General features: G+C 37.7%; 1 protein-coding gene across 1 annotated transcript; it reads left to right on the top strand.

Annotated features, from left to right (window-relative positions):
* The first annotated feature begins 9,942 nt into the window (after positions 1-9,942).
* TES (testin LIM domain protein) lies at positions 9,943-68,567 on the top strand. The gene is made up of 7 exons (XM_064374188.1): positions 9,943-10,137; positions 32,530-32,615; positions 59,259-59,511; positions 60,380-60,715; positions 61,906-62,121; positions 62,465-62,623; positions 67,101-68,567. Exons 1-7 carry the CDS (start codon positions 10,111-10,113, stop codon positions 67,287-67,289), a joined length of 1,266 nt encoding a protein of 421 aa, XP_064230258.1. The 5' UTR covers positions 9,943-10,110; the 3' UTR covers positions 67,290-68,567.
* The last annotated feature ends 53,329 nt before the right edge of the window (positions 68,568-121,896 follow it).

Genomic DNA, 121,896 nt, shown 5'->3' with positions numbered 1-121,896 from the left:
AGTGATGCAGCTACCCCAGTTGAGAACCACTGCTTTGCATGACACCACAAATGGATTGTCTATTGCTGTAAAACAAACTATCTCAAAATGTAGTAGATGTAAACAACAAAAACTATTAATTTTGCTCATAGGTCTGCAGTTTAGGCAGGGAAGGCAAGAATACTTTGTCTCTGCTGAATATATCAGCTGAGATGACCCAGCTGGGCCACTTCCTTGGTAAGTTGGTATGAGCTATCAGCTGAAGCATCAGTTCCTCTCTAGCTAAGCTTCTGTGAGTTGCTTGGGTGTCTTTACAGAATGGTGACTGTGTTTCAAAAGAAAATGTTCAAGCAGGAAAGGCAAGCCAAGGAATGCCAAGGATTGCCAGCAAACACTAGAAGCTAGGAAGAGGCAAAGAGAATTCTGTCCTAGATCCCTCAGAGGGAGCATGGCTTTTCTGATACCTCAATTTCAGACTTAGAGCTTCCCGATCCATGAAATAATAAATATCTGTTATTTTTAAGCCATCTAGTTTGTAATAATTTGTTATTGTAGCCCTTGTAAACTAATATACCCACTCTACATTGTTTAATTTGGTTGTTGGTTATATTTATCATTTAGCTTGTTTGAACAAAATCATGATAAACCACATATAATCTGATTGAGATGAATTTGTATCATCCAGATATCCTGGATTTAGAGTTAGATGCAATAGTTATATCCAACCTGGGAAGAATTAAATGTACTTGTGTTTATACATAAAACAGATGTATTTTGGCAAGGCTGGGGTATGTATGTATGGAAAAAAAGACCTGTGGGTGTATCAAGAACATGAGGAATAGATGTAACTTGGAATTACTATTCTTTTCCGTTTAGAACTGAAACTCCCCATTAGCTCTCTGGGATTCTTTATTTTGTGAAGTTTGGTGAGTACTCAGGAAACCTTGTCTATATGCTCCATCTCAATCATAAGCCCCTGTTGTCCCCATTACTAACCATTTTCCTGATTTGTATGCCAATTTCTTCCTACATTTTTAAAGAATTTCATTATTCAAATGTGTATCCCTAGACACTATGGTTTAATTTTATCCTTGCTTATTTTTAAATGATTGATGTGTCTTTTTAAGTCTCCTAATCTATAGATACTCCTTTCATCCTTTTCTTTTCCTTACTATTTTCTATTGAAGAACCAAGATCATTTGATCAGTAGAGTTTCCTGCAGTCTGGATTTTGCTGATTTGGTGTTCTTGAAATAGTTCAATATGTTCTTCTGTCTGTGGCATTTCCTGCCAATTGGCAGCTGGATACAAAGACTGGACCAGATTCAGGTGTTATGCCTTTGGTAGCCCTATGGGAGGTGTTTGCCACATAATGTCAGATTGTGTTTCTTTTTATGATGGCAGCAGTCAGCAATATTGCTTTTTACTCATTGTGTTGAAATGGTGATATTCTAATTCTGTCATTTTGATGTATTATTTGGAATACTTCTATAAAGAGGCACATTCTAGTATTTGGTTATCCAGTGGTATACTTCATATTGAAAAGATACAATAAATCCTTGATTCTTTCTCTTTAATTCTTTAGATAATTACTTGCTTCCCTATTATTCTCCAAAGATGGCTTGTTTGAAAAATATTATTATGAATTTGTAGATATTTGATGGGTTTTAATTTACTGTAATTGTTATCATTATTGAAGCTCAAGTTGACCCAGTTTTGGCCAGCAAGAGGCCTTCAAGCTGGTTTCTAACTTCTTTTGACATGATCCCAGTAGTTTTTCATACCCTGCTTGCTCTCTTCTATGATAATGTGTTTTAGGCTTAATTTATACATTTTCTGCTTTTTAACTGGAATCAGTAACTTTTCCAAGAAGTTCTAGGTTCCTTTGAGTGATAAATTTTATTTCAAGATCACAATCTGAATTCATTCTTTGCTACTAAGGTAGTCGTTGTAGTTCTTCTCTGTGGATAGAGCTAGTAAATACAGAGAGAGAAAGTCAAATTCAAAACTATTATAGTTTTAGGATTTTAGATTAACCTCTTCTTTCTTCTACACCTAGAATTCTGGTTGTCAAGATCACAGGGGATGATAAAATTAGACTATCCCCTGATTACTCATTTGTCTTACTTTCTATTATATAGCAGCAGATTACTAATGCCAATATTGCCACCAATATAAATATTGAAAGTATGTTAAAATTTTTATTCACTCTCCACTCATTTTATTTTTATTATCTCTACATTGTCAGATCATATGGTTAATATACATTACACTCTCTCTTTCTTGTTCCTCATTTAGTTTTTGTTCTATAGGAGTCGTCTATATAGTTAACACCTCCTTATTTCAATATATCTCCAGTAACTTTGGTTGTCTGAAGCTCACTCTCTACAGATTCCTCATAAAAGACTCATGGGAACAATATTTCTTAAGTTTTTGCATATTGATAAAAGTTTGTCTGTGTCCTTTATACTTGAAAGTCACTTCATATAAAATTCTTGGCTCACAGTATCCTTCCTAAATATCTTAAGTATATTTCTCCATTTTTTTCTGATCTAAATGATTACTGTGTCAGATGATAATATAATTTCCTTTCTAAGTTACATGCATTTAAAAAAATCTACATACCCAAAGGATTTTTCCTCCCAGTATTCAAAGTCCAGTAATTTTACTAGATTATGCTTCGGTACGGATTTTTCTGAGTTGATAGTCTCAGGTATGTAGGGCAATCTTTCAATATCTAGTTTTAAATCATTTTCTTAATTCAAGAAAGTTTTCTTGAATTACAGTTTTTAGTATTTGTTTTGTTCCTTTGGTTTCATTTTCTTCCTCAGGGATTCCTATCATTCTTGTGTTTCATCTTTTTAGTCTATTTTCAATACTTGTTACTTTCTCTAGACTAGTTCTTTTTAAAATATTCTTCTTCTGTTTTACCTTCCATTTCTCTTAGCCATTACCAGTTTTTTGCTCTTTTATTATTTTACTTTAGCCTTCATTTTGTTAATATTGTTTTCTTCATTTCTAATTTTTTCCTAAGTTCTCTCACCTCACTTCTGAATTTTTCTAATTCTGATTTGTGTGATCCTCTCCATATATCATCTTGTTTATGCCTTGAAGCTTGTTTTAAAGTAATATCTTATAGTTTTGTTTTGTGGACACATTTTTCTGATGTTCTTTCTATTTTTAGGGATGTTATGCTGCTCTTTTTTTCTTATGAAAACTTTGTATGGGATTTGATCCTGAGAATTTATTGTTGCTCATTTTCATGTGGTATTTACAATAAGGCAAGGTTCAGAAAATCTTGCCCAATTCTAGAGAGCTCCATCTTCCCTTGTTTTTATTTTTATTTCATTTCATTTCATTTATTTATTTATTTATTTATTTATGAAGGAGTTTCACTCTTGCTGCCCAGGCTGGAGTGCGATGGTGTGATTTTGGCTTACTGCAACCTCCGCCTCCCAGGTTCAAACAATTCTCCTTTCTCAGCCTCCTGAGTAGCTGAGATTATAGGCATGCACCACCATGCCTGGCTAATTTTGTACTTTTAGTAGAGATGGGGTTTCACCATGTTGGTCAAGCTGCTCTCGAACTCCTGGCCTCAGGTGATCCACCCACCTTGGCCTCCCAAAGTGCTGTGATTACAGGCATGAGCCACTTTGCCTAGCCTCCTTGTTTTTATAAAGTGCTGAAATAATAATAATGATAATAATAATACAGTACTTTGAGACTTCCTAATACTGCTCCCCTCTCTGACTGTTGAACATGTGAAGTGTGGCCAGTGTGACTGAGAAGCCAAATTTTAAATTTTAATTAATTTTAGCCAATTAAAACTTAAAATTAATTAAAATTGCAATAACCACATGCAGTTAGTGGCTACCAAATTGGATGGTGCCCGGCTAGACTTCTTTCCATTGCCTCTACTGCCCCATCCTGCTCAACTTTGATTTCTCTGTAAGCAATTTCTTACTGGGGAAACTTGTCCTAGAAAAGAGTCGTAGATGATCAGCTCTGACATAGCACAAAGGCTAGATGGCTTCATTCCCTCCCTCAATCCTTTTTACCTTTCCTGCTGTTGTTACAAAACTGGCCTGAAATGCTTTACAGTAAATAACTGGAGAGCATCCTAGTTCTTCCATCCATCAGATGCCACCCCATTATTTTCTTCTCCTCCTAAAACACGATCGTTTATGCACGTATGTCTTGTGGCTTTTGGTGGCTTGCCCTCACCTATTGTGTTTTGAGGTTTATGAAGATACCTTATTATTGAGTTTTATTTGTAAAGTTTGTTCCTGGGCATTTGGTTTTGCTAATTAGTGGATCTGGTTTTTGTTTAATTGTTTGCTTCTTAATGCAGATTTTCATAGAGATTGAAAATTATACTGCCACTGCTCTGTCCCCCTAAAATGCTTTAAATAATGTATTTTTAAATAAGGTTTTTCCATTTAAAATAGTCATACTCATCATAGAATATTTTTAAAAGGAAGAAAGAAATCCCCATGGACCCACCAATCAAAGGCAAACTGCTGGTGACATTTTAGAGTATTTCCCTCATGTTCTTTATTTATGCAGGGTACTTTTGTATAGTTATCAGCATACTGCATACTGTATATATAACTCCATATTATATTCTGTTCCTATAACTTTATAATTGTTTTCCATTACAAATATTCCTAAGCATCCTTGATGGATAACTATGCTAAATCTATCATGTGGCTCATCCATTATTTACTTAGCTAATCCCCAATTTTTGGTCAATTAAGATATCATGGGATATTAGTTTCCTTTAAGCTACATTGGCACCTATTTCTTTAAAAAAAATCCCTATAGAGCAACCTGTAATCTTATACAAGCTGCTAATGAGAAATAATAGCTGTGTCAGGCTCACAAAGGAGTTCCTATGACAGGTGTTAATAAATTATTAACATCTCTAAAGAGGCCTCTTGGGGCCACATTAATAATTGAGGAGACAGGTGTATCATTTTCATCTTGAAATTTTTACCTCATCTAGTATAGAAAACTTTTAAATAATTCTTTTCCCTGGTGTATGTAGTGTTTACTCTGTGTGTATATTTATATGTATATATGTTTATGTATGTATACTTGTGTATATAGCATCAGCTGTATCCTCAACCTAGATGTTTCTTTTGTCCACCAGACTCAGATCCTATCAGCCTTGCCAAATGAATACATAAAAAACAAAACCCATTATCTTTCTCAATCAAATGTTCTTCTCCTCTTTCGTTTCCTACCTTAAGGTGTGTGTTATATTCACCAAATCGGTCACTCAAATAGATTCCTAAGAGATAAGGAAGTAGAATCCTAATGGATTCCTTATCCTCTCTCTTTTTAAGAATCAATCAAGTCCAATATTTTCTACCTCTTTAATATTATTGATAAGTCCTTCTAACTCTCCACACCCATTGTTACTGCTTATTTAGCAGTATTTCGTGTGGGCTATAGCATATTTCGTGTGGCCCTTAGCATATTTTGTGTGGGCTATAGCTAGAATCTCCTGATTAATCTTCAATTCCTTAGACTTGTCCCATTCATTATCTAACCCCATTCCTAGCAATAAAATAAACACCTACAACTTTTTGCCTAATGGGGTTTCTGTAATTTAAATAGCTTTTGAAATGTTCAGAAATATTGAGTGCACCGGAATACACAGAGGAGAACAGTAGACAATGGCGCCTACTTGAGGGTAGAGGGGGGGAGGAGGGTGAGGGTCAAAAAGGTACTACTTGAGTACTGTGCTCATTATGTGGGTGCTGAAATCATTTGTAAACCAAACCCCAGCAACATGCAACAAATGTAACAAACCATGTAACAAATCTGCACATGTACAAACCATTTAACAAGCCATTTTACCATGTAACAAACCTGCACATGTACTCCCAAACCTAAAATAAAAGCCAAGGGAAAAAAGTTCTCCAATATCAACAGAAAAAAAAAAATATTCTGCTTGTACTTACTAAGTCTCTTCCTTTTCTTATTTCCTTATAAATATCTTTGGAGGCATTTGGAAAGCTCTTATTACTCCCTCTCTGTGACATTAGTCCTACCTAAAAGTTTGGGATATAGACTATGTGTTGTCCTTTTTGTCTCTGAATTGGCACCAGTTCCAGCTAACTGAACTAGAAGTCTAAGCTTACCCACGATGGGCTATTGAAAGTCTTTCTGTTAGAGGGTTGAAATCCCAAACTGGGTATTGCTTGAATTAAGGTGATGCAACTAAAGAGCTGGATTGCCTTTATTGGTTGCCCATGAGTGCAGAAAAACAGAGTCTTCAAAGAGAAAAAACTAAAGCTGATGGAGGCCAAGCAGCAAGATGAGAGACCATGTCACCCCAGTGGAAGAGTAGATTCCTTGTTCCAAATGTTAGCAAGTGCCTAGGCTAGTCACAGATGCATCTGGCCCTTGAGTTTTGCAAGATACTTCTATATCCTTAAAATAAAATGGCACCTTTTAAAAAGTAAACTAGCTCAAGGGTTACTATTACTTGTGAGACAGTTTGTATATTTGTGCTCACCCAAATCTCATGTTGAATTGTAATTTCTGATGCTGGAGGTGGGGCCCAGTGAGAGGTGTTTGGATCATGAGTGGCTTGGGCCATCCCCTTGGTGACAAACATGCATTCTCTCTGAGTTCACAGGAGAGCTGGTCATTTAAAACTATGTGGCACAACTCACCCCCGCCCCCCCAACACACATTCTCTCTCTCTTGCACCTGCTTTTATTATTTGAAGTGATTACTCGTACTTTGCCTTCTGCCATGATTGTAAGCTTCCTGAGGTCTCCCCAGAAGCCAATGCAGAAGTTATGCTTCCTGTACAGACTGTAGAACTATGAGCTAATTAAATCTCTTTTCTTTATAAATTATCCAGCCTCAGGTATTTCTTTAGAGCAGTGCAAGAACGGCCTAATATAACTTGCAATCAAGAGTTTTAACTAACACACTTATTCATCTTCCAAGACTAAGCCAAGGGTTACTCTTTTAAGATTTTACAAATCCTAGTACCACCTTCTCCCTGACTCTCATGTGTGCTTCCCTCTACCTGTAACACTTCATTACTCTTATATGCCTGCTACCCACATACTAATCTGTAAACTGCTTAAGAACAAAGGTAATGTCTTGTGTATATTTACATCTCTCCAGTGATCATTATGATGAAAAGTACACAAATGTTTAACACATTTCCCTCATCAGATATTGTAATTTGATAGCATAGAAACTGAATTTGACCTGAATAAATATTGTTTTTGGCCTATACAGAGAATTTTGGGTTCTCTCTCTCTCTCTGTCTCTCTGTGTATGTGTGTGCCTGCACACATGTGTGAAATCTAGTATTTTTATTTACTTTTCTAAGGATAAAGATCTTAAGAACATTTCTTAGTATTATCCAGTATAGTATATTGATTTCTCCTCTACTTGATTGAAACAGTGGAGTTGGGCATTTATTTGGCTGATGTTTCCATAAGTTTTGTGGAAAAGCCAAGTCGTCCAACATTGACTAAAGCACTCTGGTAGAAACAAAGAGAGATAAAATGATTAAGTAATATCTTTCCTCACAACTGCACCAAAAATCCAAAGTCACCAATGATCTCCTTTTTGTTAAATCCAAAGGGCATTTGATGCTTTTCTACAATTTGACATAGTTAACTAATTTCTTCTTCAATTTCCTTTCTGGCTTGTAGGAATTTGACTCCTAATTTTTTTCTTACCCTTAATCTAACCCTTATCTCTTTCATGTGTTTCTCTTGCTCAGCCTTGCTCACTTGGTGTCTTCGATATTCTCTTTTATTTTACTATCTCCCAGGCTGATCTTGCTTCTTTGCCTTTAATTATTTATGTACAATGTAAACTCCTAAATCAGCATTCTAGTCCAGGTTTCAAGATTTATGTTTGGATACTTCATTTCAATGTCCCAGTCTCAAACTCAATACATTCAAACGGTATCCTTTATGCCCACCACCAGTCCCAAAGAAAGCACCACTGAACAAAACCCTGACCCTCACTTTATATTTTCTGTCTTCCTGACCATCCATAGAGGTGATCAAGATAGAAATGTATGCCATCTTCTATTCATTCCACTGTCATCAACTACATGTAGTAATCAAAGCATGCCAGTTCTACCTCCTAAATAACTGTAGCTTAACACCTGAATAACTGAACAAAAACTTGCAATTTAATTCTCCTAACACTTATCTACCTCAATTTTACTTTTATAATTCATAATCTATAATTACTTTTCATAATTGGCCTAGTGATGATTCCAGATACAACTCACTGAATTTCTATTTCCATCCTGGCCAATGATATACACACAATGTAATGCTGACAGGGTTGGGAAGGAAGAATGGGAGAAAGGCAGAAGTTGACGGTTTAAAAAAAAAAAAGTTTTCAGATGGTTTTCTTAGTGTAATCTCTGCAACCTCATCAAATACGGTTCAAAATTTATGTTACAACATTCATTTGTTTGATGCCTTATTTAAACTGCTTTACTGGACATTTTCCATCAGTTAAGCTCTCTGAAAGAGACAAAATTGCCTTGTCACAGCTAGACCTCATGTTCCTGTGTACTTACAGAGGGCAAACTTTGCAGGGGTCCACACCTTTCAAGATGGTTTGGGAAAATAATACAGAAAAGTTTTACATTAACTGAAAATAAAAATGCATAACTCTTCAATTTCAGTTTTAATTCATAATAGGATAAAGGAAACATGCGCATTATAAATCAATGCTCTGTGTTAACAAATAATCAAGTAAGCAGAGTTGCAAGTATTGGCTAAAATGAATTTGGGGTATTTTTAGCCACCAAATTTCCAGAAGGAAAGTAGAGATACACCTGGACCTGAATATCTGCATTATTTGGGAATTTTTGTTTGTTTTATTTTGTTTTGTTATTTTTAAAAATAGGTGCCAAATTAGGTCACTTGATGTCTGGGCAATGTAATGTTTTTGCCATAACCACAAATTGAAGAAAATCGGCCGCTTTTTTTTACTCAAAATCATGTGCTTCCAGCCCCAAACATATTAGAGAAATCGTTTAGATTCATGAGCACTGCCTCTGTTCCCCACAGGTTAAGACATTAGGCTGGTCCCTGTATCTCCGGAGTCCTCAGTTCCCTGCAAAATGAGGAAGCTAGACTCTGTAATCCTTAGGCTCCCTTCCAGACCCAGCAATCTGATGGTATTAGATCCATCTGCTCCTGAATTAGGGCATGAAATGAATTCAGCTGTGGTGCACCAATGTGATGACTCTGCTTCATCAAAGCCTGAGCACACGATAGGCCTAGCACCATTTCACATAGCAGAGACAAAGGGCAACCCTCTGCTTCCAAAGGAATTGACACAACCTGTTTCTGAAGTGATTCATATCATCTTTTGAACAATCCAATGCTCAGAAAACAATCTAACAATCTTCACTGACGTTAGGGATGTAAGATACGGTTTCTTGACACTGTTTGGAATTGTGGAGAAAAGCAGTTGAGGAAAGGGCGTCTCCACCACGCAATAGTGAATTTAGTGCCCAAAGTCCGTCAAAGGAATCCCGAACGATCCCTACAATCTCTCTCTCTCTTTTTTTCTCTTTGCCCTGAAAATAAACTGATAAGTTACTATTGGGATAACTATTCCCCTTGACCCAAATCAAAGGTCCTGGGCAAACACAGGTGCAAACTCCCCAAATGAAAAAAGCTCTGCTCCATCTTCAGCTAAGGGAGGCTGGATCCCAGCTCTTTAGCAGCCGGCCCGCGGACACCCAGAGCATCTTCAGGAGACCAGGTTAAGGTCCGCGAGCGCGCCCCGTAGGGCGCCGCCCCGGACGCGGCCCCGCCCCTCACCTTGCCAGCGCCGCGCTGGGGCCTCGAAGGTGCGTGCGGCGCTCGGTGATTGGCGACGGCCTGGCGCTGCCCGGCTGCCATTGGCTGCCCGGGCCTCTTTGTTCCCGGGTTTCTGTCACAGGCCGGCTGCGGCGGACTGGGCGGCGGAAGTTCGACGCCGCCGGGCGAGTGGCTGCGAGAGGGCGGCGCGGGTGTTCCGCAGGTCTCCAGGTCCGCAGTGGAGCCCAAGGCCAGCCGAGCCCGGCCGTGAGATTCCGGACGGGAGGAGGAGGGAACCCACTGGACGCCCAGACATGGACCTGGAAAACAAAGTGAAGAAGGTAAGGGGGGCGCTCGTGGCGGGCGGCGGCCGCTTCACCTGCGCGGGTAGCGTGGAACGCGGCGTTCGGAGGTGCAGGGGCGGGTAGGGCGAGCAGGCCGCCTGGCGTGAGCCCGGCCCTGCGTCTTCGGCGTCCCTGGCTCAGGGACCCGGCCCCCAAGTTAAAAAGGAGGTGCCGGGCGGCCCCGCCAGCTCCCCAAACTCGAGAGCGACAGAGTTGGAAGCGCGAGCGAGGGCAGGCGCGGGACGCTTCTCTCCCGTTTCCCGGAGTCGCAGCGGTTGGAGGTGTTGGAAACTTTACTGAAGATGTTTCAGCGTGCCTGGGCCTCCTCAAAAGAAAAGGACGAGCTTAGGGCGAGTGCGGGCGAGACTGTGACACTTCCTGGCTCAGGAAGTTCAAGTTCATTAAGCCTTTGTGGTTTGGGGCACTGCTGTGCTTTGACAGCTCTGACCTCCTCCCTTCCAGCTGGGCTGCCTGGGGCGCTCTAAAGTGAGTGTTGATTTAATGCACTGCCTTCGCACCCGTGCTGGTGATAACTTCTAATGTGATTTTTTTTTTTTTTTGGTCATTCATTACTTGTCTACTGAAGCACTGCCTCCGTCTTAGGGAATTATCTGTCAAAGAGTGCATTCTCCCTGTTTGGCAGCTAGCCCCAAAGGGCGGTTGTCACTAGAGTCTCAGCGCTGGGATACATTTCCAGCCTGGCTGCTGCCTCGCAGGCATCAGAACCTAAGGCCCTACCTGAGCCACTCCCTGGTTATGGGGAGCCTGGTGTCGCCTGGGAGAAAAGGGTGGGGACCAGACTGTGACTCAGAAGGAATGCTGATGTCACATTCCAGTGAAGTGTTCTGTGCGAAAGTTCTCGTTCCAGGGGATTTGCTCATATTTTACTTTGTGGTAAATTTAAGCTAGCTGTCCCTTATCAAATAGGGGAGTTTTGCAGAGAGAGGAAGGGTATAAGAATAGAGAAAACAGTTTTTTTCTCTTACTCATGGTTCCTAATATTATTTTATCTTCTAAACATTAAGTTTTTGTCTTGAGCATTAATTCTATTTTATGCCCAGAGTTGGATTTTTGAAAATGGACACAAAGTATTGTGTTAGGAATGCAAAGTTTTAGGTTAGGAAGCTATTGACCGATAACAACTTGAAACGAGAAAACCTCGTTTTTCATTCCTTACTACTAAAATTCACAGGCACTCAAAAAGGTATCCAAGAACAGAAAAACATAAATTGTTAAAGTAGTATGATTGCATTCTATTCTCTTCCCGTTACGTTTCTTTTTTTCTTTTAAATAAATCTAATATTTTTGGTTAATTTTGCTTGCCGCAAGGAAAGCATTTTACCCACTTAGCTTTCTGTTGATGAATACTACACTTATGTTGTTTTCAAGTGGGTAAGAGCTACTTAATTTAGTACTTGTCTAAAATTTGGGGTGGGGAAGGGGTCTTGTCCTTGCTTTTAAGTACTTATTTGAAGACAACTTTGTAAAAGTAAACATCTTTTGGGCTGGGGAGGATGAATAGGTGAAGCACAGGATTTTGAAGGCAATGACACTATTCTGTATGATAGTATAAAATGGGAGATACGTGTCATTATACGTTAATCAAAATCTATAGAATGTAGAACACCAAGAGGAAACCCTAATGTAAACTATGTACTTTGGGGATAATGATGTGTCAATGTGTTTCATCACTTGTAACAAATGTACTGCACTGATACGGGATGTTGATAGTCGAGGAGGCTGCTGGAGACAGGGAGACATGGGGAGGTACACAGGAACTTCAAATTTTCTGCTCAATTTTGCCGTGAAGCTAAAAACTGCTTTTAAAAAATAAAGTCTGTTTAATAGGGGGAGGAAAATCAAAGACATTTTTGAAACTTTTTGAGACAAGGAGTAATTCTGAGGGGAAAAGTTCAAAGTTAAAAATTGTATGTGCTTGCAAAGGAAAACTCCAGATGTTATTTATAAACAATCTCCTTAGAGTTTGAAAATGTGGGTTATGATAAATAATACCCTTGACATGTGGTGTAATTTTTCTCCTTCATCCCCACTTTACTTTTAAAAGTTATATTTTCAACCAAGAATCTTAACTTTCTCTAATCTTACTCTTCCCTGCCCCTACCGCCCCAAAAATCATTCCACAAAATAAAATTATGAAATCCCATGATATTAACAAATCGCTGTTTCACTACATTGTCTTCACTGATGATTCTTAGAGTCCTCAACCAGTAAATTGGAAGCCATGAAAAAACTCCAAAGATACTCACTTTGACTCCAATTTGTGGGTTTCTTGATAGACTTGATGTTCTAACAAAAAGTTTCCCAGTACAAAAGTTTGGAAATTTCAGGAATGTATTTGTGTTCCTTTTAGCAATCGTTTTCTAACAAATTCAAAGAAGGATATATTACAAGACTATCTGATTTACCAGCAGAGCCTTCTTACCCTATTTTGGTACCTAGTTTTCAAGTCTGCTTTCTTTTTGACTTGGGTATACAAGAAAAGTAAGAGAAAAGGCAGATTAGAAGTTGGAACAAAGACACAACCATTTAAGTACAACTAGTATGACTTCTGTTTTAAGATGTATGACATTTTTTTCTTCTAAAACTTTTATATTGTTGATTTCATGAGGAATTTCTTCCAGTCAGATGAAAAGCATAATTTTTTCCACATTAACATTTCATGTAAAAAGAACTTAGGTTATCTTTATTAAACAGTGACTGAGATAGATGATACTATTATAAAATTCTTGGTTTGTAAAAGGAAAGCTCATCCACATCAGTTGTACAAGTTGGGATTAATTACCAGTTAAAACCCACCATCACAAAGACAAGGGGTTTTTATAATTAGACTTCACTATGTTTTGTTTTGTTTGAAGTAAGCAAGCTGTTGCTAGGATGTGGGAGCTAGTTTGGTTATACAAAGTTTTGTTTTAATATACTTTAGAATAGAATTTGATTTTATGTCCTAGCTCTGTCTTCTGAGTTACACATCTATACCTCTTTTTTATGTCTTAAGTCTCATCTTAATTGACTTTGTGTCAGTATGGTCTGTGTCTGCTTGGGAAAAACCGTGGACTTTGAGAAGCAGAAACAGTCTCCTTTTGCAGTGAATGGCAAATCATGGCTAACAGCCAGCTGTTTTTCTCTTTCCTTTCTGTGTTACTCTCCCATGAGAATTACTTTTTTCAATTAAAAACATACCAACAGAGAAAGAGAACCTCAGTAATTTCCTTTATACTGCCTGGAATTGCCGCAGGGCTTTAATTTTACCGTGTTCATTTTTTGTCATCTCTCTAAACCTTCTATTTTGATTAATCCTAATATTTTGCATACTTTTTTTAAGACTCTTACTTATTTTACTTTTGCGATGCATTTTAAAATGTGATACATTTTAAAGATTACATGGGATGCATTTTAAAATGTGATGCATTTTAAAGATTACATGTCACTAAAAATCCCCTTTCTCTGCATCCAAACTTGTTTTCAAAACCTTTGTCATTAGTCAAAGGAGCATACTGAAACCAAGAGAATATAATTGGAAAAAGTATAGAACTATAAAGATTATTTCCATTAGAAATTAGAATAAGTTCTTGGCCTTAGGTAGCCCCTGGTTGAAGTGGAGAAAGCAATACATGGTGACCTGGATGCTCAAATCTATGATTGGATTCAAAGCTTGAAGCCATTCTTGCTGCAAGAATTAGGGCAAGGCACATCCATGGCTTTGCTTTAGAGGTGTTCTGCCTCTCAGAACAAGTGCAGAAGGAAATGACTGGTCCTTGGCTGGGCTTTTATAAAACTCTTCTAACCCGTGGTGTGATTCATTACATTGGTAGAATGTGAAAAGTCGCTTTCTCTTAATTGCTCTGAATATTGGTTGGAGAAAAACTATAGTAGGTTTTCTATTGATTCTGTTACTTTATGGTGTCCTATGAAGTAGAAATAGCAATTTATATCTCTACTGGCTATTACCTGTGTACCATCAACTCACCCCATGACTTTGCTTGTGCATGGCCATACTCCACCTACAGTACTAAGTTTTTTCCATCCTTCAAGGACCAACCCCTCACACTGCACACTCCTCTAGAATCTTTCTCCATGCTCCCACCTAGATGAAAAATATTTTCTCCTGATTTCCCAAAACATGTTATTGGTAACACTTAGGACACTAATCACTCTCCACTTCTGGATTATACTTATCTATTGTATATTTCATCTTCTTACCTTGCTTACAAATTTCTTGAGAAATGAATACATATCCTATTATACTTGCATGGTTATTTTGTTTGCTGGTTAAAGCAATCTTAGGAGGTAGGCCTTCGCTCCATTTTCAGAATGAAGAAACAAGTTTAGATAGTGTAATCTGAAACCTTACTGTAGAGAACCTTACTATGAACTTGAACCATAATCTGCAGAATTCATGCTCCTTCCATCATGCCACCTAGCCTGAGCCTTATATTCTTTATCTTGCTCACTATATATATGTAGAATGATAACTGTTATAAAAAGAGAAGGTACATTTTAACACTTTCATTCATTTTCTAAAGGAATTACATTTGAAGAAGTGGTTTATATTCCAATAAAATTAGCATCCTACTAGTTTTTATATTTTGTTTCTATTTTATCTATCTTGTATGTATTCTCTTTAGTGTAAGTTACCATTGACATTCTTTGGGCAGAGGCAAAGTATAAGTAAAGTAAAAGTATTGTGAAAAGGAATTTCTGGGAGACTTCCACAGTCAAATTAATGGCATAAACTCCAATAATATTCTGTGTCTTATCCTCTAAGATTCTTCCAACTTGCTGACTTTTGGTGGGAGCCAATTATGTAAAATGACCCTGGGTAACAGTGGCCCTGTATTTGCCTCTTCGTTTTGTAAGTTTAACCAATGGCATCTGGAACTATAAAGGGATACTCATGGGCTTTTCTCCCTGTTGAGCTCTGCAGTTGATAGAAGGCCTTACACATAGCATGAGCAGTCTAAATCTCTTTTCCCTAGCAGCAAAGTGTTCAGGAGGCCTCTGGAATGGCAAACCAGACAGTTAAGAATAGAGCAGCTAGAAACAAAAAGCAAAAACAAAAAGCTCTTAATATTGGGAGGAGAACTATTTTTTTGTTTTAATTTCCCATTCTTCATGCAAAAACATTTCTTGTGAAGCTGAGAAGCTGTGAGAAACACCAAAATGGTCAGATATTTCATGAGACTGTCATGGAGCTTCAGTATGACATCCAGCATCATGAGCTTGGGATCAACATTATAGCCCATCAGTGTGCAACAAGAGTTACCAACAGGGGCCTTCTTAGTGGAAAGAGAGTGATAAATTGGTAACATGGAAACTACTTCCTTTGTTCTGAGAACTAGAAGGAATACAAGTTAGTCCTATGCTAATGTGAATGTACCTTTTTTACATAACAAATCACCAAAGTGTGTTCAGAAATTAGGAAAAGTCAGTACGTCTCCAGCATATATAAATATCTATAGTATATGGAAAAGTCTTCCGTAGTATATCAGTTTCTCACTTCCATTTAGCAGCATAATATATTTAAAATTGCCCTGAGCTGAGTGTCAGTAGTTCCGAGTCCACTATTTTTTGTGATATTGACCACTTTGGATATCAATTTATATTTATATAAAATTAAGTAGGGGAACCAGATGATTTCTGTGGTTTCTCCAAGTCCTGTGATTCTCTGATCATGGAAAATAGTATCAGTAGTCTACCAAGTATAATGTTTCACAGTGCTTTAAAATTGCACAGACTAAGAACATGGATCTATATGTGTAAATATATACATAAAGGAGATGGCATAATTTAAATATTAGTAAATTCCATGAAGAAGCTATAGATTGAACCGAATAATTTTTTCCACAAATCTTAGCTATCTTCAACTTGTGTTTGTGCTTATTTAATTTTCATAATATTTGTGGAGGTATTTGAAGATGTTAGGTCAAGTTTAATTTAAATCTGTAGTATAAGGCTCCAAAGGCTGTAATAGTATGCATCCCATAAGCCTAGGAGTGATGTATTACTTAACCTTGGTATTTAATTATGAGAAAATGAAAAATAATGGAGCATTTATTTTCTTTAAAAGTTCTCTCTCCCAAAATAAGGCTGTTTAAAAAAGAGAGAGAGAAAAAAAAAAAAAACTATGTCAGTGCTTTTTTATGTACCATGCACTATTCTAGACTCTGGGGTTATAATAGTGAACAAGAATAACACTGAACTTAAGCATATATCATAGAATTATGCTATTGCAAGTGATGACAGAGCAATGTAAGTGATTGAAAGTAAGCACAACTGGGATTATACCCATCAGTGAACTCTTTATAGGTTAGCACTACACTACATTTCTAACATAGACAGTGAGCAATTTTGGTGGTGATCCCCAGGCTTGATTCTTGGTTTTGCAAACTTTGTAATTAGAGGTTATTTCATTTGTCTTAATTAATGGCAAATGGAAAAGAAGAAGGAAAGCAGCTCTTATGTATTAGAATGTGAAACAGATTATAAATGGATAAAGCTATAAAAATAGACTTATACCTATAATATACACAAACTGTAAATCTTCTCCCTGACTACAGATGCATTACAAAAGAGTCATTCTTGGATTTCCTGTTTGCAGACATAGCTAATTTTTGTTTGGTAACTACTGCCATGGTAACCAAAATTATGATTTTAAAAGAATTATTAAATCATTAATATGCAGGATAGACAGGAAATTATTTTATTTTTTTACAAGGTGGTGGTATCCAGGGAAATTATATTATGAAAACAACTTTTTCTAGGAGAGGAAATAAGGAAACAAAAGACCAATCAAATTAAAAACATTTCAAAACCCCAGATTTTCAGGATTTTAAAGAAAAATAATGTGGTAATTGATAACTTCACCACTGTTCTTTGAGTAAATACCGTGTTTAAAATTTGCCACAAGCACTATTAGAGGATTAAAGTTAGAGGTTATGCTTTTCAACTACCCAGCTACAATCTTTGACTGTCCTACAAAAGAACTGCAGTTTAGTGTGGTTTTGTCAATTTTCTGTTCTAAGTGCCCTGCCTACCTAACATTCTAGTTAGATAATGGGGAATTAGAGTGATAAGGATATGCATGACTATAATTTTCTAAGTATCACTTATTTTGGTCAAATTCATAAAAGTAAAAGAGCATAGTTTAGAATTGCCAATTTCTCTGCTCCTTAGTCTGTAAGAATGAGGGAGACTGCTCGGATTTGAGCGTGGCTTAATAAAGTGGGAGCAACCAGTGGGGATTGCTGAGAGCTCATCTGCTGAATGACAGCAAAGTTACTACTATGTAAATGTACTTAATCTGAAATGCTGATTCATCCTCAAGCTATGAGTGATTCAGCTTGTGTTTATCATTGTGACATTCTGGTGGCTGTGAAAAGCTATAAACAGGAGTTTCAGGGTGTTCATTGCATAGCTTATCTGACCAGTGAGCCTAGCAGAAAAGAGCGGCTGAAAGCTTAGCACAAATGCCTTGATGTGGAGTCCATTAATGCATCTCTAGCCACAGTGAACTTTTCCCTTGCTTTGTCTGATGATAAAGTGATATCATGTTTCATTGAAAAATGACCATGTAGATGTTAGGTAGATTTTTGTTTTTATATAAGCATAACCTGACAATCTTAACAGAATGAGTCACAAAGTAAGGATGAAGGATCCGATTTTTCCTTTATGAGGTACTGGCCTACGATAAAAATAACTGGGGGTTAAAAAAGTTACCCTTTGTTTTTCATAGAGATATTAAAAGTGCAGTTTAGATTTAAAACTACAGACTCTAAACTCCATATCTATCAGTATCACCTGTTAAGCAAAATACCAATGTCAGCTTTGATAGATTTTGAAAAAAAAGAAGGAAGAAAGAAAGGAAGGAAAATGAGTGAGCAAGACAGATATGTAAGTTAACTACATAAGTGCTATCTTACTCTATTTTTCTATCTGGGATAAGAACCTTTTTTAAAACAAAAATCTATCATGGTCTGATATTTTTAAAAACAATAATTAATTACTAAAACAAAAGGCAAATACAAGGCCAATTAAAAAATTATTAAATGCAAGAGACACAAAATTATTTTAAGTATATAGTAGTTCCTAATTGTCTGCTCTGAGTTTCTCTGTATATCATATAGTAGTTCCTAATTGTCTGCTCTGAGTTTCTCTGTATATCTCATCACAGACTAGTGACTAACAGTTTGCAAACTGCCACACTTTGAGTAGCACGGCAATAATAGAAATACCAACAACTCTTACGAAGTCTCAGAAGCAGAAGTAACTAACTTTAATTGGGTGGGTTGGGATTATTTTATCAAAGAAACACCTTGTATAGAATAAAGAAGGTTTCATTAGGCAAAGAAAGCATTCTATAAAGAGGAAGTAGCATGAACCAAAGGTACCTAGCTGTGAAAAGTCAGTAAAACCACTATTAACATTTTCAGTTTTGTCTCTTCTAAAATAATGCTAAAGTAGTGAGCTGCAGTAATTTGTAATTTTTTCACAGTACAGGTTTGAATTAAAGAAATATGTCATGAGCTAGTATAAGACCTTAGCTCACCGTTGAAGAGTTTCTGATCTCCCTTAACTTTGATGATTATTTAATACGTCATGTCCTCTGTTGAGAGAGAGGAGGAAATTTCACACTAGAGTCTAGCTCATGTAAGCTGGTCTTGACTTTGAGCTGTGGACTGGGACCACATTGGTGCCATGTCTTCATCCTCCTTAGATCAGTGACAAAACAGTAAAGGTCATGCCCAACTGCAGGTGCACCTTTTAAGCCTCCTCTTATCCCAAAGCAGTTGCATGTCCAGTTCCAAAGTCAAGGAGAGGAGAAGTCCAGTCTAGCAACTATGACACTATAGCAGGGATATGATGTTGAATACTATTACATGGGAATGAAGGTTTGGGACCATTGCTTCAAACTACCATGTGTACTATATAGGGACAGTTGAATGTAGGGCTTGAGGATACTTTTTTGAAGATCTTTCATGTATCAAAAGTATTCAGAGATGATATTCTGTACAGTATCACAGACTACACATATTTCAAAGCAGGGTAGTTTTTGATCATTCTGAAAAACTGTAGAGGGAAGTTAACCTTGCAATATCCCTAACTTGATTTTTAGAAGGTCCATTTTTTAAATCTAGTCACTCTTCTGTTAGCTTTGAAACACAGACTTCTCCAAATTCATTCCAGTCAGGCCATGTGACTTCCATGTTGCATGAAGAAATGTAAAACTCATTTCTTTGGGAAATGGCAAGTTGCCTAAGGTTTTGAAGGGGAATTACAAAGTATTACCTTTTATATACTGCAACAAATGGAAAATATATTCTGCAGACATTCCAACAATATGTGTTAGACTCTGTCTGTGGTAATAGAATAGGAAGTTATCCCAAGAGAAATGGTAGAATTTAAACGTAAAAGGAGGGAAGACAGATTTCAGTGGCTTAACTCCACAGCTCTTTTAAGATGTCACAGGTAAATCAGTAGAGATGTTAATCATTGTTACTTTCTTATGGACCAGATGAAATTAAGCCAGAGGATGGGATCATCCTGTGGACCACTGTTTCTCACTTTTCTGTAACGGGGAATTTAAAGGAAGCAGCACAGACTGACATTTCCAGACATAAATTTGGACCCCACCTTTGATACTTACCAGTAATTTGGCAACAGTTGCTCCTTGATTTCAAAGAGCTAATCTGCAAAATATGGATAATACTTCTTTATTGGATTATTGTGATATTGAATAAAGTAGTACATGTAAATGTTTAGAACAGTGCCTGACATATAGCAAGTACCTGATCAGTGTTGATTATTAATGTTCTCTGATCAGTTTTGTTTAGTTTGACCTTAGTACCAATAAGTAAATGTTTTGAGAATCAGAACTGCATTAAAGTTGGGTATCAGCTTTAGAACTCTGGGTTCAGTTCTTGGCCCTGGCATTTATTAGCTGTGTGAATTTGGGAAAGGTACTTAGCCCTGTAAACCTTAGTATCCTCATCTGAAAATGGGTTTCAACTATCTACCTCACAGGATTGTAAGGGTAATTGAGATGAATATCTTAAAGCACAAAGTATGGTGCCTACACATAGACAGTAAATAAATATGTCACAATCCTCTTCAAGAAATCCAATCTAGAGGGAAGAAAGTCCTGCATAGATCTTCATGCTATTTAGCAGACACCTGAATATCAAGAATTTTATGATGGCATGCTCTCAGTAAGTTATTGCCACTTGGTGCTTTGTTGGACACAAAGAAATATCCATTTAAAGTTCAATAACTGTGGGATATGTTAAATTACTGGATTTAACTATTTTCCTTTTGCTAATTTGAAAATTATTCTGATATATATTTTTATGATGAAATTAAAGTTTATAAATAATTATCTCCAGAATTTGAGTACCTACCATGTGCCAGTCACTGTGCAAAGTATTCAAAGCTATGTATATTAGGTTCTCTGAGAAAGTACTTGATTGAACACTACAATGTATTGTGGTCCAGTATAGGGAATTGGTTTGTTTTCCTAACTGGAATCTTTGTCAGAGTTTCTACGGTAAATTACAGAAATGGCTACAATTAATTCTTTGCAGCACCTCCCATTAAAAAGTGGAGTCTGTTTTTCTTCCCTTTGAATCTGGACTGCTTTCTGACTTATTTGGGCCAATAGAATGTGGTAGAAGTGGTGTGTGAGTCCTAAGACCTTGCTTGCTTCTACTGCTCTGTTGCTGGGATTTAAGTCTTGACAGCCTCCCATGATGAAAGCTGTTGAAGGAGTCTTACAGAAGGCTTTCCCCACTCTGAATTACACTCATATTTCTCTGTACATCTGAAAGAATCAAGAATCAATGTACTGTAACTTCTGTAACTTCTCTAATTTCATTGGTGACTTAAGACTGAGCCCACTTTCTACTTAGACAAATCTAATTTTGATTTTTATGACTGTGTTGTTCCATCAAAGTGAAGGAATATTAAATTAACATGCAACTGCAGAATTATCTTAGTTGTAAATAGGTGGTATATACATATTTTGAAAATTGTCTCATTTCCCTGAATCGCTAGACAAATTTTAAATAATGTCTGTATACTTTCTTCAGTGGTGTAGTCTAAATATAGAACAAAAAGTATGGTAATCCAGACCACTTCTCTGCTACATCAGAAGTTAAAACATGGGTCAAAAATTAAGGCTCTTTGATTTGTGCAGGACAACATATAAATAAACATAATTCAGTTTTGTTTTGTTTTTTTCAGAATAAGGGATGGTATGAAAAGGGCATGCAATAAATAAATAAGCAAACATGAGGACCTGGCAGTAGGGTTCCTACATCTCTCCCTTCCTTTCTTGGTTTCCAAGACCCCTATCCTTGCTGGAAGACTTTTTGTTCTAAATGCCTGTGGATGCCAATCTTGGGCAAAAGAGAAAAATGAGAGGACTGTCTTTTTGCACTCCCTTTTCTATTTTCTTTGCTGACTCTGTTGGCCATTACTCTCTAGGTTTCCTTAGATTCTCCTGCTCCTCTGGGCAGCCTCCTTCAGTGAAGCCCTCAGCCAATGCCATGAACCTTTCTCTTCATTCTCCAGTCTGTGAAAACACATCTGTACTGCCCTCTTTTTCTGCATGTGCTCCAATTAGGTAGTTAAAGAATTAGTGGCAATAAATCACTTAATTGTACAGTCATCCCCTCACCCACATATTATAATGGGTTACCCCTGAAGAAATAATACCATAGCCCTTAGGCATGGCAAGAATGATGGCAGTATTCAAGTTTGGGGGTAAAGAGCCTTAATTAAGGCCTCTCAATGCTGCACTCTGTGGGATTCACCCTTTAGAAGCAGCTGTGGAGATAGTGACACAAGACCAAATTAGGAATGGTTGCCATGATCCAGATTCTTTTAAGGAACTCCTACGATGCCTTTTGGAATCAGGTTTTTCAAGTCCCTTTTATAGCAAATAAATAGGAGGTTTTGAGGGCTGTTTATGAGCACATGCCATTGCAGTGTTCTTCAGTGGAGCCAGAACTCAGCCAATCCTAATTAAGAAGCAATTTCAGCTGCAGTCATCGCTTATTATAATAATTATGACATTTTTATAGCCCTACATTCTCTTTCTCAAAGTAATGGATTCAGGAGAAGGCCTTTTCTGAGTAGAGTCCACAGAAGAGGTATTCTATTGGTAAGCATTTCAAATCACTTTCTTCACACAGTAGTATAAAAATAATTTGATAGTAGTCAGTTTGAAAATGTTTGTAAGGAACCAGCTTAAACTGAGCAGATGGAATATATTTTTATCAGTTGCTTACTTAAAATAAGTACAGACCTTTTTTAATTTTTACTTTTAAAAAGGGGAGGCTAAATCTTGCCCCTAATAATATTACAGGTTACATAATATGTAAGGTTACATATTAGGTTTCAGATACTACTTATCTAAGTAATACTGTGAGGGAAGGAACTGCTAATTGTAAATACTACTTAATTTGAATAAAATAATTTTGCCTCCTTATATCACATAGAAGTACTGACTTTATTTTACTTCCATCCCCAGATGGATTTATATAATAGAATAAAAAATTTTCTATAAATCTTTTCCAATTTTTAATTCTGTGTTCTTTAAGGATGACTGTGGCATATTATAAAAATTGTGAAATTTTTATCCCAAATACATTTGGTATTTTAATCATCTGTTTGCAGCTGTGTTCTGTAACACAAGTGTATGTAACACACATTGAAAAAGAAAATGAAATTTAGAGCCCAAAAATCATATTCTACCTGGTCTTCTGGAAGACTGTTTCCTGGTTCTTACTGAGTGAATAACTAACAAATTGAGGGGAATAAGAGTATTTATGAGGAACGAACAAAGTTCTGCTTTAGATGCCCATTGGGTGAAGAGAATTTAAATGTTTGAAATGGGAAAAATAAAGAGAAGTGGTAGATAAGCACCCTGTATACCTCTGTTCCTTTTTCATATGTTTGTCTCATCACAAGTCACTTAGTCTTTGGATTTAAAATCAAAACAGAAAAGAAGATACAGTAGGCAGCATCTAAGATTGTTCCCAATTACTTCCACCTACTAGTATTCACACCCTTGTGTACTGCCCTCCCATTGAGTGCAGGCTAACCTGATCAGTTGCCAAAAAATGAAATACGGCAGAGTGATGGCATCACTTCCAAGATTAGGGATTACAACTTCTATCTTGTGTGCTCTTTCTCTCTCTGGGATCACTTGCTCTGGGAAAAACCAGCTACCATGTCACGAGGTACTCATGTGGGTAGACTCATGTGAGAAATCTTAGAAGTGGGTTATCTACCTAGTCAATCCTTGAGATGGCTACAGCCCAACTGACCCCAATTACAAACTTATAAGAGGCCCTAAACCTGCCCATCTACTGAAGCCACTTTTAAATTCCTGACCCACAGAAACTATGACATGATAAATGATACTTTCAACCCCTAAGTTTTGGGGTAGTTTGCAACTAATACAGAGATGTTCCATTATGAATCCAGAAATTTAGTGATTTGAAAATTATGAAAAGAATGATATTTTGCCTCATTATATTGCCCCTAACTACTTCATAATGTTTATAATCTTACATATATATAATATTGAAGATAATTTTTAGTACTAGTCATATCTATATGTTTTCAATAAACATCTTTCAACTTTGAAATATAATTTGTTCATTTGTATTTCTTGCCCATTCTTTTAAATTATTTTTCTTGTGCTGTAACATTGAAAGAGAACTGTTTTGCATCAGGACCCTGCAGATTTTTCTTGACTCACTCTCATTCTTCTGAGGATCCCCTTTTGTGTGAATTTATGACCTTGGGGACTTCCATGTTAGTGTAACTGATGTGCAGACATTCAGGTACCTCATAATAAGTCCCAGGTTTGCCTAGGATGGAGGAATTCCTGCCAAGCAAACAATGAGCAGTCTTTCAGATCAAAATTGATTGTTATAGAGAAGTTACAGATGAGGAATATTACTCTTTAAATTACCATTTACCTTTGAAGTTGCAGTTTGGAGGGGAAAAAAACAGTAGCTTTGTAGTTAAGTGCATAGGGTTTGAGTCAGAAATGCCAAGATGCAAATCTCAATTCTGCCGTGTGCTAGCTGGATAGTCTTAGGCAAATTAAATAATTTCTCCAAGTCTCAATTTTCCTTTTATGAAGTAGGGATGATAATACTTTCCCAACAGGTTATTGGGGATTAAATGTGATGGTATATGTATTTTGGCTGGCGGGTAGTAACATTTTAACAAACGGTGGTTGAGGTGTTTTTATTAACACGTCCACCATCACAACCCTTAGTGCTCATTTTTAAAAGTATAGTTAAAAACATTTGAACGTATCCTGCCAAAACTAAAATATATTACTGTTTCCTAGAAATTTAGCAGGATCTATTTCTGTTCTTCTTCAAATATGTTACCGTATTTATTGAGGTACAGATGTTTTGTGTAATCAGCTACAATCTGATTACATCTGAAACTCAAGTAGAGAAATTGTCTTGATAACAATACCTTTGTCATTAACTTAATATTGTTACTGTCTTAAGAAATGTAGGTACAGATTGGGTAGGAATCATCTACTTTAATTTGTTGAAGTTCCAGAAAACTTGACCTACTACCTCCAGAATACATTTTACTATAAAATAGGCAGAAAGAGCATTCGTTTCCTTTTCATTCCTAACGTAATAGTCTATGTGATTATTTACTGTGGGTGAATAAAAAAGATTTCTGACCATTTGGCTTACAGTGGATTTCATGATAGAGATGCATATATGACTCCTGGCTTTATACTCCCTGAGCTGAAAAGGTGAGGGGATGTGGAAATGAATCCTAGAATCTGCAGTAAATAGTTTTATTCCTGTTTCCTTGTGGATGAGCCATGGTGACAACTAAAGACCCTTAATCTAAGACTCAATAATCTTTGGTCTTCAGTTAGAAATTCCATTACATTCTATATTAAAAACTGATTTAGGAAATAGTGCCTCTTTAACTCAGGGTTTTCCATGAGATGACCTATCCTTAGGCACTGTTTATTGGGTAAGAGCAGGCACAGCTTTGCCCCAGTTTCTTCATCTGGATGAAAATGTGGATAGTAATAGTATCTCAGACTCTCATAAGATTGTTATGAGGATAATCCATGTAAAATACTTAGAACCATGCATGGCAATGTAAGTGCTCAATAAAAATCAGCTGCTGCTTCTATTATCACCACCCCTTCCAGTGTGTGTGTGTGTGTGTGTGTGTGTGTGTGGTCGGGGGGGGCAGTGGAAGTTCCTTGGGGTAAAGATATGCTATGATAAAGATCATTTGATAATTAAATCAATTAAATAAAACTTTCTAGCACTACTGTAAATCTCAGACACTATGGCAGGTACTAGGAGGTACTAGGAGTTCAAATATGATCAAGAAGCTCACAATCTAATTGGGGTAAATTGATGTGTACACAATCATAGTATAGTAAGGAAGGACTTAATAATACAATTTGTGCCAAGTGGATAGTTAAAGAATGATATCACAGAGTTCCTGACGTTAGAATTGAGTCTATGGAACAAGTAGAGAAGGATTTTGACAGATGGAGAAGAGGAGGAACAGAGATTCAAGCAAAGTAAAAAGCTTCCCTTAAAACACGGCATGGCTGGAGGGGAGTGGTGTGAGGGAAGGTAGGTGGTGCCAGGCTTTAAAGGACCTTCTTTGCATGTGAAGAAAAGTAAAATTCATTGAACTTATTAAAACCCTCTAGCAAGGGAAGTGTTATGATTATCTTTAGGTTTATCAAAATAATTTTTGGAGCAGCAATGCAACATCATACAAAATGATCAGTTAGGAGAGTGTGGTCTCAGGATGATATGATGTGAGTTCGAACATGAACACTGGAATGCAGACGAGGGAGCAGACTGTGTGGTTTTTAGAGAAGAGACACTAGAACTCGGAGCATAATAAGCATGGATAGACAAGGACAACGAGGCCTCTGGGCCCCAGGTTGGGTGACCAAGGGGTGGTGAGGACTTTGTCTTCAGGCTTCCTCTCATGTATTTCAGACTTGATTAAGTGAGACATGGAAAGTTTTTGTTTTTATTAGCAAAGAAAGAGAAATGTAGCAGCTTTATTAGGAATGATTAATTGTAGTTCTTAATCACACTAGTTCTTTGTATTGTTACCTAAGAAAGTTGGCAAACTAATACAGTGTGCAGCTATTTTTATATTTAAGTTTGGTTTTTCTGTGTAACCTACACTTTTTTGGTAATGCAAATCTTGTTAGAGATTTGGAAACAGGCAACGAACTAAAAATTTCAAATGTTAAGTCTTGTGTCAGATATCAATAAAAATATATTGATTGGGTGGGGTACTTCACAGATCACACTAGGTTTCTAAGACAGCTATATGCTAAGAGGAACTATTTAGAAATGTAGTTCCTTGGCCCAGAATATTTATCTGGATGAACAGGATCTAAAAATGCTTCTTTAAGGGTGTAATATGAATATATATATATGTGTGTGTGTGTGTGTGTGTGTGTGTGTGTATGTGTATATATACATGCATATGTGTGTGTATATATGATAGGTGGATAAACATGCATACACACATACACTGAGAAAGGGGGAATGGGAGAGAGAGTATGTATATTTCATATAATTCCCTTCATTCCAATACTATTAAAGAAGTCTTAGTAACACTTGCTCGTTTAGTAACCACAGAGGATCTTTACTCTAGAGGGAAGTTTGGTTATGAAAACAGCATGAATCAGATGATCTCACTCTGAATACTGCATAATATCTTCCAGACCCAAATTGTCTTCAAATCAACTCAGACCATGTTTGAAATACCAGATGTTCCATCCTCTTTTTTTCCTTTTTCTTTAAAGTATCTGACATGCAATACCCTTTTCTGGGTCAGAAGGGTGACCTGAAATGTTGCCAACCTATTTGGCTGCTTAAAATTGTGAATATGGATAAATTGATTCCATTCCCATTTCTTTTTCTAAAATAAGCAGAGGATAAAAGGGTTTTTGGAGGCACAGATCCTGGGAATATAAATTCAGTTTATGGAGCCTGTAGTTAAAGATACTTAAGCCCTATTTGTCTATGACTTGTGTTTCATAGTAAATATTATAAAGTAAATATTATATTTTTTCTTAGGACCTTGATAGCTGTTCCCAAAGCCTGACTGTAATTTCTCCCAATATAGTCAATCCAAAGGACCTGTTTTCTTGGATGCTGAAGAAGAAAAATTAATTTATCATAACCTTTTATTAATGCTGGCCAGAATGTGTTACTAAAGTTATATGAAGTTGCTTCAAGACTTGTGCACTTATGAAAAACATGTGTTTTTAGGCACTAAATGTTGAGTCTGCAGGGAATACCGTATCACATTTGCTGTTGAAATAATGACATGCAACAGGACTGAGTTTTATCACTCACAACTTAAATCATTTGTTTCCTATGCATACTTTATAAAACTTCTCCATCAAACTGAGTTACAAGTGATTCTGACTTATAAGAATCATTAATGTATTAGCTTTTTCAAATAATTATTTTCTATTTAGTGATTAAATGTTGAGCACATGACCATGCTGAATAATAACCACACTAAGATAAAGTTAATCTGACACATGATTAATCCAACCCTCTGGGCTTCCCTTCCTCCCCACCACTCTCTTGCACATACCCCTGTATGTACCCTGGACGCCATTAAATAACACGTTCTTCATTTATATTCCTTACCAAGAGTTCTCCAGCTCAGACATCTGGACAGAAACTAACCTACAAGATTTGTATGTCCAATAATAATAATAGCCTTGACTCTTCAGAAAAGGAAAAGGACCCTAAGGAGAAGGTGTGGTCTATGCTGAGGGTAAAAAGAAGGGATGAGAAGAATTCTGAGTCCTGGACTTCAGGAAATCCTGAACACAAAGTGTTCAGTGAATAATGGAAAATAATATGAGAGAATAATGAATAATGTGAAGTGAATAATGGAGAGAAATTAGAGGAGCTCTTAGGGTGGATAGGGTTCCAGATCCTTGAACTGAAACCAAGAGGAGTTGAGGAACTTCAGTTCTTGTGACACTCTGCCCAAAATAGGCCCTAAGAAACTGCTTGGGGCCGTTCTAGCTGTGAAACTCCTTTTACCACAGATGAGAATCCATATGCTTTCCTTCATCTGATAAACGTTTGACTTCTGAAGGGGAGAATAGCAGATGATTAGATGTCTCAGTTGGAGTGGGAACAGAGCAGAAGAAATTTGCCTCACCCCAGTAGAGGTATGTCTGCTACCATGCAATTTTATAATATAAGTTGGGATTTAACAACTGCATTCTAAATTATAATTCAGTCTGAAACTAGGCACATCCTAAACAAGAAAAACACCAGAGCATGAATCATGTGTCTTCTTTCTTGGAGAGGCATTGTGCTTTTATCCTAACAGAGGATTAATAAAGAGGATAAAAATATGGAAAAAGTTCTCATCCAATAATGTAGCATAGTTCTTAGGCATAGTCATAGATCTTCAGTGCTGGTAGCAATGAGGTTTAAGTTTTGTAGCTATATACTTGTAGCTATAAAATAATTTTTCTTATTGAAGTGTTCTCAGGAAAATAAGTTTATTGCCAGTCTGAAACTCTAATTGCTCTAGCTGCTAAAAGTGATTTTGAAAAGTTGATGTCATTTTTGTTTGTGTTGTGTGTGTGTGTGTGTGTGTGTGTGTGTGTGTGTTTAATTAGAACTGCTTCCCTTGGGTTAGGAGAAAGTGTATCATATTGCTGTGACCTCATTCCACTCTCTTTCACTTCCTTATTCTCCATTTGTGATCTTTAAAGGTTCCTTCACACTTAAGTCTGAGCATATGGGGAAGATGAAAGTTATGTGTTTGGAATGGTAGAGGGGCACTTTCTCCAGACAGTCACAAACCTATTTGGAAAGAGTCCATAAAGAGATTAAATTTACCTTCCAGGCAGGGCCCAAGGGCAAAAGAACCCTGGAATAATACTTTCTGGGTTTTTCAGGGAAGCCTACAGAGCTAGTTTCTCAAGTTACTGCTTTTCCCAAGGCCTGGTCTCCTGGTCTCTGTGAGGGCTGCCTGAGCTTCCACTAGCAGACCTTGAGAGGTGCTCTTGCTCCTCACCCATCCCTGTTGCCCTGTGGCTTTCCTCTTTACCACTCTTGCTTGTCTCTGAGGATGTCATCCTCAAGCTGGTAGCCTAAGACATGGCATTGAATGCTTCAAGAGGTTTAGTTTCTTCCTTGGGAAAATGAAAAGGAAAACAAAACAAAAAGTACTCCCCCTGCTACAAGGCCAGCCCTGTCACCATGCAAGTTGGTCTACGATTTTTTGGCTCTTCCCTTGCCCTCTTCTGTCACACGCCTTGTGTATGGCATTTCCTCTGCCCTGAATACACTTCTCCTCTGAGCTGAGTTAGATGCTGCTCAGTCTTTTCATTGCAATTCATGCACTTCTCTTTCAACAAAGCTTCCCAGCCTTCTTTATTTAAGTCTTCTCTTTTTAAAACTCTCAGAAAGTCATCTACACTTAGAGGTGGTACAAGAGTGTTTCTGGATTTGTAGTTCTTTTCCATGGGGCAGAAATTAGCCAGTGACTCTCTTCGGAAGACAAGAGCTCCCATTTGACGCTCTAGTCATCTGCCCCAAAAGAACAGTAAAGTAGGAGCCAGCTGTGAAGCAGCACCTCCTCTCCATCCCCACCCTCCAATTCCACATTTCCTATCATGGCCTGAACTAGAGTTTTTCAGGTTAACTTTGGAATGACCTTGGCCAAGAGGTGGGGTCCATTCAGATGCTCCATGGGCTTGGAATTTTATTTTTGATTTACAAAGATAAAAAATTGGTAGGAAAAAACAACTTGCCCCTTTGCAAAATAGACTTTGTTAAGTCAGCAGTGAGCTACACAGAAGCCTTAGTGCAAAAACTCTGGTAACTCGTGGAGGTTCTAGTTACATTAGCTGAACTTTCATGTTGCATTCAGAAATAGAGAATGAGATTGTATTGTTACAGGATGCTTGCAGTCTTTTATAAGACCAGTGTTGTTCAGACCAGGCAATTCTAATTTGAAGGCATGTAAGAATTTAAGTAGCCATTTAATTTAGAGGCAGAAGCATATTTCTAGATATCTGTCAGCAAATATCAGGATTTTATACATATATGTAAATTTGTATGTATACGCAAGTTCTGTGTCACAAGGTAAAATGTATTCCATATTGTGAATTACATAAAAGAGAGGTTAAAAGCATCTGATTTAAGCTAAGCTATATAATTAAGCCTTAATGATGTAATCAAAATTTTCATTTGGGATTAGAGTTTATTTAGCAGAAGATACATGAACATAGTATGAGTCGTATCCATATAACAGGCACATTCAGGACTAACTCTTCTGTAATGGAAAATTAGAAAGGGCTTGAAAAAGAATACACTTTTTTGGATTTGCTTTTCATTTTACTATGGATATTATAATAGAGAAAACATGTAATTATGCTTCTTACACAAGACCAGCAAACAGTCTCCCTCTGTCTTTTGTTTAACCTACTTTATTTCCATACTATGTGAACTGTGATTATCAGTGACAAGGAAACAATTTAATTGCTTTAAAAAAAAAGCTTAGTGTTGATGTTAAATATACAATTTAAAGACTTTCAGTTCTTTTGAAAATTGGTAATATGGACATGGCAAAGATAATAAAGCTTAGCTAATACTAGGCAGGTGTTTATACTTAAGAGAATATACTTGATATGGTCTAACTTAAAAATAATGTGGGTTCCCTTAAGCAGCTAAGTGGACCAGCTGGGTTTGAATATGGCCTTAGTTATGGAAAGAGGATGTGGTCATTTTCTTTAGAACAAAAGGAAAGGCTTCACTTCAACTTCAGGGCATGTCATACTGATCTTTCAAGGAACAAGTTACAATGTGGTTTTGATTGCACAGTGACAAACCCAATGTGGTAAAGTTACAAAAGAGGGCCATTGAAAAATACTATTACTTGTTCAGCTTGAACTGCTACTCTAGGCACTAAACAGTAACCAATTCTTCATGGTCACTGATGCAATATTTAAAACATGGAATAATCTGGTTACTGGTGGTTTGCTACTGTACTGATATAAGGCTGGCTACTTTTTTTTTATCTAATATCAGTAGTTGAGTAAAAGAGTTTAATTGTCATCTTGTGTCCTTCTGCCATCTGCACCCCACTCCCTGCACTTATTAGGCCATGTATCAGCAAGTGCTCAAAGATTATTGTTTAATATGGTAAAGAAGAAAAGATGTTTTACTATAGCAAGGGCGATAATACAGCTCTTCACTCCTTGCCTCCCCACAACTTTAGGCAGAAGAGCACAGGCCTTGGAGTCAGAAACACCTGAACTCAAATCTCTACCATTTATTAACACTTTGATCTTAAGCAAATTCCATAATCTCTGAGTTTCAACTAAGACATTTCAAAAATGGCAAGTAATATTGCCTACTTTATAAGCATTTTATATGCTTTTGTAATATTTTAATGAGATATAAGTATTTACTTCTATTCCTTGTGTCTTAGTTTATTCCTGCTGCCATAACAAAATACCTTAGACTGGGTAATTTATAAATAATAGAAATTTATTTCTCAAGTTCTGGAGGCTGGGAAGTTCAAGATCAAGGCACTGGAAGATTCATTGTCTAGTGTGGGCTTGTTTCCTGCTACCAAGATGGCACCATTTTGCTGCATCTTCACAAGGAGGAAGGTTCAGAAAAGATGGGAGAGAGGAACTCACTCCCTCAGCTAATCCCATCAATGAGGGTGGAGCCTTCATTGCCTAGCTACCTAATCATTTCATAAAGGTGCAGCTTCTTAATACTGGTACATTGGGGATTAAGTTGCATCATGAATTTTGGAGGAGCACAAACATTAAAGCCATAGCACTGGCATTCAATAAGTGTCTATTGTAGCTATTATAATATTTATCCTAATAAAAATATTATTTCAGTTGTAATTCCTAAAATATGTAATTATTTGTTTGCTGTAAAATACGGTATTTGGGATGAGCCTTGCTTTTTAAGCTATGGTTTCCTGAGTGTTGTACCTATTGTACTACAGGGCTGTGCTATGGGGCATGTAGTGGCCAAAGACATGAATTCATGACTTTTTGTTACTTGCAATATTTGTAGTTTTCTATACAGTTTTATCCTGATGCTTCTCTTTTCATGATAAAAAGCAATCAGAATATAAATTATGTATGCACTTGGAACTGCCATGTACATCCTGGGTATCATCGACTAAACATAAGATTTGCTTGAAAGTTTTATCAACACAAGCGGTAAGTGGAATTAAAAGTGCAAGTTATTGAATTTTTAGATTTGTAAAGAATGTAATAATAGATTCATGTTGTTTTCTTTTTAACAGATGGGCTTAGGTCACGAGCAAGGATTTGGAGCCCCTTGTTTAAAATGCAAAGAAAAATGTGAAGGATTCGAACTGCACTTCTGGAGGTATTGTTTTGGAAACTGCAACCACATTAGTAGTTTATACTTTTTGCAATACTTCCTCAGACAGTGGCGATATCTTGCTAGTCTTCCAGCATGATTGCTAAGTTACAGACCTGTTATTGTCTTTTCTGAGAAATGAATACAATGTAAAGTGTTCTGTCTTCCTGTAATTAAGTTTGACTTAGTGGATTGGACCATAATAACTATATTAAGAGTTGTTTGATTTATTTTCTGTCGTTAAGAGTTCCTCTGAGCCTGAAATACTGAATATATCTTTCTGGCGGTAAATAAGTTTGTGGTAATCCTCTAGGACTGTTTAATAATTTATTTTTTTTTAATTTTTTTTTTTTTGAGATAAAGTCTTACTCTGTTGCCAAGGCTGGAGTGCGTTGGTGCGATCTCAGCTTACTGCAACCTCTGCTTTCTGGTTCAAGTGATTCTCTTGCCTTAGCTTCCTGAGTAGCTGCAATACAGGCGTGCGTCATGACGCCGGGCTAACTTTTCCTTTTTGTATTTTTAGTAGAGATGGGGTTTCATCATGTTGGCCAGGCTGGTCTCAAACTCCTGACCTCAAGTGATCTGCCCGCCTCAACCTCCCAAAGTGCTGGTATTATAGGTGTGAGCCACCACTCCTGGCCCTGTTTAATAATTTATTCTCTTCTTAAAAATTGGTAACTTCACATCTCATCTCTACATTTTCAATAAACAAATACGAATACTGAATTGAGCATTTATATGTTAGTTATCAGGAAATGAAGTTGAATTTAGGTCTCTTTAAAATTTTCAGCTGTAAAGTTACCACGGAAAAACTTTGAAGCACTTGAATTTTTTTTAAGAAAAAAATGTAGTGTTTTGGTTTGAATGAAGATATATACACAAGACAAATGTTAGTGGGTCAAAAATATGAATTTTATATAGATCTTTAGGTTGCTTTGAAAGTACTACTGCATATCATATAAATCTAAAATCAGTATTTGAAACCTATGCTTATGAATGGCTGTCAAGTCCATAATGGTAGTTCACAAGTCTGCTCAAAGTTAGAATTAGCAGGAAAAAAAATAAAGGTAACTATACAATTTTAGGATAGCAGCTACCTTGTTAGGATGTCTCTCATTTGAGAACCACTTCTGTACTATAAATTTCCACAGGAAGTCCTTTAGAATAAATAATTTCATCAGCCCTTGGAGATATGTACAGTGTAAATTAAAGGAGAATATCAACACATAAAATTTTAGACATTAAGCTCTTTTAAAAACTAGTTTATTGAATCAGTTTTCAGAAACAAAGAGAATTGTTTAAAATAGCAAAGTCAGTGGAAATCTGCTAGAACTAGTACAATTCTTTACGTTTGGGGAGCTAAAATTTTCCAGGAATTTTTTTTACAAAACTTAAATAGCTCTACCTTGTGCTGTCTCTTCAAGGGACATAAAAATGAGACAATATGTCGGTCATGTTTTAAAAAGGTAAATTTACTTAACACAAAATAGTTTTCATGGATTAGAACATCCCAGCTCTTAATGCTCACACTAGTTTCTATTGTGCCTATCAGTTAACTTTACAGAAGACTGCACTGCCCTCTCCTGGGCATAGTTTTTACCTTACAATCTTATAATACGTATAATCCAAAAATCCAAAATCCAAAATGCTCTAAAACCAAAACTTCTTGAGTGTCAACATGATGCCACAAGTAGAAAACTTCACATACCTGACTATGTGACAGGTTGCAGTCAAAATGCATTCAAACCTTTGTTTCTTGTACAAAATTATTTAAAATATTGTATAAAATTACAATCAGGCTATGTATATAAGCTGTATATGAAACATAAATGCATTTTGTGTTTAAGTTTGGGCTGCGTCCCCAAGATATCTCATTGGATTTATTCAAATATTCCAAAATTTTAAAAAATTTTGAAATCTGATATACTGTTTTATTTTACTTCTTTTACTTTGGGTAAGAGATACTTAACCTGTATTCTTTTTAGTTCAGCCTTGCAATTGCCAAAAACTGCTCATGAGATTTTAAAGCTTATTCCTAAGAGATACCATCTTTTCCCTAAAGCAAGTTAGTTTATAGTAATTTTTGTTATATTGATCACTTTGGTATTTTCAGATGAAAATATATCAGACAAGAGCAGATCTCCATGGCATGAAAATAACCTTTTTTATTTCAGTTTTATCATTTAATCAACTGTGTGTAGTCTGAAAATCTAAGAGTCATAAAAGTCTAGAGCTTTGCATAAGGCCTGTCATTCAGCTGGTATTGATGAGTCCACCCAGTTGGTATTTCTTAGTAGTTCTCCCATCTTCCTGGCATAAGTCCAGTCACATTTCTCTTAGAATTCTTGATAATTCCCTGACTTTTTCACCATAACTAAAAGACCTGAAGCAGGTGCCTTTGACCTCCATATGTAGCCTCTTTCAGTATAGTCTCTGAAGTAAAATATTCTAGACTAGTTGTACTGAATGTAACAAAGATTCTAGGTCTAGTCTATGGCCACAGAACTTCTGTGGGTGAGGTAGACATGGGATCCCATGACCCTGCCCACCTAGCCTCCTCCTCCAGCTTCATGGTGATCCTTGACTTAGGACCCTGAGGGCATCATTGGGCACATTTCAACAATCAGAGTTAAATTATTCTGTACCACTTTACTAGTCTGGCCTCTCATACAACCACAAGAATGGGCTTTTGAACATGGATACTATTATATACTTCTGATGACTTAAGAACCCTCAGTAGTTTCCCACTGGACTTATTTTAGGCAGATTTCTTGGCCTTTGACATTAAACCCCAACATCTGGCTTCTGCTTGCTTTTCTAGCCACTCTCACTTCCGTTCCAAGCACCCTGTGCTCCAAGTGCTTAATACATACTATTCCCTGAAATTTTTGTGCCTTACTGCATGGTGTTCTCTGCTTGGAAAACCCTACCTTCCACCATTAGGAAACAAAAAGTCTCAGCTCAAGAAATACCCCTGAGAAGTCTTCCCTGCCCATGTATTAGTCTTTTCAGGCTGCCATAACAAAATGTCACCAACCTGGTAGTTTAAACAGAAATGTACTTTCTCCCAGTTCTAGAGGCTGGAAAGTTCCAGATCAGGAGTCAACATGGTTGAGTTCTGGTGAGGTCTCCCTTCCTGGCTTACAGATGGCTGCCTTCTCACCATATGCTCACATGGCCTTTCCTTGGTGTGTGTGCACGTGTGTGTGTGTGTGTATAGAGGACAAGATCTCTCTCCCTTTTCTTATAAGGTAACCTATTCCAATGGATTATGACCTTCACCTTATTGCCTCTTGTAACTTTACTTCCTAAAAGCCCCCACTCCAAATGCAGTCATATTAGGGGTTTGGGCTTCAGCATAGGACTTTGAGAAAACACAGTTCAGTCCACAGCACCCCTTTTCCCTGCTTCCACATACTGCGAAGTTGTTATGAATCATTTTCCTTTTTATCACCTTGCATACTTATAGGAAGCCAGGAAATAATTACCCAGATCTCATTCTTCTTCATCACTCTGATTTCCTGCTGGCACCTTCCATTTTCCCATTGCCAGTGACAAGGGAGCCCATGAGTGTAGTCCTTAAGGGTCAGCCTTCTGGGAAATAGCACAGAGTGCTGAGGCATGGAGAATGAATCTGGAGAGGTGAATGGGAGATGCCGGATCAAGGTGTATCACCATAGTTGCAGGAGGCTAAAAATGAATTATTAGACTTAAGAAATTGAGAGTGGAACTTTTAACTTAACTAGTCAAACCTTATTTTACAGATCAAAGGACTAAAACCAAAGGAAGTTAAAATGACTTGTTTGAGCCCATGAATCATTAATAAGAAATATAATTTGTGAACAATTTCTATGTGTCACACACCAGTAAGCACTCGTAATAATTTTCTACTGCTGCATACCAAATTACTACAAACTTTGCAAGTTAAAGCAACATCTATTAATTAACTCAACATCCATTATTTTATTTATTTTTTTGAGGTGGATTTTTGCTCTTGTTGCCCAGGCTGGAGTGCAATGGTGCAATCTCTGCTCACTGCAACCTCCAACTCTCAGGTTCAAGTGATTCTCCTGCCTCAGCCTCCCAAGTAGCTGGGATTACAGGCACCTGCCACCACACCTGGCTAATTTTTTGTATTTTTAGTAGAGACGGGTTTCACCATGTTGGCCAGGCTAGTCTTGAACTCCTGACCTCAGGTGATCCACCCGCTTTGGCCTCCCAAAGTGCTGAGATTATAGGCATGAGCCACCATGCCTGGCCAACATTCATTATTTTTTAGGTTAGAAGTCTGGGAAAAGGTGGCTGGCTTAGCTAGATTCTATGCTTAGCACCTCAAAAAGCTGAAATGAAGGTGTTGGTCAGGCTAAGTTCTCATCTTTAAGCTCTGGGGAAGAATCTGCTTTCAAGTTTATTCTTGTTAGTAGAATTCGTTTTCTATGGTTGGAGAACCAAGGTCCCTGTTTCCTTGTTGGCTGTCCACTGGGAGCTGGCTACTCTCAGCTTTTAGAAGCCACTCACATTCGTTGAGGTACAACCCCTTCCATCTTCAAAGCCAGCAACACTGCTTAGAATCCTTCCTGCACCTCATATGTCTCCAACTTCCTCTTCTGCCTCCAGCTTCCTCTTCTGCCAGCCAGAGAAAACTCATTGCTTTTTAAGGGATCACATGATTAGATTAGGCATGCATGGAAAATCTCCCATTTGCCATATAAAAGTAACATAATCATGAAAGTAACACCAAGGTACAGAAGTCATAGGGGCCATCTTAAAATTCTGCTTATCACAGCTCTTTATGTACCTGATTGTACCTAATCCTCTTAATATTTATTAAGTATGAGAAATCAAAGACTTAGGAAAGTTGAATTACTTACCAAAGTCATGGTTTAGATGGCAGAGCTGAATTTGAATTGAGAGTTTGCCAAAACCTTTCTCCCTGGCAGAGTAGATATTAGAATGCATATTTTTCACTCTCAGGGCCAGTGAACTTTGAACTGCACCAGGTTGTCGCCTCTGAAGTGTTATTATTGTGATACAGACATCCTTGTGGACAAAGGATGTGAGCTCTCTCCTTTTTCAGTGTGCCTATGATTAAATAGTAGAGGAAAACAAACGGCTGAGGAAGCCTGATAACTACCCAATAAGAATTATCTGCTGGGCACCCTTTCAAGTAATATTTAGAGATAATGATGTGACACAAACCCAAGGTTTCCAGGAGTTTATAGCCAGTTATTTCATATTGAAGGTATAGTTAATATAATTGCAACCATGTCATTTATCATATTAAGTAGCAGAATTACTGTTTTGCCTTACCATTTTTAAAGTCTCCCAATAAAACTGTTGCATTTTATTAAAAATGCGTTACTTGATCATAACATACATCTGTTCAGAATTTCTGATTGATTTAGAGCTGGCTGAAAACTAAAAATTCCCTACCATAAATGGATTAATACTTGTGTTGAATTGTATCACAGAGGCCCACACTTAAATCCATATATGTATATCCCTGTTAGAAAAGGGCAACTTCCAACTCTTTTAAATTATGGTTTGTAGCAATGCCATGGCCATGCTTTTAAATCACTATGAATGCTGGCAGCATGTCAAAGCACTCTAGTTTCTACTACTTGCCCTGGAAAAATAGTAAGTTTTACAAATAGTGCTACAAAAAAATTTATTTTGGCAGAATAAGGGATAGTTTCTTGATTGCTATGAGCTTGAAACTGTAAATATGTTTATTTGTCTCAGGCAATACTTTTGGTAGTTTGGTTCTAGAATTTGCTATCCCAGGCTCTCTCTTTCTCTCTCTCTCCCTACCTCCCCCTCACTCCTCCCTTTTCTCCACCCCTTAGATTTAACTCCAGAAGTCTTAAGTTGTGAAGTTTTGAGTATACAATTTTGATTTGCCATACATATTAATGTTTGCATATATATGTGCTAATGATGCTAAATTTTTGTAGAAATGACTTCTTAATACAAATAACCCTCCTCTATCCTCACACTTTAGAGCTTCACAATCTACCAGTTCATGTTTGCATCTCTTTAAAAAAATCATAAAAAAGACTTTTTTAAACTAACTTAATTCTTAATCTCCTTCCTTTTCTTCCCCCAAAGAACTTTTCTTAACACCCTGTGGAGAGTCTAGAGAGAGAACTGCTCAATAGGACAGTTTAGAAAATTCAGAGATTTGAAAACTGTGCTAAATATGGCAACTGATTTATATACTCTTAAAACTATCAAATCAGTATAGCGCAAGTAAATTTAGTAAACAAGCTATTTATATAAATCATTAAAATTTACTTATGGATCACCTGAAGAAAGAGAATCCACACACCTTACAAACAGCCTCTTGCACATGGGTATTGTGCTCACCCATACCCTGTTTTTGTTTTAGGTTTGTATAAAACCAATTTTTAACATTCTTCATTTTCTTAAGGGTAGTATCTGGGTTGTTTTAGGTTGAAATTGAATATGTGATAAACATCCCACTCATTCTCAGGCCACTCTTGGATAACAAGATCACAGTGGTATCCTTTTCTCCAATTCCTCAACAAGGTTTTTCTTTTAATAAATTTATTGGATTGCTTCCAAGTGATTTTAAAAGTTTTTATAGGTATTTCTGAAAGTAAACTTTTTTAGTTTAAATGTAAGAGATTCAAATATAAAACACTGTAGATTAGAACTCTAAGAAAAAGATTTTTTTTTTAAATTGTACTTTAGGTCCTGGAGTATATGTGCAGATCATGCCAGATTGTTGCATAGGTACATACCTGGCAAGGTGGTTTGCTGCCTTCATCCCCCCATCACCTATATCTGGTATTTCTTGCCATGTTATCCCTCCCCACCCAGAAAAAGATTTTTTAAACCTAAAACTAGGTAAGTGGTAATAGCACAGATTTCAACAATATATAGCTCTTGGCACCTGGTGCTGATTTTATCTGGTATTTCTTGCCATGTTATCCCTCCCCACCCAGAAAAAGATTTTTTAAACCTAAAACTAGGTAAGTGGTAATAGCACAGATTTCAACAATATATAGCTCTTGGCACCTGGTGCTGATTTTATGATATGCTTTCTTGCAGAATGGTTTGTAGCTGGCTCTTCTCCTTGTAGAAAAGGAGCTCCAGTGTAAGGGATCTGGAAGGGATGTGGTCATCCCAGCTGTTTCAGTGATGACAGTTCTAGTTAAAGAACCATGCCACCATTCTTGGGTCACATTTTTACCAAGGGCTCTGTTACCATAATTCACCACATTGGAGTGAGGATGCAGATGAGTCTTTGAATATAGTCATGATTTTTTAAATTAAAATGAATCAATCATAGGTTTTCTCTACTTAGAAAACTGTTAATTATATGTGATACTATGACTTCTTAGGTATTTCTTTTTTCTCACCACTGCTGCTATTGGTATGTTGTTTTAACCTGATTTTACTTACTTATTAATAAAGGTATGTTGCGTGGTTGAAGGCATCAGTAGAAAGGCAGAGGCTTCCTGAGATTGTAAATTCTTCTAATGGCCAAGATCAATAACAATTTTAAAAAAAATACAGAGCTGGTTCTTTTATAATTTGTTAATTTAACTCTTTATATTTAATAGTAAATATAATTTATTTAACCAAGCCATAGCTTACTATAGTTTATTAATGCTATAGAAACCATGAGGCTTATTTCACTTGTATCTTTTACTATTTAGCTTTCAAATTCTAAAATCTGACCCTTCTTATTTTGTGGTATTCATGTTGTACTGGTGTAGAACTTAGATTGTAAAAATTTCCAAATTCCAGTATTTATTATACAGCCTTGATCCTTTTAGACATCTCTTTGCTAATTATTAGGATGCATGCTGTAGCTCACAGCCATATAAGGATCTATTTAGCTATATTAAGAACTAAATTCCCACCCCACCTTTTTCCCCCTCAGGAAAGCATAATTTTAAACTTGATCCAAAAGCAGGGTGATAGTTTTATAAATAATTACATTGTTTTGTTAACCAAAGAGTAAAAGTGAATAACATGCGGTAGTAGGATAACTTGCAGCTTTCCACTAGATGGGAGTATGAGATAACCAGATGCTAGAAAGACTATTTTATAACTGAACTAGAATATGCAAATTCTTCAATAAATTCTTATCGAATAAAGATTTCTGACCAGTGTGCACAAGGAAAGCAATTTGCCTCTCCACCACCCATCTCTTTCTCTCTCTCTCTTTCTCTCTCTTTCTCTAAGAATATACAAGTCAAATCTAATATTTTCAGTTTGCATACTGAAAGGTATTTTAAGAAAATTCAGAATACAACAACCTAAAATCTATAATTAATAATTTATATAATTTAGCAATGAGATTCATTTGGGTTTTTAGTTGCTTTTTCTGTTTCTGATGTAGAGAAATTTCATGATTTATATTTTAAATCTTAACTTATTAAACTCTTCTTAATGCTAATTAACAAATTTCATTTCTCTGTGATCATTCATAGCATCTGTGAATAGCAACAGTTTAGTTTTTTTTCTTTCTGATGAATTCTTACAACTTTTTCACATGGCTCTGATTAGTACCTTCAGAACAATATGATTAGAATTGGTGATAGCAAGTTTGCTTTCTTGCTTCACATCTTAAAACTAATGCAGTATGATCTATGCTGAGTGTCTGGGTTTGTTCCCCCAGCTACCCAAGGGAACAAATAGAATAGAAACTCTTCCTAGAATCGTTTCTATTTCCCTTTACTAGTTTCTGCTATTATTTTTATTTTCCTTCCTTTTACTTCAGGCTTATGCTTTTTCCTAACTTCCTGAGTTGAACACTTAGTACTTTATTATTTCCTTTGTTCTAATTTGAGTATTTTAAACTATAAATTTTTTATTTAGTTATCTAGTTCTTTCAACATACATACTTAACCTAATTGTATCTAATGTTAATCCATTTTATATAGACTGAACAATGTAAGTATCTTTAGAATGTATTTGAAAACATTCAGATTGGCATTCTTAATTGTATGCTGCCGTTGCCCTGTATATTAGTCCCAGCTTAAATTTTTAACACCACAGAGTCTCCCTACTCTATTTTTCTGTCACCTTTTCCAGCTTCTTTTCCTCTGCCAGACTTTCTTGAGTCCTTACTTTTTCCCTCTACACTTTCCCCAAGAGGCAAAGGTGATCTCTTTAACTCACATTCATTATATATTGTTCTCTGACCACCAAATTTATATTTCCTATCAGGCTACAGTTTTTAACATGAGATTTATATATCCTACACTGTATAATAGCTTTGTCTTGTCTCACAGGTGTATCAAATTTATCAGTTGTTTCATTTTGGAGACTTCCATCAACCTTCCCTACTCCATACTGCAAATCTGTTCATCTTTTGCATATACTATCTTAATAAATTACATTCCTTCTACTAATTTACTCATCCCAGAAATTTTGTTTGATTTTTTGAGAGACTAAGTGTATTAGTCTGTTCTTACACTACTAATAAAGACATACCTGAGACTGGGTAATTTATAAAGGAAAGAGGTTTAATTGACTCACAGTTCAGCATGGTTTAGAAGGCCTCAGGAAACTTACAATCATGGCAAAAGGGGAAGCAAACACATCCTTCTTTACATGGTGGCACCAAGAAGTGCCTAGCAAAAGGGGAAAAGCCCCTTATAAAACCATCAGATCTCATGAGAACTCACCATCACGAGAACAGCATGAGGGTAACAGCCCCCATAATCCAGTTACCTCCCACCATGTCCCTCCCACAACACATGGGGATTATGGGAAATACAATTCAAGATGAGATTTGAGAGGGGACACATCCAAACCATATCATTCTGCCCCTGGCCCCTCCCAAATCTCATGTCCTCACATTTCAAAACACAATCATGCCCTTCCAACAGTCCCTCAAAGTCTTGACTCATTTCAGCATTAACTCAAAAGTCCAAGTCTAATGTCTCATATGAGACAAGGCAAGTCCCCTCTGCCTATGAGTCAGTAAAATCAAAAGCAAGTTGGTTACTTCCTAGATACAATGAGGGTATAAGCATTGGGTAAATACAGCCATTCCAAATGGCAGAAATTGGCCAAAAGAATGGGGCTGTAGGCCCCATGTGAGTCCAAAATCCAGTAGAGCAGTCATAAACCTTAAAGTTCCAAAATGATCTCCTTTGACTTCATGTTTCACATCCAGGGTGCACTGATGCAAAAAAGGTAGGCTCCCATGGCCTTGGGCAGCTCTGCCCCTGTGCTTTGCAGGGTACAGCCCCCATCCTGGCTGCTTTCACAAGCTGGTGTTGAGTGCCTGCAGCTGTCCTTGGATCTACCATTCTGGGGCCTAGAGGATGGTGGCCCTCTTCTCACAGCTACACTAGGCATTGCCCTCATGGGGACTCTGTGTGAGGGCTCCAACCCCACATTTCCCTTCCACAGTACCCTAGAAGAGGTTCTCTATGAGGACTGCACCTGCAGCAAACTTCTGCTTGGACATCTAGGGATTTTCATACATCCTCTAAATCTAGACAGAGGTTCCCAAACATCAGTTCTTATCTTCTGCATACCTGTGGGACCACCACCACCACATGGAAGCTGCCAAGGCTTGGGGCTTGCATCCTCTCAAGCAATGGCCCAAGCTATACCTTGGCCCCTTTTAGCCACCACTGGAGCTGAATGCAGGTCTGAAAGCTGGCATGCAGAGTAGCAGGTCTGGCTGCACACAGCAGGGACCCCTGGGCCTGGTCCATGAGAGCATTTTTCCCTCCTAGGCCTCCAGGCCTGTGATGGGAGGGGCTGCTGTGAGGCTCTCTGACATGCCCTGGAGACATTTTCTCTATTGTCTTAGTGATTAACATTCGAGCATCTTGTTACTTATGGAAATTTCTGCAGCAGGCTTGAATCCCACCCCAGAGGATGGCTTTTTCTTTTGTATTGCATTGTCAGGCTGCAAATTTTAACTTTTATCCTCCATCACCTCTTGAATGCTATGCCGCTTAGAAATTTCTTCCACCAGATACCCTAAATCATCTCTCTCAAAGTTTTGTCCCTGCCTACAGATCTCTAGGGCAGGGGCAAAATGCCACCAGTCTCTTTGAATAGCAAGAGTGACCTTTAGACCAGTTCCCAGGAAGTTCTTCGTCTCAATCTGAGACCACCTCAGCCTGGACTTCATTATCCATATTGTTAAAATGCATGCTCTGAATGAAGAGACCCCCGCAAACAGGCTTTGTATGAGCAACATGGCTGTTTATTCATCCAGGTGCGGGTGGGCTGAGTCCAAAAAGAGAGTCAGAGGAGGGTGGTGGGATAGGAGTTGGTTTTACAGGTTTGGGGGCAGTGGAAAGTTATAGAAGTCACCATTTAGGGCAGTTTTTGCAAACTGGGAGGGAGTTGTAGGGTCTGGAGTCATGAGGTTGACCAAAGTTGGTTACAGAGTCTAATTGCCTTGTCAAATGAGGCCAGAATAAGGAACAATAGAAGAATGTCTCAAGTTAGTTAGGCACTGCAGGGGTTGATCATCCTTCGATCTCTTTTCATAGTCTTCCAGTTACTTCAGATTTTCTAATTCCAGAAGCCTATCCAGAGGTGTACGTGTGGGTCACGGCGGGCACCAGTCGTCCATGGTGCTGTCAGCCTAAATGGCCTTACATTCCTTTTTATATTAGTAATATAAAGGAAAAAGAAGTGAAGAATGGAGGGCAGTGGAATATTAGGAAGACCAGCACAGACGGGTGATGGGGCAGTGTTTCTCAGGGCTTCTCTGAGAAAGAATTTAGACTGCTGGGAGATCTCAGGGCAAGGAGTGATATTGTGGGGTTGTTAGAAGGAGCATTTGTCATATTGACTGATTGGTTATCGCTTATATATGATTTTGTAGGAATTGAGATATTAATTGGAAAACACAGGGTTTAAATAAGGAGAAAGATAGGTATCAGAGGACTAAGGATTGGAAGAAGCCATGACACCCAGTTAGAGTGTCCAGCCAGTCCAGCCAGGTCCAGAATAACCCTTTGCCTGATTAGTGAGCTTTTGGGCTTTGTGATGGCATCATGTACAAGGCTCGACTGGTTTACATAAAAACAACATTCTTCATTTAAGAATAGGCAAAGACCTCCTTTTTTAGCAGCCAGTAAGTCAAGACCTCTGTGGTTTTGGAGGACAACTGCAGCTAGGGAATTTACTTGAGCTTGAAAAAGGGATAGTGATTGAATTACTTTTGCAATGCTAGCAGAGAAATCATTAGAGAGGCTACAGAAAATGACAATTGATTTGGTAAGGCCGGCTATCCTTGTGCTGAGTGCAGTAGTAATTCCTAATCCTATAAGTAAGGGGGTCAATGTAATGACCTGTTTGTGTTGTGTCAGGACCACAAGGGGAACAGGGAGGCTCTTGTCTCCATCGTTAAGCTGAATTGTGGGAGTAAGGAAAACTGTGGTACAAGTGCCTGTCCAGTTGGTAGGAAGGCAGATAGATGTAAGAAGAAGAAGATGATCTGTCCACTCTAAGAGAGAATTAAGGGTGGCAGCCTGAGGGTAAAACCATGAAATATCGAGAGAGATCCAAGATGGCTGATCACTAGCAGCTCGGGCATGTAGCTCCCAGTGAAAGCTCAGAGAACGAGAGGACGCCACACTTTCAGACGAATATTTGTTGCTCACGGACCAGGAGATTCCCAGCAGAGGAGCCCCACGGGTCGCCAGGGCGACTCTTGTGGCTGGCGCGGTGGTTTTGCTGGCGCCTTAGCGCGCCAGTTTGTGGTGCAGAGTCCGGAGATTCCCGGGCAGAAGAGCACCTTCAATCTTAACACCGCTGTTTTGGCCAGCACAGTGGATTGCTCAGATTTCGGCGCTGGGAATCAACAAGGTGGACGTCTGCTCAGAGACCTAGTTAGAAAGTCGGTATTACAAAGATGACAGACAGGTAAATATATAATGAAGGGAAGAAACCAGCGTAAAAAGGCAGAGAATACTCAAAATCTGAATGCCTCTCCCTCTACAGGGGATTGCAATTCCTCATCAGTAATGGAACAAGGCTTAATAGATTACGAGTGTGTTCCAATAACAGAAGCAGGTTTCAAAACGTGGGTGATAAGAAACTTCTGTGAATTAAAAGAACTTGTTCTAACCCAATGCAAAGAAACTAAGAACCTTGAAAAAAGGTTTGACGAACTGTTAACGAGAATAGACAATTTAGAGAAGAATATAAGTGAATTGATGGAGCTGAAAAACACAACACGAGAACTTCGCGAAGCATGCACAAGTTTAAAGAGTCGAATTGATCAAGTAGAAGAAAAGATATCAGAAGTCAAGAACCAGCTCAGTGAAATGAAATGAGAAGACAAGATTGGAGAAAAAAGGATGAAAAGGAATGAGCGAAGTCTCCAGGAAATATGCGACTATGTGAAAAGACCTAATTTATGTTTGATAGGTGTACCTGAATGTGACGAAGAGAATGAATCCAAGTTGGAAAATACTCTTCAGGATATCATTCAGGAAAACTTTCCCAACCTGGCAAGGCAGGGTAATATTCAACTCCAGGTAATACAGAGAACACCACAAAGATACTCTTCAAGAAGACCAACCCCAAGGCACATAATTGCCAGATTTATTAGGGTTGAAATGAAGGAGAAAATACTAAGGGCAGCCAGAGAGAAAGGTCAGGTTACCCATAAAGGGAAACCTATCAGACTTACAGCAGATCTCTCAGCAGAAACCCTACAAGCCAGAAAAGAGTGGGGACCAATATTTAATATCCTTAAAGAAAAGAACTTTCAACCCAGAATTTCATATCCAGCCAAACTACGCTTTGTAATTGAAGGAAAAATTAAATCTTTTGCGAACAAACAAGTACTTAGAGAGTTCACCACCACCAGGCCTGCTTTACAAGAGCTTCTGAAAGAAGCACTATACATATAAAGGAACAACCAATATCAGCCTTTCCAAAAATATATCAAAAAGAAAAGAGCATTTATAATCCTTTGGATATATACCCAGTAATGGGATTGCTGGGTCAAATGGAATTTCTATTTCTAGGTCCTTGAGGAATCGCCACACTGTCTTCCACAATGGTTGAACTAATTTACACTCCCACCAACAGTGTAAAAGTGTTCCTATTTCTCCACATCCTCCAGCATCTGTTGTCTCCAGATTTTTTAATGATTGCCGTTCTAACTGGCGAGATGGTATCTCAATGTAGTTTTGATTTGCATTTCTCTAATGACCAGTGATGATGAGCATTTTTTCATATGCTTGTTGGCCTCATGTATGTCTTCTTTTGTAAAGTATCTGTTCATATCCTTTGCCCATTTTTGAATGGGCTTGTTCATTTTTTTCTTGTAAATCTGTTTTAGTTCGTTGTAAATTCTGGATATCAGCCCTTTGTCAGATGGGTAGGCTGCAAAAATTTTTTCCCATTCTGTTGGTTGCCGATTCACTCTATTGACTGTTTCTCTCGCCGTGCAGAAGCTGTGGAGTTTGATTAGATCCCATTTGTCTATTTTGGCTTTTGTTGCCAATGCTTTTGGTGTTTTGGTCATGAGGTCCTTGCCTACGCCTATGTCCTGAATGGTTTTGCCTAGGTTTTCTTCTAGGGTTTTTATGGTGTTAGGTCTTATGTTTAAGTCTTTAATCCATCTGGAGTTAAATTTAGTGTAAGATGTCAGGAAGGGGTCCAGTTTCTGCTTTCTGCATATGGCTAGCCAGTTTTCCCAACACCACTTATTAAACAGGGAATCCTTTCCCCATTGCTTGTTTTTATCAGGTTTGTCAAAGATCAGATGGTTGTAAATATGTTGTGTTGCCTCCGAGGCCTCTGTTCTGTTCCATTGGTCTATATCTCTGTTTTGGTACCAGTACCATGCTGTTTTGATTACTGTAGCCTTGTAGTATAGTTTGATGTCCGGTAGTGTGATGCCTCCCACTTTGTTCTTTTCGCTTAGAATTGACTTGGCTATGAGGGCTCTCTTTTGGTTCCATATGAAGTTTTAAGGTGGTTTTTTCCAGTTCTGTGAAGAAGGTCATTGGTAGCTTGATGGGGATAGCATTGAATCTGTAAATTACTTTGGGCAGTATGGCCATTTTCACAATATTGATTCTTCCTAACCATGAACATGGAATATTTCTCCATCTGTTTGTGTCCTCTCTTATTTCATTGAGCAGTGGTTTGTAGTTCTCCTTGAAGAGGTCCTTTACATTCCTTGTTAGTTGTATTCCTAGGTATTTTATTCTCTTTGTAGCAATTGTGAATGCCAGTTCGTTCTTCATTTGGCTCTCTTTAAGTCTGTTATTGGTGTATAGGAATGCTTGTGATTTTTGCACATTGATTTTGTATCCTGAGACTTTGCTGAAGTTGCTTATCAGTTTCAGGAGATTTTGGGCTGAGATGATGGGGTCTTCTAGATATACAATCATGTCGTCTGCAAATAGAGACAATTTGACTTCCTCCTTTCCTAATTGAATACCCTTTATTTCTTTTTCTTGCCTGATTGCTCTGGCTAGGACTTCCAGCACTATATTGAATAGGAGTGGTGGAGAGGGCATCCTTGTCTAGTGCCAGATTTCAAAGGGAATGCTTCCAGTTTTTGCCCATTCAGTATGATATTGGCTGTTGGTTTGTCGTAAATAGCTTTTATTATTTTGAGATACGTTCCGTCGAAACCTAGTTTATTGAGGGTTTTTAGCATAAAGGGCTGTTGAATTTTGTCGAAGGCCTTCTCTGCATCAATTGAGATAATCATGTGGTTTTTGTCTTTGGTTCTGTTTATGTGGTGAATTACATTTATAGACTTGCATATATTGAACCAGCCTTGCATCCCCGGGATGAATCCTACTTGACCATGGTGGATAAGCTTTTTGATGTGCTGTTGTAATCGGCTTGCCAGTATTTTATTGAAGATTTTTGCATCTATGTTTATCATGGATATTGGCCTGTAGTTTTCTTTTCTTGTTGAGTCTCTGCCGGGTTTTGGTATCAGGATGATGTTGGTCTCATAAAATGATTTGGGAAGGATTCCCTCTTTTTGGATTATTTGGAATAGTTTCAGAAGGAATGGTACCAGTTCCTCTTTGTATGTTTGGTGGAATTCGGCTGTGAACCCATCTGGACCTGGGCTTTTTTGGGTGGTAGGCTCTTAATTGCTGCCTCGACTTCAGACCTTGTTAATGGTCTATTCACGTTTTCGATTTCTTCCTGGTTTAGGCTTGGGAGGAGGCAACTGTCCAGGAATTTATCCATTTCTTCCAGGTTTTCTAGTTTATGTGCATAGAGTTGTTTGTAATAATCTCTGATGATGGTTTGAATTTCTGTGGAATCTGTGGTGATATCCCCTTTATCATTTTTTATTGCATCTATTTGGTTATTCTCTCTGTTCTTTTTTATTAATCTGGCTAGTGGTCTGTCTATTTTGTTGATCTTTTCAAAAAACCAGCTCCTGGATTTATTGATTTTTTGAAGGTTTTTTCATGTCTCTATCTCCTTCAATTCTGCTTTGATCATAGTTATTTCTCGTCTTCTGCTAGGTTTTGAGTTTTTTTTTATCTTGCTCCTCTAGCTCTTTCAATTTTGACGATAGGGTGTCAATTTTAGATCTCTCCTTTCTTCTTATGTGGGCACTTATTGCTATATATTTTCCTCTAGAGACTGCTTTAAATGTGTCCCAGAGATTCTGGTATGTGGTGTCTTCATTCTCGTTGGTTTCGAAGAACATCTTTATTTCTGCCTTCATTTCATTGTTTATCCAGTCAACATTCAAGAGAAAGTTGTTCAGTTTCCATGAAGCTGTGTGGTTCTGGGTTGGTTTCTGAATCTGAGTTCTAACTTGATTGCACTGTGGTCTGAGAGACTGTTTGTTACGGTTTCTGTTCTTTTGCATTTGCTGAGGAGTGATTTACTTCCAATTATGTGGTCGATTTTAGAGTAGGTGTGATGTGGTGCTGAGAAGTATTTATATTCTGTGGATTTGGGGTGGAGAGTTCTGTAAATGTCTATTAGGTTTGCTTGGTCCAGGTCTGAGTTCAAGTCCTGGATATCCTTGTTAATTTTCTGTCTCGTTCATCTGTCTAATATTGACAATGGTGTGTTGAAGTCTCCCACTATTATTGTGTGGGAGTCTAAGTCTCTTTGTAAGTCATTAAGAACTTGCCTTATGTATCTGGGTGCTCCTGTATTAGGTGCATATATATTTAGGATCGTTAGCTCTTCTTGTTGCATTGATCCTTTAGCATTATGTAAAGTCCTTCTTTGTCTCGTTTGATCTTTGTTGCTTTAAAGTCTATTTTATCAGAGATGAGAACTGCAACTCCTGCTTTTTTTTGCTCTCCATTTGCTTGGTAAATCTTCCTCCATCTCTTTATTTTGAGCCTTTGTGTATCCTTGCATGTGAGATGGGTTTCCTGGATACAGCACACTGATGGGTTTTGGCTTTTTATCCAATTTGCCAGTCTGTGTCTTTTGATTGGGGCATTTAGTCCATTTACGTTTAGGGTTAATATTGTTATGTGTGAATTTGATCCTGCCATTTTGATGCTAGCCAGCTGTTTTGCCCGTTGGTTGATGCAGATTCTTCATTGTGTTGATGCTCTTTACCATTTTGTGTGTTTTTGGAGTGGCTGGTACTGGTTGTTCTTTTCTATGTGTAGTGCCTCTTTCAGGAGCTCTTGTAAAGCCGGTCTGGTGGTGATGAAATCTCTGAGTACTTGCTTGTTCACAAAGGATTTTATTTTTCCTTCACTTAGGAAGCTTAGTTTGGCTGGATATGAAATTCTGGGTTGAAAGTTATTGGCCCCCACTCTCTTCTGGCTTGTAGGGTTTCTGCTGAGAGATCTGCTGTGAGTCTGATGGGCTTCCCTTTGTGGGTAACCCGACCTTTCTCTCTGGCTGCCCTTAGCATTTTCTCCTTCATTTCAACCCTGGCGAATCTGACGATTATGTGCCTTGGGGTTGCTCTTCTTGAGGAATATCTTTGTGGTGTTCTCAGTATTTCTTGGACTTGAATATTGGCCTGCCTTGCTAGGTTGGGGAAGTTTTCCTGGATAATATCCTGAAGAGTATTTTCTAGCTTGGATTCATTCTCTTCGTCACATTCAGGTACACCTATCAAACGTAGATTAGGTCTTTTCACATAGTCCCATATTTCTTGTTGACTTTGTTCATTCCTTTTTACCCTGTTTTCTCTAATCTTGCCTTCTCGTTTTATTTCATTGAGTTGATCTTTGACCTCTGATATCCTTTCTTCTGCTTGGTCAATTCGGCTGTTGAAACTTGTGCATGCTTCGCGAAGTTCTCATGTTGTGTTTTTCAGCTCCATCAATTCACTTATATTCCTCTCTAAGTTGTCCATTCTCGTTAGCATTTTGTCAAATCTTTTTTCAAGGTTCTTAGTTTCTTTGCATTGGGTTAGAACATGTTCTTTTAGCTCACGAAGTATCTTATTACCCACTTTCTGAAGGCTGATTCTGTCATTTCATCACACTCATTCTCCATCCAGTCTTGTTCTCTTGCTGGTGAGGAGTTGTGATCCCTTGTAGGAGGAGAGGTGTTCCAGTTTTGGGTGTTTTCATCCTTTTTGCGCTGGTTTCTTCCCATCTTTGTGAATTTATCCACCTGTCGGCTTTGTAGTTGTTGACTTTCTGATTGGGTCTCTGAGTGGACATTCTGTTTGTTGTTGATGAAGTTATTTCTGTTTCTTAGTTTTCCTTTTAACTGTCTGGCCTCTCTGCTGTAGGACTGCTGAGGTCCACTCCAGGCCCTGCTTGCCTGGGGATCACTTGCAGCAGCTGCCGAACAGTAAAGGTTGCTACCAGTTTCTTCTTCTGCTTTGTCCCAGAAGGATACCTGCCAAATGTCAGTCTGCGCTCTCCTTTATGAGGTGACTCTTTGGATATACGGGGGTCGGGAGCTGCTTGAGGAAACAGTCCTTTATATTATCTCAGGTGCTGAGCTATGAGCCCCGTTGTTCATTCAGAGCTGCTGGGCTGGTAAATTTAAGTCTGCAGCAGCAGAACTCATAAACCCCCCCTTTTTTTTTTCCCAGGTGTTCTGTCCCCGGGAGTTAGGGCTTTATGTGTTTCCGCTGTACTGCTGCCTTTTTCTTCAGGGCTGCTCTGCCCAAAAGGAGGCAGCCTAGTCACTCTCAGCCTGCAGAGGCTTCACTGAGCTGCTGTGGGCTCTGCCCAGCTGCCATGTGAACTTCCCTGCAGTCCTGTTTATATGGCTGTAGTTAGAGCTGCTTCTGCAATGTTGGCCCGCCTCTGTAATCACAGACTTTCTCTGTAATGACGGGTTGCCACAGCAATGGCAGGCTGCCTCAGTAATGGCAGACTCCCCTTCCCCACAGAGCTGGACCGTCCCGGGTTCAGCTGTGCTTGCTGTGAAACTCTCAACCCAGAGCGTTTCCAATTGCTGTTTTTTTGTTTTTGTTTTTGTTTTTGTGGGGGTGGGACCAGCCAGTCCTGATCTCCTGGCTCCCTGCCTCAGAGCCTTTTATTTTTTCATTGAATGGTCGGCTCTCTACCAGGTGACCTGGTCGCCTGTTGAATAGGCGCCAGGATCTGTGTGATTTCCCGTGCGGCGACCCACTGCACCACTGAAACTGCAGCTCTGAGATTCGTGGCGCTTTTTTTGCCCAGGAATCTCCTGGCCTGGCCCCCTGTTTCAGCTCCCCTTGCTGGCTAAGTGGGAACACAGTCCCGTTTACTCTGCACCGGGAGTGGCTGCACCGGGGCACAGGCAAAACAGCCGCGCTGGCCAAAACAGCCACACTGGCGACCCGTGGGGCTCCTCTGCCTGTGAATCTCCTGGTCTGTGGGCAATAAAAATCTGTTTGGAAATGCGGCATCCACTCACCCTCTGCACTTTCACTCAGAGCTGCAATCCTGAGCTGGATCTAACTGGCCATCTTGGAACTCCTTGGGAAGTACAATCTAATTGATGAGGCAGAGGTCTTGGACTAGTCTGTAGAATTTGTCTAGTTTGGGGACAGCCAGGATAGGGGAATTGTAAAGAGAGTTTGTAGGAATTAAAAGGCCGTGTTGCAGTAAGCAGGTAATAACAGGCTTTAGGCCTTTTAAGGCTTATGCTAGGATGGGGTACTGGCATTGGGCAGGATAAGGGTGGTTAGGTTTTAAGGGGATGAGGAGGGGTGAGTGACTTGTAGCAAGGGATGGGGAGGTGGTGTCCCACAGCCTCTGGTTAAGGTAGGGGGACATAAGGGGAGCTATTGAGGGAGGTAGGGATTCAGGGAAGAGGGTGGCAATGAGGGGTGGCTGTTGCCCAGGAATAGTTAAGGAGGCAGACAATTTTGCTAGGATATCTCAGCCTAACAGGGGAACTGGACAAGCAGAGATGACTAGAAAAGAATGTGGAAAGGAGTGCTGGCTAAATTGACATCAGATTTGGGGAGTTTTGAGAGGTATGGAAGCCTTACCATCAATTCCCACCACAGTTATGGAGGCCAAGGAGACAGGTCCTTGAAAAGAAGGCAGCCTGGAATGAGTGGCCCCCGTGTTGATTAAGAAGGGGGTGGACTTACCCTCCACCGCAAGAGTTACCAAAGCTCGGCGTCCATGTGACAGTCCGGGGGACTCTGCAAGATGTTCAGGTAGTGTCAGTCTTCAGCCACAAAGCTAAGGAGATCTGGAAAAAAGATTCAGTCCCAGAGCTTTGAGTTGGAGCTCCAGGAGCTCTAGGATCAGTGACATGAGTCAGACAGTCCCATTTTCCATGGGGGACCCACACAGATAGTGCAGGGCTTAGGAGGAATCTGGGCTGCGGGCATTCCTTTGCCAGGTGGCCAGGTTTCTGATACTTGAAGTAAGGTCCAGGAGGGGGCGGCTGGACGCTGAAGTCTGGGTGCTTTGAAGTCTGTGAGCCAGTGGTGTGGCTGGGGTTTGTCTTGTGGCAGAGGCAAGCATCTGTAGTTCAGAGATGTGCTGCCTCGGGGCAGCTTTTTCCCTATTATTGAACACCTTGAAGGTGAAGTTGATTAATTCCTGTTGTGGGGTTTGAGGGCCAGATTTTAATTTCTGTAGCTTTTTTAATGTCGGGCTGATTGGGTGATAAAATGCATATTAAGCATTCTTCATGGGTGAGAGAAGATGACAAGTCACTCCAGGTGAGATTATAGGACTGGGTTAAGTATTGGAACTCTTGTATATATTTAGTAGGATCTGATGAAAAGGAGCCTAACCGTTGGATGATTTTGGAAAGGCTGAATAAAGAGAAAGGAATGGAATGTGCACCCTAACTATGCTTTCAGCTCCAGCCACCTCTCAAAGGGGGAAATGTTGGGCAGGGGCTGAGGAGTTAGCCACAGATCTAAACTGTAAGCCAGACCGAATATGAAGTGGGGAGGTGACAGAAGGGGCATAAGGAGGTGGGTTGTGGCAGGGGGGCAGGGGGAGGTTAGGGCCTGGATTAGGGTCTGGTTCAGACAGGCAGGGAGGAGAAAGGTCAGAAGGGTCAATGGACAAGGAGGATTCTGGGTCACCAGCAGAGGCAGGAGGGGCAGATGGAAGGGAGAGAAGAAAAATTTGGGAAGGGTTGCATTGAGAGCAGAGATTAGGGAGGGAGTGGAGGGTTTAAAAAAAATGCCTGGATGTCAGGTACCTTAGACCATTTGCCCATTTGTTGACAAAAATTGTTTAGGTCTCACAGAGTAGAAAAATTGAAAGTGCCATTTTCTGGCCATTTAGAACCATTGTCTAATTTATATTGGGGCCAGGCCATGTCACAGGAAAAAAAAAAAATAAGATGTTTTGGTTTCAGATTAGGTGACAGTTGAAGAGGTTTTAGGTTTTTTAGGATTCAGGCTAGAGGTGAAGACTGAGGAATAGAGGGTGGAATATCACCCATAGCAAAGGAGATAAGTTTTAAGGAAAGGACTAGAGACTAGAATAAGGAGCAAGCAGCTACCAGCGTTTTCAGTAGGCATCCCGGATGATTCCTGGGCTGTAACATGAGTGAATGATCAAGGCAGGCATTCCTGCGATTGACCAGACACCAAGGGAAGACTGTCTTCCCGAGTCTGTGACCAACGTCTGAGTCTTTCAGTGAGAGGGAGAGACTCGTCTCTTCTGTCTCTACATGGATACAGAGTGTCTTCTTTGTCTGTACTAGAAGGAGAAAGATTTAAAGGAAAACAGAGAGAAAGAGGGAGAGACTTGTCTCCTCTTCTCTGAAGGAAAAGAGAGAGAAAGAAGGGGAGAGAGAGTCTGCTTACCCAGTCTGAAGGTGGGGAGAGAGCTGTTGAGCATGCTAAGCGTGAGCTGCTGGTCTGATGTGTTGAGGTCTCAGGTGAGTCTCTTCCCAGAGGGGGAGTGGGGACAGGGGCTGGTCTCCCCAGAGAGTACCCTGGTCCCGGGTTTCTAGCACCACATGTTAAAACGTGCACTCTGAATGAAGAGACCCCCAAACAGGCTTTGTGTGAGCAACATGGCTGTTTATTCACCCAATGCAGGCAGGCTGAGTCCAAAAAGAGAGTCAGAGGAGGGTGGTGGAATAGGAGTTGGTTTTATAGGTTTGGGGTAGCAGTGGAAAGTTACAGAAGTTTCAGTATAGGGCATGTTTTGCAAACTGGGAGGGGGTCATAGGGTCTGGAGTTACAGGTTGACCAAGGTCGGTTACAAAGTCCAATTGCCTTGTCAAATGAGGCTGGAATAAGGAACAATAGAAGAATGTCTCAAGTTAGATGCTGCAGGGGTTGATCATCCTTCCTCTTTTCATGGTCTTCCAGTTTCTTCAGATTTTCTAATTCTGGGAGGCCATCCAGAGGTGTACATGCAGGTCATGGCAGTGGAGGGGAGGGGGGCGCACAATGGCATCCATGATGCTGTCAGTCTAAAAGATCTTACACATATCACTGTCAGCATTTTGGTAAAAGCCATTCAAAAAGTCTCTAGGAAGTTCCAAACTTTCCCACATCTTTCTGTCTTCTGAGCCCTCCAAGTCTTGAGGAAGTTCCAAACTTTCCCACATGGACCTGTCATCTTCTTAGCCCTCCAGAATATTCCAGCCTCTGCCTGTTACCCAGTTCCAAAGTTGCTTCCACATTTTCAGGTATCACCACTCTTTGCAGTACCAATTTATTGTATTTATTAGTCCATTCTCACACTGCTAATAAAGACATACCTGAGACATACCTGGGTAATTTATAAAGGAAAGAGATTTAATTGACTGACAATTCAGCATGGCTGGGGAGGCCTCAGGAAACTTACAAACATGGCAGAAGGGGAAGCAAACATGTTCTTCACATTGTGGCAGCAAAGAGAGGTGCCGAGCAAAAGGGGAAAAAATTCCCTTATAAAACTATGAGATCTCATGAGAACTCACTGTCATGAGAACAGCATGAGGGTAAAAGCCCTCATGATTCAGTTATCTCCTACCACATCCCTCCCATGACACATGGGGATTATGGGAACTACAATTCAAGATGATATTTGTGTGAAGTCACAGCCAAACGGTATCACTGAGCCTTCCCTTTACCATCACTATGTCCAAATACACCACAAAGTTTAGTCAGTTTTTTGTCCAAGGAGACCTCAAATTTCCTCCTTTCTTTCTTTTTTTTTTTTTTTTTTTTGAGACAGAGTTTTGCTCTTGTTACCCAGGCTGGAGTGCAATGGCGCAATCTCGGCTCACCGCAACCTCCGCCTCCTGGGTTCAGGCAATTCTCCTGCCTCAGCCTCCTGAGTAGCTGGGATTACAGGCACATGCCACCATGTCCAGCTAATTTTTTGTATTTTTAGTAGAGACAGGGTTTCACCATGTTGACCAGGATGGTCTCGATCTCTTGACCTTGTGATCCACCCGCCTCGGCCTCCCAAAGTGCTGGGATTACAGGCGTGAGCCACTGCGCCCGGCCTCCTCCTTTCTTTTCATCTCCACTGTTGAATACTCTGATCCAAGCCATAACATATTTCACCTGGACCACAACAGTAACCCTCCAAGATGTAATTTCATTTGTGAAGTAGTGGCAGTATCCCGATTTAGAACCATGCCATTGTAAACTGGATGAATAATTAACATGTTAACCTGTCTCCCTGTTTCTAGTTCTGTTTTGCCCCTAATCCATTTACCACATGGCAGATACTGTAATATTTAAAATTACAGATATGATCATGTTGTTCCATTACCAAAAAGCCTTTGCTGGCTCCTGATTGCTCTTATGATGAAGGCCAAATTCCCTAATGTGTTCTGAGTCCCTGCATGACTTCCTGCCTGCCTACCTCTCCAGCCTTGTCACTGTCCCATTTACTCATCTCACTACTGTCATACCAACCTGCCCTGGTTATGAGACCTAAGGGGACAATTTCTTTTCTAATTCAGGACCACTGTAGGTACTTCTCTTTATACCCAGATACTAAATATAGAGTTTTCTTTTCCTTCCTTTTCTCCTCCCCAGATAACGAACCCACATACACAATTTACACCTATGTTTTATACATCGTCCAGATCTCAACCTAAATGTCACCTTCTTATGGAGTCCTTTCTTCACTAGTTTGAAATCAAAATTACACCCTTTCAAGGCACCCTATACCTTACTTTCCTATCACAAATGAAATTGTGTGTGTGTGCATGCGTGTGTATGTGATTGTTTAATGTCTGTTTCCCACCAGACTGTAAGTTCTAGAAGTAAGAGACTAGGCCCATTTTTTTTTTTTAGCACTATGTCCTAGTGTTAAATACATTGATTGGCACATGGGCACTCATGTATGTTGCATGAATAAATGAATGTCTGTGTGCCAGACCAGTGAAGGAGAGGACATTGTCCTTAAACTATAAGAAACACCATGATGGCAGAGAGAACATGGTAGGTGGCAATAAGTGTTTGAAGAAATAAGAGAAGGAAAGAGAAAGAAAAAACAAAGGGAAGGAAATGGATGACAAAAGAATTTGAGAAAAAATGAGAAAGGCTGTAAACCTAAATCTAGGATCATGGTCTTTGATGGGAAAAGTTTCCCTATCTCTCACTAAACAAACAAACAAACAAAAACCCTTGGATAATGGCTATAAAATGTTAACATGTGATAAAATATGAAGTTTCTTCTTTAAGTAAGAAAACTTGCATATAATTTTTGTGGTTTTATATCTTTTTCTCTATTTTATTTAATTACTTTTTGGTGACAGCATAAGGAATATCAGATGGAGTTATACTCAGACATGTCCCTTTAAGTGTGCACTTTTAAATCAGTCTTTTTTTTTTAATGGTACAATTGAAGACGTCTATTATTGGGGCCATCAACACTTCTTTCAGTGTAATAATTGAAACAATCTTGGTTAGGTTTGATAATCAAATGAATAATTGCTTCTCATAATCATATCAGAAATGCAGATGCATGTTTAGTTTACAAAATGCACTGAATTTGTTAAAATAGTTACTTTGAAAATTAAGTTGAAACCTTATGGTACCATCTAAATCACAAAACTAAGTAATTTCCAAAAACACATTATTAGTCACTCTATAGGCTGATAATTCTGCTGCTTTCCTATTTTCTTTCAACTTCCATTTTAGGTTCAGATGTACATGTGCAGTGCAGGTTTTTTACATGGGGAAATTGCATGTTACTGAGGTTTGGGGTTCAAATGATCCCATCACCTAGGTAGTGACCATAGTACCTGATAGTTAGCTTTTCAAACCTTGCTCCCTCTCACCTTCCTCACTGTAATAATCCCAAGTGTCTATTATTCCCATCTTTGTGTCCATGTATACTCAATATTTAGCTCCCACTTACAAGTGAGAATATGTGGTATTTGGTTTTCTCTTCCTGTGTTAATTCCCTTAAGATAATGGCTTCCAGCTGCATCCATTTTGCTTCAAAGGACATGATTTCATTCTTTTTTATGGCTGCATAGTATTCTATGGCAAATATGTATCACATTTTCTTTATCCAGTCTACCATTGATGTCCATCCAGGATGATTCCACCACATCTTTTGTGAATAGTACTGTGATAAACATATGAGTGCATTGTCTTTTTGGTAGAATAATGCATTTTCTTCTGGGGTTCCTGGGTTGAATGGTAGTTTTAAGTTTTTTGAGAAATCTCCAAACTGCTTTCTACAGTGGCCAAACTAATTTACATCCTCATTAACAGTGTATGAGCATTCCCTTTTCTCTGCAACATCTGTTATTTTTTGACTTTTTAGTAATAGCTATTCTGACTGATAGGAAATGGCATCTCATCATGGTTTTGATTTGCATTCCTTAATGATTAGTGATATTGAGCATGTTTTCATATATCTCTTGGCCATATGTATGTCTTCTTTTGAGAAGTGTCTGTTCCTATCCTTTGCCCATTTTTAATGGCTTTTTTTTTTCGCTTGTTGAATTGTTCCTTATCGATTCTAAATATCAGAACTTTGTTGGATGCAGGGTTTGTAAATATTTTCTTCCATTCTGTAGGTTGTCTGTTTGCTCTGTTGCCAATTTCCTTTGCTTTGCAGAAGCTCTTTAGTTTAATTGGGTCCCACTTGTCAGTTTTTACAACCTAACTTTTAAAAGCCTTATCAAGCAAAGTTGTGTTTTTATTTCCTTCTTGCTTAAATTTATGGATGCTTATTCTCCCTCCTAAAAAGAGACTTGCGTTTGCATACCATGATATAGAATATGCTTTATTTTATGAACTATAAATGTATCACCATAAATATCAATTAGGTGTAATTAATCATTTTCTACTTATTTTCAAAATCATAGAAAAATATGTCGTAACTGCAAGTGTGGCCAAGAAGAGCATGATGTCCTCTTGAGCAATGAAGAGGATCGAAAAGTGGGAAAACTTTTTGAAGACACCAAGTATACCACCCTGATTGCAAAACTAAAGTCAGATGGAATTCCCATGTATAAACGCAATGTTATGATATTGACCAATCCAGTTGCTGCCAAGAAGAATGTCTCCATCAATACAGTTACCTATGAGTGGGCTCCTCCTGTCCACAATCAGGCATTGGTAAATAATATTGGGACAGAGAGTTCCCTTACTGAAGTGCCTGGACTGTTTATTTGGGGCAGTTTCTTTGGTGACCTGATCAACCCACACATTCTAATCTATTATTCTTCTGGGGTTCTCATTACTTTGACTTCTGATTCCCATTCTAGTCTTTTGAATATAAGACTAGATACTTCATAAATTTTTTTCCAACTCCCTAGCTATGTTTACCTTTTTGAGGGAGTAGTCTAACATTCTTAATAATTAGATGTAAATCACATGGTTTATATCAGTCTAATAATTCTAGCTTACTCTTGAGAGGATTTCTCTTAAGATGGTAAAGAAGAGAATTTTTGTCAGTTTAGACCTGAAAAAAATATTCAACTTTATCTATTTTTATTTTTTTATTTCCTTTATTAATACTATATAAGACCAAAAATATCTCAGTTTTATAACAACTAAATGAAACATTTGCAGGTCTTTTAAAGTTAGTTAAATCATTAAAGTGAATTTTGTGGTATCATTTTTTATGTGATAAAAATGCTTCTGCTCCTATAGACCATTCCAAACATGTCTGCCTAAAAGTTTGTGTTCTTTTTCAATTGTACATTTGTTTATTTACCTTAAGTAAACAGTAGTAACCCAGATCTTACAAACTGAAAAAAATGTATAATTTCATGGAGAGAAAGTCTCACTTTTACCCAACTAAATCTATTCAGTATACCATTTTTGAGTTTTAACTTCTGAATATGCTGTGAGGGTGAGTTGCGGTTATTGGATGGAACCCACTTCTTTCTTAAGTAACTTGCTTCTGATGTGTGTTATAAAATGTCATACTGCCTAATGGCCAATCCTTCTCCCAGTTAACATTGGCCTCCTTGTGGTTCAGGCCAGGCAGTACATGCAGATGCTACCCAAGGAAAAGCAGCCAGTGGCGGGCTCAGAGGGGGCACAGTACCGGAAGAAGCAGCTGGCAAAGCAACTCCCTGCACATGATCAGGACCCTTCAAAGTGCCATGAGTTGTCTCCTAGAGAGGTGAAGGAGATGGAGCAGTTTGTGAAGAAATATAAGAGCGAGGCTCTGGGAGTAGGAGATGTCAAACTTCCCTGTGAGATGGATGCCCAAGGCCCCAGACAAATGTACATCCCTGGAGGGGAAAGAAGCACCCCACCAGCAGCGGGGGCCATGGAGGACAAATCTGCTGAGCACAAAAGTACTCAATATGTAAGTAGAGTGGTCACACTGTTGGCCCGATTTGTATATTTTACAGGTTTTTTTTCCCTCTGAGTTTCCAAAAGGGAATAGGTATGAGAAATAAATGGGATTAAGATTCAGTTTAGACTTCCCATATCATGTTTGAAACTTCTGTCTAAATCCAGATTTTCTGTGTATCTATTGTCAAGGATAATTGTGAGAGTTTTGTTTTTGTTTTGAGATGGAGTCTCACTCTGTCACCCAGGCTAGAGCGCAGTGTGTGATCTGGCCTCACTGCAACCTCTGCTTCTGGGTTCAAGTATAATCCTGCCTCAGCCTCCCAAGTAGCTGGGACTATAGGTGTGTCCCACCATGCCTGGGGAACTTTTATGTTTTTAATAGAGATGGTGTTTCACCATGTTAGCCAGGAGCCAGGATGGTCTCGATCTCATGACCTTGTGATCTGCCCGCCTCGGCCTCCCAAAGTGTTGGTATTACAGGAGTGAGCCACCGCACCGGCCAATTGTGAGTTTTATGTACAGATAGTAGTTGGTATTGGCATGTTGATCAAAGACCGCATATTGTTCTAGAGTCTGTTTGTTTCTAAACATAATCCTGGAGTTAATTGCTTATCTCTGCCTATAAATAAGAATATATGCTTAGGTTAATTCAGTTTTGCTTGTGAGAATATGCCTAAAATTCAAACTTTAAATTTATGTGGATGTATAGTGAAGCTTTTTTTTAAGTCTCTTCTAAAGGGCGAAATTGAAGTATTTTGCTAATGACTTGAAGGTAGGAGGAATTATGACACAGAGATGTAAGAACTAAACCTGCTGTAATATATTCCTTATAGCTCCAGTTAGCACCAGTAAAGCTCAGTCGTGAAAAAAGAGCACTAATAAGCTCCGAGGTAATCTTCTTAGAGAATGTACTTAAATTTGAGCTGGAAATTACTATTATCCTTTTTCCATAAGTGACTTTTAATTCAGGAAACAATATCCTATTACACATTGGGTGAATGAAGTAGATTTGAACAGTCTGGAGAAAGCTGAGATTCCATTTCACAGAAGTATTAATACTTTATTGTCTACATCAACAAATTTGCAACTTCAGGAGAAATTATGTCTCTTCAAAGTTGTTTCTCTGAATTTCTGCTGTAGCCAATGATAAGAAATGGCAGTCTTCTAATGACGAGTTGTTCTGGATGGCTTCCCTTTCAGTCCTGCTATTGTTGCAAACTGAGTATGAAGGAAGGCGACCCCGCCATCTATGCCGAAAGGGCCGGCTACGATAAACTGTGGCACCCAGCCTGTTTTGTCTGCAGCATCTGCCATGAACTCCTGGTTGACATGATTTATTTCTGGAAGAATGAGAAGCTATACTGTGGCAGACATTACTGTGACAGCGAGAAACCCCGATGTGCTGGCTGTGACGAGGTATGTTCTATGGGACAACCTGCCTGCTGGTGCCCTGTTAGACCCTCATATAGTCCCTTTACCTAGAAGGCAACAAGAACTAACCAAACAGCAATTGATCTGTTTACATCAAAAGAAGTTTTAAAAAAGAAACTTTTGATATCATCATTCATTCTGAGTGTCTGTGTTAATTGGGTTGACAAATGAAAGACTAGAAATGTAAAAGATTGATTTAGAGGAAACTAAGTGATAGCGTAAGTTCAAGCTTTAGGTTATCAAACTTCAGACCCTGAGAAAGTATGTTGTTATAGACCTATATCTCTTATTATATTAAAAAAAATCTTTATTTTTATTTTCTTCCTAGCTGATATTCAGCAATGAGTATACCCAGGCAGAAAACCAGAATTGGCACCTGAAACACTTCTGCTGCTTTGACTGTGACAGCATCCTAGCTGGGGAAATATATGTGATGGTCAATGACAAGCCCGTTTGCAAGCCCTGCTATGTGAAGAATCACGCTGTGGTGAGAGGTGTTCTAAGGATATGGTTGCCTCGACCTGCTTTAGGACTTGAGTTTATGCTTTTCTTAAATCCTCTTACAAATGGGAAACAGAAAGTACTCCTCCTAAGTAGAAAGCAAATGATTCCTACCACAGGGGGTTAAAATTAAGGCAATTCAAAACCAGTACATACACTGACTATGAGCCACCTCAAGATTTCTACCTGTGGAGTTTACAGTACCAATTTTAGGTACTGCTTAATAATAAAATCTTCACTCACTTAAAAAAATTCTTAATGGGAATGTGATTGTTTTATTCTCATAGTGATCAGATTCCATTTCAATAAAGTTGTCTAGGGGTTATTGATATTCTTTAGCTCTATTGGAATATGATTGATAGTTTCTGTTCATGTTACTGGCCCACCCACTGGACTTTTGTTTTTGCTACCTGGAGATTGTTAGATGCTTATTTCTTAAACCCTCATTGAATTGATTTGGCATAACAAATTTTAACCTGCATATTAAGATTTTTGTGTGGGCCAGCCATTCCCTTGTGAGAGAGTATTTTTTCTTGCATTTACTCCACTTATACAGAACTGCTATTGCATAATGGCCAAGTGATAGTAATGTAGATAAAGGGTAAAAGACTGACCATAGATGGTAAAGTGTGTAAACCCCAAGAGTATTCAAATATACTTTTACTTCTTTATATGCAGCAAAACATATACTAGTTAATGATCCCTTGAGCTATTCAGTGAAAGAGACTCCTGGCTAAGGAATAAAATTACATATAGTTTATCTGTTCTAAGAATGTGGTACTGTGAAGACAGGATAACACGTTTTGATGTCTGTGCCAATTTTCAGCCTTTCTAGATACAGTTATTCATTTTCTATCAATTGTGCCTCATCAATATATTTCACATTCTCATAATTACAACCATTCGACTTCAGACCTTTATTTTTTGTCATTTTGACTATTGCAGTGGCCTCAAATTTCATTCCTCCATTTTCATTCATCTTGCGCAAAAGCCACCCACCATAATGATAGAAAATGATCTTCCTAAAATGCAAATTATTAAGCTTTTAATAGATCTGGCCCCTTCTTGCCTATCCCGTCACATCTATGAGTTGTCCAACCCAAATCATACATTTCCACATGTTAACCAGCAGTTTCTAGTTCACACACTATTCTTTTTCTTTTGCTCACTCTCAATAGTTTTTCTAATACACCCTACTTTTCCCTGTTTTACCTGACTGTGCCTGCACATTTATTCCGTTAGACTCAGTTTAGGTTTAACTTTTTTTCAGAACACCTTTCCTGATTCCCTATACCCAAACTCCACCTTTGTCTCTAGGCTCTCTGTGTTCCCAGTGGTGTGTGTGTGTGAGAATTTTATTCATCTGTCTCCTTCACTAGACTGTAAGCAGCTGGAGGGTAGAGCGTGACTTATTATTATTTCTGTATCTTCAGTGTCTGCACTTAGAAAATGTTTGAGTGACTAACTTGTGTTCTTAATATTTCTCATTTGCTTTGGGGATACCATGGGCCTTCCTTTTACCGGGGAACAAGATGTTAAATCATCATGTAGCCTGACACGTTATTTAGCTAAAAAGTGCTTCAATGAATATTATTCCAACAGTTTTTCTACAGACTAAGGGTATTATAATGTATACCTTTTTTGTCTACTGTCTGACCTTAGTCTCAAGGACTAGAATGTAACTCCATCAGCACTGTGATTTTTTTTTTTAATCTGCCTTTTCTGTTCTGTTCCCAACACTAGGACAACATAGTAGGTGCTCAAAAATAAACTGAAACAGATGAAACTGCTTTTTTTTTTTTTTTTTTTTTTTAGCTGTTACAAGCTCTTCTGTATTACATTGTTTCTAATCAATGGCAGGGAATACCCACAGATATGATTTTTTAATTAAAAGAATTTTCAAATTATTTCATTTTATAACATAGCATCATTTCTTTTAGGTTTCTCAATAGGATATATCAATGGCCTTTGCTTAATACTAAAATGAGCATACCTATCCATCATCTGAACAAATTCCAGCTATCAACAGAGAGCTACCCACGCAGCATGCTACATTATATAAAATTTGGAGAAGATTATCTAGTTCAGGGCATTGATCTGCTTAGATCTTTTAATCTTAAAAAAGAGAAGGAAAAAAAGCAAATTGTTTTTAGACCGAAATCAAGTGTTCAACTCCAAACAACCTTTCTGAGAAAAAATAATAAATTACCTGGAAGGAAAAAAATGGGAAATACACCTACTTTGTCTCTGTGTGGTCACTGAAACTCTATGGTTACTCCCAGAATTCACATCTGTCAGATTTCCCAGGATACTCTTTCCTGCCAGGGAGGTCATTACAACAGGTATAATTAGCTCTTTTACATTCTTATATACAAAGAAAAACAGAGAGATTAAAGGAAATAATAATTCTTTGAAATAGTAAAGGTTTAGGAACACAGGAAAATCAAATGGCAGGCAGGAAGTGGTGAAGCACATCACTTACCTGAAGGGTTCTGCAGTCCCCAGGCCCTCAGCGTAGCCTGGATCAATTTTAGATTTTTAAGAATTAGGGATCAGTAGATTTGGCCTGTGATTACATGCCAGATTTTGAATGAATGGTAATCAAATTATTAGTAAAATGAAATTTTATGAAACCACAAACCTTAATGCTGTATACCATTTACGTGTACTAATTACTTTTTTACCTAAAGAATCTCTTCTTAAAGAATCTTAATTTCATGTGTAATCAAACATTAGTTATCTCTTTTTTGTAAATTGCAACTGAAAATATGTATTTTGGGTAATTATAAAAAGATCCACAAATACTATTACAGTCTGAGAAAAAGAAGATAGATCGTGGTCTAAAAGCAAAGGAATAAAACACACAGTATTTTACAAAAACACATTTAAAATACTTATACAAACAAGAAATATTAAAAGATTGAATGTTCTTATCACAAGGAAATCATAAATGTTTGAGAGGAATATCCTAATTGCCCTGATTTTATCATTACACTATGTATACATGTATTGAAACATCACATAGTACATCCATAAATATGTATAATTATATGTTGATCATAAATTTTAAAATGGAAAGATTAACATGTAATGTAGACAACAATAAGATAACATCCTAAATGAATTATAAAGCTATAAAAATAAATATATACGAAAAGCATTTGCCTGCATGGTACAGCTACGCATTAGAAATGTGCTTTTAATTGTAACATTCATTTTTGTTGTATTCAGGAATACTGTATTGATTATACAAAGAAAGTATTTTCCTCGTATCTCAGGGACGATTGGGCTGACCTAATTTATAGATTACAGAGCTGTAATCTCTGCAATCAGAAGCAATGTAACCAAAAAAATATACAGGTCTCAAATGGACATATATAACCAGGCCTCACTTCACTGCCTAAACCAATTACCCAGTGAGTAGCAGCCACATTTTGAAGTCTTTTAAAGTAAGAAGGCTCAAGCTAAATGACCTCCACCCACCTGCTTCTGCCCCTTATCCCTTAGTAATTCCTGACAATCACATTAAGAGACCACGAGTGCTTAAGATTAGTCACTATTAATACCAGTCTTGTTGGCTTCTTCACTTGTTAGGAAATATTTAAAAACTCTAAGATAGTCATATTTATTCAGAACCTGTATACACAAGAAGGCATGGACTATCCAGTGTTTTAGAGGTCCAAACTGGTTTTCTGTTATAACATAGGTTATTCATTTTCCTCATATACATGTTTGAATAAGAAAATTTTGTAGTGTAAATGTATGTATGTTTGTGTATGTATATACATGTTTATATGTCTCATATATATTCATCCATAACACATACTGAATGGTACAGGGACTAAGTATTAATGTTCTACAATATTAGATTACACATAAATTATGACTGATCTTATGACAGAATAGAAGCCAATTAACTACAAGTTATATTTTTAGTACAAATTCGTTATTCTCAAACACTGTCAGTATTTTTGAGTCCTTAATTACTTTGAACATGATTTTAATTTACTACTGTCTAGAAATTAGTGGTGTTAATAATCTCATGTCATAGGTAAGACAGGTAAAATTAACACTTCAAAGCTTTAATGAACAAGGAAAAATCATCTCATAAACTTGTGTCATTACAAATGTGCAATCTAATAAAATATATCAGAACTAAGCAAACAGCTTTGGAACTTGCCATCAAGACTTTCTGCCTTGAATGCCATGAAGTTTTCTTACATGCATCAAATGACCTGTTTGGCCTTCACCTGTTATTTCTCAGGCTGCTCAGCATATTGACCTCCATTAACAGTTGGCCAAAAAGGTTAGCTAGAAGGCCACCCTCCACCATGTATTTCTGAGGTTGTCATTATAAGTTTTAATTTATTATCTAAAGAAATGTGTTCAGTTTGTCCTAAGATGAAAATGTTACCATTACAGCTTGATCTCTCATCCTCTTCTCTTGTATTATTTCTTAATAGGTGTGTCAAGGATGCCACAATGCCATCGACCCAGAAGTGCAGCGGGTGACGTATAACAATTTCAGCTGGCATGCATCCACAGAGTGCTTTCTGTGCTCCTGCTGCAGCAAATGCCTCATTGGGCAGAAGTTCATGCCAGTAGAAGGGATGGTTTTCTGTTCAGTAGAATGTAAGAAGATGATGTCTTAGGAGGAGGGCATCCAGCAGTATTGAGCCGTAGCTATCCAGAGTGGTCTGCATTTCTACTGTAAAATGCAATTTGAAAAAAAAAAGGCAAAAAAAAAAATGTAAAGGAAACCAAGAGATTTTAAATTTTTGCCATTTTTAAATCAATTTTTTTCTGCCTCAACTTTTAAACTTGCTTTAAGCATTTGATTTGTTAAACAGTAAAGAATTTTGTCTTTCCATAGCTTTTCAAATGTGAAATCATTTATTTGGAAGCTTGGATCTAATTGAACTTCATGTCGCTATTCCATTTGTGCCAAACACTTAAAAGTTAGTGTAGTGAATGGAAAGATGAGCATTTTTGGTTCTATGCTCCTTTTTTCCGTCATGCGTAAAATGAAAAGGAAACTAAATTTGCCCTAATACCAAGGCTCTACATTTATTGCCTCATCTTATTCACTGACCTTTGTAATGATACACAATGAATTCTTTCTGACAAAGAGAAATGCAGTGTAGTATGTAGAGCTGCTGTTTTAATGGCTATGCATTTACTCTTTTCTGATTTAGACAGAGGTGGCATTTCCTTTATTGCATTTCTCTATTTTTTTATGTATCCTACTACCTCTCAGTATTCTCTTTGTAAGTTGGTGACTTCCATCTGTGGCCTTGAATATTTTAGTATCACATGTGGTATAACAGTATCCACACTTTTTACTTCTACATTTTTTGTTTCGAACAATTTTCCTGCCTCAGCCTCCCCAATAGCTGGGATTACAGGCACACACCACCACACCAGCTAATTTTTGTATTTCTAGTAGAGAAAGGGTTTCACCATGTTGGCCAGGCTGGTCTTGAACTCCTGACCTCAGATGATCTGCTCACCTCGGCCTCCCAAAGTGCTGGGATTACAGGCATGGAAGCCACTGTGCCTGGCCTATACACTTTTTACTTCTATAGATGATTTCTGGGTTGGACATAAAAGCCAAGCCACCTGTTTGCTTTTAATCCAAAGAATATGTAGTTTTTGTACCCAGGAAACTATGATTTATACTGATTGCACTTACCTGCCATGGTTTTTTTTTTTTTTTTGCATGGTTTTTATTCTTTTCTAATCAATCCTGTTTTGTAATATTTCTAAGCCTATCCATGGATATATCAAATGTCTTCACTTATACACTTCCATGGTTATTTCTAATGTTTATTTTTCCATGTGTACTTCTATACATAGCTATGCACTATGAAAATTAAATGAAATGAATGATACGTATATTATTCAAAATAAAGTTTCTTTCACTTTAATAATCATTGCATCATTATGATCATATCCTTTTTGAGTAAAAAATGCTTCTGCAACTAAGCACATATTACAGCAGGGGGCGATGTCTCCAAGGATAAAAATTACCCAACGAAAATAAAGGCTGCCTCTGACAGGACCAAACAGAAACTAGACTTTTCATTATGGAAAAAAGATAAGGTTTATGGAACTTTAAAATCAGAACTTTTAAGTTGTTTTTGGTCACGCAGGAGTTTTTTTTTCCTTTTTAAAGAAAGGGAACGTGTAATTTTAATTAAAATTTGGGAGAACTTTATTTTCTATTCAGCTGGATCTAAGAAACCTTCCTTTATACTTGAGTTGCAACTCTGTTTGGTATCTTTATATGTAAAAAATATTTAAAGAAGAACTTTTTCGTGGAAACTTATTGTGAGACAGGAAGAAAATGGGGAACAGTGGTAGATTCATTCTTCCTACTAGCAGGCCATAAGGCTTTTTTCCCTCAGTCTATTACTTCTGTCATAGTGGGAGTAGCAGTTTTCTCTGACACATACCCAGAATAAGTTGACTTTTTTCTTTTCAGCTCCTGTTTGGCCAACAGTACTTCTCTTTACATGCCACCTCTCCACTCCGCTCCACCACACACACATGCATATCAGGCATACATATTTATTCCTTCTGCATGATCCCTTCTTCAGCCATGCAAAAGTATCTTTTGGAGCTTGGATACCTGTTACCTTATCTAAAGTAATCTAATTCTGCATACAATTTTAGATGCTAACATCACAAGTATCATTACTGTCTATAAAGATCACTTTATGCTTGTTCATATCTTTATCTTAAATGGCAACAAATATATTTTTATTTTCTGCAGCACTTTGTCCACAAAGTTGTACAACTTAACTTTTCCCAGACATGGCTAAGTGAGACTAAACTGAAACAGAACCCATCTGCTACTAACACATTCAATTCTCTTAGGAAATCTGGTTTGCTCTTGAGACATACTGGCCTTTACATCTGTTGCATGGTACCTATATACCTATGTTTCTTCCTCCCTTCCTTTTTTTTTTTTGAAATGAGAGGCTAGGGATTGTTCTTTCTTTTCATCAACTCTAGCTGAAATTGTATTACTGAAGGCTTGAAGCATAGATTTCCAGTTCTGACTTTGAAGTATTTCAGCCCAAATTTCACCAAAGGCAAGGGATTCATCACTGATTCATCTGATTCATTTTCAAGGAATTTCCAACACGTAGTGTTTAAAGCTCATCCAACTTCACTCACCATAGTTACCAAAGAGACACCAACACCCAAGATCAGTATTCAGCTTTTGTCTTGAGATGCCTTGGCATATCTGAACTTGTCTTCTAGGTATTCACTTCATTCTTTGGAAAACTTAAGATTCTATCAATGTCTCCATAAAAAGGCACATTGCCACAATTTCTTACTAATCTGCCCCTTCTTAACCTCTGCTGATTTAAATGCTCACTGACAACTTTGATGATTGTACTGAATGCCCACATGTATGAAAAGGACCCACTGTGCTGGGGTATGTGGATGTGTTTTGACCACAAAAAAACACATTCTGGTGTGGTTAATAGATTAATAGGATCTTTTTTCATATATTTAGTTAATGCTTAAATAGCTTTGGCAAATTATTTTGTTCTTTCACAGAGAACATGTCATTGTAGCTTCTATTTAATCTGGTAATATAATTTGAAGCACTCAAGATGCCATTAACTTTTTATACTTGTTTTGAATGGCATTTTATGATGACATTTATGAAGGCTGCTATCATTTTTTTTCAGTGATACTTCTCACCAGGGTATCTTGTCCCTCAGCCAATAACAAAACCAACTTGTACCGTTATCTTTACTAGGATCGGCCATTAGTGAATACAGAGACTAATATTAGAGTTGATTACTCCATAAATATTAATGGACTATGAAGGCATCATGCTCTAGTTCAAGGGAGAGCTGGATTTAGGAATCTAGACAGACACTTTCTGGCCATATCCCATTGATTCTCCTCCTCCCCCTATTACAGGAGGATGGAGGACAACATTGTTGGATTTGAAGCATCTAAGAAATATCAGGCCCAAGTGTTGAATGGAAATAATGTATCGAACTCATCAAGAATAGCAACAGGAAAAATGGTGGAGAGAAGAGTAAGCCAGTGCTAAAGTTATCAGAGAATGTGGAGTATCGTAGAATCTGATAGAAGATGAAAACTCGGTGGAGATGGGTGGTAAAGTTTAAGCCCATGTACTACACCTCAAAGAGCTGTGATTGTTAGGAAACAAACAGCCTTTAATGGGAATAACAGTAGAGAGTGAGGAAGATGCCTATCCCACGGGGATTGTGCCAGACTCTACTTGAAATACTACAGAAGAAACAGACTTTGGGGATAACTAGGTGTCAGTTGGAGAAGAAGATAAAGAGTTTGAGAGTACAAAGGAGTCTGCCCTTCACAGAAGCTGGATGTCAGTGGGTACAGAGATAAGAGTATAGGAGGAGATAGGGCCAGATTCGAAGTACAAAGCAGAGTGGGTATCAGGTTTCCAGTGAGGCTGAAAAATGTAGAGGCCAGGTATAATAAGCAGGGCCGAGAGGCAGGCTAAGGTTAGTTCTGGTTGTTTCCTAGAGAAAGATGGGTCATCAGGAATGCTTTTGGCTGTAAGTAACTAAAAACCTAAGAGTGGTTTTAAAACAAGATGCAGACTAACCCAAATTTGGTTCAGAACAAATTTATTTTAATCTCTTACTCTTCCATCCTCTATGTGTTGCCTTCCATTCTCATTTGTCCCTTCATTCAAGCACCACTCCCTCATATGACATCATCCAAAATAATAGAGACGTGGCAAAAGGGTATTTTACTCTGTAGAGAAGGAAGAAAATCTTTCCCAGGAGCCCCCAGCTTATTCACCTGCCTTTCCACTTCATTAGCTACAAATATGTCACCTGCTCATTCTCATCAGAGGCAAAGGGAAACAGAGTTGCTATGGTTGACTTATCCAAGCACAACTCATACCATGAGGTCTAGGCACATGCTGCCCAGAACAAAATTATTTTGCTAATGCATGATTGTTTAGATTCAGCATTGTTTGGGTAACTAAAAGTTATGTTTGTATATAAGTATGAATCTAAAGTTTGAGGTTTCTGTTGGCTTGTGAGATGAGCCAGGAACATCATTTGGGGACACCTTTCTTAGGTAAGATTTCACTTTTCATGGCCACCAATGTGTGGAGTCAGGGTAGGAGACACTGACGTCCTTGGGGTTCTGGTTACTAGACTACACTTGGCTTGCTCCTCCTGGCATCTCATTCTGTCTGTCTGATTCATTTTCAAAGCCACAGGTCACTATTACACGTCTGTCAAGCGCCACACACGTCTATCAAGTACCACCATCGCCTCTCTAGTGATGATGACTTATTCCTTAGTGTTCCTCCCATGCTGACTTATCTGGCCATCTGAAACATTTATTTGAGCCTGTCTATGCCTATTTTTCCATTACTATAACCAATACTTGGGCTGATAAACTTACCACTTCTCACCAGGTATATCATAAGTACCTATTAGGTCCCTTGTTCTAATTCAGTGGTCCTCAAACTTTAACATGCATCAAATTGACCTGCAGAGTTTGTTAAATACAGATTACTGGACTCTACTTCCCTGAGTTTCTGATTCAGTAGATCTTGGATAGGGCCTGAGAATTTGCATTCTGAACAATTTCCCAGCTGATGCTTACACTTTAAGAAACATTGTTCTAATCCTGAGAATACTGAGAAGAAAAAATAAACTCATTTTCTCCTACTTCTCTCTCACCAACACATTTCTTTTCTTTTCTTTTTTGTTTTGTTTTTAGATGGAGTTTCACTCTTGTTGGCTAGACTGGAGTGCAGTGGCATAATCTTGGCTCACTGCAACCTCTGCCTCCTGGGTTCAAGCCATTCTCCTGCCTCAGCCTCCCAAGCAGCTGGGATTACAGGTGCCCCACCCCCTACCATGCCTAGCTAATTTTTTGTATTTTTAGTAGAGACGGGGTTTCACCATGTTGGCCAGGCTAGTCTTGAACTCCGGACCTCAGGTGATCCACCCGCCTCAGCCTCCCAAAGTGCTGGAATTATAGGCATGAGCCACCGTGCCCAGCTTTCACCAACACATTTCTAACACCAGACATAAGGGAGTGTTTCCCCACACACCTAGCAATTGGCAAATTGTGCAGCAGACACAAGCTGGGTGCCCTCCAGTTTACTTCTGATGCTGTCTACCTGGAGGCTGTGTTAGATCCCACAGGTTGAGCGCTCACTTTCACAAGATGGCTCCCCACATCCAATACCAATCTGAAGCCCCAGGTTGCTTTATCTGTGCTTCTGGTCAACCGGCTATAAATCAGGGTTCCTACAACCCTTTATACGGGTTCTATTAACCTGCTGGAGCCACTCACAGAACTCAGGGATACAATTTACTTATATTTGCCAGTTTATTATAAAGGATATTACAAAGGACAGAAAGACGTACAGGGCAAGGCATGTGAGAAGGGGCACTGAGCTTCCATTCCCTCTCTGGATGTACCACTCTCCAGAAAACAATATGTTCAGATACTTACAAGTTCCAAGAATCCTTTCATTTTCATTTTGTTTTTTTATGGAGGTTTCATTACATAAGCATGCTTGATGATATTATTGGTCATTGGTTCTCAACTTAGCCTTCAGCCATTCTTCTCTCCCTGGAAGGTGGGTAGGGGGAGCTGGAATTCTTAACCCCACCTCTAATCCTGCCTTGGTCTTTCTAGTGACCAGCCCCTATCCTGAAGCTGCTTAGAGGCTGCCAGCCATCAGTCAACTCATTCACATACACAAACATATTATTACTAATAGATTACATCTGTCACTTCAGAGTCCATGATTTTAGGAGTTATATGCCAGGAAATGGAAGGAAAGGTCATATATATATTTTATACTATCACAGATTCATTCTCTTTTCTTCTGCCAGAGTGCAATACAGCGAACATATTAGCATTCCCTTACTGAAAAATCTAACAATGATTCAGCCTCTTTTCCCACCCTTTTCATATATACACATGGGCATCTAGCCATAACTGAATGCTTGCAGTTTTTTGAAGTTAGTAGCTTCCTTTATACCACCATGACTTTGCAAAGAGTTACCTCTTAAGAAGCTGATCCATGACCCTTCCACACCCCCTCAAGTTTGAAACCCATCTTTTCTCACATACATCTTGACCTATGCTACTAGTTTACTGATATCATTGCCCTACTTCAGTGCAGAAATATAATTTTTTCATGTTTATTTCCTTAGAACCAAATAGTGTACTTAACACATGATATGTGCCCCCAAAATGGTGAATAACAAAATGAATTAAGTGACATCTGAATAAGCCATAATAAATCAGGTAAGAGTTTTACTAATTGAGATGGAATTCATTTGGTCAAGTTTCTAAGGAACAGAGCAAAAGAAAAAACATAGCTAAGTAGGCTGGGCGCGGTGGCTCACACCTGTAATCCCAGCACTTTGGGAGGCCAAGGCAGGTGAATCACCTGAGGTCAGGAGTTCAAGACCAGCCTGACAAATATAGTGAAACCCTGTCTCTACTAAAAATACAAAAAATTAGCTGGGCGTGGTGGCGGACGCCCGTAATCCCAGCTACTTGGAAGGCTGAGGCAAGAGAATCACTTGAACCCAGGAGGCAGAGGTTGCAGTGAGCCTAGATTGCACCATTGCACTCCAGCCTGGGCAACAAGAGCGAGACTCTGTCTCAAAAAAAAAAAGAAAAAGAAAGAAAGAAACATACCTAAGTAACCATAAGTATTTTTTTAACTAAAAAAATCACTTGTGTTTTTTAAAATGACAGAACAAGGATCCAATTACATAACCTTCAGCAACACTTGTTAAAATCTCCTCTTCTCTGCTACCTGCCTTTCTCATACCTCCAGCTACTCTCTCCACAAGTTCTCCAAATCTTAACCTGCCCAATTTGTTTTCTCTCATACGCTGCCATCTCCACTTCTCTCCATGACTTCATTCATTGATTTGCTTAGTCAATCAATATTTATTATCTGCTACGTGTCAGGAATGGTTTCAGGCACTGGGACCAATGATGTGAACAAGATAAACAAGATCCCTGCTCTCATGAGTTTTACATTATAGAGACAATAGGCCTGAAGTAAAGAATACTAACAGAAAATGAAATGCTAGCCAAATGGGGAGAGGGGAAGGCTCAAGAATAGAGGATATATTAATAACAACAGAAGGTCAAGGATATTAAGAATATTTTATAAGGGCCTGAATAATACCCAGAATGGAGATTGAAATTTTCTTCTCAGTTTCTCAGCATTGCTCTTTGCCTTGACATGTGAAAACTGGGTTTCTCTTTGACAGTCTGGATGAATTGAGGGAAGGCTGTGAACTCTCACATATGAATCATTTTTACATGCCTAAGAAATTACTATTAGATCTTAATACTAACAGGGCTTCACTCCCCAAAGAAAGGTGTATATTTATTCCTTTCTGAAATTGAGATAACTGTATCTTTTTTGTTGTTGTTCATTTTGACTTCCAGGAAGCTTTGAACAAAATCTCAACCTCCACTAACATAGCAATTATGATTTAAATCCTTTTTCCAGACAATGTTTTATGAATTCTAATTTTAGTCTGCTTCAAATTCTTTGGGAATTAGGAAGGATGTCTTTGCTAGGATTATTTATCTTTTCTAATATCAAAAGCATTGATCATTATAAAGGTACAGGCAGGAGTACAGGAAGTAGTCAGTCTACAGATGGAACAGAAGCCAGGGCTGGGCAGCCACCAGGTCTTTTTCCCCTCCCTCCAAGTTCCTCCCTGGGTACCTGCTTCTTTTTTCTTTCTCTGTAGGCACAGTCTCTCTGCTCCTTAGACTGCATGATCAGTTAGTAAAGATGGGTGCCCTAAAATTTCTGAGTTCATAGGTTACAAACAGTGTCACACTGAGAGACTGACTGGCTGCCTCTTGGTTCTGATTCCAAATTTCCCAGAAAAGAAAAAATCTGATTGTCTCCAATTGTTTCACACATAGACAAACCAGTTTATGATCGGGGACAGGGTCATGCAACCTAAGCAAAACAGTTAAAAATCTCATCAAATGAAGTTTGAGAGGGGAACACAGTGGAAATAAGTGGGAGTGAATCAGGGCGCTTAGGGGGCCATTGTCAGCAGAAAGACACTGCTAGTTTACTATTGTAATTCTAAGTAGAGAGTTTGAAGGATAGCATGGCAAACACTGCCTAGATGATCTTCAAATTTATTTCTAGTGCAACTATATTTCCTAGCATCCACTGTAGTTGTGTGGAGCTTTCTGATTGAGTTTTGGCCAAGAGACCATGGAAAGAAGCAATGTAGTCTCTTTCAGGCTTTGCCATGACAACTCAGGCCAAGATGGTGGAGCCAAGAGAACAAGGAGGCTTTCTCCTTTGCAGTGTCGTGCACTGAAACATGATGTGGACAAGAAATATCCAGTTATTGATTCAAGCCACTGATACTGGGCTTGTTGGTCATAGGAGTTAACCTTCCCTAACCAGTACAGATAGATAATTAATGAAGATCATGTGTTCATCCTGAAACACCCTTAGTTCACCCTTTACTAAGTCATGTGTTACATTGGAATATTGAGGAAGTGAGGGTAAGCTCGCAGTGTTCAGAGGCTCATGGAGGCGACAAGTAGGTAACAGAAAATGAAAGTAACGAAGACCTGTCACTGACAGGTAATGCTGAAGGAGCTGTTTGTGATGTCAAAATATCTTCTCTAGTACCAGAGGTTGCTTTCACTGTTTCCCTAGGTAAGTGGATGGATTAAAAGGAACACTGCAAAAATAAAATCTACGAGGCATGATCACAGTACGGCTGAAGGACAGGGAGGAGTCAAAGACAACCCTGCCAACTGGAAGAATGGTGGTGATCTCAACAGAAATCGGAAATCCACTTAGGGAAGAGCTACACTGAGAGAAAAATGATTAGTTCACTTGGGAGTATGTTGAGCATGAGGCAAGTGGAGGAGTACAACGAGCAGTTTGGGACCTGAAAGTGAAAGCTCAAGAAAAACCTCTGGCTAGAGATATAGATGAAGAAGTCAATAGACGAAAAGTTACGATTTGTATCTGGTAACAGCTTACCAAAAAGGGCTCCAGTGTCCTTATCAAATGTGTCATGTCAAAGACAGTTTTGAAAGGATTTTCATGTTACTCTATATTTCTCCAGGTAGCAATGACAAGTTTAGTGTATTTTCTCTTTTTTGGTGAAATTTTATCAGCAGTTTTTGTACTTCCACAATAGATATTGCAAGTTCTGAGACCTAAAAAATTCTGAGTACTCATTGCATTGCAAAGGGGATCAAGGATCTGCTTATCTGACAACAAATTACAGAAAAGGTTGTGGTATTAAATGTTTCAACAATGCTAATTCCTTATTTTCCCTTTCCCCTAGGGCCTCTGAAATCTCAAGCCCCAGTTTGTACATTGACTTTCTGGTACTGTTATGAGCCACTAATTGCTGTATCCATTAACTTCATCTATACATAAACCATGCAATAGATGACAACTTATCACCCATTCCTCTCTTCTTACCTTTTTCATTTATTCTGCCTTTCTGAATGTTTCTCCTAAACTTTTCTTTCTCTAAATTTTACTTTCTTTCCCAAACTTATTCCTGATCTATTCTCTTCCTTCTCTGTTTTAACTATTGGATACATTAATTTATGGTTTTATTCATTAATAAACTACATCAAAGAGGAATTAAATGTTTACCATAATCCAGATATGGATAAAAAAATGAATATATTTCATGTATATTACATTGAATCTGCCTAATTACTGCAGCCCAATGACTCATTAGCTACAGTTTCATTCTGCATTCATTAGCTTCATTAGCTACAGTTACTTTTGTTACTTCTATTAGCTCCAGTTTCATTAGCTACTCTTAAAAGTTTAAGGAGATTCTTCATTAGCTATACTGTTTTCACTTGGGTCCTATAATGATAGAAATCTTATATTTCCTTCTTATTGACAGAGAAGAGGATCACTAACAAAAGTAAACTCATACAGAGAAAAATATTTCCTAGAGAAATTAACTTTATTTTTTAAAACGTACATATCTTAAAGAATCATGAACCTCTCCAGGGTAGTAGTTACTCCTTTGAACACCACCAGCATTTTCCTTTGTGAGAAGACAAAAGAAATATATTGACTTGCTGCTTTTCCTGAAAAAAAATTATTCTATTCTAGTGTCTATTTAAATTGTAGCTAATAATAAGGTCCATATATTAGACAACAGTATTATATAATATTTAATTTCCTGCCATGATCATGCAAGAGAATATCTTTTTAAAAAAAAAAAAAAAGAAAGAAAAAGAACTACACACTGAAGTAAGTATATGGGGATAAAGGAGTATCACACCTGCAACCTACACATAAATGTTTTAGAAAAAGTACCACAGAGAATAAGAAAGCAAATGTGGTAAAATGTTAGCAGTTGAAGAATCTGGGTTAAGGGTAAACAAATTCTTTGTGATATTGTTTGCAGTTTTTCTATCAGCCTGAAATCATTTCAAAATACAAATTTTTAAAAGTTCTCAGCTCATAGTTCAGGGGAAACTTGGAATTTTATTACAATTTTCTCGTTAATGTTCTCAGTTTAACGTGTTTCATAAGAAGTCTCATAATTATATTTTAACAAATGAAAGAACAAAATACATCTCATCAAAAGTCATTCACCTCTTCATGTAAGTGGAGTGTGCATGTGAAGGACTGGCTCTCCACAGCTGTAGTGTAGCGGCAAAGTCATGTTGCTAAGTCAAAAGAACTGGATTGACGGGTGAACTCTCCACTGACCATCCGTGGGGATGTGAATAACCATGTAAGCTGTGCCTCAATTTCTCACCTACAAAACAGGACTGTCAATCCCTATATGGCAGATTACATTTTCACAAACGGTCATAGCCATATTTCTGGTCCCACGTGTTCTTGCAGAACCTTGTTGACAATCATCTGGAGTCTATCTTCCCTCTCCTTGAAACTGAGTAAAACTTTGTTACAGCCTGGACTAAAAGACTGCAGCATGTCTGTCTTGCTAGGCAAGGTCATCAGAGGTGATAGGAGCTCTCCAGGATCACTCTCATTCTCTCTCTCTTTCTCTCTCTTTCTATTGCTCTCTTTCTCTCTCCTCCACCATCTACGCTGAGGACGCTTGCTTTTGAAACCAAGTCCTAATACCTTGGAGAAATCTGAAGTTTTCCACCCAGAGAGTCCATGTGGAAAGACACATATGGATAGGAACTGAGGCTCCCAGCCCAATGCCAGCATTGACTGCCAGAAACCTAGGTGAACAAATCTTCAAACAGTTACAATCCTGGGCCTCTAGTCCTCCAGCTGAAGCCCCTGACATCAGCAGAAAAACCTAAACCCACTGTCCAATTCCTAAACCACAGAATCTATAAGCATAATAAACGGTTGTTTTATACTGCTGAATTTGGGGATCATTTGTTACATGGCCAAGATATCTAACATCTACTGAACAGAATTATTTGATATGTAAAAGAGAATTTCTATAAAACACATTTTCTCTGTATGCTATAAAATATTATTAATACAAATTCATACAATTGGTTACTTATACAAATGCATTTTTTGGGATATTAACTTTCATCTTCTTATCTACTTATCTACTTTTCTCCTTCCTTTGCTTAAGGATTTATACAGTTGTGCAGTCTTAAGAAACTTAATTCTATAAACTCTATTTGAGAGTGTATAAACATCAGGAGTGTTTATAATATTCTAGATTCAGAAATTCTGGTAAGCACTATTTTCAGGATAGTACATTCCAGAGGTTAGGATCACAGTCATGGAGCAAACAGAAGGCCTATATTTTCACAGAGAGTCTTCAGTTCTTGAATTTCTATGGTGAACAAATGGAATCCTCAACACTCCAGGTGCTAAAGTAAGAAACACCTTTAGTCCTGCTAAGGATTCAGTGGGAAAAAAACTTAGAATACAGGACCTTGTTTGTTCTACAGATTCTATGAAATAAAGGACACTTATTTAAGGAAGATTGGGGGAAGTCGGGATTTATTAGTCACCCATGAATTCCAAAGTACTGTGGGTACAAACTTTTATACAATGTAGACCTTGGCCTCAAGAAGTTTACAGTGTCATATCTCATAAATGAGAGAAGTATTTAAACAAACTGGCAATCCATTGTGATAAATGCAATAGTAGAGATAAAATCTAGTGCTGCGTCTTGAAGTTTGTGAACATTTGCAGTTTTCCAGAGAAAGATGGTACGCAATAGTATTTGTAATCAGTGACTTACTTGATTTCTTACATTTTGTCAACTTTTTAAATAAATTACTTATTTTTAATTGCAATTGATAAAATTTAGAAAAGAGACCTTCGAAGAATTTAAGCATTTGTAAGAGAGAATTGTAAGGGAGGAGGTGAGAGTATTGGCAGCTCTGATTGACAAAGTCATATAGTACATTCTTTTTTTTTTCCCAGACATTTTCTCTCTCTTCCCTCATTCCAAACAAAGTCTGCAGATGGGTGTGAAACGGAAGCAAGGGAGAGAGGAGCTGGAGGACAGCTGAGGTCCACGGCGACACGGTGCTTTCATTTTGAATTAATTTTCCATGTCATGCTTTTTTTTTTTTAATAAATGGCAAAGCACCCAGCATTTGACTCTACCGGGAAATACCCTATGCTGTTTTGCAATATCTGTAAGGTAACTAACTATAAGACACCATTATGAATTATCATCACCACTCAATATTTATTAAGCATTCCCCTCTCCCCATTCCCATGGTTGGCATACAACAGCAAACATAACAGCCCTGCCTTAAAGCAGTGGCATCTCAGAGGGAAGATTCAATATCCTTATCAAAGGCTGAGATAGGTTCTTGATTCTTAACTATTAAAATGAAATGGAATTTCTATGCTTTATTCCCATCTAAAAAATCTTTGCAGATAATTATAGAACCTTTTCCAAAATACTTGGAGATTTTACAAATAGGAGAGGTAAAAACATTAGAATGACTCTATCATCTTTTGCAGGCATATGTGTGAGTTGTGAGTGTGTGTGTGAGCAAGTGTGTATGTGTGTGAGAGCAAGTAAGGGTGTATGTGTCTGTGTGTGTGTGTTGGGGCAAGTGTTATCATGTGAGAGTAAATTTACTGGAAACCTTTTTAAGATAAAGTTTATTCTTAGTTACCCTGTTCTATTTTAAATTTTCTTTGCATTCTTTCAAAAAGTAGCTTTAGTCAATGTTATATTTACTTTATACATACAAACTCACTTAATCCTAACAACCCTTTCAGGTAGTTATGTTATTATATCATTTTACAGATAAAATAACTGAGGACAGTGGAATTATTATGATTATGTAATTTGAAAAGCCACCAAGCTAAGAAGTGAAAGACCTGGAATTCACACCCTGGCAATCAAGCCCTGATGTGTGAATTCATATTCACCATGCCATACTAAACACTGACTGTATGTCTTCTTCCCTTTCATATGAACTATGTCAGGTCACGATGTCAGCACCACATAAAAATAGTTTTCTTTTGCTTGCTTGCCCTTTCACAGAGATTTCTTCCAAGTGCCTTTGCAGCTGCTTTCAAAAGCTGTTGCCTGTTCTTTGAGAAAGTTCTTCTCTCCTTAAGGAGTTGCTCCACATCGGATTGATTCCGGGCCATGCATCATGTCAGCTTGCAAAAGACAAAACCCTTTCTGTTTCTAACGAAATCTCTCATATTTTGAAATGAAAGCAAGAACTGCTCTGCTGAGGTGCCAAGGGAAACATACTTCCATTATGAAGTGTTTCTAACAAAATGTTTTGGAGATTTTAAAGGGGCAGCTTTCTAAATAGTCAAGGCATCTGCAAACAACCAGACATGCAGGCCTGCTTTTCAGCCCAAACATTGTTTCTGGGTTATACCATTTTTTTCCTGAAAACCAGCACAGCTGTTGCAATGCCCCTTTATCAATTGTCCAATGATCCCAACAAATTTTTTCCAAGAGTGCACAATCAAAATCATATTACAGGTCTTTGATTTTGAAATATATGCACTGTTAATATAATTTTGGCTTTCTTTAGCAGAATTTCAAAGGGGAATCAAAGGTTTATGTTTATAAAGTTTATAATCATTCCACAAAGTTCAAGATATTTGGCAGTGCTTGGGAAACTTAAAAACAGTAATAAAAGGTTACTGCGAGGAATTCAAAGCTGCCTTGTATGGTAATGCTGATTCAAGCCACCACATACTGCAGCATTTCAAGTTGAGCTGTGAGTTTGGGGTTGGATCAGAACTATGTTTTTAAATGGCTTACCCATTAACAACAAAGAAAAGACTTTGGAAAATTAACAATTACCACCTCAGCTTTGGAAACACATTAGGAGTATGCGGGAAGAGAAAATCATGCATTCTTAGCCTTATTTACTAAGTATTTATCAGCCTCCTTGACTGTTCTCAAGCACCAACCTTGCCTTGCAAGTGTAAACTGTGCACTTTTGCCAACCTGGAATGCACACTGTGTCCCTGCCCAGCTCCATTCCAGCTCACTCTGCATCTGTGCTTGCTCAACCCCTGGTAACCCAAGCTCTTGATTTGTTGGCAGCTTGTAAAAGGGGTTTCCTTATGAGTCACAGTGTGCAGGGAGGCTGAGTGATATACCCTATCCTGTGCTATAATCCGTCTGGAATGTATTTGAAATAAAACTAAACCTAGAGTTTGGTTCAAAATCTGATTTCAAACACATTCTTGACAAATTGGAGAGCAATACGGAAAAAATCACAGTATCTCTCCTACTACGGAAAAGTCTACTCCCCTACAATTGTCTCCAAAGGGACAGGAACTAAGTTGCACTCCTTCAGGCTCTGAGGTCTCTGATTAGGAAAGAGTCCACATCTTGACCCTTTTAGATGACCCTGCTTTCCTGTTATGATAATAAAGTAGCTGGTCCTGTGGTGACTGAAAGTGGGAAAATATGAAGTTGAGAATGCATAGGTGTCATAGGCTAAGGCTTTTCTCAATGCTGTTTAACAAATGTAAGCCTCTGACAGATCACATCTTTAATGCAAGAAGGTAAAGAATATTTCAAGATAAGCTGTGCCTATAAAAGTCACAGATGATGTAAGAACACTGTTTATCACCATATATTCACCTGTTCACAGTAAGTTGAAGAAAATGGGTTTTCTTATTACTAAATGCAGTAATATGTATTTATCAAGAAAAATGAATTAAGACTAGCTATCAAGTTCCAAATTGAATTTCAAAGAAACTAGATACACTGTACTAACCAGGTTATATTTTTTCTTTTTAAATATCATTAGATACCCAAATATCTTAAATAAAAAAAAGATTAGTGATGACATACTGAATGAACAGAAAAACCAGAAAATCTGTGGCTAGAAACTTCAAATTATCCTATAAGCAAAATGTATCAAACTCACATATTCTTCCACATTACAAAATTAGTTATGCTTCAGAAATGTAAAATACATATAGACCAGAAAGTTTTATCTGGTTACTAAGCAATAAAATGATCATATCTTCTTAATTCATGAATCTTATAAAGTAAATGAAATGGAAATATGTCTGTTACCTACTGCCTTTGACTAATATTCTAATAAAATAATCAAGTTATTTCCTTCATATAATTTGTAACACATGTTTCTAAATACAGGTGAGCTGTATGAGAAAAGGGGAATGAAAAACAAAAATTTCTATTTGGTTTTGGGCTTGATACAAAAGTTCCTTCAGAACCAATAATCTGATATGGTCATTAGGTATAGCCGATGTTAACAAATCCACCAGATAAAATCAGTATGTAGAAAATGTCAAGTCTGTGTTTATTTGGTTATTCAACAGTCAACACTCAGAGCTACCAAATACCATGATGCTTACAAGGCATATAAGAAGCTCACCAAGTGTGGACAGAGGCAGAGGTGCAAACAAGTAATTGTTATGGATGTGGTCTGAATGTGTGTGTGCCCTCAAAATTCACATGCCAAAATCTTCACTCCTAAGGTGATGGTTATTAGAAGGTGGGCCTTTGGGAAGTGATTGTGTCATGGTGGAGAATGGGGGGACCCTCATGGATAGCATTAGTGCCCTCATAAAGGAAGTCTGAGAGAGACCCCTTGCTCCTTCCACGCTGTGAGGTTAGAGTTGAGAAGATGACTATCTATGAGGAAGTGGGCCCTTACCAGGCAGTGAAACTGTCAGAGCCTTGGTCTTGGACTTTCCTGATTCTAGAACTAGGAGAAATAAATTTCTGTTGTCCATAAGCCACCCAGTTTATGGTATTTTGTTATAGCAGCTGTAACACACTAGGACCATCATATGCAATAAGTCCTCAATAGAGGGACACAAATAGGGAGGAGAGAAGAAAAGAGCAGAGAAGAGTTGGGAGAGCAGGGCCACCTGTGAACTGGTTCTTAAGAGAATAAGTGATTCAGGAGGAGAAGGGTGGAAGGTGGGATAGCAAAGGGCATTCCAAACATAGTCTCATAACAGTCTTGTAGACAGAAGGCATTATACAGTAAGAAGACATGAACATCAGGTAGAAATAATAGTTCTGGCCGATGATAGGTATTGGCAGGAAGAGTAATCGACTTTGGGTTGATGAAGAAGGGAGGCGGGGTGTATCACGTAAGTCTAGCTGAAGAGTATGACTATCCAGTGACAGTTTCCCAAAGGTGAACGCAATAAAAAATATATATATATAAATAAATAAATAAAATACTAACTCCATAAACCACTTATTTATTGGGTTATTTATGGGGACTAGCAAACAAAAGTTTTCTTTTTTTTAAGAAAGTGTGAGAAACTCTCAACTTTTTTCTGTAAAACTTCTCATAGTCTTCAATGTGCTAATGTATATGGTTCTGCAAGATATCTTAAGATAAAATTCCCAACACTTATTTCACCAAATATCCCTTTAGCTGCACGGATATTTTGAAAAGCTAGTGTTCCATATAAGATAGTTTGGAAATGCTACTATAAGGAATTGAGTAGAACTAAAAGTCTTAATTAATAAAGGTGTGTAAAATTCATGCCCAAATTTGTATTTCAAAAATGCAAATTTGGCAAGTATGTGGAAGAAAAGTTTGTAAGTGAGGCACAGTTGTGAAACTAGTGTCTGGGCAAAGCCCAAAGGAATGAAGGATGTCTGAATTTGGTAGAATTTCAGAGTTAAACACCCAGGTGTTCATGGCAAGTGAAGAAGTAAATGAGAGGGAAAAAGGTCAACATATTACTTAAAGTGATCAAAGGTGACATAATCAGTAATGAGACAAACTGACATCATAAGCCGCCTGATGTGACACACTGAGAAGGACACTACATTACTTCTGTTACATTCCTGACAACAATGCATAAGCTGAAACTCGTCTTGAAAATCATTCTATAAAATCAATGGACTATATTGTTAAAAAAAATGTTATAAAATACAAAGAAAGGTCAAAGAACCACCCCAGATCAAGGAAGACCAAAGAGATTTGAAAAGTAAATGCAACTGTGATTCTTCATTGCCTTGTAGACCTGTAAAATATACGCTATAAAAGATGTCAGAGACAATTAGAATAAACTGAATAAATCTTCTGAATTAGATAATAGTATAATATCAATTTTTATGGTTTTGAAAATTTTACTGTGATTTCATAGGAAAATGTTTTTATTCTTGGAAAGTAATACAGTATTTAAGGAAAAAGCATGAGCTTTGTAACTTACTTTCAAACAAAACTGAACAAAATACATAAATATTATATATTAAATATATATATAATTGGTTGGTCTTGAGTTGGTATCTATGTGTGTTTGTGTATATGTACATATATATGCGCTACATATGTATTTATACATATATATATATACACACACACATATATATATAAAGAGAATCCTAAAGCAAAGCAAATATGAGAAAATGTTAAAATTTGGCAACCAATTTGGGTGAAGGGCATATGCAAAAATATTAGCACATATTGCAAATTTTCTGTAAGTTTGGAGTTATTTGAAAATAATATGTTAAAAAATAACTTAGCAACCCCATTTTCAATTTATCTTAGCAAGCAAAGCCAAAATATGAGTCAATGACAATTCTGCAGTTTCTAGTTTCAGTAATGGATGAGCATATGGAGAGCACAGGCTAGGGAGGAACAGGATTTGAAAGAGGAAGATGATGAGTTCTTTTTGGGAAATGTTTCTTCAAAATGACAATATCATCTCCAGGGGGACATTCCTGGTAAGACATGCCTGGAATTCTTGAAATAATGAGGACTAGAGTTTGAGATTTTGAAGAAATCTTTACAAGAGATATTCTCTGTTCAAGGATTATGTTTCTTCCTGGTTCAATCTTGGGAGGCTGTATATTTCCAGGAATTTATCAATTTCTTTTAGGTTTTCTAGCTTGAGTGCATAAAGGTGTTGATAGTAGTTTCTGATAGTTTTTGTATTTCTGTGGAGTCAGTGGTAATGTTCCCTTTGTCATTTCTGATTGTGTTTATTTGGAACTTCTCTCTTTTTTAACTAGCCTAGCTAGTGATCTATCATTAATTCTTTCAAAGATTCAACTCCTGGATTCATTGGTCTTTTGTACGGTTTTTTGCATCTCAACTTCCTTGAGTTCAGCTCCGATTTTGGTTATTTCTTATCTTCTGCTAGCTGGGGGGTTGGTTTGTGATGTTAAGTTCTTAATTTGAGATCTTTCTTTTTGTTGTGGGCATTTAGTGCTATAAACTTCCCTCTTAACACTGCTTTAGCTATGTCCCAGAGATTCTGATATGGTGTATCTCTGCTTTCATTAATTTCAAAAAATTTCTTGATTTATTCCCTAATTTCATTATTTACCCTAAAGTCATTTAAGAACAGGTTGTTTTATTTCCATGTAATTATGTGGTTTTGAGTGATATTCTGTCTTGATTTTTATTTTTATTGCTCTGTGGTCTAAGAGTGTGGTTGGTATAATTTCAGTTTTTTTGAATTTGCTGAGGATTGTTTTAAGTCTATTATGTGGTTGATTTTAGAGTATGTGCCATGTGCAGATGAGAAGAATGTATATTCAATTGTTTTTGGGTGGAGAGTTCTGTTGATATCTGGTAGATCCATTTGGTCAAGTATCAACTTTAGGTCCTGAATATCTTTGTTAGTTTTCTGCCTCAATGGTCTAATATTGTCAGTGGGGTGTTGAAATTCTCCCACTATTATGGTTTGCTTTATGAATCTGGGTGCCCTTGTGTTGGGTACATAGATATTTAGGATTGTTAGGTCTGCTAGTTGAACTGAGCCTTTTGCCATTATGTAATGCCCTTCTGTGTCTCTTGTAATCTTTGTTGGCTTAAAGTCTGCTTTGTCTGAAATTAGATATTGCAACTCCTCCTTATTTCTGTTTTCTGTTTGCTTGGTAGATTTTCCTCCATCCCTTTACTTTGAGCCTATAGATGTCATTGCATGTAAGATGGGTCTCTTGAAGATAGCATAATAATGAGTCTTGCTTCTTTATCCAGCTTCCCACTCTGTGAGTTTTAATTGGGCATTTAGCCCATTTATATTCAAGGCTAGCATTTATATATGCAGATTTGATCCTGTCAACATGTTGTTATCTAGTTATTATGCAGATTTGTTCATGTGGTTGCTTTATAGCGTCACTGGTCCATGTACTGAAGTGTGTTTTTGTAGTTGCTGGTAACAATCTTTCTATATTTAGCACTCCTTTTGAGACATCTTGCAAGGCAGGCCTGGTGGCAAATATTTTATGACAAAGATGCCAAAAGCAATTGCAACAAAAACTAAAATGGGTAAATGGGACCTAATTAAACTAAAGACCTTCTGCAAAACAAAAGAAACTATCAGCAGAGTAAACAGAGAGAATGGGAGAAAGTACTTGCAAACTATGCATCTAACAAAGATCTAATATCCAGAATCTATAAGGATGATAAACAAATCAACAAGGAAAAAGCAAACAAAAAAAAGTTAAAAACTAGGCAAAGGACATAAACAGACACTTTTCAAAGAAGACATACAAGAGACCAAAAAGCATATGAAAAAATGCTCACCACCATTAATCATTACAGAAATGCAAATCAAAACTACAATGAGATACCATCTCATACCAGTCATAATGGTTATTACTAAAAAGTCAAAAAAAAAAAAAACAGATGCTGGCACGATTGCAGAGAAAAGGAAATGCCCATACCCTGCTGGTGGGAATATAAATTAGTTGAGCCATTATGGAAACCAGTTTGATGATTTCTCAAATAACTCAAAGCAGAATTACCATTCAACCCAGTAATCTCATTATTGGGTATATACCCAAAGGAATATAGATCGTTCTACCATAAAGACACTTGCACGAACACGTATGTTCATTGCAGCACTATTCACAATAACAAAGACATGGAATCAACCTAGATGCCTATCAATGGTAGACTAAATTTTTAAAATGTGGTACATATATACCATGGAATACTATATACTCATAAAGAGAATGAGATTATATCATTTGCAGGAACATGGATGAAGCTGGAGGCCATTATCCTAAGTAAACTAACACAGGAACAGAAAATGAAATTGTGCATGTTCTCACTTATAGGTGAAAGCTAAACACTGAGTACATATGGACACAAAGAAGGGAACAACAGATACCAGGGCCTACTTGAGGATGGAGGAAGGGAGAAGTGTAAGGATGAAAAAATTGCCTATCAGATATTATGCTTATTACCTGGGTGGTGACGTAATCTGTACACCAAACCCCTGTGACACACAATTTACCTACATAACAAACCTGAACATGTATCCCTGAACATAAAATACAAGTTTTTAAAAAGATATTAACTTTTTAATTAATTGACAATTTCTCTCTTCATTTAAATAATTTTTCCAGAGCAAACTTCAAACTTTAGCTTGGGTTTAATATAACACATGAAATTTTCTGTTTTTATGAGCTAGACTCTCCTAGAAAAGATAGTGACATAAACAATTTATAATTATGTTTAGAAGAAAAATTCAAGCATATTATATTAAATAAGTATCAATTGATATTAGAGATCCAGCAATAGCCACAATCTGGCATTGCACACATTAATGGCAACGAAGAAAATTTTGTATATGTTCCAAAACTTAATTGAAAATGATATTAGTTGAGGTTTTAAAATTCCTCAAGAAAATCAACCACATGTTTTTAACCTTCCTAAGCTTCATAATCTACCGAACGTCGGTTCTAGGGGTCACCTTGGATACTAGTTTGGTTAAGTTAAACAACCTAACTGTGAAAACATTTAGCTTAATAAAGACTTTCCTTTTAAATGAAACTAATATAACTAGAAAATGAAGAATGATGGTGCTAAAATAGATTACACTAATTTAAGACTAAGAAAATGTCAGGTTTTTTAAACCTCAAGGTGTAAAAGTGACAGACTCCAAATGTTTTGCTAAAATAAATATTATTTCAATCTTGTGTACCCAGGCAATTTCAACTTTTCCAAGGCAGAATGCTAGACATTATTAACTGACCCTGGTCTGTTGTAAAATGCCAGAGATACCCTCCCATCATCCTATGACACTAGCTCATCTTGACATGTAAATATCTCATATACAATTTATTCCGTTTCTTAGAGCAATGATTTGAATAAAAGCAAAGCAGTTTTTCTACTATCTTTACTGGACTTAAATGCTAATCTAATAATATCAAACAGAGTGTCTAGCCAGATTGCCTGAGTTTGAGTCTGAGTCTGCCACGTATGAACTGTGATCTTGTACAAGGTATTGAATCTCTTTGTGCCTTGTTTTCCCATCTACAAAATGGAGCAATGATATTGCTTAGAGCTTTGGTCACATTATGTGCCACATCAATTTGCCAAAGGAAAATGAATCCTACCTGCCTAGATTAACAGAGTTTCATCTTCCTCCAGAATCTAATTCTTGGCCAAGAAACTACCTAAGGCATTTACTTATATCTGAAAGGTCAGCCTTCGGACTTCTCAGCTACAACGCAGACAGTATTCCTTGAAAGGACTCCATCAGCACTATTCATAAGCTGCAGTTCCAGAAACGAATGTTCTCTGTGCTGCTGCTATGGCTGCTGTCACTTCTGCCAGCAACCCAGGAAGTTTCTAGAAGTGAGTGTGGTCACTGCTCATGCTCTGCCTGTGTATTGTTTATTACCATGCTCTGGACTAGAAGAAGGGAACCCGCCTTTTGTCTCTCTCCCTCTGCCCCAACAACTGTGGAATCTGTAAGCTTATCATTAGAGTTCAAGAACTCTAAAAGCTGATCAATCGCTAATTTTAAATTATCAAATTGTCTATTTTGGTATTTTCCTTGTAAGTTTTTTCAGTAAATTATGGCCACAGGTTATCCTGGGTAAAACCCTTGTCCCGATCCCTTGGATTATCAACTGAGGCTAGGAATAGACACAGTTGTGCATGGATGTGGCATCATATGCAGATTGTAGAATATCACTGCAAAGCCCAATTTATACTCCATGGGTGAGGTCATTCTCCCTCATAAAATACATAAAAATGCTCAAGGGATACACACTTTGCAAATGCTTTGAGGAAACATTGTTATGCAATATGGTCTCTACTGAGTAGTTTGTTTGTTTGTTTGCTTGCTTGTTTGTTTTTGAGACGGAGTCTTGCTCTGTTGCCCAGGACAGAGTGCAGTGGCATGATCTTAGCTCACTGCAACTGTACCTCCCAGGTTCAAGTGATTCTCCTGCCTCAGCCTCCTGAGTAGCTGGGATTACAGGCGCCTGACACCACATCTGGCTAATTTTTTTTCTATTTTTAGTAGAGACGGGGTTTTACCATGTTGGCCAGGCTTGCCTTGAGCTCCCAAACCTCATGATCCACCTACCTCGGCTTCTCAAAGTGCTGGGATTACAGCCGTGAGCAAGCACGCATGGCCGATATGGTCTCCACTGAACTGTTTTGACAGAACAGGGCACTTAGGAGCAGCTGTTACAGGAAAATAAATAACAATTTAAATCCATCTCCCAGTAACTCAGATTACTGCATGATCACAAAAAGCGCCCTCTTCGATGGTCAGTATGGTCTCTCTGAACCAAATAAGATATTTCTTCAAATGTCTTTTACACGTCCTGTTAATTGTTTCAGTAGGATTATAGGAAACAGAAATGAAGTAATGCTCAGCAAAGTCGACACAAAGAGGCAGGGGAAGTATTCACTGAGTAAGGCCACATATGTGCAGAGGAAGGAACTGAAAAGAGCAAAGTGGGACCTGAAGTGGGTTGAAGGAAACTTCTCACAAATTCTGTTATAGCTCAATAAGGAATATGTTTGAGATTTAATTCAAATGAAGCTCAAACAGATCAATGCATGAATTTAGGATAATTCCAAACCCAACTAAAGAAAGCAGTAAGGATTTCTGCTTACACAGCACCTCTCAAGTGTCTTTTGTATTCTATTCAAGGAATGCTTTTAATAAAAACTAAAATAAAATTGGAAATATTTTCTGATGAGTGATTTTCCTACTACTAAGATAAACTGATATTTTTCTAACCAAAACTATGAATATTTTTTACATATAATAGTTTGTCTTTTCAACACAGAGTTAGTAACCCTAAGAGAAGAAATCACAAGCAGAGGATGAGCTTACTGCTAACAGCAGCCCTAGGTGATACCCCCAGGATAGTGTGACCACAGGGGCTGAGCTACTGTGCTATAACATCCTGAGACCCTCAGCCCTGGGACAGCAAGGTCAGAGTGGCAGAACCTCATCTGGGGCTCCTCGGAGGCTAGCCTGAGGTATGCCACGGGCCACACAGGTAGGGAACCCCAAGATGGTCACTCTCGCCACTTTGCCTAGGTGGGATGCAACAGCCAGCTCCCAAATGCCTATTACCCATTGTAGGCAAGGGTCCCATATTAGTTTCCTGTGGCTATTGCAACAAATTCCAAAAACTTAGTGACTTAAAAGAACAAAACAATTATTCTCTTGAAGTACTAGAGTCCAAAAGTCTAAAATCAAGGTGTCAGCAGGGGTTACATTCCTTATGGAAGCTCTAGGAGACAGTCTTTCCTTGTCTCTTCTGGTTTCTGGAGGCTGTTGGCATTGTTTGACTTGTGGCCTTATGGCTGCATTACTCCAGTCTCTGCCTCCGAGGCTGTATCACCTCATCTGCTTCTGTCAAATCTGCTATTATGGACTCAATGTGTGTGTCCATATTCATATACGTTAAAACCCTAATCCCAATGTGATGGTATATGGAGATAGGGAATTTGGGATGAGTGGAGCCCTCCTGAATGAGATTAGTGCCCTTAAAAGAAGAGGCCAGAAATCTACCTTGCTCTTTTTGCAGTCATGTGAGGAAACAACAAAAGGTTGGCAGCCTACAACCTGGAAGTGGGTCACACCAGAATCTGACCATGGTGGCACCCTCATCTCAGACTTCCAACCTCCAGAGCTGTGAGAAATGACTTTCTATTGTTTACAAGCCACCCAGTCTATGATACTCTGTTATAATACCCTGAAGTGTCTAAGCAGTCTTCCCTGTGTATTTCTTATAAGGAACTTGTCAGCGGATTTAGAGCCACATGGATAATCCAGGATGATCTCCTCATCTCAAGATCCTTAATGTAATTGTATCTGCAAAGTTCCTTTTTCCAAGTAAGATAATAGTCACAGATTCTGGTAATTAGGATACAGGCATATTTTTTGAGGGCCCCTATTCAACTTACTACAGAGTCCATGGGACTGCCAAAGGAGCTGGTGTTCAAGATGTTCAAACAGCTTAAGGTGAGGCTGGTTGGGGAGGGATGAGAGTGGGGAAGGAAGAGACAGAAAGCTCAGGTGGATGCTGGGAAAGAGGTAGTTCCAAGCAGTGGTCCCCACATTCTAGCATTACAAATATTGAATATTTTTGTTTTCTCATCTAAACTGGCTTCATAGTAGCTCCTCTAACACACAGACCTGTCCCCAAATTAAAATGTCATTATTTTTAAATACTTGGTATTAAGAAAATTTATTGGATTCAAAGATATATTCTTTTTAGCAAGGGAAATTTTAATTTTACAGTTGTTTTTGAAAAACAGGCAGAAGCCGCTAAAGTTTTCAAATACACTTTAACTATTAGAATATGTTAATGGCTTTAATTTTTTATAACTTATGCAAACAAGTGTCTTATCAATGAGGACTGTTAAGACCTTGCAGCGATCATCATTAATAAGACTTGACTAGGAAGTATTTAACCATTGCATGCACAAAAATATGATACCCAGAGGGAAAAAAGGTCAGGAAAGTGTATTCAAGTCTCATTTTAAAAACTGCAAAGATTTGACCATTTAAATATTTAATATTTTCATTAATATTTGTGTGTTTATCATAATGATATGGATAAAGTATACATGTTTTCTCAACAGGTCCCACACAGATGCCTCCAAATCCTTTAGTTTACTCCAGTGTGAAAATGTTAGAAAGAACTGTTATATGAAATAAGCATGAAAAATGCTTTTTCTCTTTTCCTCTGCTATTACATATAATGTCCATAACATATGTGTGTGTGTATGTGTGTGTGTGTGTATATATATATATAAAATAGAGGAAAAGAATTTGTGTGTGTTACTACACATAGCATATATATGTAACACATATGAACGTTTTATATATACATAATTTCCATAATATATATTATGTATATAATATATATAATAGCAAAGGAATTCAAGAAAGAATGAGCAAGAAAAGCAAGAAAGGAACTGTGATTGAATTTGCCTCAGAGCCAGCAAAGCTCTTACGGAAATTTAGTAACTGTAAGGTACAAAAAGGAGCAGTCAGAAGTGAATATAATGGGCAAGAATAAGACCTCAAGAAAAACTGATCAGGAGAGGGATGGCGTCAATTGAGTTTGAAAATATTTTCTAACTTCCTAGCCAATAGAGATTGATCATCAAAAATAAACCCAAACCTACAAACATTAATGTTGACTTAAAAACTTAGTGTCACTATATTTACACAGTGGAATACTATAGCATTAAAAATGAACAACTTAACAGCATAACACAATACCATAAAATTCAACATCATGCTGATGAAAGAAGCTTGGCACACACACAAAAATACATACTGTAGGATACCATTTATATAAAATATAAATTCATTTATGGTGTTGAAAGGCAGGATAGTGGTGACCCGTAGCAAGTCATAAATTATAAGAGTATTCTGAGTTGTTGATTATGTTTTATTTCTTGATCTGGGGAAGGTAGGTTACAGAAGTGTGGTCAGTTTATGAAGGTTCATTGAATTGTACACTTAGGACACATGTGTTGATCTACATGCATATTTTCTTCAACTTAAAAAGAACACAATAAATTACAAAATAAATGCCTCTCCTCCCTTTCTTTCTGATGTTTTCTTGTATTTTTTAAAATAAAACACCATTCTATTCTATTTATTGAAATAGAACAATTGCTGTCAACTAAAATAACAGCAATACACCAAGGGCTTATATGTTCTCCAACATCAAAAAAAATTCATTTAAAACTAGGTGATATAACATAATTATAAATACGTTTGGAAACATGGCTGACTAGAGCATGATTTCTGATGGGAAATAAAAAGTGTTGTTTCCTCTACTGAGTTTGAGGTGAAAAGAACACAGAGATTAGTTGGACTCTAAGGCCTGTGTTTTTTCAGCTACTCTGACTGTGGCAGAGACTGTTGCTCCCTACATCCCCTGGTCTCTCTTAGAGTTAGGGCAGGTCCATTTGACCAATTATAGCCAATGGTCAGAAATGGAAATGGCACCTGTCACTTGGGGCCAGGCATTTATGAGGCCAGCATGACTATTCTACCTCTCTTCCTAACACATGTTAGAATAAAGAATTTTATGTAATAGAAACTGAGAACAAGGTGGGAGAAATTTAAGGAAATCACCACTTACTCACATTAAAATGTAACCAGAAAGTTTAGTACAAACCAAAAAAGGCATTATACAATTACATACATTTTAATACATATGATAATTCAAAAGTTTTTTTCTAGTATCTCTCTCTCTCACACACACACACACAAACACACATTCTTTTTCTACATTTATTCTTAATCTTATTAAAAAATCAGATACCACTATAAAGAAGTTTGACAAAATGTCCAAAATAAGTGAAAATCCATACTACCTATGGATTGCTAATTGATAATAACACAGCATTAGCATGATTCAGTGACCAAAATTACTCTTTAGTTAGAAAAGTCAAAGAGAAAAATGAGGAAATTGGGGAGTGGGAAGAAAGAGAAGAGAAAGGAAGCAATCTGGGTTTAAGTAAGGCTGAGAGTGTTAAAAATGAGAAAGTACAAGTGGTTAGGAAAAAAAGGGATATTTGCAAAGAAAGTTATGCAGCTGAAAGGGTCCCATTATGGGAAGTATTTGGCTTATAGTTTAATTCCTACTCTTCAGTCTACTTATTTGTTAATTCATTTATTCTACTTTGCTCACAAGCAGGCTCTCCAAATTGTATCACTCTTCTCAGTCATGTGGATAAAGTACAGATAGATAACTAGGAAACAGTCCAAGACTTTATATTGCTTGTTACAGCAGTACCTCTTGTAACAATTTTTTCATGTGTGTATAATAAAAATATGTAGGCAGTGGTTTCTTCAGACAAAAGCAGTCCTCACATTCCAGAAACTCACAAGGAGGTTGTTGGAAGGACAAGTTGTGCACACAGAAACACACCTGAAGAATCAGCCATTCCCTGTCCTGGAACTTTAGATCTGTTTTGAAATAGCTGAGGTGATGTTGGCCTCCCTGAAAGAGTGTGAGTAAACCCCAACAAGGTCATTCACCTAGGGAGCTGGGGTCAGAGTAGATTTGGCCAATCAGTTCATGGCCATATTCTTATTCATATATGAATAAGCCCACTGGCTCCTCAGTGGGCGTGACTTGGGTTTTAATACCCAAGGAATCAGTAAGTGAAGAAATCAATTTAAGAAGAAGGAAAAAAAAAACAACAACAAACCATAACTACTAGGACAAATTAAAGATTGGGTGGGCACAAACAGAATGCTAGGGGTTGGCATAGCATGAGTAGCAAAAGTTGACCAGAGCTGGAGACCAGAGCCCTAGACACTAGTTTAAACCTACTGCAAGTTACTTTTCATGTCTGATCCTCATTTTTCTCATCTGTAAAGAGAGAATATTAAATGATTTATGAGGCTTCCTCTCATCTAATTCTACAAATGTTCTATGAACAGCTTCTGATTGGCTAAAAAGTCTCACTCAGTATAACTTAAAGAGTGTGACTTTGTTCTGGCTTGTCCTTGATCCTGGAGCATTCAGGAAGCTTGAAATAATTCCTCTATAACCCTTCACTCCTTCAGTGATGAAACTTGCCACAACACAGTACACATGCCCTGATCCCTGTTTTTATTACCAGGGATTTGGCTCTAACTGCCCAAATCTCATGTATTACTAACCTCTGGAGATTTCCCTAACCTCCACATTTGCTGTAAAGAACTAAACTCTAGTGCTAGATGGGGTTTAAATGATCACTTTCTTTATCTGATCCTTAAAAATTTAGAACAAATATTTCTGATTTAAGTTAAAATTATTAATATGATGTGTTAAAATTTGTTTCTGGGGTATTATTGTAGCAATTAATGAGTCATGTAGGAGCGCCAAAATAGCAATTCAGAAACAGATATTACTGAGTAAGTAGTAAAAGAAATACCAGAGTTCTAATGATTACCAGCTTTGAGTAAATCACGCCAGTCTAGGAAATAGAAGTGTTTACGATACTGCTAAACTAACTATATACAGCCCCCTAACAATTCAAGCCATATGTATTTTGAAAGCAGTTGAACTTAGTAAATTTAAGAAACAACAGATCAGTAGATCTTTGCCATGACTTATCAAGAGAGGTTTTTTTTTTTTTTTTTTTTTGAGACGGAGTCTCTCGTTACCCAGGCTGGAGTCCAATGGCGCGATCTCGGTTCACCGCAACCTCCGCCTCTTGGGTTCAGGCAATTCTCCTGTCTCAGCCTCCTGAGTAGCTGGGATTACAGGCACGCGCCACCATGCCCAGCTAATTTTTTGTATTTTTAGTAGAGACGTGGTTTCACCATGTTGACCAGGATGGTCTTGATCTCTTGACCTCATGATCCACCCGCCTCAGCCTCCCAAAGTTATCAAGAGAGTTTTTAAAAATTAGCTTCCAGCCAGGCACAATGGCTTAAGCCTGTAATCTCAGCACTCTGGAAGGCTTAGGTGGCCAAATCACAAGGTCAGGAGTTTGAGACCAGCCTGGCCAAAATGGTCAAACCCCATCTCTACTAAAAATACAAAAAGTTAGCTGGGGAGAGTTTTTAAAAATTAGCTTCCAGCCAGGCACAATGGCTTAAGCCTGTAATCTCAGCACTCTGGAAGGCTTAGGTGGCCAAATCACAAGGTCAGGAGTTTGAGACCAGCCTGGCCAAAATGGTCAAACCCCATCTCTACTAAAAATACAAAAAGTTAGCTGGGCGTGGTGGTGGGCACTTGTAATCTCAGAGACTTGGTAGGCTGAGGCAGGAGAATTGCTTGAACACGGGAAGTGGAGGTTGCAGTGAGCTGAAATCATGCCATTGCACACCAGCCTGAGCTACAAGAGCAAGATTCCATCTCAAAAAAACTTAGCTTACTCTGTCCCCTTCCCTACCCAACCAATTACATTGGGCTCTGTGTGATGTGGTCAAGGTAATAATATTTGTGCAAAGTTCCCTTGGTACCAATAATTTTTCAACAGACAGGACTGAGAAACATTGCAGTCTATTTTTTTTCTGGGTCATTATATGGCACTTCTATAGAGTAAAATTGAAACAAAGAGATTTGAGTGCAAAGTATGAGTCACCTAACTTCTCTTAGCCTCAATTTCTCCAGCTATAAACAGAGACAAGACCTGCTCCACCAAATTGTTGAGAAAGTTAAACAAGGTATATTTCAAAGTATTTGATACACAATAGATGCTGAAAAGGCATTGATTGAATGTTGAATTTATTTTCTATAACTTTTGTTAGTTTAATTTTAGGTGGTGACAGACAGTAATTATCTCAGTGTTAATACAGTGGCCAAATAAATAAGCTGCCTGTAAAATATATGTGAAGAAATGTGAACATTGATTTTTCTTCTTACACACATACATACAGATGAGGAATATGGCATTTTATTAAGTTTTAAAATATACTTTATTTAATAACTCATATAAAAAACTTAACTGTTTTTTAAATGTCTATTTATATATATCTATTGATTGACCTACATATAGATAAGGAATATGGCATATTATATTCATTTTAAAAATGTGTAAAATCATGAATTCAAATATTAATAGGAAATAAAACAACAGCATGACATTAAAGGAGATCTCACCAGCTAGATATGAGCCTTAAGAGGCAGGAGGCCAACCTGCCCCTCTGCTCAGCCTCAAGGCTGTCACTACCAAGCCACACCTTGGAGCTCAGCCTAGAGGGTCTCCATCACTCACTTGGAAGTTGAATCTAAACCCCTTCTGTAACAGAACGCCGATCTGAGGAACTCTGAATTAGTTTGACTACAAGTTCACAGGTAGAGAGTGCTTAACTGGAAGAAAAGTAAGGCGAAAAATCAATGTCTACATTCACTCCTCACATATTCCTCAACAGATCTATATATCTATTGAGGAATATTTCTCAATATTGGTCATATTTCTATATCTTGTTCATTTCTAACTTGGATATTGTATAGTAAAATCTGTTTGATTGCCATCCTTGCCATCTCTGGCAGGACATTTTGGGTCTAACTTTGAAAGTTGTATATTACTCTCTTTCCATTTTCTGTATACTGAGGCTACGAAGGAGAAGAAAGGGAATACTTAAATGAAGCCACATACTTCCTTTCTGAAACACTGTTAAAGATACTGTGGCAGGCCCCCCTGCATGCAGCCGGGGGTATATTCATCACTCCTTTATCATACAGGTAGGCTTCTGCTCTACCCATCTTGGTATGAAGCTCTGGAAATGAGCAAATTCTTATACAGTGGGATCATGCAGCAAGAGTCTATGCACTCAAACGTGTTTACTAAATTTTTCTCTTGACCTTCCAAGGGTACCTCATCATTCCACTTCTCTCTCCATGGAAGATGCAAGTGAGAATGCCATGACTCTGCGACCTCACAATATTAACAGAATATTGCTTCTGCAGGATGTGACCACAGCTAGAACTCTATGCCACACTAGAATTTACTTATTCAACACTTATGAATATCCCTATTGTTGACATAATAATGAATGAATAACAAAACAGATTTATATAAGCCAAGTTGTATAAGTGTTATGATGAAAAATGAAATAAGTAAGTGTATTAGTCAGGGTTCTCTGGAGGGACAGAACTAATAGGATAGAAGTATATATGAAGGGGAGTTTATTAAAGAGTATTGACCCACACAATCACAAGGTCCCACAATAGGCTGTCTGCAAGCTGAGGTACAAGGAAGCCAGTCTGAGACCCAAAACCTCAAAAGTAAGGAAGTGGGCAGTTCAGCTTTCAGTCTGTGGCTAAAAGCTCGAGAGCCCATGGCAAACCACTGGTGTAGGTTCAAAAGGCCAAAAGCTGAGGAACTTGGAGTCTGATGTTTGAGTATAGGAAGCATCCAGAACAGGAAAAGGATGAAGCTCAGAAGACTCAGCAAATCTGCTCTTCCACGTTCTTCTGCCTGCTTTATTCTAAGCACTCTGGCAGCTGATTAGATGGTGTCCACCCAGATTGAAGGTGGGTCTGCCTCTCCCAATTCATGACTCAAGTGTTAATCTCTGGCAACACCCTCAAAGACACACCCAGGAACATACTTTGCTTCCTTCAATCCAATCAGGTTGACACTCAATATTAACCATCACAGTAAGCATCACAGAGACTACTAGGGTCTGATGTTTGGGACAGGGTAGTCTGAAAGGACTTCTGGTAAGGTGACTTTTGAGTATAGACCTAAAGAAAATGAGGAATGAGCACTATACATTGTCAGGGAAGAACTGTTGACAGAGGAAATACAGATGGAAAGGCCCTCAATGGAAAAGTGATTGGCATATTAGAGGCACAGCGAGGAGGTCAACACAACTGGTGAGGAGTGAATCAGGAGAATGATAGGGGATGAAGTCACAGAATTGGGAGCCAGGTCATAGAGAGCCCTGGAAGGCATTTTAAGGACTTGGACTTTGAGGAAAATGGGAAACCATTGGCCAATTTTGGGTACATGAGTGATATTTTACCAGAAGATTCTTTTTCCTCTCTATCAAGTCATCACTTTCCAAATTTTATGAAAAGAAGTTATGTTTTTTCTTGTTAAGCCATTACTGAATTTTTGACTTTGGGGTTTTGTTTTGGTTAGGTATTGGGAGGAGAGGGTGTCAACCCATGACACTATGCTATCTCTAATTCTGCCATCCGGATCAAGTAAGTTTTTTTTCCACTGTGATCTGCCGTCCATGGCTTGCAGGAAGGGATTCACTCACACTCAACCGTACAGAGCCCTGTCATGAAGGGCTGTGCTCAGAGGCTCTCTGGGCCCAGCATAGCAAGCACATTCACCCAGCCCCAGTCTCAAATGAGCCTCATCTGCAATCCAGCAGTGTGTGCCTGGATGGTAGTGCTTTATAGTTCCTTTTTAATAAATTATGACTCAGTATTGAACAGTATTGTTCTTTGTTTAGCTTTCATCTTTCTCACAGTTCGACGTGTTTGTAAGAAAGAGTTGTAGATTTATTTTTAAAGCCTTGCTACATTAAATCAAGAAAATTTAAAAGCATAATATGCCATTGTATTTCTTTTTCTTATGTAAAACAAATAATGCTAAATTTACAGGAATAATGTTGTATTGGCATTAAAGAATGGCTATCAGTCTATTAATCAATGTTATTTCTGATGCTGAATGTATACACAAAAGTTTTCAACTATCTGAAAAAGAGGATCTTCTGATAAATATTCTTCATATCCTGATTTTTAAAATTGGAGTACTTCAAATTTAGAGGTTATGTTAAAAAATCAAACTGCAAATTCTCACATATGAAACCTGATCTTAGCTCCGATGTTTACTTTCTTTGAAGTAAATAGAAATATTTTTTTGAGTACAGAAGAAACAACTATACTAGATTTATTAAAATCTGGTAAATATTGTTTTAATTATCACAGAAGATGTAAAGAATATGTAATTTTGTGGATTATTTATAGAATAGTGGGCAAAACCAATGAGATACTAAGTGAATAAGAAGTGAACATTGAATTTATGCATTTTTGTAATAGAATGTCTAGCTGCACTAAATACAAACTGAATTTTTTGGGAATAAACACTAAAAAAACTTCTTTCATTACACTTATATTATTTATCATAATAAGCTTCTCATGTCATACATTGTGCATTGTTATTTTGGCTATTTTTGTCAGCAAATTTTGATCAAATGAGTTCTATATTTTGGTGGAGAAATTTTGGCAACTACACAAAGAATGTACCAATTATCACTTCTACAAATTATGCATATGAACTTTTCAAAACTCTTCTCAGAGAATAGTAATTTATGGGTTTTGAAATTAGAGGAGCATTGTTAAATAATATTTACTGAACACTCTAAACAAAATTATTTGTTTTCATAATGTGTTTCGATTTAAAAGAAAGTTGTTATTATTATTGAAAACATGTTTTGTAATGAGCCAATAAAGTCCTCAAAATTAAATGAATCATACTATGGAAGACCTACATTTGATACACCTTTTTTTCTCTGAGCAAACAAACCCACTTAAGACCTTTGTGTAAGATTAGAAAATCATAAGACAGCGTTAAAAATATTATGCAGGAGAAGATGGAACAAGATGGTCAAATAGAAGCCTCCAGCAATCATCTCCCCCAAAGGAGTCCCAAATTGAACAACTATCTAAACAAAAAAAAAGTACCTTCATAAGAACCAAAAATCAGATGAGTGATCACAGTGCCTGCTTTTATCATCATATTAAGGAAAGAGACACTGAAGAGGATAGGACAGACAGTCTTGAATTGCCTACACCACTCTTCCCCCATCCCCAGGCAGCAGCCCCTCATGATGCAGAGAGAGAATCTGTATGCTTGAGCGAGGGAGAGCGCAGTGACTGTGGAATTTTGCATTGGCATTCAGCGCTGCCCTGTTACAGCACAAAGCAGCACAGGTCAGAACTCAGCCAGTGCCCATAGAGGGAGCATTTAAACTAACCCTAGCTAGAGGAAAATAGCCCATCCCAGTGGCAGAACTTGAGTTTTGGCAAGTCTCACCACCACAGGCTAAAGTGCTCTGGGGTTCTAAATAAACTTGAAATGAAATGAAAGGCAGTCTAGGCCACAAGGACTGCAATTCCTGGGCAACACTTGGTGCTGTGCTGGGCTTGGAACCAGTGGACTTGGAGTGCACACAACTTAGCGAGACACCAGCTGGGGTGGCCAAAGGAGTGCTTGTATCACCCTCACCAACTCCAGGTAGTGAAGCTTGCAACTTCAGGACAGAACTCTTCCTTCCACTTGAGGGGAAAAGGGAGAGTAAAGAGTACTTTGTCTTGCAACTGGGATACCAACTCAGTTACAGTAGGATAGAGCACAAGGCAGAGTCCACATTTCCCTATCCAGCCTCTAGCTCCCAGATGACATTTCTATACATACCCTGGGCCAGAAAGGAACCCATTACCTTGAAGGAAGGACTTAGTCCTGCAAATATTTGTCACCTACCCAAAAGAAAGCAAATTAGTCTATTGAAGAGACATCTACACACTCATGTTAATTGCAGCACTATTCACAATGGCCAAGATTTGGAAGCCACCTAAGTGTCCATCAACAGATGAATGAATAAAGAAAAGGTGGTTTTATACACAGTGGAGTACTATTCAGCCATCAAAAAGAATGAGATCCTGTCATGTGCAACAACATGGATGGAACTGGAAGACATTATGTTAAGTGAAATAAGTGAGGCACAGAAAGACAACCTTCACATGTTCTCCCTTATTGTGATAGTTAAAAATTAAAACCATTGAACGCATGGAGATGAAAGGTAGAATGATGGTTACCTGAGTCTGGGAAGGGTAGTGATGGGGCTGGAGGGAAGTGGGGATGGTTAATGAATACAAAAATATAGTAGACAAAATGAATAAGATCTAGTATCTGATGGCACAATGGGGTGACTACCATCAACAATAATTTGTTGTACATTTCAAAATAACCAAAGAATATAATTGTTTATAATACAAAGAATGATAAATGCTTGAAGTGATGATTGCTTCATTTACCCTGATGTGATCACTACACACTGTATGCCCGTATCAAATATCTCATGTACCCCATAAATACATGCACTGACTATATACCTATGTTTTTTCTAATGTGCCCTATTCTAAAAAAAAATACTATGCAAAGCAAAAAAATGAAAAAAAACACAAAGGATTGCTAATATTTCTGCCTATATCTTCTCTCTATCCATTTTAAATAAAATTTTATATAAAAACACCAGAAAAAAGATATTGCAACCACAGGAAATCAGTCGATATTCTCATAACTTATTATTACTTGAAGTTGCTACCAAGAAGTATTACAAACATTTCCATGAGAAATTTTGTCATGTTTCTCATGGCTCATAAATTTCCCTTTCTAACTGAAAATTCCACAGTTTCATATACACTTAGGTATAAAGTAAGCCAAGCATAGTGAAGTTATAAATCTATTGTATTAGCTATAGGTACAGAAATATGCACCAGGCTCACCAAGTCATGAATGGGAAATGTCCAATAAAATAATTCAAAATAGTGGCATATCACCTGCTAGTTTCTTCTAACGTTGAGTTCAGTCTTGTCTGAACCAGTATTCATATATAAATAGGCTAATGGATGCTCCATTACACTATTCTCTAAAGTGCCTAAGTCTCAAATCTGATTCACAATTAGAAAACAAAGCAAAACCTCAAGGAGGCAATGCCTACTGATTCAGGATTTATTCATGATTCCTACTTTTAATTGACTTCTAATTACTGAATACAAATGTATTCTCAGCTTCTGTGTTTTTTATACATATTATTCTCCTTTTTACATTTTAGGGTTAATGCTTCTACTATTTGTTTTGACTGTTTTTGTTTAACAATAAAATTTTAATGTATTAAATTTATCTCTAGTTACAACTTTAACACCATTCCATAGACCTTTATAGGTAGTGCCTTTATTAATACTCTTTCCTGAGTAATTGCTAATTTTTTTTTTTTTTTTTTTTTTTTTTTTGAGACAGAGTCTCACAATGGTGTGATCCCGGCTCACTGCAACTTCCGTTTTCCGGTTTCGAGCAATTCTCCTGCCTCAGCCTCTGGAGTAGCTGGGACTACAGGCACGCACCGCCATACCCAGCTAATATTTTTGTATTTTTTAGTAGAAACGGGATTTCACCATGTTGGTCATGGTGGTCTCGATCTCTCGATCTCTTGACCTCATGATCCGCCCACCTCGGCCTCACAAAGTGCTGGGATTACAGGCGTGAGCCACCGCGCCTGGCCCGTAATTGCTAATTTTTATTTCCTCTTTGTCCCTACCATTATTGGGAAGAGTAGTCAGTGTTTGAGTGATTCATCTTTTCTAATACCTCTTTATAATGACTTTGTATGTTTATTGCATTGTCAGAGATTGCAGCCCTTACAATGTCGTGTAAGTTTCATAGTTTAACAGATGCAATATTTGTTCTCTGTCCATAGAGCATAGAGTCTCATTTAGTTTTTTAAACTAACATAATCATCTTATTCATATCCCATATATTATTATATAAAACCACTTAAAGTCTCAATTTCAATCGAGGTCCTAAATACTTGTCTTAAGACTAAGAACAATAGGTTAGGTAGCAAGCATCCTTGCATGCCAATTCGAGGGGCTGGATGGCCTAGATGATAAATTTCAAGAGATTATAAAGCCAGTTCTTCCAACATCACCAGGTCCTGTGGATTTACTGCAAATTAATGAAGATTAAGCGTCAGGGCCTCTTCTCCTGCACAGGGCTCTCCCTAGACAATAAATAATGTGAATTAAAAGAGCATTTAATATTAGTTACTGAACCAGAAAACTTGAAACACCCTGAGATTCTATAACTCATATATGGAAAAAAATGTAATAGTAATTTTTGCATGTTACAAGAATTTGTAAGAATTTTACAAGAATCCCCAAAATTTATATGGCAGTTCCAGTAGAGATGCATAAAGGCAGAAAGAACTTCTAAACTAACAATAAAAAATGTAATAAACCAAAGCAAAATGCAATGCCAGGGCAAAAACTGTAATACTTATCATGTGTATTGAAAAATCACATTTCTTGCACATGTGCCTCTGAAAGTAAAACAAAAGTTTTTTTTAAAAAAAGAAAATCATATTTCTAAATCACTGGAATACGAAGAGGCAATCAAAGAATAGACAGCCAAAAGTTATATGGCTTTAGAGGTACGTCAGGCAGTTAACTGATACTGTTTTTTATTTTGTAAGGTTATGATATTTGTGAGATTTCCAAAATTTGTAAATAGTTCTGATTTCTATTTATCTTCTAAATAAAAATTCACATTCATTCCTAATATTTATTTGTTATTTTGGATTTTTTTAAAGACTTCAAAACTGTATCAGCCTCATGCCCCTCAAAAGGTAGGGGATTCCCTGGTTTTCATATACTTTCAATGGTGAAAGATGATGTGCTGAAGAGTTGAAAGACAAGATGCATTTGTATTCCTTCATCTCAAGCCAAATGACTACAAGTTTAATGGATACAAAACCTGGAGAAACTGTTAAATCACTGTGTCCCCCCACCTCCCTTTACCTATCACTAACTATGAGGAAAGGTTTCTCCATCACCTCAATCAGGTGAGAAGGGCTATGAGAGAACCACAGCAAGTCCTCTAGAGAAGTTGGTGTCTGATGTTCCCTTCAAGATTTCTAAAGACTGGAGTTGTCTCTTTTTAGAAGTAAAGAGAAATCAGAGTTCTGGGCACAAACTGTACTTCCAAGGAATAGGGAAAGGATGCCTGAGTTTCTCAAGAATCAGGTTGTTCCCAGAAAAGGGGCATACTGGGGAAATTTTAAAAGTCCCCACTCAAGGGAACTAGCTGGAGAGGCAAAAAGACCCCAACAGAGAGAAGCTGTATTGGGTGACACCACCTCCTGCCTGGCTTCTGGGGAAGGAGAGAAAGTTCTCATTTAAATGAAACTTGGAGTTCTGATTATTGCATTGGACTGGATGCTTAACTTATTGAATTGTGACTGCTCCTGTGGCTGAGTGACCTGCTTGAGATATCATTCAACACTGAGGAAACACCAAACTGAATTTGAAGGGAGTATGAAAAAAGAAGTAAGTTGCTTTATAGTGTGTACCCTAAGGAGCCCAAATTATTCAAGAACAGTTACACCTCATTTACCTTTCGCCTTCTTAATTTATCAAGGACTTAGATATTTATGTTAAAGTATCCCTATTTTTTTTCTTTAGAACTTCTTTCCTATTTTTAACAAATATTTAAAAATATATATTTTAAGGCTATGTTACATAATACATAAAGGCTTATTACGTTTCAACTTCAACAAATATACAGACATAAACAGTGTCTGCTTCTTTCTTTTTCTTTAGCATTGACCTAACAAAATTCAGCTTTGAGAGATGAAGATGTAATCTGAATAATTTCTATGTTTCAGAATTTTTAAATTTTTTTGTTGTCTTAAAAAATGATTTTAGACAAAAGTGATTCATGGCATTTGAAAGAAATATATATTCACTGTTTAAAGAAGGCAAGTTTTTCTATATGTATATTATCCATATCTATAGCCAGATGTAAAGAAATCATTTTTTTGCTCAAAAAAAAAAAATCAGAAAAAAGAAATTACCTTCCTTACATTTGAAACCCATAGCAAGTTCCAAGAGAAGAAAAGGAAAGAGTATAAAATTTGTTATGTTGAGCAGTGGACCTGATTTTCTTCAGGCCTTATAAATCCATTTATGTATCCAGAAAAGGATGGAGATGGCAGAGTTCCACGATGTGATGACTCTAGATGCTCTCTCCAGAGCCCTTCCAACATCATAGAACTTTGCTAAGCCCATACTATACTAGGAATGTGATTGCAAGGCAAAGATTTTAGGGAGAGGTCAAAAATTATTTCAGATATACTGGAGAACCAGGGTGGGGAGAAAACAGAATGGCACTCCCAAGCTGGCAGACTTTATGCAAACTAAAAATGTTTAATATCCTTTGGGCCAGTAGTTTCACTTAAATTCTATCTTTTAAAAAAAAAAAAAAAATTGTACATCTGCATAAAAAAAGCATGAACAGGAATTTTCATGGAGCATTGTTTTAAGAGCAAAATAGGCAATCATCCAAATGCTTACCAACAGAAAGCCAACTAAATTATGCTACACCCATACCATGAAATACTATAAGTTTATATACTAACATGTGAGATGCACAATTCCCTGTAAAAATTTTTAAATAAAGTTGCAAAAATGTATAACGTCTGATCATATTTGTGAAAATATGTTTGTGAATGGTTTTGCATAAATGCCTGGGAAAGGTTTTGGAGGGATAAAACAAACTCGTCATGCTATTCATTTGGGAGGCAAACGGGGTCAGAGAGAGAGTGCCGAAGCAATGGTGAAGATAAACTTTTCAACTGATTCAACTTTATAATGAGAATATGTTCATGTATTAATTATGTAAAAGATTATAATAGAAATATGGAAATCCTCCCATGTACAACTTATAAGTTTAGGTTTTTGTAACCCACAAAGCAAGCAAGTGAAGCTGAACTCAATATGGATTATAAAGCTTTAGAATTTTGCATTTCCATTTTATCATATAATACTAAAAAAAAATGACTGCCTATTTCCACTAAAAATTTCATAGTAAAAAAAAGTTCTTACCCATTAACAAAGGTGGTAGATAATAGATGCAACTAGTAAGTAAAGAAATCACTGGGTTGACATCCATAAATCAGTAAGCGTTGATTAAATATAGGCTACATTTCTGGTACTATATTACACACAAATATCACAAAGCATCTTGGAACTTAGGAAGGTAGAATGTAGTTACATTGTATCTGGTCTAATCAAAGAGATTCTAACAAATTACCAAATATTATTACTTTCAATATTATCATAGTTGACTACTTGAACAAATGACAGTTAATGTCTGTTGTATTTACCAGCCTTTATATTCATAATAAAATTTAAAAAGCTAATAAAAACTATAATCCCAGCAATTTGGGAGGCCGAGGCTGGTGCATCACGAGGTCAAGAGATCGAGACCATCCTGGTTGACATGGTGAAACCCCGTCTCTACTAAAAATACAAAAAAAATTAGCTGGGCATGGTGGCACACGCCTGTAGTCCCAGCTACTTGGGAGGCTGGGGCAGGAGAATTGCTTGAACCCAGGAGGCGGAGGTTGCGGTGAGCCGAGATCGCGCCATTGCACTCCAGCCTGGGTAACAAGAGCGAAACTCTATTTCAAAAAAAAGAAAGAAAAAAAAAGCTAATAAAAATATTACATTGAATGAATAATATTGTCGCTATTTTAAAACATGAGGAACTGACAATAAGAGATTTTGTTTATGGCCACAAGGCAAATAAATATCAGAATCAGCATGTAATTTTGTTTCTAATGGGGCTACATATATTATATTTTCCCACTCTTCCAAAATACCTCCTCCCGACCCATATGGTAATTTAGAAAGGATTGCAAGAAAATATGAGGGAGTGCTCCTCTTCACTTTATTTTTTAAGTTTTAGAACTGAAATAGTGAGTTTCAAGAACTGTTAAATTTGCTAGCCCAGAAGACTGCATTGCTCATAAATATTAGAAATGAATTACTGTAAGATGGTCCCGTACATGTATTTTAATTTATTTTTAAAAACAAATCAGGTTTAGTCTTTTCTGGCCTTTTCCTGTTTTTTTAAAAAAGCTTGCAGAAAAAATTATTCTTTATACTTTCAGAAATTTTTCAAGCTTAAGGTCTACTTAACAAGTATTATTTGAAAGAAGCCAATACTCCTGAGTAGTTCAAATATTTGAACTTTAGAATTTATTATGCCCTTTAGTTTTAGGTTCTAGTTGAGGTTGCAGACAATGGCATTATAGATGGGGCATAGGGTTGTTGGTTAGAGGAATAAAAAAGGATGAAATGATTGAAAAAAAAAAAACAGGTAATTTTAGAGCATGGACACTGTGAAAGAGCTGATACAGGTGTCTGTCATCAGCCATAGGAGGCTAGGGGTCAGGAAGTATCAGAAAACAGGAAAGATAAGAAGAAATGGCGGTGAAAGTGAACTTGATTATATAAATGATATTGATGACACCATTATTGGGAATGTCACTACCAATAATGATTGGTATTTATAGTGTACTTAACCAAGTGCCAGGCACTGATAAGCACTCTACATATGTTATTTCACTTAATACTTACAAAAACCTTACGATATATTTTTATGCTTATTCTATAGATGAAGAAATGGTGGCTTAGAGATGTTGAACAATTTGACCAGTTTATACATTAATAAGGAAACTGATCCATCTAGAATATTTTTTGATATTTCTAGGAGGATCAGACTTCATATACAATGTGGAAATTCTTCAAGCTAATTCCATTAAATGTGGATTCATTCTGGGCTCAGAAATGTAAGCAGAAACCTGTAGCTAGATTTCCATGACTGAAATTTTATTTTATTCTAAGTGCCCCTCAAGAGGACTTAGAGCACAAAGGAACAAATGATCTGTGAAGGTCAAGGAATATATGATAAATGAAACCATGATTCCTGATTCTCTTTATATTAAGTGTGTGTGGGGGGGGGAGAGGGAGAGAGAGAGAGAGAGAGAGAAAGAGAGAGAGAGAGAGAGAGAGAGAGAGAGAGAGAGAGAAGAAACCATGATTCCTACTCTAATGCCTTCACATTGCTTTGTATTTCATATGAACATCTCTGTGTCTCTGTTCTCTTCTTCTCTTCTCTCTCCTCCCTTTCTTTCTCTCTCTTCTCCCTACCTTCCTTCCTCTTATTTTTCCTTGCTTTGAAGATTAAGATTCTCCATCACAGCCCCTCTGCTTCCCTTACTATTAGTTTGCATATAGTTTGGGCTCACTATAGCTTTGATTTCAGCTCGGACTCTACATGACCTCATTGTGAGCTCATCACTGTTACCTGGCATAGGTGTGTCAATGTCAAATTCCCAAGTTCCTGCATTCCGATTAGCCTGAATTGCATCAGCTTTCTACTTCTGGTGCAATTGGTCATTGTCATGGTCCATATAATAATGGAGCTGCCTCCTTTGAAGGCTTGTAATTGGGATGTTTTGCTAAGAAAAGAGTATGAATGGGGAAGAAATAATTTGTGTTTTTCAAACAATAGCATTGAAACAGTAGGTGGAAAAGCCAAACTTCTGAAGGAGAGGTAGGCTTTCAGTTAGGAAACAACCTGTGAAAACAGCCAGAATAGCAAAGGCTCTTCTCATCTTATGCTGTCTCAGCTTGTTTATTTTTATGTCTTCAATGTTTTCTTTGCCTCATTACTAAAACTTTTATTTTAAACCTTCTTATTATGAAGGAATTCATCAAGAGAAATAAGTAAATCTTTGTTTAACATCACCAGACTATGGGTAACTCAAAGGGAGGGACTCTTGTTATTTAACTCTGCATCCTTAGCAACCAGCACAGGGCCTGGCTTCTTGCAGTTGTTTAATAAATATTTGCCGAATGATTCAGGCCCGGAGCAGACCACCCCGGGTAGGCAGGTGTCCTGTTAGTAGAAACAGACCATAATCAAGGGAAGAGGTGATTGAGCAATCAGGGCAGGCAATGAAAGGGAATTTCAGAAGCTTACAAATCAACTGTAAACATGACTTTAGTGTTTCTGAACACATAATAGCCAGATGAAACTGGGAATAGACTATTGTTCTTGAGTTGAAGCTTAAGCACTCAATAGAACAAAATGGTTTATTCCAGTACTACCAGCAACAGCTCAAAACTCAAAGTGCTTTGTGGTGCTTTAAACCTTTCTTTAAAACTCTGCAAGTATGTCTGATAGTAACACAGTATACCCTTTTCGTTTAGGCAACTGATTCACACCCTCATCCTATCTTATTCCCACCATTGAGCATCTAAGAAGCTTCCCTGTGAGTGGGTAGCTATAGGCTTTCCTTCTGACACACTTGCCAAGTTACAAAACAATAGTATACTAAAGAGATAGCATGGGCCGAATAGAGACAAATAATGTTTTTCACAAAGTTCCCTGAATCCGTTAAAAATGTGGTATGTATGTATATGTCTGGGTGTATATATATCTATATATCACATTATAATATATGCATAATTATATAATAATGAAATATTATATATATTATACACAGTGGATTATATTATAGAATATATAATGGATTATTATGTATATAACATTCCATTTTATACATATAAAAGATATGATTTCATTATTTTTATGACTGAATAATATAATGGCATATTATTCATATGAAAGCATGTATTTTGCAGCAAATGGATGAAACTGGAAGTCACTATCTTAAGTGAAATGAGCCCAGCACAGAAAGTAGGATATTGCATCCTCTCACCCATAGGTGGATGCTGAGAAATGTGTAAATGGATGTAGAGAGTGGAATTATAGACATTGGAGATTCAGAAGGGTGAAGGGGCAGGAGGAGGGTGGATGATGAGAAATTGGTTAATGGGTATAATGTACATTATTTGGGTAATGGATACGCTAAAAGCTCTGACTTGACCACTACATAATCTATGCATATAAATAAATTACACAAGTACCCAATAAATTTGTACAAATAAATATTGTATAAAAAGCATTGCCTCCAATCCATAGCAATCTCTTTTGATTTGTGAAAAAGTCAGAATGAATGGTAAAGATAGATTTTCTTTTCACAATCTTTTACTTGCTAATTAATCTCACTGAAAATGCATGAAAAGGAAGTAGCCTAGGGAAGCAAGGGGAACTGTGACTAAATCATTCTGTTTCAGTCCCTGCATATTTTACTTTAACATAAATGTATCTAATAGTCTCCTTAACATTATTTCAAGAACTACCATTTCTCTCCATCACTATACTGACAAGAAAAAATTGTCCACCATAAAAATATGGGAAATGAGTATACTTTTTAAAAGTCTGATGTTCACAAGTATTTAATTTAATCATAAAATTTGATTTTCAAAAAAAAGATGACTCACTTTCTGGATGTCCCTTTGGAGATTTTGATTAATGTCTTACTATGGAAGGCACAGCCTTTGAAATAACTTGTGATCTTTCATTACATGGGGTCAGGTGAGATTTCCATTTATCAGAGAGCTTAATTTCATTCTGACAATGAAAGTGACTTTTTGGGCACCTCATACTTTTCCTTTAAAGAGACTCTGCTTTTTCTAAATTACATATTTAGTTCCTGTGTTACTCTTATCTCTTTTAATGCAGGGTTTGGCTCAAATGCAACTATTGCAGCTGGACCAGAACCTGTCCTTGCCTGGCAAGAGCCTGTGGAACTTCAAATTCACACTTCAGGAAAATGTTATTTTCCCCTCATATTAATTGTGATGTCAGACTCAAAATATTTCCCAGCTCCATGGTGGGATGTTTTCTTTTCCCCCTACATTCCCTCTCTCTAATCCAGTATTATGTAACTAAAACTACAAATGCTGCTAAATCCCTTAAAATATGAGACATTGACATAGAGTATCTGCTAATGTACCTGGTTGATGTTTAAACTAATAATATAGCAATCTTCACTGAACTTCTCTTACCTGTAAAGCAATATGTGTCATAGGGGATAGAGATATTTAGGGTCTAGCTGCATTTATAATGTAATGGGATGACATATGTATAGAAACTACTAGCACATAGTGTAAGGCAAGGCAAGATAAGTGTCAAATCAATATTATGATCAGCAAATACTAATAAACAAACAAAAGGTACAAATCCCTACAGGTAGAGAGTTTTGGAGATAGGTTCTGGTTTGAGTCAAGAAGGATAGGCAGGGTAGTTGGAATGGGGCTAGGAAGGCCATGAGTAAGTTTACAGGTACAATGAATTAACACATTGGTTGGTGGAGCATGTGCTGGAGAAAAATTTGGGACATTAGTCTGGAAATTTGATACCGGAGTCAGTCTGTGGAAGGCAAACTGAAAATTGCAAAATAAGTTTCATGGTGATATAATACTACTGAAAACTTTTGAGTAGTTTTGTGATACAGTGAATGCATTAGGTATTCTGTTACATGCAGAAATAATGGCAGCTTGGACTAAAGTATTATGGCGCCTGTGTGAACCCTTCAACTAGTATATATGCTGCATGAATGCAGGGACTATCAGTCATGCTTCTCATGATATTCAGTGACACATAGTACATGTCCAATAAAATATATGTTGAGTAACTGAAACAGAGAAGAAAATGTGTGGAGGAAGTGAATTAGTAAATCATGTATTTTTCTTGGACCAGAGGAAATAAGCTTATGTTCTAGAACAATGGCTCCCAAATGGAGGTGATTTAACCTCCCAAGGGACATTTAACAATATTTGTACACATTTTTTGTCACAACTCAGGGAATATTACTGGTATCTGGTAGGCAGAAGGCAAGGATGCTGTTCACTGTTCTACAAAGTACAAAATAGCCCCTCATGACAAAGAATGATCCATCCCCAAGTGTGCATAGTACCAAGGCTGAGCGGACTAGATCTAGAGGGAAGGCAGTCAAAAGAGAAAAAATAGAGATAAGACAAAGGACATACTTAAGAACTTGTTGACTGCATTCATACAGAGGAGCAAAGAAGAACAAAGGCCAAGGATTACGTGGGAATTCACTTCTGGGTCACTCCTGAATCGTTACACTACAGGCAAACCTGGAGCTCAGAAAAGAGGCTGAATTGTTCGCATCTGTGTGTTGGTGAGTTTGGGTTCAGATTGGCACAATTTATGAAAAAGGGAAACTCTACAAATAGAAATGCCTATTGGAAGATGGTGATGCTGGACTAGAAGTCAGGGGAAAAGTTAGGACTAATGTTCTGACAAAGCTGATGAGTCTTACCTTCATGGGCAGTTTAGTGGAGGAGGTGGGCATTAAATGCATACTCCCTAGTACATCAATATAATTGGAAATTGTAAGTTCTGTAAAAGAAATGCATAGTTTCCATGTGAAAGCATAAAAGGCATTATCAGGATATAGCTGTGGATTGGGAAATGCCTCTCTTAGCAAATGGCATTTACACTGAACAGTGAGTACGAATTTGCCACCAGGCAAAGAACAGGGGAAAAATGTTGAAACCAGTTGAAATGGCAAGGGTGAAGACTATGAGGCAGACAAAAGTAGGCGGGTTTAAGGAACAGAAGGAAGTGACTGAGCTGCAGAGAGAAAGGGGTGGGAAGTACAAGAGGGTGAAGAAGTAGGCAGATATTAAAACTTCTGAATATAATCCAGTTGTAATAGGAAACGACTGAAAAGTTTTAAGCAGAGAAGTGGGAACATTTATTTTACATTTTTAAAAGAATGTATTTTACACTTTTACAATTTTAAAATTGGTTATTATGCACATATGGAGAATAAATTGGAGGATCCGAGAGTAGAAATAGGGAGATAAAGAGGTGGCTATTGCAGTTGGCAAGGCAAGAGATAATGGCAGCTTGGACTAAAGTGATAAATTGTTGGAAGAGAAATTTGAGAAAAGTCACATTATTCAAGTGACATTCTCGAAGTAGAATTCTTGGGGAGTGATGGATTGGATGAGAAGACTAACAGAAAGGGGAGTATTCAGGTTGACGGCTCTATTAGTCTCCTGAGGCTGCTGTAACAAATGACCACAAACTAGGTGGCTTACAACAATGGAAATCTATCTTCTCACAGTTCTGAAGGGCAGAAATCCAAATTCCAGGTGTCAGCAGGCCCATCCTCCCACTGAAGGCTCTAGGAGGGAATTCTTTCTTCCCTCTTTCAGCTTCTAGTGGCTCCAGACGTTCCTTGGCTTGAGGCTGGAACACTCCAATTTTCTCCTCTGTCTTCATATGGTCTTCTCTTCTTCTTTCACTTAAATCTTTCTCAGCCTTTCTCCCATAAAAACACTTGTCATTGAATTTAGGATCTACCTAAATAACCTGGGATGATATAATCTTGAGATACTTAATTACATCTGGAAAGACCCTTTTTCCAAATAAAGTCACATTCATGGTTCAGGTATATGGACATATGTCTTAGGGGACATATCTCTATTCAATCCACTACAATGGCTATGTATCTGGCTTTAATAATTGCGTAGGATAAGATTGAAGAAGAAGCAGAGTTTAGGGGAAGGATCAATAGTTCAATTTAGATACATTATATTGAGATGCCTGTGAAATACTAAAGAGAAGCTGGGTGCAGTGGCTCACGCCTGTAATCCCAGCACTTTGCGAGGCCAAGACAGGTGGATCACTTGAGGTCAGGAGTTTGAGACCAGCCTGGCCAATATGGAGGAACATTTTCTCTACTAAAAATACAAAAATCAGCCCAGCATGGTGGCACACGTCTGTAGTCCCAGCTACCTGGGAAGCTGAGACAAGAGAATCATTTGAACCCAGACGTGGAGGTTGCAGTGAGCCGAGATTGCTCTCCTGCACTCCAGCCTGGGTGACAAAGTAAGACTCCATCACAAAATACATACATACATACATACATACTAAGGAGAGATGTCAAATTAATAAATAGTTCAGAAGAGGTTGATGTTTGTTATTTACTTGTGTATTGCTAGTATTCAAAGCCTGGGATGGGTGAGATTGCTGAGTGATCAGTAATTATTTAGTGAGAAGAGGATGAAACACAATTGTTAATTGAAAATTCTAAGTTGTAGACATCTAGTAGAAGATTAGGAGCTAGCAAAAGAGTTCAAAAATGAACTTCCAGAGATGTGGAAGTGAAAAGAAGAGACTGGAGTACTTGAATGCTGGTGAACAAAGGTAAACAATCAGGTTTATGCAAAGTTTCATCATGTATGTATGTAAGGAAAGAAAACTAAGAGTATTACCGTATTTGAAAAAAAGAGGGGTTATTCCTAAAGAGGGAAAATTTAGCATATTCATATTTAGCAATTATAATAGTGATTACAATTACCAATAGAAAGGGGCAAAATTAGATTTTTGACTATTGAACCCTACTAAAAATACAAAAATCAGCTCAGCATGGTGGCACATGTCTGTAACCCCAGCTACTTGGGAAGCTGAGACAAGAGAATCACTGGAACCCGGGAGGTATATCTGTATTTCAGTATCAAAATTAGTCATTAAAAAGGAGAAAGAGAAATCACAGGGGTGCAATATCAGTAAGACAGGACTCCTAAATTTAAAGGAAGTAGAGATAACCTCTATGTATACTGGTAAAATGTTAAAATTAGATTTCTAAGGAGAATGGTGGAATAAATGTAAATAACATTAAAGTTAAGTGTGAAACGTGGAACTGCTCTTCAAGTTAATTACATATCCTAAAGATGGGTGTTTTATGATGAAAATACATTCCAGACAAGAACTCCAGTAAGTAAAGTATTGTGACGGGCTAAGCACTGGAACCCTGGGGTTTTCTACTTCTCTGCCATGAACTTGCTGTGTGACTTGGGGTAATTCATTTCACTTTGCTGAGCCTGATTCAGTTTCTGTCTCCATAAACAGAGTTTTAAGCTAGATATTCTCAGAAGTTCTCTTGAGTTCTAGATACAATGACTCACTGTCACTTTCAAGCCTTCTATCTGGCTGTATTTAGATGTATTTCTATGAGACTCTTTCAAGTTCTAAGGCTCAGAGGCATAGGAATCTGTCAGCCTGATGCATGGACTCAGGTTAGATGGTGAGCTGTGCTCTTTCCTCTGGCTATGGTCATAAGTACTAGAACAATGTCCATTGCAATGGTCATTCTCCCTTCTCATTGGGGCACAGTCTCTTCCAAGTCACAAGCTAGGTTTCAAGCACTTTCTGTATCTTTGTTCTTTCACAGTCTTTCTCTTGATCATCAGGAAGCTGCTTCTTTTAAGTACTCAAAGCATAAAAGTTCTGATTAGACCATGTTTTCCTGATGTACCTCTACCCACTCATACTCTAATGGATGGCTACCCTCTCAGTCCTCAGGGATCTTGCATATGCCCTTTAGAGAATGGCTACTCTCTAAAGTAAGTCAAGTTGCTATAACACATATGAAAAAATTTTCAGAGGGTTAACATAATAGAAGTTTATTTCTACTGTGGTTATTCAGGAACCCAGGCACCTTCCGTCTTGTTGCTCTATCCATGGAGTCAAAACGTTTTTTCCATTCTGTTGGCATATGGGAGAAGAGAGGCATATGGGATTGTGAGGATGAATTTTATGGCTTGACCTGGGAGTTGCACATATTCAATTGTCTGGGACTCAGTGACATGGCAAGGGAGGCTAGGAGGATAGTTTAATTGGATGCCCAAAGAAGAGAAAATGAGCATGAGCATTAATCACTAAATCAGCACTAAGATGTCACTGTCACAGAACTATTCCAAAATCAATGGTTGTCTATAGGGTTCTGTTTCCTCATCAACAAAAGATAATTTAAATCTAAAGATAGATTTAAATTATGCGATTGTCAAGATTGCATTCAGGCTTAACCTTGTGTGAACCTATGGTTTAAAGTAAATTAATAGTCTCAGCTTATCCATAGACTGTGTGTGCTGCAGGAAAGGGTTTTCAAAGTAGGGTGAATTCTTGCTTCTTGGCAAAACAAACCAAAAACTCAAACCTTTCACTTTAGCAGTGTTCAAATATGTAAGTTCATTATCCAATATAAAAATGGGTCATGCAACCAAATACCTAACTTCCTAACTTTGTGTGTGTGTGTGTGTGTGTGTGTGTGTGTGTGTGTGTGTGTGTGTGTCGGGGGTTGGGGGTGTTTAATTGGTATTTCAAATGTCATGTCTTGGTTCTGCCCAACCACCCAACCCTCTTCCTCTTTATTCTTCTCTCTCCTTTCCTGGTAAATCACAATTCCATTCTTCCTCTTGCTCAGGCCAAATTTCCTAAAGTCTTCCTTTTCTTCTTTGTTACTCTTATACTTTACATCTGATTTGTCAGAAAGTCTTGTCCTTCCAAATACTTCTGGAATATATTGCCAACACCAAATTCTTACAAACCATCTTGTACTTGAATTATTGCAAGAACCTCCTAACTGATCCCCCTACTTCCACCCTTACTCCTTACATTTTCTTCTCTCTATAGAATGCAAATAATTTTTCTGGAACATAAATCAGATCATGTTACTCCTCAGCATGAAATCTTCCAATCATTTCCCATCCTAATGAAATTCATGGCAGCTTCAGCTCGTACGGTCTCACTTGGTCTTACTCCTGGTTATGATTCTGACCTCTATCCTACCTCTCTCCCTGGATTTCCTCAGCTCCAGCCACACTGGCCACCTTGTTGCTTCTAAAACATGCTGTCCACTCTTCCCTCATTGATTTACTCCCAGATATTAGCTTTCTCAACGTCTTCAGGTCTCTGCTATCACGTCACCTTCTCAAGAAAGAGGTCTCAGGCCACCCTATTTAAATTAACAGTCACTCACATCACTTCAGGTTACCTATTCTTCACCTCATTTTTCTTCATATTGCAATTTGACACACTTATTGTCCCTCTCGTCTGAGTAGCATGGAAACTTCATGAAAGAAGGAACTCTATTTTGTCTGCTGCTGTATCTCCACATGAAGTAAAGCATTTGGCACACAGTAGGCACTCAATGATTTTTATTAAGTAAATGCATGACATCTTCAAATTATTAAATGACTGTAGAAGAATGTGTAAGAGCCTATTTTTGTGTCTATTAATAATTTAATGACCCATATGTTACTTTAGGATAATTGAAGCTAGCAAAGATGATGCACATTGAAAAACAAAGGAATATATTTTAAGTTGATCATAACAAAGAAGATGAATAAATCTAATTTTATTAAAAGTATTTTAGGCTGGGTGCAGCGGCTCACACCCGCAATCCCAGCACTTTGGGAGACCGAGGCAGGCAGATCATGAGGTCAGGAGTTCTAGACCAGCCTGGCCAACATGGTAAAAACCCCATTTCTACTAAAATTACAAAAATTAGCCAGGCATGGTGGTGCAAGCCTGTAATCTCAGCTACTCAGGAGGCTGAGGCAGTAGAATTGCACAAACCTGGGAAGCGGAGGTTGCAGTGAACTGAGATCGCACCACTGCACTCCAGCCTTGGTGACAGAGCGAGACTCCATCTCAGCCAAAAAAAAAAGTATTTTGGACATCACACACTATTAGTTTGCAAAAGTAACCAAATTGCTTTCCTTTGCAAGTTTGAAGATTATAGATTTTCATATACCTTGTCTGAAATATAGTATTTAAAAATTGAAAAACACTATTAAATCTTATTATATGCTCCAACAACTCTACTCAACAGAAATGTGTTTGTAATGTTCACCAAAAGACGTATATAAATGTTTATGGCAGCACAATTCATACTATCCCATACGACAGATGACTCAAATGATCATTAACAGTAGAACACACAATACTGTACAATTCAATACTTTACAGAAATGAGAATAAATGACTACAGTCTCATGCAGCATTATGAATAAATTTCACAAAATAAACTAAGTTAAAGAAACTAGATACAAAAGAACACATACTGCATGGTTCCTTTTATATATAATTTTTTAAGTCAAAATTAATATAAGATTATACATATTATAAAATGTGATTGCAACATATGATGTAATATACCATAATGTATCAGATGCCAAGACTGTGATCATGACTGAGGGGTGGTTATGAGGGGAAGAGGAAATGAGAGGCCCCTGGGACACAGTCAAGGTTTTGTTTCTTATTTTGGGTGCTAGTTTCACGTGTCTTCAATTTGCAAAAACCCACTGAATTGTTCATTTACCATACATGCTCTTTGCTTTATGCATATTTTATTTAAATAAAGATTTCAAAAATCAATAAAGCAGTATTTTCAATTAGATCTGAACATTATGCTGACCCAACTAAACTTCTATTTTGCTTTTTCATTCTGCAAATTGTTCCCCTAAAACTTTTGGGATTACCTTTTCTATATACCTGAATTCTTTCCAAAAAAGATTAGTTAAATTCACCTCCTCTTGTGGGTGTTGGCTTCCTTAATTAAAACAAAGCCATTCCTTCCAAGGTTTGAGCAGAAGAGAGTTCCAAAAGTTTTCCAATTATATAAGCAGCCTTTGACTCTCACCCTGGCTTTGCCCTCCTCTTAGAAGGCTGGTACTTGACTGCTCCTGACATGACTAACTCCCAACCTTTTACCACTTGGCTACAGCACAGACAAAAGTTCTTTCAGTTGCTTCCACATAGAAAAGCTAAGATAGGCTGATATTTTCAAAATAAATTCTAGGAAATAGTACTAAAGAAGTACAAACAGAAATCCAAAAACAAATTAAACCTGCATAGATACAGGTGTGTCTCTAATACAGATTTCTCATCCTATTATAACTACACTATTTTCTCAATGTCTGGTCCAAATTTAGAAATGAATCAAATCCATCTTCCTCCTAGCTCCATATTTTTCTTTTGGATTATAAAGATCTCAGGCCAAGACCACGCTTTCAAATCAGAACCAATCTATTTCTGAGGCAGTAAATAAAAGAATCACATCTCATCATTTTTTTCTTTAAAAGTGATGCTTCTAATTCACCTAAGTATTTTTATGGATACATATGATTGAATTACATGCCAGAATTAAATTATGGCTATAAAGGAAACTGAGAAATATAGTTATGGCTTCCCAAAGTATAGAAAAGATATTTAAAAAATATAGATCAGCCACAAAAGAGGGGAGATTAAAAACTAGAGTTCAGCTCTTAACTATCTCTGCTGCCCAACATCAACACTTAGCCTTCTTTCAATTTAAATTTCTAAACAATATTTTTTCATCCAACATTATGCAACTATTTATCATACAAATAAAACACACTCATGCTGTGTTGAGTGAAATGATCAAAATCTCATTAGGTACTACATTTAATCTCAAGTTAGGACCCCTCAATTTATTAATTCCCTCTCTAGTTCTATCATGTCTTGATATTTTATAAGCTATGAACTAAAATACTAATGTTACCCACTACCAACCCTTCCCCATATGAAATAGAAAAATGGAAGTGGTGGTGGAAGAGAAATGTATTAATGAATACACGATAATGAAGGGAGAAAATATGGGTAAATATTGTAGTCTTCTACTCATGGAAATGACACTATACTTGGTATACATGATTCCCTTCATCTACATTACAAGAAGAAGTTCATTCATGGTCTTATATTTTAATTTAATATAGGCCATTGGCAACTCCAAGTTTTAGCCAAAAAACTAAAGAGTTCTGCTTGAGTTTGAATATTGAATAAAGAAATTCTGACACATGCTTTAAATTAGCAAATTCAGCCTGATTTATTATGTCCCCCTCTTAGTCTAGCCCCTTCAGCATTCATTCACACATATATTCTGTAGATAATTGTCATCAAAAATTAAGTGTTACAAATTCTATGGGTTACAAGCTTTCTGCTCTCTATTTTACTTGAAATTGGTGCCTTGTGACATATTGATGATATCTGATGTTAGTTACACTGACCATAATAAGAGGTGGCACAGGCAGAAATGAGGAAAAGTCCCCTTTACAAGGTAACCATCTTAGGCAAGGTTGTTATTAGTTTCCAGGGAATCAGTGGATAGGCTCATGACAAAGGGAAGAAGGTGTTGCTTCTGCTTACAGAGAAAATTCTGTGGAATTTGGGATTTTTATATGATTTCATAAACTGACTCCTCCTATTTAACTATATTTTTTATTTTTTATTTTTCATTTATTTATTTATTTATTCATTTATTTTTTGAGATGGAGTTTCACTCTGTTGCCCAGGCTGGAGTGCAGAGGCACCAACTCAGCTCACTGCAGCCTCTGCCTCCCGGGTTCAAGCCATTCTCCCACCTCAGCCTCCTAAGTAGCTGGGATTACAGGCATGCGCCACCATTCCTGGCTAATTTTTGCATTTTTATTTAGCAGATATCAGTTTTCACCATGTTGGTCAGGCTGGCTTCCTGACCTCAAGTGATCCTCCAACCTCAGCCTCCCAAAGTGCTGAGATTACAGGTATGAGCCACCATACCCAGACTTAACTGTATTTTATAAGTTTCTTTTATCCAAGAAATGTCGTAACAAGAGAACAAGACTACAAGTTAAATTAATTTTGTGATTTGGTGACTTTCAGGATAAAATTTTGAGTTTTATTTTTAGTTACCATTGTTCCATTACTAGAAAATTTAAAAAGATCATTTTATATGAT

The sequence above is a fragment of the Aotus nancymaae genome, unplaced genomic scaffold, assembly GCF_030222135.1.
Source record: "Aotus nancymaae isolate 86718 unplaced genomic scaffold, 86718_ANA_hifiasm-v0.15.2.pri h1tg000002l, whole genome shotgun sequence".
Classification (NCBI taxonomy): domain Eukaryota; kingdom Metazoa; phylum Chordata; class Mammalia; order Primates; family Aotidae; genus Aotus; species Aotus nancymaae.
This window is presented reverse-complemented; position numbering and strand designations above follow the sequence as displayed.

What these genes read in the sequence shown, in the direction of transcription:
- TES (XM_064374188.1), top strand. Translation starts at nt 10,111, where the DNA reads ATGGACCTGGAAAACAAAGTGAAGAAG. An exon ending in TTCGAACTGCACTTCTGGAG is followed by an intron (nt 32,616 to 59,258) that starts GTATTGTTTTGG and finishes TCAAAATCATAG; the next exon opens with AAAAATATGTCGTAACTGCA. An exon ending in CTGTCCACAATCAGGCATTG is followed by an intron (nt 59,512 to 60,379) that starts GTAAATAATATT and finishes CTTGTGGTTCAG; the next exon opens with GCCAGGCAGTACATGCAGAT.